The sequence below is a fragment of the Leucoraja erinacea genome, chromosome 20 (assembly GCF_028641065.1).
Source record: "Leucoraja erinacea ecotype New England chromosome 20, Leri_hhj_1, whole genome shotgun sequence".
NCBI lineage: Eukaryota > Metazoa > Chordata > Chondrichthyes > Rajiformes > Rajidae > Leucoraja > Leucoraja erinaceus.
Window position 1 is genome coordinate 29610691 of NC_073396.1, and position 121370 is coordinate 29732060.

The window sequence follows — 121370 nt, forward strand, 5'->3', positions numbered from 1 at the left end:
CACAAAACAGTACAGTGGAACCTAATTTTAGGTGCCAACTATGTAATACCGTAATCCATTCTATGTACAACCTCTAGTTTTATGTTATAAGAAGGAAGTAAGCAGGACAAGAAAAAGAAAGCAATAGAAAGAGGAAAAAGTGGAAAAATAGATGGTAGAGAGTAGAAAAACGTGAAGTGTGTATATAAAAAATAAAAAAGGAAGAGAGAAAGTGGAAAGTAGAAATAGAAGAGAAGGCCCCTTAATAGAGAATTTTCCAAATCTGTATTCGGAGATGTAGATCTATCCACGGCATGAACTGAAATCAGCAATCTTTACGGTACCGCTGCATCACATGATTCCAAAAAGTCAATGAAAGGAGACCAACTCCTTAAGAATTGATCATATTTATCTATTAGTCGGAGTCTCATTTCTTCAAGGCGTGCTATGTCCATCATATTCCTAATCCACATTTTAACAGTTGGTGTGGTTGTATTTTTCCAAAATTTAAGTATCAATTTCTTTCCAATTATTAACCCATAATTAAAAAAAACATTTTGATCTTTATTTAAATTGGTATCTTCTCCTATTATTCCAAATATAATCCATTCCGTTTTGGGTTCTATTCTTGACTTGAAAAGCTTTGTAAATATCTCAAATATATCACTCCAAAAATTATTCAACTTTGTACATCCTACAAATGAATTTGTTATATTAGCGTTTTGAAACAAACATTTATCGCATCTGGGAGAGACGTTTGGATAAAATTTATTCATTGTTATCTAAGCATATTTAACATCAGTTTTGTAGACAGGTTGATACCATAAACATTAATGAGATGTATGCTCAATTTATTTATTTTGATTATAGTTGAGAAAACATATTAAACTCGGGCACTGGGAGAAGTTCCTGGCCTTCTACAAACATTGATATTTTCACTTTTCAAGCTTTGCAGGATCCCAGGGTAAAGTGATTAAAATAAATTAATAAGGTGAGTGCATCTCAGTGGGATGGCCCTGTCTGCATTTGTGATTTCTGGGTTTTAGTTCAGTTTAGTTTAGAGATACAGAGCAGAAACAGGCTCTTCAGCCCACGTGGTCTGCACCGACCAGCGATTCCCGCACACTAACACTATCCGACACACACTCGGGACAATTTACATTTATACCAAACCAATTAACCTGTTCAAGAAGGAACTGCAGATGCTGGAAAATCGAAGGTACACAAAATTGCTGGAGAAACTCAGCGGGTGCAGCAGCATCTATGGAGCGAAGGAAATAGGCAACGTTTCGGGCCGAAACCCTTCTTCAGACTGATGGGGGGTGGGGGGGGGGGGGAGAAGGAAGGAAAAGGGGAGGAGGAGGAGCCCGAGGGCGGGCGGATAGGAGAGTGGGAGGAGACAGCTCAAGGGTTAAGGAAGGGGAGGAGACAGTAAGGGCTAGCAAAATTGGGAGAATTCAATGTTAATGCCAACCTACAAACCTGTACGTCATTGGAGTGTGGGAGGAAATTGAAGATCTCGGAGAAAGCACATGCGGTTACGGGGAGAATGTACAAACTCCGTACAAACAGCACCTGTAGTCGGGATCGAACCCGGGTCTCCGGCGCTGCAGGCGTTATAAGCCAGCAACTCTACCGCTGCTCCACCTTGCCGCAACCTGGTTGAAAGTACAATATGGATTTTTTTCAACTAAGTTCATCTGCAATAACTAATTAACCAATGAACTAATTTATATTTGAGTGGAGTTGCTATGAGAATATTTCAAAATATTCTGAGGTAGTGAGATTTAACGTCAAGAATGTTTTATTACTGACATTGATGCACAGTTGCTTCCTATGTTTATACAGCATTCTCCTACTGTTTTAGTGGTGAGTTTTATCCTGTTTATTTTCAAAAGACACATGTGCCTACAACAGAGGAATGCCATGCCCATATGTCAGACATTTGTCAACTAATGTTATCAATAGACTTTTCTAAGCTTATAGGTTTATTTGAATCCCACGCCACTCCACCGAACTCCACAAAACTGTAGATTCAAAACATTTTCGGAGTAAGGAAAATTTGCCGAACATCAATTTTGACAAAAAGTCGCTGCCTTCAAAAAGACTTGGTGGTTTCAACAGTAAATGAACCCTTTTAGCTTGTCTTTAATCTCTCTACATTCCTCGCATGGAGTGTGCAGTTACACACAGTACTTCAAAGTAAATTGATTTATTCAAAAACTCTTTTTGAATTCCTTCTCATCCTAAAATTCCAAACAGTTGAACTATTTTCTGAGACCAGCTGAAATGCAATCAAATGTCATTTAAGCTGGAAAGAGCTTCTGCTCTTCATTACATGACAAATCTGAAACATATTCTATGTAATGGCTTTTCTTTTTACTCTGCTTCTTAATGAAAATAAATACCTGTCCAGAGTTGTGTTTTCTGATTTCCAGTGCACTTGATTTACTATGAAACACTATGGGATGTCCATTAGTCAAAATGCACTATGTAAATCCAACTTTAAAGGAAAGTTTTAAGCATCTGACCATCTGTTGGTACACAAACTGTGCATTCAGCAGCCTGTGAAAAAGCTGAAAATATTGGCTTCAGGTGAGGCCTCTGATATGAGAAAAAACACAAAAGAATGCATTTAAGTTTTCTTTTTAAATTAGTTCAATAAGAATGCTAGAAACCTAAGCCGTTTCTGAATCCACGCCATTCTCGGCATTATGTGACTTGTGGATAAGGGAAAGAGAATATTTTCTCATGTACACAGGCCACAGTACAATCTCTCAAGCCAGATATGATTCTTATAAAGTTGTGAGAACACCAGCCAAATAGAACAAAAATGGTAACAGCAGCAGAAAGTAAAAGTCATTTTCTTTCTCACAGAAACCGAGATAAAAGCAGCAAAAAAAATTCAACAGATCAAAACACAGAGTGCTATTTTATTGTTTAACTCAGGGGAGTATCAACGTACAAAGACTGAAGATGACAAGAGAGATCTAGTGAAGAATGCAGAGAACAAATATACAGCTTGAGATATGCAAAAACCATTCAGTTCACATCAAATGTATTCAATCTGGACTGATGCCAACAGCTACATGGGAAGCTGTGAAACTTGGTTCTGAGATATTTGTATCTCTCTCCACCTCTCTCTCTCGTGTGTGTGTTTCTTTATGTGTGTGTGTGTGTGTTGTGTGTGTGTGTGTGTGTGTGTGTGTGTGTGTGTGTGTGTGTGTGTGTGTGTGTGTGTGTGTGTGTGTGTGTGTGTGTGTGTGTGTGTGTGTGTGTGTGTGTGTGTGTGTGTGTGTGTGTGCCTCTCTCTTTCTTTCCCTCCCTCTCTCAACTATCTTTTTTAGCTTAGTTTAGAGATACAGTGCGGAAACAGGCCCTTCAGCCCATTGAGTCTGTGCCGACCAGCGATCATCCCTGTACACTAGCACCATCCTACACACCAGGGAGAATTTACAATTTTACCAAAGCCAATTAACCTACAAACCTGCGCGTCTTTGGAGTGTGGGAGGAAACCGGAGCACCCGGAGAAAACCCACGCGGTCACGGGGAGAACATACAAACTCTGTCCAGACAGCACCCGTAGTCAGAATCGAACCTGGGTCTCTGACACTGTAAGGCAGCAACTCTACCGCTGCACCACCGTGCCATCGTGAATCTTTCTTCTCTCTCTCTCTCTCTCTCTCTCTCTCTCTCTCTCTCTCTCTCTCTCTCTCTCTCTCTCTCTCTCTCTCTCTCTCTCTCTCTCTCTCTCTCTCTCTCTCTCTCCCTCTCCCTCCCTCTCTCTCTCTCCCTCTCTCTCTCTCTCTCTCTCTCAATTCAATTCTCTCTCAAAACCCATTGGCATGATACTCTCTCGATTGCCAAAGTATAAAACATATCTTGCATCCTAAATACTCTGTCTCTCTCCCTCTCTCTTCCTCTCTCTCTCTACAAGAAAAAATATCTCCCCTAACAAGCTCTCTCTAAAAAGATTATTTTCTTCTGACATACCATAATCCACATTGAAAATTAAAATAACTCTTCTAAATGCCCTGTCTAGCATTGCACCACGTAATGATAATCATCTGGATGTTTCGAAGGTGCATTAAAAAACTTTTGTACTGTTTAGCTTTAATCATTAAACAAACCACCTGTTGATTTAACAGTGCAGGCTGGGAAACTAATGATCTTATAAACTTCAGTTGGTCAAAATTCATTTTTCTTAATTTAACACAGACATTACTAGTCCTGGCTTTTTTTCATGAATCTAATTTCCTCTCTTCATGCTTGTAATATGTTTGTACAAGTCCCTGTCTGCTTTATTTTAGTTTAGTGATTGACTATTCACTTTCTCCTGCAGATGACATGGGCATCAATGGAAAGACCATTTATTGCTCATCCTTGCCTGTTAGTGAGAATGTGGTGGGCACCCACTTGTGATTTCTTTGAATGTACAGATGCCGTGCAGACATCACTGGTGAAATCAAACCTCAGTCTCTGGAGTTGTGAAGCATCTTCCCTCAATGGCTCAATGATGCTTTTATTGTCACATGTGCAAAGTTCAAATGCACAGTGAAATTATTTTCTTACAAATGGTCCAGTATAGTATTGCCATGCCTAAGCACATCCCTGATCAGCAGATTGTACCAAAATAGGCTTTTTTTAATAAATATTTTTATTAGAAGGAAGTACATAATAAGAACATTTCATCTATATCAGTCATACATTACTAATATTATCAGTTATTTAATGACTCTGCTACTATTTTTTTTATAGATAGAAAATAATAAAGAGAGAGAGAGAAAAAAAAGCATGATAAAGAAGAATGGAATAATTTACTAATAATAAAACATTGGAGATAGGTTTGAAAATTATTAAGTATAACTTTTCATCTAATCCTGAGTTCGAGCTTCAGTCGGTTTTTCGTGCCGAACCATTCTAACCCTTCAAATAGTCAATAAATGGAGACCATATTCTGACAAAAAGTTCTTGTTTGTCCATTAAGACAAGTCTAGTTCTTTCCAAATGTAAGGTCTCCAACATTTCCATAATCCACATTTTAATTGTGGGAGTTATGTACCAAAATAGTCTAATGATCTTGCAAGCAATGGCGCCATGATTAGGCGCCATTTTCAAAGTCCAGTCCGCACTCTAGTTGTCGTGATCGGTGACGGTTCCAGGGGAGCCCCAGGCTGTTGCGGGCCTCCAGCCGTTGCCTTCCCTTAGATGTCTGGATTGACTGGCGAACCGACGTCCTCTCTTTACCAGTCCACCTTTGTACCCCACAGCCGACCTCGAGAGCACGTTAGGCCAAACCCCACTCCTTCTCCTACCGGCCCTGCTCCTCGTCCATCGCATCCATTGTCGTCAACGGCTCCATCCTCCTGGGCTCTGCCTCCGTTAGCAGTGCTGCAGGTTGTGAGGTGTTTACACCGTGAGATGTTAACTTAAATCTGTTTCTCCATTGATGCAGTCTGTGCCGCTGAATATGTCCACTTTTGCCAGCATGTCCTGCTTTTATTTTAGATGTTCAATATTCACAGTATTTTTCTTCATTGCATACAAGCGAGTTAATGGCTGCACCAAAATAGCAAATGCCATAGAGCTTTTGCCTCATTAAGCTCCAGGCTAAAAAAATAACATTCAGACATCAAGCAAGACTTTTAAGTTCCTTTATATTTTTTCCATTTAAATTCAGGCAGATAATTTATAATTTTTTCACAAATGTTAAGGGCACAGCATTTTTCAAAGTGCATTATCAACTTAAAAGTGATGCTGAGAGCTCTACATTAGTCAACACAACTCTGCAGTAATTGACTTTTTTATCCTCTCTGGTAATGTTACATCACACACACCTCCACTGTTAACATGGACATCTACCAAGCTAACTAAATGGATCAAAGCATGTGTCATGGCCAAGCATGGTCTTATTCCTAGTCATAGTCACAAAGTGTGAAAACAGGCCCTTCAGCCCAATTTGCCCACATCAACTAACATGTCCCATCTACGCTTGCCCCACTTGCCTGCATTTGGCCCATACCCCTCTAAAGCTGTCCTATCCATGTATCTCCAGATACCATCTATCTGTGACTGCTGGCAAGCAAAGATCACTGCAGACCTCAATTCTTGCGCATTCCTGGGTTTAATCACTCAACCATTTTAATCACCCGACCATTATTTGAATAAAGGTTCAACTGTTTGGACTCCGGGATTGGAATTGTCTCCCCAAATATCTCTGCCTCACTATTACTTTGTGATGCTCACGGCAATCCACGTCTTTGCTGGTCACATTTAGTCTACGGTGATCGCTGGTCGGCCCAGACTTGGTGGGCCAAAGGGCCTGTTGTATCTCCAAACTAAATTAAACTAAACGTGTCTGTGTGAGAAACTGACTTGATCATGAATCCACAAAACATCATAGAACATTTGCTGTTTTACAGTCATTATTGCTGTTAACATTCAAGTTGTAACTGGTGCCAAATGCAAGTTGTAGAAAAGTATTGTCACTAATTTGTGTAGTTTTTAAATGTACATATTTCAAGCAGAATTGGGTCTTATGCAGTTTTAATTACCTTTTCATTACACAAACCATAAGTTGCTTCATTTCTGCAATCCATGCTGGTTAGACACAAGGAACTGCAGATGCTGGAATCTTGAGTAGCACACTAAATGCTGGAACAACTGCGTTAGGCAACACCTCTGAAGGACATGGATAGGTGACATTTCTGGTCAGGACCCTTCTTCAGACCTGCATTGAGAAAGTACAGTGAGTGAATATAGCTGCTAAATGTAGTGGGAATTGACTCAATTTTGTAGAAATAGTTTTGAATAGTAGTTGGCTAAAAGCTTTTAGAATCAACCATATGCAAAGAGAATGGGTCTCATGTTGAGGTGAGTAAGTAGACTCTAACAAAACAAGTCTGGAAGTGCAATTGTTAAAAGTCATGGCAATCTCCCACAGATATTCAAAATTAATAAGGGCAACCCTCACTAAGATGCACATTGCATCTCTCCGAAACGTTTTGCACTATCTGATCAAATTTCCAGGTCAGGATATCTTTCTACTTCTGTGAAATGAATAAAAAGGACAAAGTAAGGCTTCAATAAAATATGTTCATTGTGGAACTACCACAAGGTAAAATACTGATGAAAGTAATGGCTTTGAAAATTGCTGAAAATGAAATTTGTTAGTGCCATTCAACACATAGGAACTAAAACTTGTTGCACCTTTTGCAAGAATTCCTCCACATTTCTCAAGTCACTCTTTTTCGAAAAATGCACAGAAATTCTGAAGCTCTCCATTGTGATTGCAAGTGGTAGAGTTGCAGCCTTACAGCACAAGAGACCCAGGTTCGATCCTGCCTATGGGTGCTGTCCGTACGGAGTTTGTACAGTGTGTTCTCCCTGTGACTGCATGGGTTCTCTGCGAGTGCTCTGGTTTCCTCCCACATCCCAAAGATGTGCAGGTTTGAAGGTTAATTGGCTTCTGTAAATTATAAATTGTCCTGACTGTGTAGAGTAGTGTTTGTGTACAGTGTGGTCGCTGGTGGGAGCGTTGGGCTGAAGGACCTGTTTCCGCGCTGTATCTCTGAAGTCTAAAGCCTATCGCACAGTAGAAGGGAGCCCAGTTAAATGGAATGTTTAACATATCCCAAGACATTTAACAAAGGACAACAAAAAGACACCAAGCCAAACAAAAATCTAGGGCAGATAACTACATATTTGTTCAAAGAGATACATTTTAAATATTATCTTCAAGGATGTGCGAAAAGAGGAATTCTTAATGCAGCAATTGTTCTCAAACACATCAGTCACCAATGAACACAATGTAACAAATTAATTAATTTTTAATACACCTAGCAATCTCTCATTAATTGTACTGTAAACACACCTTTAGTTATCCAAAAGCAAAGTTGGCTCCTGAGATATCAATGTATACTTTATGGAAAATGGTGATTTTTTTTTAGCTATACTTTTTGGAGATGGCTCAGACCTTTGGTGGTCTGGTCACTGCTTCATAGTGTCTCTTAACCTCCTCATCCACAAATCCTCGAATAAACACCGCCATTGTTTCAGTTAACCGGAGAGTCATTTAATGTAGTTCATTGCCTTCTCCACATTTATCCTATCACACTGTATAGGCTCATTTTTAAAAGCCTATCACTATTTACTTTTGAGTTGAGTGACTGGCAAGGATATTACAGAAGGCAATTTAGTTTCAAACACACTGTTGATGTCAGATAGTAGGATAATGGATAAGGGCAACAGAATTCCTTTCTTAAAGACCACGCTGACCAAGTTTTTGATTTTAAAAGGGCAATCCAATATTTCATGGTAAAGGTTGTGAACTTAAAAATTCTCCAAATGCTCGTGGGATTTGAACTCGTGTCTCTAAATAAGCCCAGATTTTGAAATAAGTAGACTGCAAATCTTGCTTTCCTAGCTCTTCAGTGCCTCTTGCTCCACTTATCCACTTGTAAGCAGTGCTTCTACATCCTGCTGTCAGATTAAAAATATCTCCCATTCCAATCACCACTGCAACTATGGGAGTGAAAATTCAGATTGTGTTCTTTGCTCATCTATTGCGAGATTAGAAATAAATTCCACACCTTTCAAGTTGCCCTACATTTGTTGCCACTAACAAAACCTTTAAAACACAAATGTTGCATATTTTAATATCTCATTTTAAAACAGCTTTTACCATTTCTTTGTTTAAGGTGTAACATGCCCAGAATAGCACCAAGCTTGGCAAATTATCAGTTGCTACTTTTTCCCAATGCATTCCACTAACATCAACCCTCTCGCTGATTCATGAGATGAGCAAAGCAAGGTTTTTCCTCATGTTTAGTATTTGTAAAGGGCCTGTTCCACTTTCCCGAGTTATTCACGAATTCTACTGCGTTATTCACAAATTCTCCCAAGTTTTCAAACTTGCAGAATGTCCGTAACAAATCCGTAGGGTGCCGTAGGATATATCGTAGCGGCATCAAGTTAGTCGGGACGTTTTTTCAGCATGATGAAAAATGTTAACGAATAAAAAATAGCCCCGAGTCCCTATGGCTGGCATAACGAGCCGCTACGATATATCCACGGACTCCTACGGTCTCCTACGGACTCTTTACGAACATTCTGCGAGCTTGAAAACTCGGGAGAATTTGTGAATAACTCGGGAAAGTGGGACAGGCCCTTTACTCTATTTTAGCATGGCTCTACCTCAATATCCACAGTCAAATAAGCAAAGGTGTGACGGGACGAGTAGTTTAATAACACATTAATTTGTTTAATGATTAGTTACATTATGTAGGGTTTCTTGGCAAATACACCAACAAAGTTGGCATAACCTCCTAAATTAGAAATGCCATTGATATATCTGTTACTTGTTAAAAATACACTATTGCTAGGTCTAACTGTGAAACAGGAAAGAAGAAATCCTCTGTTTATAAAATTCGTTCATACCAAATTAATTACGTTGTAATGAGTCCTGTTCACGTAAGTCAATTCACGAAAATGACAATGGGACTAATTCATTTATTTTGGACACCACTGAGTGTAAAATAGGAGCATGAATTGGCTGTTTAGTGCGTTGAACTTCGAACTCCATTTTACTCACTGTTAATCCTTGTATGATTACCTGGCTAAGATCTATTCCTTGCAGTGCAGGAGGATGAGCGGTGATCTTATAGAGATGTATAAAATCATGAGAGGAATAGATTGGGTAGATGCACAGAATCTCTTGCCCAGAGTTGGGGAATTGAGGACCAGAGGACATAGGTTCAAGGTGAAAGGGAAAAGATTTTATAGGAATCTGAGGGGTAACCTTTTCACACAAAGGGTGGTGGGTGTACAGAACAAGCTGCTGTAGGAGGTGGTTGAGGCTGGGACTATTCCAACGTTTAAGAAACAGTTAGACAGGTACATGGATAGGACAGGTTTGGAGGGATATGGACCAAGTGCAGGCAGGTGGGACATGTGTAGCTGGGACATGTTGGCTGGGGTGGACAAGTTGGGCCGAAGTGCCTGTTTCCACACTGTATCCACTATATTTATCACAGAGACACCGGGAACTACAGATGCTGGAATCTTGAGAAAAGCACAAAGTGCTGGATTAACTCAAGGGGTCAGGCAGCATCGCTTCAGGATATGGATAGATATTTCGGGTCTAGGTTCTCAATTTGTCCGAGCTTCAGCATCCCATTTAGCCGCTAGTCTGAGGGAATAAAATATTAGTCAGATCCCATGGAATCTTCCCACCCCTTGTTTTCCCAAGGAGTGCAGAACTCCTTTAACTTCGCTAGTCGTGGCAGTCCTGTCCAACTCCTGCTCTCCACACCTCGAACATTTGGCGAACATTCTACCTTCCGAGGGAATTCACCTCCATCATCCTGACTGCGGTCTACATCCCACCCCAGGCAGATGTCCGTCTGGCACTGGAGGAGCTGCATGCCGTGGTCAACAATGTCGTGGTCAACAGAAGAACAACTCCAGGACTGTTTGGAGTCTGTAGACTGGACTATGTTCAAGGACTCGGCAGTGGACTTGAACGAATACACCACAGTCGTTACAGACTTCGTAAACAAATGTGTGGAGGACTGCATCCCTACAAAAACCTTCCGAGTGTTTCCCAATCAGAAACCTTGGATGAACATTGAGATCCGCACTCTTCTGAAGTCCAGACACCGGGAATTCATGTCCGATGATACAGTGGCCTACAAAAAGTCCAGATAAGACCTTGGTAAGGCCATCAAAAAGGCCAAAAGGGACTTCTGCTCCAAGCTGGAGGATGAGACAGATGTTCGGCAGCTGTGGAGGGGCTTGAATGCAATCACCTCCTACAAGGCAAAACCTGGAGGCAGCTCGAATGTCGGCGAAACATCACTCCCTGACGTTTTACGCACGCTTTGACGGGGAGAATACTGATGTGCCTTCCCGAGCCCCCATTCGCTGTGATGGTATTTCAATCTCAGTCACAGAGGCCGACGTCAGGAAATCCTTCAGAGGGGTGAACCCTCGAAAAGCGCCTGGACCTGATGGTATACCCGGTCGTGTTCTAAAAACCTGTGCGGACCAACTGGCTGGAGGTTTTACGGACATTTTCAACTTCTCACTTCTGAGGTCTGAGGTCCCCACTTGCTTTAAAAGGGCATCAATTATACCAGTGCCCAAGAAGAGTAAGGTGATGTGCCTCAATGACTATCGACCAGTGGCACTAACATCGGTGATGATGAAGTGCTTTGAGAGGTTGATCATGGAGAAAATCATCTCCTACCTCGATAAAAACCTGGACCCACTGCAGTTCGCTTACCGCCAAAACAGATAAACGGTGGATGCGATCTCGTTGGCCCTCCACTCCGCTCTCCGCTCTGGACCACTTGGCCAACAAAAACTCATATGTCAGGCATCGATTACAGCTCGGCATTTAACACAATCATCCCCTCCAAGCTGGTTACCAAACTCGCAGAACTGGGTCTCTGCGCATCCCTCTGCAATTGGATCCTGGACTTCCTCATTCACAGATCAGTCTGTTCGTATTGGTGGAAATGTGTCAGCCTCGATAACAATCAGCACGGGAGCACCTCAAGGCTGCGTGCTCAGCCCCCTGCTGTAGTCACTCTATACTCATGACTGCATAGCTGGTCACAGTGCGAACTCCATCATCAAGTTCGCTGACGACACCACTGTTGTGGGACGACACCACTGTTGTGGGGATGAGTCAGAGTATAGAAGAGAGATTGAGCAACTGTCCATATGGTGCCAGCACAATAACCTGGCCATCAACACCAGCAAAACCAAGGAACTGATTGTGGACTTTGGAAGGAGTAGGATGGGGACCCACAGCCCCGTTTATATCAACGGGTCGATGGTTGAAAGGGTCAAGAGCTTTAAATTCCTGGGCGTGCACATCTCTGAAGATCTTTCCTGGTCCAAGAACACTAATGCAATTATCAAGAAAGCACATCAGCGCCTCTACTTCCTGAGAAGACTACAGAGAGTTGGTTTGTCAGGTGCACAGTAGAGAGCATGCTGACCGGTTGCATCGTGGCTTGGTTCGGCAACTTGAGCTCCCTGGAAAGGAAAAGACTACAAAAAGTTGTAAAGACTGCCCAGTCCATCATCGGCTCTGACCTTCCTTCCATCGAGGGGATTTATCGCAGTCGCAGCCTCAAAAAGGCTGGCCGTATCATCAAAGACCCACAACATCCTGGCCACACACTCATCTCCCTGCTACCTTCAGGTAGAAGGTACAAGAGCCTGAAGACTGCAACAACCAGGTTCAGGAATAGCTACTTCCCCACAGCCATCAGGCTATTAAACCTGGCTCGGATTATTAATAACCAGTTATCTGTTATTTGCACATTATCATTTTATTTATTCATGTGTGTATATATTTATACTATAGTATATGGACACATTGATCTGTTTTGTAGTAAATGCCTACTATGTTCTGTGTGCTGAAGCAAAGCAAGAATTTCATTGTCCTATCAGGGACACATGATAATAAACTCACTTGAACTTGAACTAGTCTACCAGCAGCATCTCACCCAAAGGATTATTTAGACAACATTGAAATATCAATATATATTCTATATTTAATTCCTAGTATAGAGATTCAGCCACAATCTTCTGATTGACTGCGTATCAAAAGAGTGGAGGGAATACTTAATGCATTTTCAACGACATTCTGTAATCCATCCTGAACCACAATCAGTGATTGTGTTCCAAGACTAATACAAAATCTTCCTGCATGGAACACCAAAATTCACAGTGTCATAAAAAGGAACTTCAGATACTGGTTCACACCATGGGCACTGGATCATTTTATATACTCATCCACTGTCTTCACTCACATTGATGGGCATTTTAACTGTGTGGGTAAGAACTGCAGATGCTGGTTTACAATGAAGACACAACATGTAGCACTCAGTGGGTCAGGAGGCATCTCTGGAGAGAAGGAATGAGTGACATTTCGGGTTGAGACCCTTCTTCAGACTGATTGGAGCTTGGAGGGTGGGGGGGAGCTGGAAGAGAGGAGAGGCAAGACAAAGCAAGTCAAATAATCCCGCTGTGTTACCCAAGGATTTTGTGTCTATCTTCGGACATTTTAACTGTTTGTTCTTATTGAATGAATGCTTCTGCTGCTCAGACTGAAGCACTCTGATGGCCCCAGGTGGCTACAAACTATGTTTTGTTTAACACTTTAGATGATTTTAATTGCTTTGATTACAGCAATCGAAAAGTAGCATTTACAATCATTTAATTTATCTGCTGTGACCGTCTGACACGCTTGGACTCATAACAGGTTCCAGTTTGAATGTTAGGGGAAAACATGATTTATACCAGGAATGGGTGGTGTTTTCATGCATTTTAACTTTCATATGATGCACAACATTATCAATCTTTCACCTTGTCTGCAAGTTTTCCCAGGCACTCGGGATCAGTTTGGGCTTGTCTGTTGCTGTTTCAAATTCCTCCACCCTTTTGCAGCACATTTACTTTGGCTGTGGACATGCTTGGAGCTGTTAGCTGCATGCAGAGCAATGCTGATGCCCGCCTGCTTACCTGAGAGAGAACTTCCCTAACTCTAAACTCTGGGGTGGGAGATTGCAACCTTCGCGTGGTCCACCCTGTTTCGACGAATGCAATCAACCTGGCGTGCACAAACAGAAGATCAAACAGTACAAGTTGTCTTACAACTTTAGCAAGAAGAAGAAGACTCTAAACTCTCATCTGGCCTAAAATCACAAACTCTTTTGTATAAATACTCCTGTGTTGCAGCCTTTTGAAAAAAAAACTTGGTTAAGAGGTCAACAGATAACATGTAATGATCAGACTGAATCATCAAAACACATTTATGAAGACGTCCGAAAAAGTGTCACGTAATGATTACATGTGGAGCCCTAAAAGACATAAATTTAGTTCAGGGATTTAGTAGGGAAACAGGCCGTTTGGCCCATCGACCATCTATCATATGCTCACACTTGTTCTATGTTTAGATGACATTTTACAGAGGCCAATTAGCCTACAACCCCACACTTCTTTGGGGGGTGGAAGGAAACCAGAGCACCCTGAGGAAACTCAAGCATTCACAGGCAAAATGTGCAAACTCCACACAGACAGCACCCGAGGTCAGGATCGAACCTGGGTCTCTGGTGCTATGGAGCAGCAGCTCTACCAGCTGCACCACTGTGCTGCCACAGTCAAATTATTTATTTTGTGTCTATATTGGACTAGTAAACTGGAGGCCCGGATGGACAATCCAGTATCCTGAGTTCAAATCCCACTGTAGCATGAGTGAAATTAAAATTCTAAAATTTAAAAAAAACCTTTCATTAGTAACAATGACTTACCAGGACTGAATAAGTCCAGAAACCTGTGTCCAAACCTGTGCACCATTTACGATGCTCCAGTCTGCAGATGATGGAGCACTCTCCACTTGCCTGGGTGAGTGCTGCTTCAACCACGCTCACGAAGATTGACAACATACAGAACAGAGCAGCCCACTTGATAGGCAACTCGTCCACAACTATTCATTCACTCCACCACCAACATTTGCAGAATAGACTGGAGTAACCCCTCGAAGACGCCTTAAACAGCACCTTCCAAAGCCACCACCTCTACCAGCTAGAAAGACAAGGGCAACAAAAGCATGGGGACATCACCACCTGGAAGACCAAGCCAGACACTATCCTCTCATAGTTCCATCGCCGTCAATGGGTGACAATCCTGGAACTCCCTCCCTACCCACACCTGAAGGACTGCAGCATTTCAAAAAGGCAGCTCACCACTACCTTTGCATGGCCATTTAGGGATAGGAAATCCACAAGCAAAACCCACATATCTTGAATGAACATATAAAATTAAGTCAAGATGGGAAGTGAATGCAGAAGAATGACACAAAATGCTGGAGTAATTCAGCGGGTCAGGGGTCAGGCAGCATCTCAGGAGGAAATGGAAAGATGATGTTTCGGGTCGGGACCCTTCTTCAGACCATGTTTGACTGTTAACCAAGTCTTGCTGCAAACTGGAAGATGTTACAGATCCAAGAATTGGTTTGTTTTCTCTGGAACATCGGAGATTGAGGGGAGACATGATAGAAGTACATTAAGCTATGAGGGGCATAGACAAGGCGGACAAACAAACTTTTTTCCCAGGATGGAAATGTCAAACTAGGGGACATAGTTTTAAGATGTAAGGGCCAAAGTTTAAAGGAGATGTGCCAGGCAGGTATTTTACACAGAGAGTGGTGAATGGCAGTAATGTGCTGCTGGGGTGATAGTGACAGCCGATACTATGGCGACATTTAGAGGCTTTTAAATAGGCACATGGGTATGCAGAGGATGGAGGATTATGGATCATTTGCAGGCAGAGGAGATTAGTTTAACTTGGCATCATGTTTGGCACAGACTTTGTGGGCTGACGAGTCTGTTTCTCTGCTGTACTTTTCTATGTTCTATGGTGTTACCTGCTGCAGCCTGAAAGAAATCAGTTGCGTTAAAGTTTATTTGTAATTAACTGCATGTAGATATTAATATTGACATAGTCAGCATTTATTGCTAATCATTAATCACTCAGGAGAAAGCGGCATTATGGTAGAGTTGCCGTCTTACAGCACTGGAGATCCAACTTCGCTCCTGACTACGGGTGCTGTCTGTACAGAGTTTGCACGCTCTCCCTGTGACCACATGGGTTTTCTCCAAAATAAACTAAAAGGGAGGGAGAACCATTCTTTTTCAGCCGCTGTCGTCCAGTTGGTGAATATGTTCCCACAACACTGTTGGGTAGGGAGTTACAACATTTGGATCCGGTGAAGGTGAAGGAAGAGTGATACATTTAACACTCAGTTAGAAGAAGTTGCAGGCAGTGGCAAACTAATGTGCTTGTTGCCTTTGTTCTTGCCTTTGTCTTGAGTTTCAAAACTGTAAACATGTTAAGGACATAGAAACATAGAAAATAGAACTGATTATCTTTGGAACAATGGAAGGCAGCCCTGAACTAACTGTGTTTCAAAAGAATCTATTTAATTAGGGGTTAATAACGGGAAAAAAGCTTATACTTAAATTCTGGAAAAACGACCCTATACCAACAATAAATATGTGGATTTCAAATATGTTTGAAACATTACACCTGGAAGTTAGGAGACTCCTTCTTGCAGGCAAATCAGACCACTTCCAAAAGACGTGGTCTGCATTTATCGACTTACTACAAGTATAAGGTGCAACAATACTTTAAAAAGAAATGGTTTCAGAATCTGGTAAGGGGGGATGAAAAATACGAAGTTGGTATATTCCTTTCTGCTCGGTCTTCATAAGAGAGCTTTTGTTTCTTTTTCTCTCTTTTCTTTTTTACGGCCTATTTCTTAACTTTTTTCCCTAATTCTTTGCTTAAAAGGTCTCTCTTTTTGATCACTATCACAATATCACGATTTTTTCTCACTTTCTTTACTTTCTTTACTATTCTCTCTTTTTAAAGCTTAAAAAATGAAGTGGTACAATAAATGTAATAACTTATACTTGGCTTGTATTAATGTAATGTACTGTACTTCTAATAAATAAAATTATTTAAAAATTATTTTTTTAAAGAAAATAGGTGCAGGAGACCAATTGGCCCTTCAAGCCAGCACCGCTATTCATTGTGATCATGGCTGATCGTCCCCTATCAATAACCCGTGCCTGCCTTCTCCCCATATCCCTTGACTCCACTAGCCCCTAGAGCTCTATCTAACTCTCTGATAAATCCATCCAGTGAGTTGGCCTCCACTGCCCTCTGTGGCAGGGAATTCCATAAATTCACAACTCTCTGGGTGAAAAAGTTTTGTCTCACCTCAGTCTTAAATGACCTTCCCTTTATTCTACGACTGTCGCCCCTGGTTCTGGACTCGCCCAACATTGGGAACATTTTTCCTGCATCTAGCTTGTCCCGTCCTTTTATAATTTTATATGTTTCTATAAGATCCCCCCTCATCCTTCTAAACTTCAATGAATACAGTGAATACATGTAAACATATAAAGAACTGTACAGACACCGTCTAGTGTTCAAAGTCATCTTTAATCATCAATCATGGTGGTGCAGTACAATACGTTGTTATTTCATCACTACCACAACTACGTAATATGAGAAGTGAGTGTTAATATAAAGTGTACAGTAAGGTGGAGTTAATGTTAATGCATTACTCTGATTGGTTCACATGCAATAATCAATCTACAAAAACTATTAGGGAGTTGTCCCAGTGAATCTTGTAAATGGAATAGACATCATCCTAGTTCCGGGATACAAGAGCCTTTGCAGGTGTAGCCTTGGCAATCCATGTCCCAGTGCTAAATCTTCACTAGGCTAAAAACTTAACTCAGAACAATTGAAAAGTAATTGATTTGAAAAATTACATTTGGTTCACTCACCAAGGTCACTGAATATTCCCAGCATTTTTTTTTTTAATTTCAGATTTGCAGCATCTGCATTTGTTTTCTTTTCAACACCTTAAGATATTGTCCTTCATGCTTCATGTTCCTTGAACACCTGCCGTGGGTATGGCCACTTTCTTGCTCAATTCTCCTCCTGCTTTGCATTGACGTTGTGCGCTTGGCTTTGAAATTTCCCAAAGTACCTGAGTGAAGTGTCAAAAATTGGCACATGTCCAAAGAAGGGTGTGTGATCAACAGCTCAGCCAAAGAGAGAAGTTTTAAAGAGCATTTTAAGTGAGCGAGAGAGTTGGAAATGTGGAGGATGGGAATTTCGGAGCTTAAATACTGGGTGTCAGAGGCAAGGGAAACCGTGCATGGCTTTGAGGCCTAATCGGACAATACAACTCAACCATTTAAGCAACAACCCAAAACAGTTGTAAGACCAACAAATCTTTCTCAGATGCCAGAATTAGATTTCTGCCAAAGGACACAAAGACCTAGCATTACTCAGCGGGTCAGGTGACATCTCACGAGAATATGGATAGGTGACGTTTCGGGCAGGAGCCTTCTTTAGACTGATTGGGTTGGAGGGGGGGGGGAGGCAGGACAAAGCGTGTCAAGTAATTAATTGGACACAGGCGAGGGGGGTGGTTGATAGACAGAAAGCTGGAACAATGGGCAGATAGTAAAACAGGTGTGAGACTGTAGGGTTGAAAAGTTGCAAATTGTAACACCAGGGGAAGGAATGCAGGAGAAGGGGAGAAATAGGTGCAAGTCCAGATGGGGCACAGGGGAGTGGGTGGGGGAGAAAGGGGAAGGGACGGAGCATTTTTTAAAAGTTACCTAAAATTGGAGAATTGATTGTTCACACCGTTGGGTTGTAAGCTGCCCAGTGGAATATGAGGTGCTGTTCCAGATCTTTGCAGTCAGAGAATCAGCCAAAAATTCATCAAAATTGTCCAGTAACCCCAATAGGATAGACACAAAATGCTGGAGTAACTCAGCAGGTCAGGCAGCATCTCTGGAGAGAAGGAATGGGTGACGTTTTGTGACTTCAGACTTCAGTCTCAGTCTGAAGAAGGGTCTCGACCCGAAACGTCACCCATTCCGTCTCTCCATAAATGCTGCCTGTCCCGCTGAGTTACTCCAGCATTTTGTGGCCATCTTCGGTGTAAACCGGCATCTGCAGTTCCTGCCTACACAACCCCGACAGGGTAGGTTGCTGGATTAATCGTTGGACTAATAATGCTGAGACTCAAGTTTGATCCCCATCACCGCAGCCGCAGAATTTAAATTCAGGAAGTTAAATAAATCTGAAATAAAAATCAGTAATGGTGAATGGTTTAAAAGCAAAACATGTGGTTCTTCAGTGTGCTTCAGGGTAGGAAATCTGCAGCCCACAGCTGGCCTGCTCCACATAGAAATGCAATGTGTTTGACATCATCCAGCAAGCCACTATTCATGCAACTTTGGGAATGGGATACAAAATGCAAGTCCAGCTGGTGACACACATGTAATAATTATATAAAAACATTTAAAATCAGCAACAAATCTCCAAGCAGGGGAGAAACCTGTCAATAGCTGTAGTGAAGGCTCCTTTGGTTAATTACAAATCTAATTACATCTTCAACTCCTGATAACAGCTGAAATATGAATCTGCAGAACGATGTTCAGGAGACAGTGCGACGTGAAATAGTTTCACTGTCATTTCCTGTGAGCCAGATGATACCAGACTCGGATAAGGAAACACATTTCATAAAAAGCAAAACACAGCGAATGCCGGAAATCTGAAACAAAAGCAGTAAAAGCTCAGCAGGCCAGCCAGCATCTACGGAGAAAGAGAGGCAGAGGTCATGGTCCAGAGTATGCTTGACCCAGTCCTCATCGACAGACTTTAAAGAGACAGGAAATAGGCCCCGTGGCGCACCGAGTCCGCGCCGACCAGCGATTGTCCCGTACACTGGCACCTTGCTACACATCAGGGACAAGTTACAATTTACAGAAGCCATTTAACCTACGATCCTGTACATCTTTGGAGTGTGGGGGGAAACCGGAGCACCCAGAGTAAACCCACGTGGGCCACAGGGAGAACGTACAAACTCCATACAGGCAGCACCCGCAGTCAGGATCGAACCCGGGTTTCTGGCGCCGTAAGGCAGCAACTCTACTGCTGTGCCGCCCTTGCATCACCCCTATGACTGCACTGACTTTTTGTCGGCCCATAGGTTGAACTGAACTCCAGGCCTATCTCCTGTAGTTGCCTCATGATCCCAAGTGGTCTAGAAGTGGTAAGCAGGCCACATATGGTGCAGTCGAAAGGCATTGCTACTGTAATCCTTGCTGGGCTGGTCTTTTGTCAGCTTGTATCGTCAAAGGCCTTCACAACTGTTTCTAAATGTCATTGATAATCATAAATTATATAACATCTGGAATAGATATACAGTAAATAATTCTTTAAAAATAAAAGGTCACATATCTGTTCTGGAACAGTTTCAGTATTAAATGCAGAGACGATGTAGTGCCTCCTAGGGGCCATGTTGGGTAATACACCTCATTTGTAAGTGGTTGCTCGCGTAACCTTGTCATGTGACCTTTGGCGGGATTGGAGTGCAGAACAGCACATTTTTTGGTGCTGATATATTTTGTGAACATCTGCAATCATCTTATGCCTTTTGAAAGCATGTGTTGCAATTTTCTTGTGTTTGGGATTCGTTATTTTACGTAGAATGTTTATTTACAGTGTTTGTTTGCAACAAGCGTATTCCTTATTTCTACGCCTTTTTGTACTTTCCCGATTCAATAAACCCGTGCACAAAAGAGTTTGCGTCTTTAGAGTCTTGATAAAGGAAGGTGTTTAAGCTGACTGTCAAGATATACACATTGTTTAAGAAGTTCTTAAGGGGTTGGTCAGGCTAGATTGGCAGGAAGATCGTTCCCGATGTTGGGGAAGTCCAGATAAGGGGGAAATCTTTTAGGACCGAGATGAGAAAAACATTTTTCACACAGAGAGTGGTGAATCTCTGAAATTATCTGCCACAGAATGTAGTTGAGGCCAGTTCATTGGCTATATTTAAGAAGGAGTTAGATGTGGCCCTTGTGGCTAAAGGGATCAGGGGGTATGGAGAGAAGGCAGGTACAGGATACTGAGTTGGATGATCAGCCATGATCATATTGAATGGCGGTGCAGGCTCGAAGGGCCGAATGGCCTACTCCTGCACCTAATTTCTATGTTTCTAGGTTTCTAAGGAACTGCAGATGCTGGAAAATTGAAGGTTGACAAAAATGCTGGAGAAACTCAATGGGTGAGGAGCGAAGGAAACAGGCAACGTTTCGGATCAAGACCCTTCTTTTGGTCTACCGTCAAGATATACATGGTCGTATTTTGAGGACAGCACAGTGAAACGATGGCCCTCTACCACATAGGATAACGCAGTCATAGCCTACAGTGGACACTACTACAATGTCCTGACACTCAACCAGTGCACGACCACCACAGTAGTGTCTAACCAGGCATTCCTCACCTAACTAAACCATGGCTGAGGGAGCGCCTTAGTTTACAACCAGGTCCAAGGCTTCAAGTTTGACATTTGGAATTGCTTCATCAACTGGCTCTGCCACAGCTAAGGCGATGGAAAAAGCAGAAGCAGAAGGTCTGCCTCTCCTTTGCCGAAAAATAAATACAAATGAAACTCTCCTTGGCCGAAAAAGGAAAGCAAATGAAGTCAGAGAAGACTAAACTAGAAGCATCTTTGGAATTATTGAGTTGTGAAAAAGAGACGGCCGCAGCCATTGCTGAAGCAGAGGCCTTGGAGAGCAGAGGCCTTGGAAGCTGCTGTAGAAGCACAAAGTGAGAAACACAACAGTGAGCACAATTGGGATCCCATTCCTTCAGAAAGGACATAACGCACTAAGCAGTATGTCATCGACCAGACCAAGTCTGGAGTGGAGGACGACAAACCCACACTGTACATAGAGCCAGCGATTCGCAGTGACACTCCAGCTACACGACTTAATCCAGAAAGCAACCTTTTTCACCCAGACTCAACCCTTTCAGCTAACCACCCCGTCATGTCTCAAATACAACACCCATTGATTCTTCTCGCGTGACTCCACAGCGACTTCATTTCTCTGACTGCGGACTGGATGCTTATTGGCCACGCAAAGTAAGTTTTGATGTCAATGCCGTGCCTTTCGGGAAAGGCTCACTAACGAAGGTAAAGCAATCTTAAAAGAGAACCGCTTCTGCTTTAAATGCTGTGCTTCTTCGTCGCTTATGGCAAAGAACTGCACATTGAAGGCACAGTGCTCTGAATGTGGCAGTGAAAAGCATCACACAGCTCTCCACCCCGGACCAGCTCCGTGGAACAAAGGGACCGACACTGCTCCAGCGCACGGCGGGGTGGAAGACGTCTCATCTCCATCACATGTCACCACAAAATGTACACGTCTGTGGCGGAAATCTATCAGAACTTGTGATAGTGTCAGATCTTGTGAAACTGTATCCGGCAGGCCATTGAGGCAAGGCAAGGAGGCTTTATGCAATTCTAGATGAGCAGAGCAACAGATCTCTCATCCGCTCAGAGATCTTTGAATTATACAATGACCAAGGCCCAAGCTCTCCTTCCTTCTGAAAAATGAGCGCCGGAGTAAAGGAGACAACGGGAAGAAGAGCCAGTGGATACAAAGTGGAATCCCGGCATGGAATGGTCAGCCTCGCATTGCCCAGCCTCATTGAATGCAACGAGATACCAGATAACAGATCTGAGATTCCAACTCCCAAGGTTGCTCTTCACCACGCTCATTTGAAGTCAATAGCGCACCTCATCCCAGATCATGACCCAGAGGCTCCCATCATACTCCTGCTTGGGCGGTTCATCCTCAGAGTTCACAAAGCACGCAAGCAGGTCAACGGCCCCAACTATGCACCTTACGCGCAGAACCTGGACCTGGGATGGGTTGTGGTAGGCAATGTGGGTCTAGGCAATGTCCACAAACCACTAACAGTAAAGACCTTCTACACTAACACCAGAGAGGAAGAGCTTCCAACCCTTTTTGAACCATGCCCTCATGTGTTTCATGTCAAGGAGAAATGGGATGGAACTCAGATCCCTCAATATTCCACAATACAATTCAGGAATAACCTTGCCAGTGAGGCTGATGATGTAAGGTGCAACGTGTTCAGGCAAACCAAAGAAGACAACCAGATTGCTCCTTCTATCCAAGATGTCTCTTTCATGAAAATAATAAAAGAAGGTCTAAAGAAAGACCCAAACAACAGGTGGGGACCATTTAAACATCCACACCGAAGGTTCCCCAACAACAGGCCTCAGGCACTGAATCGTCTTAAGTCTCTTCTACACAACTTTGAGAGAAAACCGGAAAGTAGAGACCACCTTCTCATCTTCATAGAGAAGATATGTTGGAATGGACATGCAGAGTTAGCGTTAGTATACGGGGATCGCTGGTCGGCGCGGACTCGGCTGAAGGGCCTGTTTTCGTGCTCTATCTCTAAACTAAACTAATTGAAATAAAGATAAATAACCTCAATTGTGTTTGCCATTCAGATTGGCAGCCCCATTCAAATGAATGGAGTTGCATTACTACATCAGGCATGGCGCATGTGAATCTGAGGGGCCAGATATGAATCTCTACTGATCTCACGGGTTGAGTGCTGGAGAAGGAAATGTGATCCACTGGGACATCTGACCTTCTGCCGTGCCCTGATTTCCACCTTGCAACGCAGAGGTGGAGGGGCAGGGACTCGCTGACCTGCAAAAACCACCTCAGCTCCATTTCTTTTCCAAACCACCAGCAAAATGTAGGTTTGGCTCAGTTCAAATTTATGGGTCAATGTCACTGATGAAAGGTTATAAAACTGACGCAATGAAAATACATTAAATCACATTCTCTTGTTGAAGATGATATGTGCACTGCGGTCTGCCACAAAAGGAAATTTACTTTCATGAAGGCATCCAAAGGATAGAACCTTGAGCCAATTTCATTGTGAATTTATCCTGGATGAAACTCACATCAAACCAAAAGTATCTTGTAAATTCTGTTTTTGTTACAGGGACAACAGTTTTTAGCCTGATGAACCAAACACTGTCAAAATACAAATGCCACAATTATGCTGCCATTTCTTGATCACTTTTGGATTACATGCCTAATTTTTCAAAGTAATATTGTCTCCTGCAAATGAGGACTGGACACAAAAACTGGAATTAAGACAGAAAATCAGAGAACAATGGAACGATCATATGGTCTACACTGACTTCTGTTTCTTATTTCCTGAAGTTCTCACTGGCTTGTTATTCCCTTCATTTGGATTCAACTATTCTTGTTCAAAATAGTTTATGGTTAATATCCAAAAAAAAGTTCTCGATTGTACTTTGCTTTATTTCCTGTTAGTGAGCAGTCGGCATTGGAATTTTTTAATATCTCTATGCTGGAATGAGAATGCTGACTACATAGAATGTAGAACAGTACAGCACAGGAACAGCCCTTCCAGTCCACCATGTCTCTGTCAACCATGACACCAATCTAAACTAATCCACTCTACCTGCAAATGGTCGTATCTCTCTATTCTTGGCCCATTCATGTGCTTGCCTAAACACCTCTTGTTTTCCTATTCTATCTGCTTCAGGTTCGATCCCGACTATGGGTGCTTGTCTGTACGGAGTTTATACGTTCTCCCCGTGAACTGCGTGGGTTTTTCTCTGGCATCTTCGGTTTCCTCCCACACTCCAAAGACGTACAGGTTTGTATTTCAATTGGCTTTGTGTAATTGTAAATTGTCCCAAATGTGTGGCGGAGAGTGTTAGTGTGCGGGGATCGCTGGTTGGTGCGGACTCGATGGGCCAATGACTTAGTTTCCGCACTGTATCTCTAAATTAAACCAAACTAAAATAATATGTCCTCTTATATTTGACATTTCTACCCTCAGAAAAATATCCTGTCTACATATCCTGCGTCGCATAATTTCATCTAACGGTACTTCTATCATTTTGCCCTCAGCCTTAATGCTCCAGTGAAAACAAATGTTTCCAACCTGTCCTTATATTCAATGTAGACACAAAATGCTGGAGTAACTCAGCGGCTCAGACAGCATCTCTGGAGAGAAGGAATGGGTGATGTTTCGGGTCGAGACCCTTCCTCAGATGTATTCTTCAGATTATTCAATGTAATTGCGGCACCACCACAGTGGCTGCCTCGCCAACCATCTGTCTGTCCCCTCTCTGTTTTTATTATTTTAAGTGTGTTTTAAAAGTATGTTTAGTGTTTCTTGGGCTGTTTTATGTGGGGGGTGGGAAATTGGTGGAAACTTTTTTCAATCACTTACCTCAACGGAGATGCGATTTCTCTCCATATCGTATCTCCGTTTCCCCCTGCGGCCTACGACGTGGAGTGGTGCGGCCTTTCCTGAAGACCGGCCCAGCGCTTTGAGCAGTGGGCGCGCTAACTTTCACATCAAAGGAGCCTGCGAACCTTTGCTAAGAATCGCCTGTGAAAGAACTCCAACGGCGGGGACTGTGGACTTTAACGCCGTGAAGCCCTCGGTCTCCGGTAAGAAGAGGCTGACACGGGAGCTCCATGCCGCAGAGTGTTCCAATCCGTCCCGATGCCGGAGTTTTGATCATCCCGATGCCAGGGCTTCTGACATCAGACCGTCGGCAGCGGCGACTGCGGAGGGTTCAACAGCCCCGACCACGGGTGAACAAAGGAGGAAGATGATTGAACTTTATTACCTACCATCAGCGAGGAATGTGGATTCCACTGTGGTGGATGTTTATGTTAAATTTTATTTTATGTGGCTGTGTATTGTTGCTTTTCACTTAGTATGGCTATATGGTAACTCAAATTTCACTGCACCTTAATTGTGACAATAAGTTCGAACTTGAACTTGAACTTGTAATCCAATCCAGGCAACAACTTGGTGAACACCTTCTCGATCCTCTCATCCTTCCTCTGATGTGGTGATCAGAACTGCACACAATTCTCCAAATGAGGCCTAATTAGAGTTTTATACAACGGCACCATGACTTATTTACTTTTATATTGAATATCCCAATCAATGAAGGAAAGCATGGCATATGCCTTCTTTACTACCCTATCCATCGATGTTGCTGCCTTCAGGGAGCTATGGACTTGCAGCCTAAGATCCCTCTGAAGGTCAATGCTCCGAAGGATCTGCCATGTATTGTACACTTTTCTCTTGCACTTGTCCAGATTCAACTCCATCTGCCATTCTCCACCCAAATTTCCAACTGCTCTATAACATGCTGTATCATTTGACTACCTTCCTCATTATCCACAACTACTCCATTTTCTGTATTGTCTGCACTTACTAATTAGAGAACTTCATTTTAGCCAAATCATTTATACCTTGCTATCCTTACCTTACCTTCATGGTAACATACAGTGTTGGTCCTGATCTCTAACCAGTTACTCTTTGTGGATTAGCCCTCAAACTGCCTTTCACAATCTATTTTACCCAGTTTCTGCCTAATGCAGTTCTAATCAGCCTTCCCCCAATATAGCGCTTTCATCCATAGACCAGTTTTATCCTTATCCATAACTATTTTAAAACTCATAAAATTATGACCACTGTTCCCAAAATGGACACTCATTGAAATTTCGATCATCTGGGCAAGCTCATTCCTCAATACACTGTCTAATGGGGCACCATTCTGAATTGGATAGCTACATGTTGTTAAAAAAACTCCATCTAAACAATTAAGATCCATCTTAATCCTTTGTCTGTAGGGGAGTCCCAGTCAATGCTGAGGAAGTTGTAATCACCCACTACAACAATCCTGTTTTTTTGTATCGTTCCTTTGGCTTTCTGCATATCTATTCCATTATTTATTGCTGTCTATTTGGAGGCCATTTGTATAATCCCATCAAAATGATTTTATCTTTCTTATTCCTTACTTCTACCCATATTGCCTCAGTGGATGAGCCCTCCACAATGTATTTCCTAAATGCAGCTACGACATTCTTCCTAATCAGTAATGCAACTCCAACATATCTTTTACTTCCCTTTCTATCACATCTGAAACATCTGGTTGTTAGAACATTGAAACATAGAAACATAGAAAATAGGTGCAGGAGTAGGCCATTCAGCCCTTCAAGCCTGCACCGCCATTCAATATGATCATGGCTGATCATCCAACTCAGTATCCTATACCTGCCTTCTCTCCATACCCCCTGATCCCTTTAGCCACAAGGACCACATCTAACTCCCTCTTAAATATAGCCAATGAACTGGCCTCAACTACATTCTGTGGCAGAGAATTCCAGAGATTCACCACTTTCTGTGTGAAAAATGTTTTTCTCATCTCGGTCCTAAAAGATTTTCCCCTTGTCCTTGAGTTGTTAGGATTTCTACCATTGTGTTATACTCCTTGCCTTAAAATAAATACACCTCAGACCGTCTGACCCACCTGTTTATTAACTGCTTGTTACTGTTCTTAGACCTATTTGAGTGAACTACTTTCTCCTCATTCATTCCACACTCTGCTATACACACCTAAACTAAGAAACCTTCCTGCAAGGATATTTGTAGCCCACCAGTTTAGGTGCAACCAGTCTTTCTTGTATACGTCCCATCTGCATTGAAAAGACCTCAACAATCCAAGTATCTGAAGTCTTCGCTCCTACTCCAGCTGTTTAGGAGTGTTGTATCATTTCTGGCCACCCTAGCACGTGGCACAGGGAGTAACCATGAGATTATAATCCAAGGGGTTTTGCTTTTTACCTTTCTATCAAACTTCCTAAATTCCCTTTGAAGGACCTCATGTCTCTTTTTTCAATTCAATTCAACTTCAATTCCACTTTAATGTCATCGCATAAATACAAGTACGAGTACAACGAAATGCAGTTTTGCGTCAGTCCGTAGTAGTTGTGCATAAAGAAATTTAAAAAAAATAGAAAGAGAGAAGATACAGAATAATCAAAAAATACAGAATAATTAAACAATGGGGACGTAGGGACCGGAGAAATCTATCGGCGGGACTCCGAGTTCAGCAGTGTAATTGTATTATTGTAGAAGCTGTTCCTCTCTTGTAGAAGCTGATCTCTAGAGGGTCACCTTCTCCATTCAGAATGTCTTATGTCTGCTCTGAGACATGGATGACCCTGGCACCAGAAAGACACGCTCTCTCCTGGAGACTCTCTCATGGCTACAGAACTGCCCATCTGTGCCCCACACTATGGAGTCCCCCATCACTACTGCACGTACACACTACTGCACGTACACACTGCTGTAACGGAGACATTCAAGTTGTCACTAATCTGCCCACCGGAGTTATTTTCCCTATGAAAGGCCATTGCCCTGAAAAGTATCCAAAACAGTATATACTTGTTAAAGGGAGGAATAACCACAGAGCTTTCCTGTACAGTTTGCCTTCCTCTTCTGGTGGCCACGCATCTATCTGACCAGTTCTGCGGTGCGACCACCTTCCTGAAACTCCTATCTATAACTCTGCCTCCTGTTTGCTCTTCAGTATGTCCATCAGCTGCTCTAACATATCCATGCGTAACCAGGTGAGTTGCAGGTGGATGCACTTAGTCATTGGGGACACTTGACATCTCCCTGGTCTCCCACATCTAACAGGGTTATTTTCCCTGTGACTATCAAACTGTATAATGCCGCCCACTTCTGTTGTGGGATAGACTGACTCCCACTCCCCCCCCCCCCCCCCCCTCCCCCCAATCTTTGCATATCTTTCAATCCTTCATGTTAATTTAATTCCATGTTTGTGCAATATTACATATGTGCCGTGCAATTACTGGTCACTTAAATTTCACTGTAATTATAAGGCACACGGCACTTGCAATGCCTTGTAACTGTATCTTTTGCCTGGTGGCAGATCAATTTCCCTCTGGGATAAATAAAGTTGTATCATACCGTAGGATTCATTTCCTCTCGTTCTACATTCATTAATATTCTACATTCAAGCTCAAACTCCTTTCGCATATAATTTGTGTGTAATTTGTGGTGCTGTTGGTGACATTGAGTATTTCCTGGGAGCAAAGCAAACTACTCACTGGGAGCTGCAATTAAACTGAAACACAGTTAGTTGCATTGCAACCATAAATAACAAGATGAGCACATTGTTGAAAACTGCACTGGTCAAGAGTTCCATCAAAAAATAACATCAAATAAAGCATTGATTTGAGATGGCAATGTGGTGAGTTGGCGTAAATCACACTTGTGCCATTAAGTCTAAACACAAAATGTTAGAACTACTGCGAACAGCAAGAGAAACAAGATGAATGCTTTTTCATCGGAACTAGAAAAAAATAAAGTTTTCGGTTGCAGAAATGGGAAGGGCAGAGAGAATAGAAGGAATGTTTGAGGTTAGGTGGGAACCACGAGGGACTGAATGACTCAAGTGGTGGTGATGAAAAGAGGGTGTGTGAGGGGTTATGTCATCAAGAGCGAGGCCATGGATTTACTCCCCTCTACACACTGGACCTACGTTCCCTTTTTCCATTAATTTTAACATTTTAGATACATTTTTTAAAATACTATAATAACATAAGCCAGTAAGCCTCTTTCCACTGAATTCAGATCTGATTTTAGTACTCATCTTCCTTCTCCTGCTCGTTCCCCATAATCATTGACTTCCCACAGTACAAACTTCAATCTCAGCCTTCAATATATCCAATGACTCAGTCTCCATAGTTCTTTGGGGGCGAAAATTCCAAATGTTTGTATCAATCTAAAAGAGGAAATTCCTTCCCATCTCCATCTTCAGTGAGTGGCCCTTTGTTCTAGATTTCTCCACAAACGGAAACATCCTCTCAGATTGTACTCTGTCGGACCCGCTCAACGTTTAGACCAAAGATAGACACAAAATGCTGGAGTAACTCCGCGGGACAGGCAGCATCTCTGGAGAAAAGGAATGGATAGCGCATGGGGTCGAGACCTTTCTTCCTGAAGAAGGGCCTCGACCCAAAACATCACCCATTCCTTCTCTCCAGAGTGGCTGCCTGGCCCGCTGAGTTACCCCGGCATTTTGTCTCTATCTTCTGTATAAACCAGCACCTGCTGTTCATCCTTATAGAACATTTAGACCTTTCCGTAAGGTCACCTCACCCTTCTGGACTGCGATGAGTATAGATCTAACCATCTCAACCTTTCCGCAAAACAGCCCCTACTTCCCAGAAGTGAACCGTCTCTAGATTGCCTCTTTCTTACATAAGTGATAGAAAATAGAATTGTTAGATTGGTACTTTAAGGTGCAACATAAGTTGGTGGAAAACACCAGACGTCTGGTCTATGTTTAATGCCTTTGCTTAGTTTGGAGATACAGCGTGGAAATAGGCCTTTCAGCCCACCGAGTCTATACTGCCCAGCGATCACCCACAGACTAGTTCTATCCTGTACACTAGGAACAATTTACAAAAGCCTATTACCCTATAAGCCTGCACATCTTTGGAGTGTGGCAGAAATCTGGAGCACCCAGAGGTAACACATGGGGGTCACAGGGAGAATGTACAAACTCTGTAAAGCACCCGCAGTCAGGATCGAACCCGGGTCTCCAATGATGTAAGGCAACAGCTCTATGGCTGCACCAGTGTGCTACCTGAAGGAGATGATTGATACCCTTCAATAATCCTTACATGGGCACAATGGACTATATGGGCCATTCCTTCTTGTACAATTTGCCACTCGAGAGCACAGTGTGCACTTTGTAGTTAGAGACATAGAGCCTGCAATGTGGTGGAGGTTTGTACAACCTGGATGTTTTGCAAGGAAGCGGTTACTGTGAGTTACCTTGCCAGTTTAACATGGATAAGATGGATGGACAGGTATGTCCCTACCTACTCCGCTGAAACAACTGTGCTAAATCCTATGATCATTCACTGGCTAGTTGAGAAATACTACCCTTCTTAGGCAAATTGTAAAACACTCCAGTGGAACATAGTTTCTGCACTGAACCTCGAGGATTCCTAGCAACAGAAGCACTAAAGCTAAGCAATACCTCAGCCTAGGATGGGTGACTAGGCTGAAAATGTTTATTATATCTTGTGTTTTTTACACATTCTCTAAATTCTATCAAATTCTATCAAATAGGTGTGTTAGCTTCCAGTTTAAGGCTCTAATAGCAGGGTGGCATCATTCACTATAAAGTTCACCAGTTCATGCTTCTGTCAAACAGGCACCCAGGGTTATTAGTGACAGAAGGATTCTGAAGCAAGGGTGTGTAGTTTATTTGTGAGGTTCTGCCGTCTTTCATCGAGTGCGCAAAGATCAATGCAATATCGTAATTTGTCCAATTTCATGTCATTAGCAGAGGCAGAAGGTTAATTGCTGAGCTGACCATTTCTTTAAACTGCCTACGTCATTGAAACCAAAATGGGCCATGACCTCTGTCTCCTCACCTTCCTCTTTGGGAATGTCCTATGCCCGCTCAGAGGCATCCTTGACCATGGCACCAGGGATCTCACTCGTGGCGTTGGAATGTCGGATCGACCGACTCGTTATCCTAACCCAGGGGGAATGTTGTAAGTCCTGGTTGAAATAGCAAGGGCCAAGATGCTGGCAAGTGTAATGGTGAGACCTAGTCCCACCCAGCTCAGAGCAGAACACCACACATTGGACAACGGGTGAATATCTGGAGAAATTAATCATCCCATGCCCCGGATGAATGGATAAGAATAGCAGGTGCTACGTCAAGTCCAGCATGATCTGGTTCATTGTATTCAAGCGTCAGAGTTGACGTTGCATATCATAAGGGATGTGGCAACATTGGCAGAAAATACCACAAAACTGAGTCCATCTATTCCGCCTGGGCAGCTTGCAACCGGATGGTATGAACATTGAATTCTTTAATTTTAGGTAACTAACCCATAAACAGCCACCTCCCACCTCCCCCCTCCCCCTCCCCACCCTTGCTCTCTCCTCCACTTCCCTCCCCTGAACCCTTGCTGACTCACACCAGTTTCTCCCCTCCCTTTTCCCATCAATTTCACCTTCACCCTCACCCTCATCCCTTCCACTGGTGACACAATTCACAACATTTCTATCCCCAGAGCTTCACAATTCACACAACTCATTATCCTTTTGGGCTCACACCTGTCTTTTCATGTCCAACCATCTGCCTATCAGCCCCCCCCCCCCCCCCCCCCCCTCCTCCTCCTTACCTGTGTTCACCTATACCAGTCATGCACTGTCATGCCCCTACTCTCTTCCATTTTCTTCCCCCCCCCCCCCCCCCCCTTCATCAATCGGACTGAAGAAGGGTCCCAACCCCAAACATCACCTATCCATGTTCTCTAGAGATGCAACCTAACTCTTTGATTTACTCCTGCGTTTTAGAAACATAGAAACATAGAAATTAGGTGCAGGAGTAGGCCATTCGGCCCTTCGAGCCTGCACCGCCATTCAATATGATCATGGCTGATCATCCAAATCAGTATCCTGTACCTGCCTTCTCTCCATACCCTCTGATCTCCTTAGCCACAAGGGCCACATCTAACTCCCTCTTAAATATAGCCAATGAACTGGCCTCGACTACCCTCTGCGGCAGAGAGTTCCAGAGATTCACCGCTCTCTGTGTGAAAAAAGTTCTTCTCATCTCGGTTTTAAAGGATTTCCCCCTTATCCTCAAGCTGTGACCCCTTGTCCTGGACTTCGCCAACATCGGGAGCAATCTTCCTGCATCTAGCCTGTCCAACCCCTTAAGAATTTTGTAAGTTTCTATAAGATCCCCCCTCAATCTCCTAAATTCTAGAGAGTATAAACCAAGTCTATCCAATCTTTCTTCATAAGACAGTCCTGACATCCCAGGAATCAGTCTGGTGAATCTCTATGGCACTCCCTTTGTAGCAAGAATGTCTTTCCTCAGATTAGGAAAACCAAACTGTACGCAATACTCCAGGTGTGGTCTCACCAAGACCCCGTACAACTGCAGTAGAACCTCCCTGCTCCTATACTCAAATCCTTTTGCTATGAAAGCCAACATGCCATTCGCTTTCTTCACTGCGTGTCTTTCTTTAGTATAGGTTGAACAATTTCCAAACTTTGACAACCCTAGACATACGGCAACAGGCAAAACAGTCTCTTTCCAAAACATGTATCTCCATGTTTACATACATTTCTGGTAATTGTCAGATTAACAATAATGATTCATTCTCAGTAGCAAACCTTCTGTTGGGAAAGTGTGTCTAACTGCATATTGAAACTGCCTCCCAAGCAGCACAGCTGGCATGGACGGTGTAGTGTGGAGCTCTACAAATCGGGAAGTGTTGTGTTCAGTGGCTGGTTTCTGCTGGTTTAGCTGTCACGCTTTCAACTCAGTTGGGCTGTGTGTCATCACGGAGCTCTGGAGGGAATCACTTGCTATTACTCAACGGGTCTTTACTGAAATACTGCCGTGTGATTTTGACCAAGCCCTTGGTTCAGTTGCAGTCAGATGCAAATTGAGGAAAAACTACAGGGGTGTGTTTTTTTTTAAACCATGGAGATGAGTTCTTTTTGAATCAGCTTTGGCAGACAGTATAAGAATAGTTTTTTTATATCTCCAGTTAACCACATTGCTGTTGCTGGGCGTATAAGGTATTTCCACAGATTTTGACAGCACTGCCTGGAGCATTTTCAGGTGTGGTGTGTCTGTGGCAATATGTTAAGACAACAATAACTTGGTGGTGAGATATCTTGGTGATCTTGTTCAGTAGTGGACAGGAGATGTACATCTACTCAAACTAGGTGTCAACCAACACCATCTGCTAAATGTGACAATGTGTTTTCTTTAAGCAAGGAATCTTGAGAATAGATAGGACTGTTTATAAACTTACACATAACTTCAGAGCACCCTCCTTCATTGCAACACAGAGGAAATTTCTTCAGAAGATAGACACATAATGCTACAGTAACTCAGCAGGTCAAGCAGCATCTCTGGAGAAAAGGAATATGTGATATTTCGGGTCAAGGCCCTTATTCAGACTGAGAGTCAGGGGAGAGGGAAACTAGAGGTATGAAAAGGTACAGAACAAACAGCCGGCACCAATGACTCTAGAAAGGTGGAGCCCACAATGGTCCATTGTTGGATGTGGAAGAGGTGATAATGAACGGATATAAACAATGAAACTAGCAAGATGACTAGGGTGGGGGAAGGAATACAAAGGTTAATTGAGATTAGAGAAAGCAATATTTATACCACTGAGTAGGTATGTTACAAAACCTACCTGAATCGTCATTGGGAATCTGCCCTCAGCCATGTCGGCGATTTTGGCGCTGTTTGGAGGGGGCGGGTTTTAAACGCGATTTTTACTAGGCTGTACTAATCGCACATGTTCAGCCTAGTAAATCATTAACGAAAAATCGCTGCAAGACCCGGTCGCAAAAGGTATTATTAGTTTTATAGGCCTCGATAATATAGTTCTAATAGTTTTTAAATTAGTCTCTGATTCCGCAACATCTCGCAGCCCCAGGGTTTTATAGAGCAAACAATTAAAGGTATGTACCTTATTTTTACATTAAATGGGGCATATATATAACCCTATATATCAAGTTATCTATAACGAATGGTTCATTTTGGGCTTTTTATATCCCGCAGTATTTTTCTCGGCATTTGAGGCACTAATCCAGCGCTATGTCAACATTCTAAACCAGCGCGTTCCACATGAACCCACTAGAAAGCTGATTTAAATGGGCATTTATTTACAGCAATTGAACACTAAATTCCTTCCATTTGGCCTATAAATTAATGTAAATTAGATATAAAAATCATGTTATATTGTGAATTATTTGTGAATAATCTTTGGACACTTAGACTATTTAAAAATGTTAATCTTTCCTTAAGAAATGGGCGTTTGATTATCCAAGATCACAGCTTTTTTGTAATGTCCATTGAAAATCAATAGGGAACAAGATGCTAATTTCCGAGTATGAAAATGGTCATAACTTTTTTAATACTTGAGATATGAAAGTGAATTTGGTGTCAAATTAAACTTATTGTTATGCTTTATCTGATGGGATAAATTGCAGACTTGATTTTTTAAATCTCAAAATTTTGTAACATTGCTACACTGAGTTATAAACTATCCAGAGCAAGCTTAGGCCATGGTGCTCACTGAATCAATGGGAGTTGCCTGGCTGGCAAGATCCTATCACTGATAGTAGGGTACAACATTCCATCAAACGATGTGGGTTGAAGTAGTTCCACAGAATGAGCAACTGAGGTTTGGCCTGTGACTCACTGGTGAGTCAAAACGGCAAACATCATTCAGTAAAAATAACATTAAAAAAAAAACATAATTTTGCATAGATTACTCACAATTGCTTAACAGGATTAACTGCAGCTTTTAAAGTTTTTTTTGGAAAAATAAGTGCAGAAATTCTGTGTTTTAGTTGGCCGTCAGCAACCACAAGTTGGTCACATGAAACCTGACTATTCAGACGTCAAGTTTCCCATTTTCTCTTTGTTCGTCACCATTCATTTACCGAGAGTTTTTCGATCTTTTTATGAGCAACACATCGATGCACTTTAACTTACAGGAGGACTTCCCTGTCGATCGCCCCCTTTCTCCCGGTTGAAAGTAGCGACCCATACTGTCCCCTTCCTAAGATAGACACAAAAAGCTGTAGTAACTCAACCGGTCAGGCAGCATCTCTGGAGAAAAGGAATAGGTGACGTTTCGGGTTGTTGAGGCCCTTCTTCACTCCTGTCCGCTTCCTACCTGTGTAGAATATGATATATTATGTTGATTGGTTGAAAGATACAGCATGGAAACAGGCCCTTCGGCCAGCCGAATCCATGCTGACCATCGATCACCCGTTGACACTTATTCTACAGAACATTATCCCACTTTCGCATTCACTCCCTACACGCAAGGAGCAATTTACAGAGGCCAATTATCCCACAGACCTGGGTATATTTGGGATGTGGGAGGAATCTGGAGCACCTGGATGAAACCCACACAGTCACAGGGAGAACATGCAAACTCCACACAGACAGCAACCAAGGTCAGGATTGATCCCAGGTCTCAGGCGCTGTGAGGCAGCAGCTCTACCAGCTGTGCTATGGTTCCACCTCAAGGGGTTTGGCTTTCCTGATGTATTTCTAGGTCCTAATGCTAAACAGGTGCCAACTGTGAAACCTGGGGCAGTATCCAGCATGAAAACGTTGGGGGGAGGGGGGGATTGTGGCCAGTGTGGGCAAGTTGGGCCGAAGGGCCTGTTTCCACGCTGTATCACTCTGTGACTCTATTAGGGGAGTGGGAATAACCTGATATTCATGAATGGTTTCCCCGTGTGATTCCTGGAGCCCACCAGGGAAGCCAGGCGGAAATCCGGAGCAGGTCCAATAAGTCTGAAACCGCTTAACAGGATGTTCTCTATCTATCTTCTGCATTTATAACCTCCATTTATATTCCTAACTCTGCCCAAGGCCTATTACCATATTTTATCTATGGTCCTGGGGGAGGAGGGAGTAACAGAGGTACAAGAGGGTCACATTTGGGCCACTGGGTCTCATAACAATTGCATCAGAGTGCTCCATGCAGCTCCAACCCTTTAATGGGGTGGAGTAGACTAAACATTCATCGTGTGAAACATTTTGAGATGTTTGGACAATGGAAGATTGACGCAAGTGTAATACTTTAAAGAACATTGTGGTTCTCATCCACACAAATGCCCTCAGGCTTAACTGTTTCTCTTTAGAAATCAGACACTATTGCCAACGATTCTGCAGCCAAAGTACACCTTACAAAACTTGTTTTCTGTATCGAAATGGGAAGGAGTTATCCTTCATATGAAGAAAGACTGGATGGACTCGGCTTGTACTCGCTAGAATTTAGAAGATTGAGGGGGGAGCTTATAGAAACTTACAAAATTCTTAAGGGGTTGGACAGGCTAGCTGCAGGAAGATTGTTCCCGATGTTGGGGAAGTCCAGAACAAGGGGTCACAGTTTAAGGATAAGGAGGAAATCTTTTAGGACTGAGATGAGAAAAACATTTTTCACACAGAGAGTGGTGAATCTCTGGAATTCTCTGCCACAGAAAGTAGTTGAGGCCAGTTCATTGGCTATATTTAAGAGGGAGTTAGATGTGGCCCTTGTGGCTAAAGGGATCAGGGGGTATGGAGAGAAGGCAGGTACAGGATACTGAGTTGGATGATCAGCCATGATCATATTGAATGGCGGCGCAGGCCCGAAGGGCCGAATGACCAACTCCTGCACCTATTTTCTATGTTTCTATGAATGATCAGGTACGCAAGGAAGCATAATATTCAACACAGCTAAAGTGGAATGGCAAATCACCTTTGCATCTTGGATTTAGACCCATCGGAGTCACTGACTCTGTTCTCTGGAGCAGTTTCGGCTTTTCAGATGAGTCAAAGATCTGCAATTAAAATGGAAAACTCTGGAAAAGCTCAGCAGGTAGGTGGCATCTGCATGCCCTGCTGATTTTTTCCAGCGTTTTATTTTTCAGATTTTCAGCAACGGCAGTGTTTATACGATTTTCAAAGTTCTGAATTTGTCACCATTTCAACCTTTGGGATCATTCAGGGCTGACAACATTAGGGCAGCAGGTGGCACAGCTGGTAGAGCTGCTGCCTCACAGCACCAGAGATCCATGGTCCATCCTGACCTCGGGTGCTGTGCGTGTGGTTTGTACGTTCTCCCAGTGGCTGCGTGGGTTTCTTCTGGGTGCTCTGGTTTCCTCCCACATCCTAAAGACATGTGGGTTTATAGGTTATTTAGCCTCTGCAAACCACCGCTAGTACGTGGGGAGTGGATGCAAAGGTGGGATAACATGGAGCTAGTGTAAACAGTCAATGTGGTTGTAATTGTAAAATAATTATTTCCTTAATCAACAAGGTGGCCTTAAATGTGGTTTAAAGTCACTATCGAATGTAGCCACAAATAATCTGATCCAAGGAGAGATAGCTGAATGGATAGAAAATTGACTTCATGGTGGAAGGTTGCTTGTCGGACTGGAGGCCTGTGACTAGTGGTGTGCATCAGGGTTCAGTGCTGGGCCTGTTACTGTTTATCATCTATATCAATGATTTGGATGAGAACATACATAGCAAGATTTGCAAGTTTGCAGATGACACAAAAGTGGGTAGCATTGCAGATAGTGAAAATGATTGTGAAAAATTGCAGCAGGATCTTGATTGATTGGCCAGGTGGGATGAGGAATGGTTGAGAAATGCGAGGTGTTGCATTTTGGGAAGTCTAATTTGGGCAGGACCTACACAGTGAATGGACCTACACAGGGGTCTAGGAGTGGAGGTGCATGGTCCCTTTAAGGTCGAGTCACAGGTAGATACGGTGGTCAAATAGGCTTTTGGCACATTGACCTTCATCAGTCGAAGTATTGAATATAGAAGTTGTGAGGTCATGTTGCAGTTATATAAGACGTTGGTAAGGCCACATATAAAATATTGTGTTCAATTCTGGGCACAATGTTATAGGGACGATGTTGTCAAGCTGGAAAGGGTACAGAGAAGATTCACAATGATGGTGCCAGGACTCAAGGGTCTGTGCTACAGGGAGAGGTTGAATAAGTTGGGACTCTTCCTTCGAGTGCAAGTGAATGAGAAGTGATCTTTTAGAGGTTTTAGATCTTTTAAAATAATGAGAGGAATAGGTCTGATAGAGGCTCTTGCCCAGAGTAAGGGAATCGAGGACCAGAGCACATAGGTTTAAGGTGAAGGGGGAAAGATTTAATAGGAATCTGAGCAGGGTAACTGTAGTGTGCGTATGTGCGGGGCTTTTCCAGAGTGTGCGCATGTGCGGGGTCTCGGGCCGGCGAGGCCTGCGGAATCAGTGATATTTTCCAGACGCTTTGAAGCTACGTACTACAGAAATGAGTTGCTGAAAGCTTAAATAAAGTTTAAGTAAATTACGAGTAGCGTAAAAGTTTCATTTGCCTCACAACAATTTAAGCAACTCAATCTCAGAAGTTAAGCAGTGTGACGTCAAGGTGGAGAAATGATTGAAACCACAATGCTTGGATCTGGATCCCAACTCACCTACTGCTGCAAAGGAATGGAAGCACGTGCTTCGTACACTAAATAACTTATGTGATGAGTGTGGCGACAATGCACCAGACATATTCAGGACATGAATAAGCTTTGTCTCTTATGATGTATGTAATTACACAGAGGAATGTACAACTTATGATTCTGCTATTGATGTACTAAGCAGACTCTTCGTTAAGACACCCAACATAATATTTGCTCGACACCTCCTTGCCACTCGTAAACAAAAACCCGGTGAGTCACTTGATGAATTTTTACAAGAACTTTAAAGACTTAGCAAAGACTGTGCCCTCAAAGCAGTTACGGCTGATCAATATCGACAGGAAGTTATTCAAGACTCTTTTATCAATGGTTTGGCATTGTCTTTAATACGACAGAGACTATTAGAAAAGAAAATCTTGGATTTACAGTCAGCCTACTCTTTAGACTTGGCTCGGAAAAATTCTGATGCTTATGGCTCATCTAATGTGTATTCTGCTGCAACTACTACAAAAGAATCTCACCCAAGTACTAATATGGAGCAAGTTGAAACAATTTCTACTGATAAATGTGCCCTTGCTGCAGCATATACTTATTCAAAAATTAAATGTTACTTTTGCGGGGGTAATATTCATAATAGAGACATGTCCTGCTCGAGAAGCAACTTATAATAGTTGTGGCTAGAAGGGACACTATTCTAGAGTATGCAAGTCCAAAGCAACTACTAAAAGTGTGACTGCTGCCATGTATATGCCTTATGTGCAATTACAGCTGCATTTCCTCAGAGCTCGCTTCATGCAGCTACAAGGGTATCCATCAATGGCCATACACTTAATGTACTACTTGATTCTGGCAGTTCAGAAAGTTTTATGTGAACAAGTTGTGTCTCGACTAAATCTAACTATAATTCCTTCAAATAGAGAAATCTCGATGGCTCTGACAACTATCAATACTCAAATTATTGGATCTTGTATTGTGGGCTTTATTCTGAACAAAACTTGTTATAAATCTGTATTTAAGAAGGAACTGCAGATGCTGGAAAATCGAAGGTACACAAAAAAGCTGGAGAAACTCAGCGGGTCATCTATGGAAGGGTTTCGGCCTGAAACGTTGCCTATTTCCTTCGCTCCATAGATGCTGCTGCACCCGCTGTGTTTCTCCAGCTTTTTTGTGTACCTTAGTTATAAATCTGTATGTCTTGGTTTTTTGAAAAATATGTGTAGCGATATAATTCTAGGTCAAGATTTTCAGAAACAGCACAGATCACTTCAAATAATGTATGAAGGAACTATGCCTGATCTTATATTGTCAAAGCCACCAGTATTGTGTGTTTTTCTGCTGCATTTGTTGAATGTCCTTCATTATTCACTAATTTATCCTCTAGGTGCAAACCAATTGCTACAAAATCAAGACATTTTAGTAAAGGTGACAGGAACTTTATCAACACAAAAGTAACTCATCTTTTACAAGAAGGCATCATAGAACCCAGCTCTTCCCCTTGGAGGGCACAAGTTCTCGTGGCAAAGGACCCCTTGGAGAGACATAGAAAGAGACTCTGCATTGATTACTCTCAAACTATAAACCAGTTCACGGAGCTTGATGCATATCCATTACCTCGTACAGAAGAGATTATCAATACATTATCTAAGTTTCAGATATTCTCTACTTTTGACCTAAAAAGTGCTTACCAACAAATTCCTTTGAAAGAATCAGAGAAGAAATACACTGCGTTTGAAGCAAATGGGAAATTATATCACTACTACAGAATTCCTTTTGGGGTAACTAATGGCGTGGCTGTTTTACAGAGAGAGATGGACAAACTTGTTGAACAGGAAAACCTTAAAGATACTTTCCCTTATCTTGATAATATAACTATTGCAGGAAAAGACCAAGCTGAACATGATGAAAATGTACAACGGTTTTTAGAAGTTGTTCATTCTAAAAAACTAACATTAAATGAGGCTAAGTCAATAACATTAGTGTCATCAATTAATATTCTTGGTTATTGGGTTGAAATTAATATAATCAAGCCTGATCCAGGAAGACTCCGCCCACTCCAAGAGTTGCCTGTTCCAGCTGCATTAAACTCTCTACGAAGGGTTCTTGGGATGTTTGCATATTATGCTAAATGGATACCAAATTTTTCTGACAAAATTCAACCTTTGATTGGAGCAAAATCTTTCCCCCTTGACTCTACAGCAATTGGTGCCTTTACTTCTTTGATGAAACAATTAGAATCTGCGACATTGCACGCCATCGATGAGGATTTCCCCTTTGTTGTTGAATGTGATGCCTCTGATATAGCAGCATCAGCAACATTAAATCAAGGAGGATGACCAGTGGCTTTCATGTCTCGTACTCTCTAAGGTAGTGAATTGCACTACCCACCCGTTGAAAAGGAAGCTACAGCAATTATTGAAGCTGTGAGGAAAATGGAGTCATTTCCTTGCTCGCCAGCACTTCACTTTGATAATAGATCAGCGTTCAGTAGCTTTTATGTTGCATAATCGGAAACAAACAAAGATTAAAAACAGTAAAATTTATGAATGGAGGATAGTTATTCAATTGAGTACCGCGCTGGTAAGGATAATGTTGCTCCGGATACATTAACTCGAGCATTTTGTGCCTCTGTTCATTCTTCTGTACTCACTGATCTTCACAATGGGCTGTGTCATCCTGGAGTCACTCGTATGTTACACTATTTTCGTTCCAAAAACTTATCTTTCTCTACAGAAGATGTGAAGATGACGTGTGCTTCATGTAGAATCTGTGCTGAATTAAAACCAAGGTTCTTCCGTCCTGAAGAAGGAAGATTGATCAAAGCTACTCAACCTATGGAACGTTTGAGTATTGACTTCAAAGGGCCTTTACCATCCTCCTCTCGAAATGTTTATATACTTACCATAGTTGATGAATATTCGAGGTTTCCATTTGCCTTTCCTTGTCCAAATATGTCAGCTGCTACAGTTATCAAACTGTTTTCATTCTGTGGATTTCCAAGTTACATACATTCTGATAGGGGAACCTCATTCATGTCAAAAGATTTAAAGGACTTTCTAATAGAGGAGTTGCAACAAAAACAACACCATATCATCCTATTGGAAATGGTCAGGTTGAGAGGTATAACGGAATCATTTGGAAAGCAGTGAAACTGGCTTTAAAGTCGAATGACATGCCAGATCAGCAGTGGGAATGTGTTCTACCAGATGCATTACACTCCATCAGATCCCTACTGTCAACTGCTACCAATACTACTCCACATGAGCAGTTCTTTAACTTCAAACGGCGTTCTTCTAGTGGTACTTCTCTGCCATCATGGTTGACGAGCCCTGGGCCTGTGTTGCTTTGTCGTTATGTCCGATCATATAAGAATGAACCTTTTGTTGATGAAGTTGAACTGACTGATGTCAACCCTTCTTATGCAACTATCAAGTATCAGGCTGGACGTCAGTCAACTGTCTCACTTCGTGACCTTGCACCATGTCCGTCTTCTTCATCAGCTCCATCACTCCTTGATAATATTAATTGAGATTCTATAAGTAATTCTAAAATTGAAAATGTAAATAACAATATGAGTGAAGTTGATGACCAAGCAATATACCTGCATGTACCACCAGCTATTGAAACACCATAATCTCCTGATGCTCCAGTGCTGCGACGGTCATCAAGACGTACTAAACCTCCTGACCGCCTCAACTTATAAATACGAGGGGAGTATGAAGTGGGCACATGTGCGGGGCTTTTCCAGAGTGTGCGTGCGGGGTCTCGGGCCTCAAGGCCTGCGGAATCAACGATATTTTCCAGACGCTTTGAAGTTATGTACTACAGAAATGAGTTGCTTAAAGCTTAAATAAAGTTTAAATAAATTACAAGTAGCGTAAAAGTTTCATTTGCCTCACAACAGTAACGTTTTCACACGAAGGGTGATGAATGTATGGAACGAGCTGCCGGATGAGGTAGTTGAGGCAGGGACTATCGCAACTTTTAAAAAATAGTTAGACAGGTACATGGATAGGACAGGTTTGGAGGGATACGGGCCAAATGCAGGCAGGAAAGACTAGTGTAGCTGGGACATGTAGGAGGATGTGGGCAAGTTGGACCAAAGGGGCTGTTTCCACAAGACCCTGTGACTCTAATCTCTGAGAAAGCACATCAATGGTATTACAAACAAATTCTGAAAGTTGAATGTCCACAGTCTGTGCACAGGGTGCTTTCTCTCTACTCTCCCCTTCTCTGTCTCCGTCTGCGCTGAGGCCTAATGGCAGAGCTGGCGGCCTCCAACCTGCGACCGACCTCGAGGCTCTGGAGGCAGAGCCAGCCAGGACTCACCAACGCGAGGCTGGCCGTCTTCGGGCTGTGGCGGCGTTCGGGCAGCGGCACGACTCGGCACGGGGGGGGGGGGGGGGTCGGCGGGGCTCCGGGGGGCGGGGGGGGGGTGAGGGCGGCCCGGCTCGGGGCTGGTACAGCGCTCCCGTGAGGGCGGCCCGGCTCGGGGCTGAGACGCTCCGGTGGCAGCGGCCCAGCTCGGGGCTGGTACGGCGCTCCCATGAGGGCGGCCCGGCTCGGGGTTGGAACGGCGCTCCCGTGAGGGCGGCCCGGCGCGGGGTGGAGATGGTGCTCAGGTGGCTGAGGCGGCGTTCTGGCAGCGGCGACCTGAATCCGGGGCTCAGCCACGGGCCAGTGGACGACATCGTCGGGAGTTCGCAGGTCACAGGCTGGTGCCTGTTTTCCGGAGTTCCCGCGGCAACAGCGGCGTCCGCTGGACTGGAGGGCGGCAGCTTCGACCACCCCGGGCCACGGAGCTTGAACCGGCCCGTTCGCGGAGCTCGGTGAGCCGTGCGACTGACTTACCATCTACCGGTGGGGTATCGCCTCAGCGCAGAGGGAGAAGAGGAGGGAAGAGACAGTAACCCTAAGATTTTTGCCTCCATCACAGTGAGGAGGTGCCTGGTGAACTCACTGTGGTGGATGTTAATTTGTGTTTATTGTGTGTTTTGTTGTTTATTATTACATGTATGGCTGCAGGCAACAACATTTCGTTCAGACCGTAAGGTCTGAATGACAAATAAAGGATCTAATCTAATCTAATCTAATGTGCTCCAGCTGTGACTCCTTCTACCTCAAGGTTTTGCCTAAATTGTAACAGTTTGTGATTTAGCAGTGCTTATGTTACACTGTTTGCTTCTACACGTTCTACAGCGATTATAACATTTTTCAAATGATTCTGATAAATATGCTCAGCATCAATCTATTTTCTGTTGATATGGGATTTGGGACAAAGATTCAGGCTGAAGCTATTTGACAATTTGACCCCTCTGTGACGTTCGTTATTATGCTCTACATTCATTCACAAATTAGCCTAGAGCGAGAAACCGTGGCTGGAGTGAGCTACTCATACTTTATAATTGTTCATCCGTAAATCCTCAAATGCTGAAATTACCTTGTTTAACTCTGAAAGGAGAATGGTTCATAAGTTTTTAAGAAGGAACTGTAGATGCTGCAAAATCGAAGGTCGACAAAAGTGCTGGAGAAACTCAGCGGGTGCAGCAGCATCTTTGGAGCGAAGGAAATAGGCAACGTTTCGGGTCCGAAGAAGCGTTTTAGCCCGAAACGTTGCCTATTTCCTTCGCTCCATAGATGCTGCTGCACCCGCTGAGTTTCTCCAGCACTTTTGTCTACCTTATGGTTCATGGGTTCATGTTCATTAGTGATAGGAGCAAAATTAGGCCATTCGGCCCATCAAGTCTACTGTGCCATTCAATCATGGCTGATCTCTCTTTCCCTCAACCCCATTCCCCTGCCTTCTCCCCATAACCCCTGACAACCGTACTAATCAATGGAAACATTGGGGGATTAATTAAAAGTGGGTAATGAAGAGATTGATTGTTCAGGCCTCGTACTAAGTGCAATCGGATCCATGATGATTTCTTGAGGACTTCTTCTGAAAAAGAAAAAATCACTTTCCTGAGGTGGACGACTCGCCTACTTGGATTGAGATTGGGAGGGCGAAAGAAGGCAGTGAGATCAGTGTGGGTGTGGCCCTCATTCTATGCCACGCCACCCTCCTCCTCCACCTCCAGGCTTCTGAAAGTTTAAAATAGAAAATCCCAGTTGGCCTTTAAGTTTGGAACAAAAATAAATTGCATATTTCAGATGTCGGTTAAGGAACCACAAGAGAATATTATGAAACTGCAGTGTAATGTCAAATCAATGAAAGATATAAGGCAACGAAAGAAATGTTGTAAAACTTGTAAGACCATAAAAGATGCTGTATAAATGATTTTTTTTCCTTTTACTTCAGAGCAAAGTGCCTACAGTTTGCTCCATAGAGTGATGGCTGTCTTTGAAGTTAGCAAGCAGTATTACAATCTGCCTTGGGGGGAAAAAGGCAGTGGAAATTTATTTGCATAACCCCATAAGGAATAGTGTAATGCTGATGAAAATGACCATTACCCAAATACATTTCTTTATACGTTTCAAGGATTCTTCATGCCTGTAGGAAAACACACCTCAGTTTTGCTGTTATTATTGTTTCTTTTAGCACTTTTATTCCCACCCCTGCCCTGTCAATGATAGCACAGCAGCGAAAATGCACCAGTTACAATCTTTTCAGTTAACTACTTTAAAAAGTATCAGTTTTATTTACTCACAGAATAACCACATTTTATTATCCCCTTCTCAGTGGAACTGTGTTATTTAAAGGGCCAATACAAACATTATTCTCTGTCTGCGTTAAGGTCTGTGACTTCCTGAAATCTCAAATGCAACCTTGTGTGTAGACTTTGATTGTTTTACCCATGGAGGTAAGAAACGCAGTTATTATCAGCTTTCTAAATGACCTATTCACTTCCATCTGAGACTTTGACGACACTCTCCCGCTTTCTGCCCTGCCCTTTCTTTTTTTTTAAATAATTTTATTTATTAGAAGTACAGTACATTACAAAAGTACAAGCCAAATATATCTTATTACATTTATTGTACCACTTCATTTTTTAAGCTTTAAAAAGAGAGAAATAAAGAAAGTGAGAGAGAGTCGTGATAATGTGAAAGGGTGATCAAAAAGAAAGACCCATTGAGCAAGGAGTTAGGGAAAAAAGTTAAGAAATAGGCCATAGAAAAGAAGAATGAGAAAAAGAAACAAAAGCTCTCTTATGAAGACCGTGCAAAAAGGGATATACCAACCGTATTTTTCGTCCCACCTTACCAGATCCTGACATAATTTCTTTTTAAAGTACAGTTGCACCTTATACTTGTAGTAAGTCGATAAATGCAGACCATGTCTTTTGGAAGTGGTCTGATTTGCCTGCAAGAAGGAGTCACATATCTTCCAGGTGTAGTGTTTCAAACATATTTGAAATCCACATATTTATTGTTGGTATGGGGGCGTTTTTCCAGAATTTAAGTATAAGTTTTTTCCCGTTATTAACCCGTAATTAAATAGATTATTTTGAAACACATTTAGTTCAGGGCTGCCTTCCATTGTTCCAAAGATAATCCATTCTGCTTTTGGTATCAGTTTTATTTTAAGTAATTTTGTAAAGATTTCAAAAATTTCAGTCCAAAAATTTTGAATATTTATACAAAAGACAAATGAATGAGCTATAGTAGCTTCTTGAGATAGGCATTTATCACACATAGGTGAGACATTAGGAAAACGTTTGCTTATTTTGGTTTTTGAGTAGTATTATCTATGTAAGATTTTAAATTGAATTAAAGTGTGTCTTACGTTAATCGATCATTTATACACATATAGTAAGTGTTCATCCCACCTCTCTTTTGAAAATTTTATAGCTAATTCTTGTTCCCAGTCTCTTCTAATACCGTCGGTTGATGGTATTTCTATATTTAGAATAATGTTATACAATTATGATATTAAATTTGCTGATTCGGCCTTTGTCTTCATTGCTTCATCCAAAAAATCAGGTGGCATATTATAATAATCTTGTGTATATTTTTTCAGATAGTCACATATTTGAAAATATTTAAAATAATGATTATTTCTCAAATTGTATTTTAATTGTAATTGTTGGAATGATAATAATTTTCCCGTTTGATACATGTCTCCGAGCGTTTTAATTTCTATTCTTTCCCATTGTGTAAATGATTTATCTATAATAGAAGGTTTAAACGACGCGTTATTAACTATTGGAGATAAAAGAGAAGGATACCTTAATTTTAGGGTATGTTTTATTTGTTTCCAAGTTCTAATTGTACTATGTATAGTTGGATTTTGATTGTATTTTGTACTGTTCAGGTTCATTGGTGAGAGGAGGATCGCTCCAATATTACAAGGGGAGCAGTCTTCTCTCTCCATTACAATCCAATCCACTTGCTGGGCAGAATTGTCCAGCAGGTGAATCATGTTTTTGATGTTTACTGCCCAATAATAGTACATAAAGTTAGGAAGTGCTAAACCTACTAGTTTTTTAGGTTTGCACAAGTGTGTTCTTTGTATTCTGTAGGATTTATAGTCCCATATAAAATTTGTAATGTCTGAGTCCAGTTTAAAAAAAAACTTTTTTGGTAGGTATATTGGAATTGACTGGAATAGGTATAGAATTTGTGGTAGAGAAATCATTTTTATGGCATTTATTCGCCCTATGAAAGAGATCGGAAGCGTTTTCCAGAATTTGATTAAGGCATTTAATTTCTTAAGTAGGGGACTATAATTTGCATTAAACATAGCTTGATATTTTCTAGTGATTTCAATTCCCAAATATTTAAATTTTTCTGTAGCTATTTTAAAAGGGAATTTTAAGAGATGTGTTTAGTCTTTAGGTTTTATCGACATAATTTCACTTTTATTCCAATTTATTCTGTATCCTGAGCAAGATCCAAAATCCTCAATTAGGTTTAATCTGTTTGGTATAGTAATTTGGGGTTTTGTGATGTACAATACTACATCGTCTGTGTATAAGGATATTTTATTATTCGAATATTTTGTGTTATAACCATGAATGTTCAGATGTATTCTGATTCTTTCGGCTAAAGGTTCAATTACAAGAGCAAATAACAGCGGTGATAGCGAGCATCCTTGTCTATTGCCCCTTGATAATTGGAATTTCGTAGATAATATATTATTAGTTAATATTCTTGCCGTAGGCTTATTATATAATAATTTTATCCATAAGATGAAATTCTCTCCCATTTGAAATGTTTGCAATACTTTAACCAGGTAGTCCCATTCCACTTGGTCGAATGCTTTTTCTGCGTCCAATGAAATAATTGATGTCTTGTTCTTCAGTTTTATGTGAGTGCATTATATTGAGCAAACGTCTCAGATTATTAGATGATTGTCTTTTGGGTATGAACCCCGTTTGATCCGCATTTATTAATTTACTAACGTATTTACTTAGTCTTCTAGCTAGTGTTTTCGCTAGTATTTTTTGATCTGTATTTAACAGTGCAATAGCTCTGTATGTTCCGGGTTCTTTATCTTTTTAAGGTATTAATGTAATCGTTGATTCTGCTAGTGTTTCAGGTAAGGTTTGTTCTTTAAAAGCATATGTATACATTTTCTGTAAACATGGTGTAATTATGGCGTAAATACTTTTATAAAATTCATTACTAAATCCGCCTGGTCCTGGAGTTTTTCCATTCTATAATGAGTTTATTGTGTCTTCTATTTCCTTAATTGAAATTTGTGCTCCCAATTCCTCTTGTTCCTTCAACTCTAGTTTTGGAAGATTACATTTATCCAAGAACTCTGTAACTTTATTAGTGTCTGTTACTGTTTTAGATGCATACAAATTCTGATAAAATTGAGCGAATCTTTTATTGATATCATTAGGTAATGTTAATAATTCCTTGCTATCTGATTTAATCTTTAGAATCGTGTATTCTTTTTCCCGTTTTTTCAGTTGGCGTGCCAAAAGTTTGTGTGGTTTGTCCCCAAATTCAAAATGTCCCTGTTTTTGTAATTTGGAATAGTCTAATAACTTTTGCTGATAGTAATTTATTTAACTTAAATTTCAATATTTGCCCTGCCCTTTCTGCCCTGCCACAATCTCCAACCCTACCCTTCCACCAATTTGAGTATCCAATTATTCATTAGTCAAATTTAACTGGAAGAATGGTACATTTCGTTCACAGGTTCTTGAGTAGATCAATAATGTTGGTCTACTTGCTGATAACTATAAGAATGTGCCAATAGGAAACACTATGCACATGCCACTGTGTGTTGTCGTGCAGCTTCGCATAGGGGTACATTGAACTGATGGGTTCAAGCCATGATCCATTTCAAGCCATGTTCACACGGGAGGGCTGGTCCCCCAATGCAATATTCCACCTCTCCACCAATTCCAATATTGGTGGCCAGTGGGAGGGGGAGGGGGCTTTCTGGAGTGCTAGTATGGGTGTTGTGGGCTGAAGGGACTGGTTTCCAGAAGGCTAGTATGGACATTGTGGGCCAAATGGATTCTTGGGGTGGCAGCTCACTCTGGTGGACTGGTAATTGACTCATGGCTATTCCTTGAAATTCCATTTCAAGCAGGGTGCAAGGCCACCAAATTCAGGTGCAGTTTCCTACCACTTCAAGCAGGGTGCAAGGCCACCGAATTCAAGTGCAGTTTCCGACCATTTCAAGCAGGGTGCAAGGCCACCAAATTCAAGTGCACTTTTATGCCATTTCAAGCAGGGTGCAAGACCACCAAATTCAAGTGCAGTTTCTTAACACTTCAAGCAGTTTGCAAGGCCACCAAATTCAAATACAGTTTCATACCATTTCAAGCAGGGTGAAACCACCATAAAACCACACAAAACACCAAACAAAACACTACATAAACACCACACACACAGTTCAGTAGACATTCAGTGTGTTCAGTTGATTCACAGCTCAGACAGAGTCGTGACCTCTCCCTCCCCCATCTTGCAGAAACTGAGCCACACCCACACTTCCGGGTTTTATGATCCTGCCCCCTCCCACCGGACGGGGCGTGGCCTTCATGGCGTGATTGACAGGAGAGAGATTGTCAACATTTTTTAAACACTAATAACACTTTTGTTTTTTATTGATGGGAAGAATCCTCTGCACCTGATGAGCGGAGGGGGACTGAGTAAGATGTCCAAAAATCACAGCCGTAATTGGTAGCATTTTATCTAAAATCAATATGCAGTGCAAACAGGAAATTGTCAAGTTTCCAGCACCAACAGCCATTTGCAGTGCTTCACTTCAAGCCTACCACCACCAACCACCAATAGCCATTTGATGTGCTTCACTTCAAGCCAACCACATTTTTATTTTCAAACCCCATTAAGGGCACTCAAGGTCAGTAAAACCACACTCACAGTGCAGTAGACATGTGTTCAGTGTTATTCACAGCTCAGACTGAGAGACGTGACCCTCTCGCTCCCCCATCTTGCAGAGACTGACTGAGGCAAACATGAAGCATGGTTAGACATTGAAAACATTGCTAACCTATTGTGGCTTTACACCTCAGTCAAATTATCAGCTCTCAAAGCAATGTAATAGATTAATCTCACCAATTTATTTGCCTCAGGCACTGATCTTCTGTATAACTTAATAACCAGATATCCAGCAAATGAGAGAAAGAGAGAGAGAGAGAGAAGCAGAGCACAGAAACAAGCTCTTTGGCCCACTGAGCCATCTAGTTCTTGTTGTACTCATCCCATTTTATTCTCCCCACATTCATATCAACTCGCACCCAGGTTTTACCAATCACTTACACAGTGCGAGCAATTAACCAAAGCATATGTCTTTGGGATTTGGGAGTAAGCCGAGCATGGATAAAACATCTGTGGTCCCAGAGAGGACATGCAAACATGTCACAGAAGGCAACAGTGAGGAGGACTGAACCCAGTTCACTGGAGCTGTGAAGTAGTAACTCTAGCAGCTGCTCCACTGCATTATCATGGCGAATACTGAATTATGACAGATGGTAAATGACTATGGTGTGACTCAAAGGGCAGCATTCTCATTCCAAGTCAGAAGGCCCACTGGTGTGCAGTTTACAGTGACACGTCTTATTCGCATCTATTGGGAGAAGCCATTACATAAGATATTGATGGGATCAGCTCACCTGCAATGATGGATCAGAAATCTGGTCATTGTTCAGGTGAATGCTCTTATATATTTAGTGCAGGGAGCCGATGAAGTTCAGCGTGGTGGGTGGGGGGGAAATCGCTGGCCTATTGCAAATTTCCCTTCAGTTGTTTATCATTGTCACCATTGTCTGCTGGCTATTGATGGAGAATCAGGGTGCTTGTTCCCACAGCTCATCTCAACCCAGACTGCATGGTGGAGTACTATCACTTCATATGTTACTGCTACGATGGCACATGTTTGTATATTGCTTGATAATCTGTGCAAAATAGCACAAACCAGCCATTTACATACATAATGCTTTTCAAGAGATGTAGCTACAAAAGTCATTCCATCGGCCTACTGGAGAAAACCACCATAGGTCCCATATGCAATGCTGTTTTTAAATTCATTTTCACGTGCATGCAATTTATTATTTATTATTTAAATTGCCACAAACAATTATCACTACAAATTATTTGCATTAACCATTTAATAAAGAAGAGTGATAGTTATGGTATTGAACAATTGTAAATGTGTGGTGAAGTAGGCATATGGCATACTTGCTTTCATTGGATGGGGCATTGAGCATAAGAGTCGCAGATCATCTTATAGCTGTAGAAGGCGCAGGTGAGATTGCAACTGCAATATTGTGTGTAGTTCTGGTTTCATACTATAGAAATGATATGATTACGCTGGAAAGGGTGCAAGGATGCAGAAATACCTGATAAGGATGTTGTTGAGACTGAGTTAAAAGGAGCAAATGGACAGACTGGGACATTTTTCCCTGGAGACTGGAAGGCTAAAGGATGACCTTACAGAGGTATACAAAATAATGATGGGCACAGGTGAGTGCCTAGTCACGGTCTTTTTCCCCACGGTGGGGGAGTCTAAAACTAGAAGGCACAGTTTTAAGGTAAGAAGATAAAGATTTAAAAGGTTCCTGAAGGGGCACGTTTTTCACACAGAGCGTGGAATGTACGTGGAGCTAACTACTTGAGGAACTTGGGAACATTTACAAAATTTTGGACAGGTACATGGATGGATAGAAAAGGCTTAGTAGGATATGGACCAAATCTGAGGAAAGACATTCTTGCCATAGAGGGAGTACAGAGAAGGTTCACCAGACTGATTACTGGGATGTCAGGACTTTCATATGAAGAAAGACTGGATAGACTCGGCTTGTACTCGCTAGAATTTAGAAGATTGAGGGGGGATCTTATAGAAGAAACTTACAAAATTCTTAAGGGGTTGGACAGGCTAGATGCAGGAAGATTGTTCCCGATGTTGGGGAAGTCCAGAACAAGGGGTCACAGTTTAAGGATAAGGGGGAAATCTTTTAGGACCGAGATGAGAAAAACATTTTTCACACAGAGAGTGGTGAATCTCTGGAATTCTCTGCCACAGAAGGTAGTTGAGGCCAGTTCATTGGCTATATTTAAGAGGGAGTTAGATGTGGCCCTTGTGGCTAAAGGGATCAGGGGGTATGGAAAGAAGGCAGGTACAGGATACTGAGTTGGATGATCAGCCATGATCATATTGAATGGCGGTGCAGGCTCGAAGGTCCGAATGGCCTACTCCTGCACCTATTTTCTATGTTTCTATGTTTCTAAATGCAAGAAAATGGGACTAGCTCAGACAGACACCACAATCAGCTGGATAAGTTGGGTGTAAGGCATATTTCCATGCTAAATAACTCTATAGTTTGTTAACCAGCTTCGACTTGGCAGAGAGGGCTAATCATTCACTTCATAGCCTGTGGAAATTCTTTATATTTAATTTATTTTTTATTGGAGGGGAAAAAAATACAGTACATCTGACGTATTGCATTACAATTCCCTCCATTTTATTTTTTATATATAATAACAAAATAACCCTTAACCACCCTCCCTAAACACCCCTTGGCAGCTAATGTTTTCACAATACAAATATATCACAAATACAAATGCACATTTTAACAATAATAAAGTAACAAAACAGAACCCACTTACTGTCAAGTGCCCTCAGTAAATAGGTGGTTCCTTTAGACCCTCAAAGTATGATAAAAAGGGTTCCCATTTCAAATAAAACTTTTTCACAGACCCCCTCAATGTGAATTTAATCTTTTCTAGCCTTAAAAAAACATCACGTTTTCCAGCCAAGCAGCAGATGGAGGAGTGGTAGATTTCCAGACCAGCAAGATTCTAATTAGACCAGAAATTCTAATTAAGGGTAGTAAAGCAAACTCCCATTTACTCAGAAATGGATGGCATGAAACAATTTGGCAAGACAACTATTAGCATCAATTGCCCTTGGAATACGCTGAGTAATAAATTGAGAATTTTATTAATGAGGGATTTGAGACAATTCTGGATTATCCGATTACTAAATATATGTTGGTCTGTTTAATTAAGCCCTGTAGACTCATATCTTCTTGTATTTTTCCCATTATCTTTCTGCTTAGGTACTATTTCTTATCCTTTCCATTTCTCTCAGATCTCTTCCCCTCTATTCTCCTACCCCATCACTTAGCAGTTTATATATCTCAGACAATTGGTTGCTAAAGTGTTCTCATCATCTGCGCAGATGTGCTTTTGCTGTGGTGAAGTGATTTTTTTTTTTTGAGTTAAGCTTCAATGAACCTTCTTCCTGTTTGAAATTAATGGTCCAAACCTCCAGTGAAGAAGTTTGCCAGACAGAATTACATTTGAGTCTCAGTTTCTGACACATTGCCAGCTCATTCTGCACTCATTCATTCTTAATCACTGGAACTGAACAACAAGCTGGAACCTCAGATCTGATCGTATCTGGGTGGTACATAGCACATGCCACGCTCATTCCATTTTTCAAACCTTTATTTTTTGTAAGGGCATTATTCTGGAACTGATTAGGCTTCCACTCCCTATTGTTAATCCCTGAAGGAATTGGGAAAGTGTGTGCTTGGCTTGTGCTTAGTTTATTCATAGGAAGTGTGGTCACATGTGGTAATGGTGTGCATTTATTCATTTACATTGCTGTGTGGGGGGAAAGAGCCAGAATATGAAAAAGCAAAGAAATATTTGCAATTATATCGGGCTTCAGTAGTTAAAAGATTCCTACATGGCTCGACAGTGTAGGCAAAAGTACACAAAGAAATTGTAGTGGTGTTCACACTCACACACATGGGCAGTGTGGTGATGCTCACTCTCACTCTCTCTCTCTCTCTCCCTCTCTCTCTCTCTCGCTCTCACACACACACTCACAAGGGCAACGTGATAATCCTCACACTCACACACACACGAAGGGCAGCACGATGCTGCTCTCACACACACGCATTCACAAAGGGCAGTATGATGATGCTCACTCACACATTCACGAGCGCAGTGTAATGATCCTCATACTTACACACACGCATGCACGCATACAGATGGTGTGACGATTCCCACACCCACACACACGGGCAGTATCACACACGTGTGTGCCCCAGACAATGAACAGTTTTCAGCCAACGTTTTCTGAGGCTCCAACCCCTCTCACCTTTGCCACATCCCTCAGCCCCCTCTCCCTGTCCCACCACACTCACCCCCCAGAAACCCTGAGTCTCAGAGACATTTAAAGGCATTTAACAATTCAACAATTCATAGCAAAAGGATTTGAGTATAGGAGCAGGGAGGTTCTACTGCAGTTGTACAGGGTCTTGGTGAGACCACACCTGCGTATTGCGTACAGTTTTGGTCTCCAAATCTGAGGAAGGGCATTCTTGCCATAGAGGGAGTGCAGAGAAGGTTCACCAGACTGATTCCTGGGATGTCAGGACTGTCTTATGAAGAAAGACTGGATAGACTTGGTTTATACTCTCTAGAATTTAGAAGACTGAGAGGGGATCTTATAGAAACTTACAAAATTCTGAAAGGGTTGGACACGCTAGATGCAGGAAGATTGCTCCCGATGTTGGGGAAGTCCAGGACAAGGGGTCACAGCTTAAGGATAAGGGGGAAATCCTTTAAAACCGAGATGAGAAGAACTTTTTTCACACAGAGAGTGGTGAATCTCTGGAACTCTCTGCCACAGAGGGTAGTCGAGGCCAGTTCATTGGCTATATTTAAGAGGGAGTTAGTTGTGGCCCCTATGGCTAAGGGGATCAGAGGGTATGGAGAGAAGGCAGGTACGGGATACTGAGTTGGATGATCAGCCATGATCATATTGAATGGCGGTGCAGGCTCGAAGGGCCGAATGGCCTACTCCTGCACCTAATTTCTATGTTTCTATGTTTCTAATGTCTTTAACAATTTAAAATGTAACAATATAGACTTAAACAATGAAGGTGAAAAAAAACTAAAATAGATTTAATTAGAAAGACTAATAAGTAAATCTGATAAATACTGATAAATAAAGCTTCCAGATGCATGCTGTATCAGGACGTTCTCTCCGGCAGATAGTTGTTCCTTTGCTGAACTCAGTGGTGAATCGAGTTGCGGAGAGCGGATGGCATAACTGAGATGAGTCTGATTTTCAGCTTGTCTCCACCTTCTGCTGAGTGGTGCGGATTCATGAATGAAACTTGGCAATAAGTGGTGTTCATCAGTTTAATTTGGTCCCAAGGGTAACATGCTGGATGGCTGCCAGTACAACCCATTGTACTTTAGTTGGATTCTGCCCAGAGGTCACACATTTATATCTCTCTCCTGACAAGAATGAAATATTTAGGGGTTAAAATGCTCGCAGTGATCTCGTCACACGGGTGGGTCTTTTGCAAGATAAACCATTTTAACAAACCATTTAATTTCTCAACCAGGAGAATGAGGACCTAATTGAAATGAGGCTATGTTCTGACACAGTCATTTATTCACTGACTATTTGTTTTGAACCTTGACATTGATAGGAATATCAGGTGTGAAGTAGAGTTAGATCCTGAGAAGAGAATTTCAAAGTAAGTAAATCTTAATAAATATTTATTTTGTAAGTGAGGTATTTTCTTTGTGCATAACTGTACTTTCCCCTACACTGTCGAGCCATTTAGGAATCTTTTAACTCCTGAAGCCCAATATAATTGCAAATATTTTTATGCATTTTCATATTCTGGCTCTTTTCCCCCACATGGCAATGTAAATAAGCGATTGGAGTAGAATTAAGCCATTCGGCCCATCAAGTCTACTCTGCTGTGTTTAAGAAAGAACTGCAGATGCTGGAAAAATCGAAGGTAGACAAAAATGCTGGAGAAACTCAGCAGGTGAGGCAGCATCTATGAAACCTGCAACATCGCCTATTCCTTCGCTCCACAGATGCTGTCTCACCCACTGAGTTTCTCCAGCATTTTTGTCTACCTTCGATTTTTCCAGCATCTGCAGTTCTTTCTTAAACATTTCTTAATCCAACATTTAAGTCTACTCCGTTATTCATTAATGACTGATCTATCTCTCCCTCCTAACCCCATTCTCCTGCCTTCTCTCCTGACACCATAACTGTCCTAGTTTCTTAAACTCGATCAGTGGCAAATTTAGCTCAATAGTCCTCTTGCTATTTCAATGCAGGCTGATCATTCTATGGAGTGTGATTGAGATGGGAAAAAGGCACGTTGATCAAGAATACAAAAGCTTGGGACTTTTTCCGTGTTGTGTGCGCGCGCCCTTCATTATGTGTGTGTTTGTGCGCGCGTGCACGCGCGTGTGCGAGCTGCTGCTCTTCCTTTGTGTGCGCGGGCACGAGCACCCCTGCATTGTCTTTGTGTGTGTGTGTGCGCGGGCACGAGCACAACTGCATTGTCTTTGTGTGTGTGCGCGGGCACGAGCATAACAGCACTGTCTTTGTGTGTGTGTGCGCGGGCACGAGCATAACTGCACTGTCTTTGTGTGTGTGTGCGCGGGCACGAGCATAACTGCACTGTCTTTGTGTGTGTGTGCGCGGGCACGAGCACAACTGCATTGTCTGTGCCACTGTGTGTGTGCGCGGGCACGAGCACCCCTGCACTGTCTTTGTGTGTGAGAGCGGGCACGAGCATAACTGCACTGTCTTTGTGTGTGTGCTTGCGCGGGCACGAGCACCCTATGTGTGTGCTGTGCGCGGGCACGCGAGCCAATGCATTGCCAGGGTGCTGTCCATTGCTCTGTCCACTGTGCTGTCCTCGTGAGCGCGCGCGCGCGACCTCGCTGCTCTGCCCTTTGTGTCGCCTCCACTTGAAAGGAATTTTAATTTGAATCTCCTGGAGGTGTCTGGCATCGAACTGGCGCGTTGCCTTTGTTGCAAGAGGCCAGTAACAAAGTGTGTGTCGTCTCCCTACAGCAGCGCATCAGGGCAAACCCATCTTTCTATCATTTGCGGTAAATCAACACCTTCCACAAAGGTAATTGCGCAAATTAACCAAACACAGATGCTCCATAGTTTGCGTTCTTCAGGGCTTTGTAACAACAGCTGGACTGAGGCCCCACAGGTACAGGCACTGCCAAGTCTGGGGGGGGGGGGGGGGGTCACACTGCCAGGAAATGAGTCATATTTTCCAAATACTGGAAGGCATTTTGTATTTAGTGTAAGGAATTCATACCACCTCTCTGCAGGCGTGCAAACACACAGGCCCTTTCATAGCATTTTCATTTTCTGTAGCCACAGAGTTGCTGCACTTGATTTTGCCCTTCGTAGTTTATGCTGTTTATATTGAGAGACGGTGTTTAAGGTGACAATGTATTATAGGTGGGAGCAGCTCTCTGTGAAGAGATGTTCATGTTGATTCAATTCAATGATACTTTATTGACACGTGCCTAGGTACAGTGAAATATAGATTCAATGGGCTGTTCTGTCCATTCTGTACTAACCAGAGGATTGTGCTTAATGTCCAGTGATCGTCTTGCTAAGCTGTATGCAAAAAAAAAAATGAAGGTTGATATTCATGGTGAGGTGCATTGTTTATAGAGAGAGGTTTGTTTATGTTTTTTGGAAGTTATTGTGGTTATAGAAATAGACAAAAATGCTGGAGAAACTCAGGGGATGAGGTAGCATCTATGGAGCGAAGGAAATAGGCGATGCTTCGAGTCGAGACCTTTCTTCAGAAATTATTATAGAAATGAAATGATTATAGAAATGATTTCTTTATCACGGGCACCAAGGTACAGTGAAATAGTTTTGCATACAAAATGTGTAAGAAGGATATTACACATATGCTGTGCTGGTTTAAACCACTGTGGTGGATGTTTATGTTAACTTTTATGTAGTTGTGTGCTTTGTTGGCTTTTTTAGTATGGCTGTATGGTAATTCGCAGACCACTGTACCTTAATTGGTACACGTGACAATAAAAGACCTTTGAAACCGAAGATAGACACAAAATGCTGGAGTAACTCAGCGGGACAGGCAGCATCCCTGGAGAGAAGGAATGGGTGACGTTTCGGGTCGAATCTGAAGAAGGGTCTCAACCCGAAATGTCACCCATTCCTTCTCTTTAGAGATGCTGCCTGTCCTGCTGAGTTACTCCAGCTTATTGTGTCTATCTTAGTTATGCATACAGCTCAGCAAGACTATCACTGTGTATAAGCACAATCCCCCGGTTAGTACAGAAGATACAGAACAGCTCACTGAGCCAAATGCAAGAGGTGCATTTTTTGATGCCACATTTTACAGTCCCAGCTACATCTGGCCACAAAGGATCATTGTAGCCATCGCCTCCATTCCGGTCGCCCCGTGAACAGTCGTCCCTCTCCTTGCATAGCCCTCTTCAGCCTTTATTCCCCGGGGGACACCTCCCCCCGCTGACCTTGAGGGTGCAGAAGGTACCCTCCAAGTTCCTACTGGGCCTTCTGTCCAGCATCCACCACTGTCTCCCTCCATCCTCCTCCCTGCAGCTTCGCTCTACAGGTGGATTCCCAGTTGCACAGCGGGCGAGGCCGGCCTGCCATTGGGATATGGAGTAACTCGCAGCTCGGTGGGAGTCCTTCTAGCCACATACGACTCGCTGGAGAATGTAGACATGAAGAACTGCAGATGCTGGTTAATACACAAAAGGACACACAGTGCTGGAGTAACTCAGCAGGTCAAGCAGCATCTCTGGAGAAAATGGATAGGTGACGTTTTGGGTCGAGATCCTTCTTAAGACTGACAAACCAAGACGTTTCAGTATCTGCTTCTTGCGTATGGAGTGCACAGCCTAAAGTTGAAGAACAACTTGTTCTATTTTATCTTATTTGATTGCATTCGCCGAAACAGGGGGACCACGTGATAGTTGCAATCTCCCACCCAGTTTCAGAATGAAGAAGGGTCTCAACCAGAAACGTCACCCAGCCATGTTCTTCAGAGCTGCTGCCTGACCTGCTGGCTTACTCCAGCACTTTATGACCTTATGTGGTATGTTTATATTGAGGTGTAATGTTTATGGTTTAGGGCAATGTTTATGTTAATAGTGCACGATGACAGGTGATCATGAGGTTTCACATGTTGGCAGCGACTGACGTGTTTATGAGGAAAAGTGTTCATTATTTGGAAGTGTATATTATGAGATGCAGTACCAAGGGGTCTGCACTCCGACCAAACACACTGACAATCATCTCCACATCATGTTACATTATGCAATTATGAACAGTCTCATATTGCGCAGGAGATCCCACATATAAATGGTAAATGGACTACCCTGAATAATATCAGGACATCTTGTGACTGATATATAAACAAATGAACTGACTCAAAAGTATAACAGCCACAGTCACCTTACCAATGAAATCCAATTAACTTAATCTTACCATGGAGTGATTTTCTTGGCAAGAACTTCTGGGAGGTGCAGAATTTCATAATATGACAGCTGATTCTATAACACAGTGGAAGAACCAAGAGGTCTTACAGTATTATAAACTGAAAGCACTATTAATTAAACATTGCTGTAGCAGAAAGTTCATATTTCCAATATATCAGTTAGTATACATCAGTTATTTTAATAAGCTGCCTTCAGAATCCATTGTATAAACACAGAGGAAATAGCCAAGGATCTCTAAGAGTGCATAAAACAAGACTTAATGCTTTACAAGCAGGGCTCAGATTATGGCTGGAATTAATTAATGAGAACTGTTCATAAGCCAAACTGTTCGTAAGTCAGAATTGATCAAAACACTGTCGGGGAGAGGATCACAGACACAGCTGTGACAGGAGAGCGAGCAGGCATGAGGAGAGCAGCCTGCAGTGGCCTCACTGACTCACTGATTAGGACTGCTCAGTGCTCCCAAATTTGGTCAGGTCAATCAAGGCCCTGGCTATTAAGACTTAGGGTGGAGGTGGTGGGTAGAAAGAGAAGGCATGAAGAAGTTCCCTGTTTCCACCTGGCAGAAACATTCCATGCCTGCATCCCCGAAACAGACAATATATGCATCTCCATCCACCCTGCCAGCCCCCCAAATGCTGGGTATTCTGTAGCTTGGCTTGTTTCCTGGCCATCCACAAGGCACAACATGGCAGTGTAAGGAAATACTCACCACCACCCTTAATGAACCCAGCTCCAACACCACCTAGGAACTTAGTGGATGGTGTCCATGAATTGTGTATTGGTAACCCTGGGGAGGACCTGCATCTATTTATTTGTTCTGAGTAATATGTTCTGTTGCATTAGCATTGCTCCTAGGTAGCCTTTGATCGTTCACCATTGAAGGGATCTACAGAAGGCCCTGCCTCAAAAGGCAGCCTATAACATGCTCACATTTCATTCCTACCATCAAAATGAAGATACAGGAGTCTGAAAACCATGACCACCAGGTTCAAGAATAGCTTCTTCCCCAACAACCATCAGACTCTTGAGCACTACACATCACTGACCTAGACTATTAACTTCTATGGACTTCAATCTTTGGTTGCACTAAGGATGTTTTTTTTTTTTTTTTGCACCAGTATTGTAGTTATCAATTTATTGAATTTGTTTATTATATATTATCTAGGTATATTGCGTTCACAGGCCTGTTATACTGTTACAAGTACTGTTTCATTGTTCTTTGGTCGGTACATATAACAATGAAACTCCTTTGATTATGCACAACTGCTAGCATTGAGAAATAACACACAGATCTTGGATTTAATTTCCTTCGGGCCACAGTTGAGATGAGAGCAATGTAGTGAGAGAGGTGGGTCCCAAAGTAACTAATGATTTTTCACTGGGACTAACACCTTCAGTTGCCCTTTCTTTCATTTCAATTAAGAGGCCAATGCTTCAGCATATATTTAGAAAAACCCTACAAAGGTATCATGAGATTGGTGGGAAAAGAACATTAAATCTGCAAGAAGGGAGCCTTCCCACTTCTTGTAACCTATCCCAGATAGATGGATTAGCTTTATTCTCTGGCAGAAACACTCCATGAACTAAGTTACTTTGATTTACCGCTACCCCATTAAGGACATTGGACTTAGTGATGTGCTACAATGCTGAGAAGTATATTCTGTACTCTGTATCTTCCCCTATTGTAATTGCGTTTGAACTGATTGTATCCATATATGTCTAAACTGTTTGAATAGCTTGCAAACCCCTTACTTAGTACATGTGACAAACCTACATACATTTAAATAATTCCCACAAATAGTCATTTGTTGGCACAGAACACATTGAGTAGAAAATTGGTTTTACTAGAATCATACAGCTATACAGAATGGAAACAGGCCCTTTGGCCCAACCTATCCATACTGACCAAGTTGGCATTCTGGGCTAGTCCATTTGCCTGCATTTGCCCATATCACTTCTACCCCTTCCTATAAATTTTATGTCCAATGTCTTTTGAATGAAGGAATGTTTACTTTAGCTGCCTCTCGTGACAGTAAATGAAGCTTTGCCAATGTTATTACGGACGACTCCATTAGGAGAGGCAGTACATGATGCAACAGAGATAGAATGTGTGTACATGGAGATTGTGTTCTGGTGTGTTTCTCGATGGTATTGGAACTGTTTAGTTTACTGTCACGTGTACCGAGCTACAGTGGAAAGTTTTTGTTGTGTGCGAACCAGTCAGTGGAAAGACAACACATGATTACAATTGAGTCATTCACAGTGTACAGATACACATACTTATTGAGGCGTGAAAAGGGGCCCCCCTCACGCTCCGTCAAAAGTCAAGTCAAGAGAGTTTATTGTCATGTGTCCCAGATAGGACAATGAAATTCTTTCTTGCTGCAGCACAACAGAATATAGTAAGCATAAATACAGAACAGTTCAGTGTGTCTCTATAGCATAGACCATATATGTACACATAAATAAACAGATAAAGTAATAACAGCAATAGGCAGTTATAGTTCAGAGTTTGTTTGATGGCGTGTTTAATAGCTGTGGCTGTGGGGAAGAGCTATTCCTGAACCTGGATATACCAGATTTCAGGCTCCTGTACCTTCTACCTGATGGCAGCAGAGAGATGAGTGTGTGGCCAGGTTGGTGTGGGTCCTTGATGATGCTGGCAGCAACTGCGATAGATCCCTTCGATGGTCAGGAGGTCTGAGCCGATGATGGACTGGGCAGTGGTCACAACTTTCTGCATTCTTTCCCGCTGCTGGACGCTCAAGTTGCTGAACCAAGCCACGATGCAACCAGTCAGCATGCTCTCTACTGTGCACCTGTGGAAGTTCGAGAGAGATCTCTTTGACATACCGACTCTCCGTAATCATCTCAGGAAGTAGAGGCGCTGATGTGCTTTCTTTATAATTGCATCAGTGTGCTGGAACCAGGAAAGATCTTCGGAATTTGAAGTTCTTTTCCCTTTCCACCATCGTCCCGTTGATATAAACGGGATTGTGGGTCCCAATCCTACCCCTTCCAAAATCCACAATCAGTTCCTTGGTTTTGCTGGTGTTGAGAGCCTGGTTATTGTGCTGGCACCATTTGGTCAATCGGTCGATCTCACTTCTATACTCTGACTCGTCCCCATCAGTGATACGTCCCACAACAGTTGTGTCGTCGGCGAACTTGATGATGGAGTTCGCACTATGTCCGGCTACGCAGTCATGAGTATAGAGTGAGTACAGCAGGGGGCTGAGCATGCAGCCTTGAGGTGCTCTCGTGCTGATTGTTATTGAGGATGACACATTTCCACCAATACAGATAGACTGTGGTCTGTGGATGAGGAAGTCGAGGATCCAATTGCAGAGGGATGCGCAGAGACCCAATTCTGCGAGTTTGGTAACCAGCTTGGAGGGGATGATTGTATTAAATGCCGAGCTGTAATCAATGAATAACAGCCTGACATATGAGTTTTGTTGCCAAGTGGTCCAGAGCGGAGTGGAGAGCCAGTGAGATCGCATCCACTGTGGCGATAAGCGAACTGCAGTGGGTCCAGGTTTTTGTCGAGGTATGAGTTGATATGCGCCATAATCAACCTCTCAACGCACTTCATCACCACAGACGTTAGTGCCACTGGTCGATAGTCATTGAGGCACGTCACCTTGCTCTTCTTGGGCGCCGGTATAATTGATGCCCTTTTAAAGAAGGTGGGAATCTCAGACCTCAGAAGTGAGAGGTTGAAAATGTCCGTAAAAACTCCAGCCAGTTAGTCTGCACAGGTTTTTAGAACACAACCGGGTATACCATCAGATCCAGGCGCTTTCCGAGGGTTCAGAGTTGTGTTGTGTGGATGGGGAGACGTTTTGGAGGACCAGGATGCAAGCTATCTGCCACAGAACCCCTAGCGTCTGACGTACTCCAATAGGTACAATGTTTATATGGCTGGTATGCATAAATATGTAAATCCACTTATGTGAATTTTCACTCTGCCAAGAAAAGTAGCACATGTGTGAATTTACATCCTCTCAAACCAAAGTAGAATGAATTAGTATTCAAAGACAAGCAACTTGATGACCATTAGGTTCTGACACAACAATCGGAAGGAAATTGCAGGGAGATTCAAATTCTAAAGCTGTAGCACAATGGAGTCATTCTAAACCCAGAGATTTAGTTTCAGCAAGACATTCTCTTCAGATTTTCTTTGCTAAAATGTATGGTCTTTTTTTGTTAAGAATAAATTCATTATTCAGGTCCAGTTCACACTACCCATAACTTGATAGGAAGCCAGTTTGGTTATAATACACATCCTTTCACGCAAGTGGGGGAAAACAAGATGTGCTGGCCTTGATTTCCAGAGTATCTCTGCCCCCCAATAATCATTAAGCCTTGATTGAAACTGATCAAATAGGGTAGAAAACAATAGCATCAGTTCTCCACCTATGCGCAGTTGCCTTAAGGTGGGGTTTTCCTGAATGTTCTAAGTCTGTGTACCAAAGGCTTTCCCACCATAGTGTTACCATGACGTTGACACAGCGACAATGAACTCTTTGGGTCCATACGTGTTTTGAAATTGGCAAAGACATGGGTTTATAGATATTGTAGACAGCAGACACTGGAGTCCTAGGCAAAACACAAAGTGCTGGAGTAGCTCAGCGGCTCAGACAGCAATAAGTTAATAAAATGCCAATGCTGACTCTAAATTGAAGGAAACACTCTAAATGCGAACATGTTTGTTAAACCACCAATTCTCTTTATTTTATTTTGCCACAATAGTTAGGCCTTGTTTTCTGAAACAGACGAAAGCATGCACTTATCTGAAGCCCTTAGGCTTCATTGTTTTAATTAATTTAAGTAACTTTCTTTTTACCTTTGCAACCGCAGTTGCAAGGTTTCTTTTCGGGGGGTGGACGGGCGCAATAGTGGCCTGCATTCAGTTGAGTGCAGCCAATTAGGCGCGGTGTGTTGGGAAGGGTTCTGCGCATCCCCATGCATTTCTCCTGGTCAATGAAGAGCGAGTTGGCCTTCACCGCGATGTCATACTCCAGGACGGACTTGGTTTGGACCAGAAGTTGCAGAGCATTTTGAGACTCCTGTAGACGTTGCTTCAGTGTTTGTATAGTTGCATCTATGGTGTACACTTCACAAACCAACCTAGACAGGAAAAGAAATAATGTTATAAACTGTGGGTAATGCAATGAGTGAGTTTCACCATTTTGTTTCGTGGGGAGGTTGAAAGGTGTGGCCTTTTCTCTGGATAAATTCACTGTTTGTGCCCCTCAGCAAGGGAACTACACCAAGGACAAAATCACGTGTTTAAATCGTGCCTCTTGCGACCTCAGGCTATCTCAAAGGACTTTATGACCAATAAAGTCCTTGTTATATAGGAACTTTAGCAACCGAACATCACGCAATCAGCAATAAGTTAATGAACAGGCAATTAGTTCCAACAATGACGTGTGACAAAATGACCAAGGCACTGGGGAGAACAACTGTGCTTGAAATTAATTTCTGGGAACCTTTACATCAGTTTGAGAAAGCAGGTGTGACCCCAGTTTATTATATTATAGAAATGTATGAAAGAGGAATTCATCCTCATGAGCCTGTTCTGCCATTTATTAGGACTACGATTGGTCTGAATGTAATTTTAATTTCCGCACTCTCATCTATCTGTGGGAAAGTTTCACCCCTTTGTTCACCTGAAAAGTGATGCTGCCAGCTATGTACCACTCCCTCAACATTGCTCTGGCGTGGTCATTGGTCTATTTTTTAAATTTCTGTAGCTTGAACCTATAAATCTGGTGTGAGTGTCATCACTGAAAAGCAGTAGTATGCAAAGGCAGCATTGCTCCATAATAGGACCTTAACAAGATGGTCTTGATTTGCCAACCCATGTACCTCAAATGCAATTCCAATCCATTAGAACTGGATTTTTCCAAAGTCCAGATTCATTTAGTTTATTAATGTCACATGTACCAACTGCTGAACAATGAAAAGGTTTTTGTTGCACGTTCTCCAGTCAGCGAAAAGACTATGCATGATTACAATCAAGCAGTCTGCAGTGTACAGATACAGTATAAAGGGTAGACAAAAATGCTGGAGAAACCCAGCGGGTGAGACAGCATCTATGGAGCGAAGGAAATAGGCAACGTTTCGGGTCGAGACCCTTCTTCAGACCCTTCTCAACCCGAAACGTTGCCTATTTCCTTCGCTCCATAGATGCTGCCTATCCCACTGAGGTTCTCCAGCATTTTTGTCTACCTTCGATTTTCCAGCATCTGCAGTTCCTTCTCAAACAGTATAAAGGGTATAATGTTTAGTGCAAGGTAAAGTCCATTGAAGATATGATTAAAGGTATACAATGAGGTAGATGGGAGTTCTGGACCGCTCTCTAGTTGGTGTGTGCAGAAGCCCACTAATATACAGTAGGTGTGGACGTCTTTGTAAGTGCACTCTTCTCTGCACATTGAAGGGCCACATTATTAGTGGTTAAAACATCCTTGACTGTTGCATACATTTTGTTGTTTACATTCTGCAGTTTGTATGTTTCCAACACTGAATACTACAGGTCCAAATTTGAAACTGGGCCTGTTCTTACTTGTCTATGTTCTGAATTTATTGAAATACAAGAAGATGGGATTTAAAATTTTGACAAGGGCGTATTAATTGCTTTTGAGTTAATTAATGAGGCAAGTGTGCAGACTTTCCTCTAAGCTTCTGCAAAACTATATATATATTTTAAACTACCCGCTTTGGGGGGAAAAAAAATGAAATGTGCCTTTGGAAAACTGAAATAATGTGTTATTGATGATTAGTCACAAACCCTGAAATTTAACAGATAGCCCTCAATCTCCAGGAAACTGCTGGAAAAAATGTAAAAAGTGAATTGGTTTGCTAGAGATATCTGTTCATCACCTGCTGGGTTTGCAAGGTGCAGTGGGTAACTTTGTGGTGTAAATTTACTAGATATCACTATAGTCACTCTTGTATGGAAGACATTTTGTTGGGGATATTTACCCATGGTAGTATTTTATCATTTCAGCCAAATTGCCCCTTTTGTTGGGATTTTCATTTCTTAAAAGCAGCAATATTCACTTTGCTTTCCATTTTGGTACAAGGTTAAGGGCTACCATTAATATTTGTACATAAGGCGTGAGATAGAGGTGCAGCACAGATGCAGTACACAGCAATTAAGATATAATGAGACCTGCAACCTTTTTTTGTTTTAATTGATATAAAATGGAAAGTAACCCTCCAGAGATCTGCATGAAAAATATATTATTTAAACTGATTAATCTGTGCTGGCAATTTAGATTAACTAGGCAGAAATTACATTTTCATTGTCTTTGATTTACGAATGCCTTGCAAGGCTTTCAAAATCTTCACATAGATTACAGACAATTTATTTGAGGGATGTGTTAGTCAGTGGTGTAACAATGATAACACAGTAGACATTGGTAAGTTTTAATGCCTTGAGATATTAATAACAATATCTACTTAATTGCACTTTATAATAATTTTTTTAATTACCAGAAATTTGTTTTTTTAAACACACTTATAAAATTACAAAAAAAAAATGATCTGAGCGAAACTATTAAACTCTAGTACTAAAAGGGCAATATTTACAACCGAGTGTCCACTCGCTTCTCTATGGTATTTTGAGTGTGTGTTCGAACCATTTTTAAAGCGCTTTTCTCCCTTGTTGCCAGGTTTCAGCAAGCCTGAGCAGTCAATTGCAATTCCTTTGTTTATCGCCAGTTCTGGTCTAGCCTATATTTGTCATTGCAAAATTTGATATCACAGTACGATCTGTAGTCAACTCTAGTTAAGACCACTGACAATAGCCCATCGGTTAAATTCTACATTCGTGTGTTTCACGGTTGATTCGAGTGTAGCTGTTTGCCATCTTCCTCCAGACAGCTGTAACAATATTAATAAGGAGTTCAAACTCAATACGCCACTGTCTAGCCTTTCCCGAGGAGGGTATAATCTTGCAGATATTATCTCACATCTGAAGGGAGGATATGATGTTGTGGTCCAAGGAAATAGTGGTGTGCATCATTTCAGCCAAACTGGAGTCTAGACTAGGAGGCTCTCCACAAGGTGTGAGGTCACCCTTATGTTGCAATCCACAGAACACTGAGTTCCATTGGTACATATCTACAATTCACACTTGCATCAAAACACTTGGCTAGAAAGAATGGCCAATAGTTTCCATATTCACTTGTTCTTCATAGCCTACAAAGCTGTGCTACTCTGATGTATACGTTGCACCAGAGGAAAGGAAGAACTGATTCTCAACCTGTTGCTCCTCTGGTCTGGATGACGGGGTGGGAGAGACACTGCAGTTAGAGCCGCTACAACTGCCCCATGAAGGAGGGGCTGTATAGCAATGAGAATGAATGGCATCTCTCCTGGTGCAAGTTGAGGCCATCAGTCCTCTTCCACTATGACCCTCTGTTGCTCTGAATCTGTATGTGGTGGTGTTCCCATGTGTTTATATTCATTGCTCTCGATGGAGGAGAGTGTGTGTGTTTGAGAGATGCTGTCAGAGTGGCCTAGTAGAATAACTGCAAATATTCCTGGAACGAAAGTTTTAGGGTGGTATATGTTCGGCACAAAAACATTGTGGGCCGAAGGGCCCGTTCCTGCACTGTACTGTTCTATGTTCTAATTAAATCCTGGATGAATCAACTGGGGTGGCTGATCTACTTTTCCAGACAAGGTAAAAGTATTCCTTCACATACAGTAGACAAAAATGCTGGTGAGGCAGCATCTATGGAGCGAATGAAATAAGCAACATGGCTATCTGGACAACCCAAAACGTTGCCTTTGTACTTTATAGCTGTACTACGTTTTTGGGGCATCAGGACATGAATCACCTAGCACAGGATACTCTGCCAGATCTATTCTGATAGCCACAGTATGTATGTGGCTGCTCCAGTTGTGTTTCTGGTCAATAGCAAACTCTAGGATGTTGATAAGGCGAGATTCACCAATAGAGCAATAACTTAAATGCATTTATAAAGTATAGAATGTGTATTATTTAAGCTCTTCGTCTTGTTTTTCCCTGAGCCTGAGCTTGAATTTCGGAGTGGAGAGGACAAAATGTTTTCTTGAGCGAATGATCCCCAATAGCTTCCTGAAGGCTGCAGGTCCACCACCGATTGTGTAGCAACTGGTGGTCTGGAACCTCCTTTAATATGGAAAAAATTACAAAAGTGCACTTTAAATACCCTCTGGAAGCCTCCCCCCCCCCTCAAAAAAAATGTGGCGCATTGACCAGGTGAGGTGGCTCATCATGACCTCCTCCAGTTCTCCGCGGCTGATTGTGAGGCCAAATTTGTCCCCTGCGGCCAGGCCTCTGAAGCTCCAGCTTGGCCGGAGCCAGCAGATTTGTTCCTATGGCCGACTTCCAAGACCAACTTTGGGGGTCACTATCTCAGCCTCTGAGGCCCTGACCTCTGCTCTGGCAAAACGGATAATCCAGAAAGGCTCTGGAACGAAGGGTGCTTGAAAATCGGTGATGGACCTGTAATAACTTGGTGGAGCCACACTCAGAATATTCAGTTTCATAAAAAATGTTGCATTCAGAAGCTCCTCCAAGTGAATAGTTCAAATGGAGATCAACGAGCTGAGAATTTTAATTTAATTGCAACAACAAGATAAGAAAGTTCTATAATCTAATTAAATCTGTCAGGCAAACTCTTGATTACTTATTTCTAGTGAGAATAAAACAAGGATCAGCTAAACTCAGCCAAGGGAGGCTACTGGTTAAAAGGAGGGAAATGGATTGCTGCAAGTAACTAACTGGCTGCCTCTTTCCTATATAAGGAACAAAAATGGAAGAATACTAATGTTAAATAACACGAAACAGCAATATAAAAACGATAGAAATTGTTCCCAAGTTCCCATGTAATGTTGACCTACATAAAATATTTACCTACTCATTACTTGTCCTTATGTATCATAAAACAAAGTATCATGGCAGCTCGTGTTTCCCTTTCCCAGTATCTCCTCCGAGTCGATGGATCTATTTTCTAGAGTTTAGGGTATAATGTAGGAGGTTCATGTTCCACTCCAGAACAGTTGAAAGGGACTTCAGCCTGAAACATTTAAGAAGCAACTGCAGATGCTAGAAAATCGAAGGTAGACAAAACTGCTGGAGAAACTCAGCAGGTGAGGCAGCATCTATGGATCTCAGCAGGTGAGGCAGCATCTATGGATCGCTCCTTCGCTCCATAGATGCTGCCACACCCGCTGAGTTTCTCCAGCATTTTTGTCTACCTTCAGCCTGAAACAGTAATCCGTTTCTTGTCCCACATTTGCAGCCTAACCAGTTGCGATTTTCGGGCATTTTCAACTTTTATTTTTCGATTCCCAGCCTGTGCAGTTTTAGACACTAGATAATAGGTGCAGGAGTAGGCCATTCGGCCCTTCGAGCCAGCACCGCCCGCCATTCAATGTGATCATGGCTGATCATCCACAATCAGTACCCCGTTCCTGCCTTCTCCCCATATCCCCTGACTCCGCTATCTTTAAGTGCCCTATCTAGCTCTCTCTTGAAAGTATCCAGAGAACCAGCCTCCACCGCCCCCTGAATTCCACAATTCTCACAGCTCTGTGTGAAAAAGTGTTTTCTGTTTTGATTGTCACTATCTTTGATTTCTTAGCCTCTGTTAAGCTGGTTGTGATGGGTTCTGGAATCACTTTTTGTACATTCTTACGGAGAAGGGTAAAAAAGATAAACGTGCATGCTAGCTGTCGTTTACTAATTATTATTTTATTAGTGATAGGAGCACAATTAGGCCATTCAGCCCATCAAGTCTACTCCACCATTCAATCATAGCTGATCTACCTTTCCCTCTTAACCCTATTCTCCTGCCTTCTCCCCATAACCCCTTGACACCCGTACTAATCGAGAATCAATCTATCTCAGTCTTAAAAATATCCATTGACTTGGCCTCCACAGCCTTCTGTGGTATTTATGGGAGCATGCATGCATATATTTCAAGGCAGGACTAGAATCAGCATATTATTGTGAAAGGCATTTAGGTATTCCCAAAGCAGCCTGAAAACAATAGACTCACAATGCATGTGGAAACTTGTCACGACCTTTTGTACCAGGCAGAAAGGAGAATTGGACGAGGGGGGAAATAAAAGTTACAATTCCAAAACTAAGTCACGAGAACTATGCTGCTCCTTGTCTTCCCTCTAGCATTTTCACTGTTGACATTTTGATTCTATCCCAGGGTCAAAGGAAAGTTAGACATCTTATTTGCAGTGTCAAACAGGCTGAAAGACTCTTCTTTATCCAAATCCGTCTTGTGATTTATTTACTGGCAGAAGTTGAAAGAATATCCATTAAGTCTTAATTTCTGAAAAATCCCAGCATCACATGGATGCGTTTTCATTCCATTCACTGGCTATCATATGCCCTACCATTTCAAATTTACAGCTAATGACAGAAAAGATCTTACTAAACACTAGACTGCGGCAGGCCAATAATCAAGCTTTTCATAAAATATCTGACTTTCCCCTCTTTCCTTGGGGCCACTATGTATTCCTCTGCCAAGTTGTGCAAGATTTGCACCAGCAATAAGCCAACAGGAAATGCTTCAGATTTCTTTCAGGATAATAGTCTTTCTCAGAAGGAAAAAAATATCCAACCTATTAAAATTGGATACTGAGTGCTGATTGTCCCTGCCTATTATTTGAGGGATATACCAATTGATCTATTTAATTTGGGCTGTGCGCGCATGTTATTTTACATAACAAATCTTCATTGACAAGTATTCTAATCGAGGTATACAAGGTATTTTAGAATAACCTTTCTGATATAACTCCAGTAAATTTTGTCCTTTATTATCAGGCAATGGAAGATAGGTTTCATTTATCGGATAAATAGCCCACTCACTATCAAACATAAACCAGCTGTGAAAGAAACTTCCTAAGAGTTAAGCATTATGAGGAGATGTAGAGAATAATATGCAGATGTTTCCCCACCTCCGCTGGGGAGATGTGCAAGAAATCAGTTTGCTGTGAGATAGGGTGGTGATGAAGGCATAAGGCATGCTCGCCTTCACAAATTGAGGCATACAAAGTTGGGATGTTATGCTGCAAATTTACAAGACACTGTTTGGATCTCACTTTGAGAACCGTTCATAAGTTCTAGGAGCAGAATTAGGCAATTCAGCCCTTCAAGTCTACATTCAACCATGGCAGATCTAACTTTCCCTCTCAACCTCATTCTCCTGGCTTCTCCCCTAACCCTGAATCTGTGCTGTTCAGGTAGCCACACTATAGGTGAGAGTTTAGAGGAGATTCTGCAAGATGTTGCTTGGATTGGAGGACTTTATTTGTGGGGAGAGATTGTAAAAGGGTGAGTTTGTTTATCCCTGAGCAAAAGAAACAGGTTTGTCTGAAATTGACGGAGTATAAACTTAAATAGGCACGGCATGAAAGGATACAGTCCTAATGTGGGCAAATGGGATCTGTGTAAATGGACAACTAGGCCAGCATGCATGTAGTGGCTGAAGGGCCTGTTTCTGTGTTGTCCAAATGAGTAACTCAGTGGGACAGTCTAAAGAAGGGTCTCGACCCGAAACGTCACCCATTCCGTCTCTCCAGAGATGCTGCCTGTCCCGCTGAGTTACTCCAGCATTTTGTGTCTATCTTCCATTTAAACCAGCACCTGCAATTCTTTCCTACACATTCTTAAAACCATTGCTGCTCACTATTTGGTAAACAGCACTGTTAGGTGGAAGCAAATCATACGTTTATATTGAACGCAGCAAAGAGTCTGGAACATTTGGACGGCTGAATTATGCAAAAGTTCACTGAAATCCGAAGCGAATGGAAGATAAGTTCTATCCAAATAAATAGGTCAAATTTTATCTTGACATCTCTCGAGCCCCAGGGAGATTAATCTCTCCCCCCTCCCCTCCCCCATGAGCACAACAACTACACTCAAATGTGCTTCATTTGCTTTACATTGTGTGTTGGGAAGTCCAAGGGATATGAGAGGCAATGTAGAAACGCTAGTCTATTTTCATTCTCATTTGGATTTCATTTTCATTTCATTCTCCTTGCTTCTTCCAAATATCAGTATGCACCAGGGATTGCAGTGTAGAAAGTGAATTAACAGGCATGTGTGAAATATTAATTTTCATGTCGGTTATTATCTGTCTTGTTTTTCAACTACATACGTAGATTGGAGCTGCCTCGGGGTGTACAACTGCTGCTCAAAACCTGCTGTCAATAATCTAGAGGCAGGCAGAACCATCCCTGTAGTCCTACCACTGACTTGTGTCGGAAGGAACTGCAGATGCTGGTTGACACTGAAGATAGACACAAAATTCTGGAGTAACTCAGAGGGTCAGGCAGCATCACTGGAGAAAAGGAATAGGTGACGTTTCGGGTCGAGACCCTTCTTCAGACTGGCCATTGACTTCACTGGGCAATTTTGGTCTTCATTGCTCTGGTATGCAGTGCATGATAAGACCCAGTCCAAATTCTAGTCCCATGGTTCCTTAAGAGTACCTTAGTGAATTGCTACACACAGCGATAACACGATGGTACAGCTCCCACAGCTGTTGCCGCACAGCACCAGTCCCAAGTTCAATCCCAACCTTGGGTGCTACCAGTGTGGAATTAGCACATTCTCCTTCTTTCCCTTGGATGGTCCAGTTTCCATCCACTTCATAAAGACCAGTCGGTTCCGATGTTAACTGTAAGTTCCCCCCAGTGTGTAGATGAGTGGTAGAATCAGGGGGAGTTGTTGAAAATGTTGGGCTTAATTTCGAATGTACGATGGAACTGCAGATGCTGGTTTAAACCGAAGACAGACACAAAATGCTGGAGTAACTCGTCTGAAGAAGAGTCTCGACCCAAAATGTCACCCATTCCTTCTCCCAAGAGATGCTGCCTCTCCCGCCGAGTTACTCCAGCATTTTGTGTCTATTTTGGGTTTAATTCAGATGTGCCTCCGTAATCTAGTCATGGAATGGAAAAGGCAGAAGAAAAAAAACATGTTGGTAATTTTGTCTTGTCTTTCTTTCTTGACGGCTGCAATTCACACAACACTTTCAATGCCATCTACTATGGAACAAGGAATGTTCCGATCTGAATCAAAATGGAGTGAGCTGCAAGTGAGGTCAGTATTTGTCAGGGATCCCTGCTGCCTGATAGACCGACTTTTCTGCCAATTCTGAAGTCTTGATCTTCAAATACCCATTTTCACAAATCAATCAAATTATATTTTGGCACATTGAAGGCCGTGATAAGTTTCATCATCGATGCCTGGCTCAATGGACAAGCAATGTCTGAGATAAGGAAAGTGGGCCACATTTTTTTTTAAAGAATCTCACAGTGAATATTTATTGTCAAAAAGCGGTGTAGTGAGGCAGAGGGAAGGTTGATAGAGGACCTTGACCATGGACTGACAGAACCGTATAGGATGGGAACGGGCCCTTCAGCCCACCTTTACCATGCTGACCAAATTAACATTCAGATCCACCGTCAATTTTCCAGCAACTGATGGTCCAGCACCTCCTTTAAACCGGACAAACTTACAAGAGCGCACTTGAAATACCCGCCGGAAGACCCCTGAAAATGTGGCAGCTAGGCTGGGTGAGATGGCCGGTCTCAACCTCACCGGAACCTCTGCGGCCAATTGGCGGGTTGAATTTGCCCCCTTGCCCCCTGCTGCCAGGGCTCTGAAACTCCAGCCTAGCCAGAGCCAGCGGATCCATTCCCATAGCCAACTTCCAAGGCTGACTTTGCGGGTCGGTATCTTGGCCCTCCGGCGTCTTAGGCGGAATGTTGTGCCATATATACGGCTGATTTTGTATCTCTCGGGTTGGCGGAGTTCAGCTTGGTAACCATGCAAGAAAAGCGGTGTCTCACCCCCACTGGCGGCTTCCCTCATCCATTTGGCTCACTAACCCTTATATATAGATATCGGGTATGGGGGATTTGATTCCAGGTCTCATCCCTTTGTATGCTTTAATGATTGCATATATTTGCAATTAGTTCTCTGGAGTAGAAGAATGGTACAGCCAGGAAGAGGTGTGCATTCAGCAAGGAGCTCGCCACACTGACACTTATTATTGGAGGTTACTAAGTCCTAATTGAGAAGACATTATAGTCATTAAGAGGTAATGAGCAGACGTAGTAACTAACCTTGCTGACAATGTGTACAACATTACACATGAAGATTGGTGCTTTCAAAGACTCCAGCCAGAAAATTAGCTTGTAGAATTCAAATGTGAATTGACTGGACAAGGGAAGATGAGATTGGACACGTTCTCTGGAAAGATTTTCAATTGAGGCCAGAGGGTGGCCAGTCACACGGGGTTATGGTCTTGATTATTGAGAGTCTTCATCATTGATTGGCTAATGACAGGGTTTGAATGGAATAAACCTTTAATAAATGGGAAAATGTATATTGTTGGATAAAACAATTAAAGTGACTCACCTATGCTGAGGCTGATCGCAACACAGTTCCATGTTGGGCCTCTTGATTCTCTCCTCTAAGCGGGTCTGTGCCACCTTCATTGGAGCTTCCTTTTGCCTAATGGCCATCTTCAACTCCTCAATGGTGCATTCCATTTGGAATATCTCTTGCAGAACCTGGGGAATAAAGCAGAGATCATGCACTATCCCATCTGGCTGCTTACCAAAACTCTTCAGTCAAAAGCAAATATTGGCTTATCCATGGTCCAAGATTATTCATTACGGCAGAGAATTAATCAAGCAGCCTCTAACTCCATTCTAACATAGGCTTTCTTTACCTCTACACACCAGCATCTGTTAACAATAGGCATCAGTCTCATAGCTGAGTCACAAGTCTTCAAGACCCCACTCCAAGTACTTGAACACAAAACTGGGTACATTCCAGTGCAGTAGGGAGGGAAGGTTAATTCTGTTTATTCTCTCATTTGAACACGGCACCAGTTCACTGGGTTTGTTCTTGGATCATATTCATCCTTAATCCAACATTACAAACATTTAAAGACGAGGCAATTCATAATTTTCATAAGTGCGACAGTTCGTGGGAATGTAATTAATTGTACAGCCCTTGGGATATTCGGACTAGCCATGAATACGCTTGCAAAGTAGTATATTTCAGTTCATGATGTTTTGCACAGAGCTATGGCAAAATGTCAGTGGTATCGCAAAAGTGCTAGCACTTTTCTGAATTAAGTATAAAGAAACAATCGTTATCAAAGTACTCCGATATAAAGCTGCTGCTTGATGAGAACAAAATGATGCCAATTTTCTTCCACATTTCTCCCGAGACAAATTTAATTCTGGTGTGTAATGCAGATAAAGAATGGATGAAAACCTGTCAGGCCAGCTTGCAACCCTGCATGTATTTCACACACATTTACAGTGACAGGTCAGGTGGTAATAGCCACTCCATTGTGCCAGCAGCAAGTATTTCATTTAAATTTGATTTAAGTTTGTTGAATTGACATCATTTTGGATTACAACAAGGTTGGTTTCACTACTGTTGGCTGCTCGCCAATACAGGCTGTTACTCTATTAATAAGTCAAGACGATTTTGTTGTCACATGCACAGTTATGGTGTGATCCAGGCATGAAGAAAATCATGCTTGCAGCAGTATCACAGACACATGGATTCGAACAACACACACAAAAAACATTAGGTACAGTTCTCTCCATAATGTTTGGGACAAACACCCATCATTGATTTATTTGCCTCTGTACTCCAGTTTGAGATTTGTAATAGAAAAAAATCACATGCGGTTAAAGTGCACGTTGTCAGATTTTATTAAAGGCCATTTTTATACATTTTGGTTTCACCATGCAGAAATTACAGCTGTTTTTGCTGCGCTCTGGGTGAACAATTTCTAATCTTGTGATGTGAACTCAATAAGAAGAACTTAATGTTATCCTTCCTATCTGAAGGACCAGAATTCTACACAGTACTCAAAGTGGGGTCTCACCAATGATTTGTACAGCTGCATCATGGTGTCCCAATGGTTGTACTCAATATCCTTCCGATGAAGGCATGCGTGCCAAACCCCTTCTTTATCACGCTATCCACTTGATTCATCACTTTTAGGCAACCATGTATCTGTAAACCCAAATCCCTCTGTTCTGTAACACTTTCCAGGCTATATTTACTGTGCAAGTCCCACCCTGGTTTGACAATCCAAAGTGTAACATATCAAACTTAAATGTCAGAGGTAAGTGGCATTGGCCATTCCCAGGCCAAACCTTGCCAACTGATCTAGATCTTGTTGTAAACTTAGATATCCTTCCTCACTGGTATACAAAAAAGCTGGAGAAACTCAGCGGGTGCAGCATCTATGGAGCGAAAGAAATAGGCAACGTTTCAGGCCGAAACCCTTCTTCAGACTGATGTGGGGTGGGGAGAAGAAAGGAAAAAGGAGAAGGAGGAGCCCGAGGGCTGAGCAGTTAGAGAGGAGGTTGTGAATCTGTCTCCAGAAGTTGGAGAAGAACTTCTTCAAAATAGGCATACCTTGAGGTGATTTCGCAGTGGAGTAGACAAAGTGTTTAAGAAGGAACTGGGCAGTGGAGCACTCACTGTCTACGATACCACCAATTTTGGTGTCAGCTGCAAATTTACTTCCAATTTTAATCGCATTGTCATCCAAATCATTCATGTACATAACAAAAAGCAGTGTACCTAGCATCGCCCCCTGTGGGCACACCACTGATCATTGAACCAGAAACATATCCTCCACGACTACCCTTTGAACTCCTTACCATAGGCCAATGTTAAAGGTGCTAACTCACCTTGGAAGCCATACAATCTCACCTTCTAGATCAACATATCTACCCTACCATGTGGGCTCTTGCTAAAGCTTTGCTAAAGTCCAAAAAGACAATGTCCACTGCCCTACCCTCATTAATCCATTAGTGATACAGCACGGACATAGGCCCTTCGACCCACTGAGTCCATGCTGACCAGTGACCACCCCGCTCACTACACTATCCTACACACTAGGAACAATTTACAATTTCCAAAAGCCATTAACCTACAGTCTGAAGGAGGGTCTTGACCCGACAAATCACCCGTTCCTTTTCTCCAGAGATGCTGCCTGACCCGCAGAGTCACTCCAGCATTTTGTGTCTATCCTCAGTGTAAAATAGCATCTGCAGTTCCTTCCTACACAATCTACAAACCTGTTATGCTGTGGAGTGTGGGAGGAAACCAGAGCACCTGGAGAAAACTCATGGTCACAGGGAGAATGTGCAAGCTACGTATAGACAGCGCCTATAGTCGGGTCTCTGGTGCAGTAAGGCAGCAACTCTACCAATGCTCCACTGTGCTGCCCTGATCCTCTTGGTGATCTCCTCAAAATATGTTTTAAGAGTTTGTGAAAGTGATTTCCCATGGACAAAACCATGCTGACTATCCTTATTCAGTCTGTGCTTATCCAAACACTGGTGGACCTTGTCCCTAAGACACCCCTCCACCAAACTGATCCACCACTGACATCAGGCTCACCGGCCTATAGTTCCCCGGTTTGTCCTTGCTGCACCTCTTAAATAATGATGCAACATTAGTCACCCTCCAGTCTTCCGGTACTTCACCTGCAGCTAAAAATTATGCAAATATCCTGATATGGCCTCCGCAATTTCCTCCTGAGATTCCCACATGGTATGAAGATATACGTGGTCAGGCCCTGAGGATCTATCCACTTTAATGCACTGCTAATACCTCCTATTTAGTAAATCATATAGATCTCAGACATCACAACTGGTATATCTCAATTCCTTTGTTACCATGATCTGAGCAAAAGCAGAATTGAACCCTATACTCTGCTGGAATAAATTTGTACAGATCCAGAAAGTTGCTAGTCGGGTTTCTCAATACCTGAAGGATCAAGTGTTTCATCAAACTCTGCCACACCCCTTGAAACTCTGAAAATTACGTTGGTCACAGCTTTCCTCATGTGCACTGCAATGATAACAAACATTAGGTTTTGTTCTACAGTGTATGCTCTCAATAGCCAACTTTACTGGGCCTCAGAACAACTTCATATTGTCGGTCACAGTGGAATCTTAAGGGATGATCATCCTGACATGGTGCTTTTCTTTTTGCTGGATGGATATTTGGCCAGGCAGCCCATGTTTCTCCCTCACTCAGCCCACACAGAACGAACAAGAGTACAGAGTGAGTTCATTCCTGTAACTCCCTGTGGCCAATTACAGTGTGAAACCGTTGAAAGCCTCACAGCCAATCCGCTGGCTTTCTCACATTCGCTGAATTATATATATAGTCATGAGAGGCAAAAAGAAAAAAAACAAAACATATGGCCCAATCAGTTATGAAGGTGATCAGGCGAAAATCCTATAAAATACAAGGATTAAGTATGGTTTCTTTCGTATCCAGTACTCACTCAGACAATGCATGGAGAAAAGTAGGCGCAGTGGTAGTGTTACAGCAAATGCAGTGCCGGAGACCCGGGTTCGATCCCAACTACGGGTGCTGTCTGTATGGAGTTTTTGTACGTTCGCCCCGTGACCTGCTTGGGTTTTATCCGAGATCTTCGGTTTCCTCCCACACTCCAAAGACATACAGGTTAGTAGGTTAATTGGCTTGGTAAATGTAAAAATTGTCCCTAGTGGGTGTAGGATAGTGTTAATGTACAGGGATCGCTGGTCGGCGCGGACCCGGTGGACCGAAGAGCCTGTTCCCACGCTGTATCTCGATGCTGGACTAACTCAGCAACACGGGCAACATCTCTGGAGCGAAGGAATGGTGACGTTTCAGGTTGAGCTACTCCATTATTTTGTGTCTATCTTGGGAGTAAACCAGCACCTGCAGTTCCTTCGTACACATAATATTAGTTGGATTGGTCAGTCTGAAAATTCAGTCTCACAACAATTGTGCAGTTGAAAACAGACATCTCAGAATATAGCAATACTGTGGAGATTTCAGCTGCCAAAGAGCCCATTTGGAAATCCAACTCCTAGAACAGTACAGCACAGGAACAGGCCATTCAGCCCACAATGTCCATGCCGAATATCATGCCAAGTTAATCTCATCTACCAGCACGTGATATATATCTCTCCATACCCTGCATATCCATCTGCCTATCTTAAATGCTACTATCATACCACCATTCCTGGCAGCATGTTCCAGGCACCCAGAATTCTATATAGAAAGAATGTGTGTCCCCCACCACTCCTTTAAATTTCCCCCCTCTGACCTGAAATTTCCCCCCTCAAGTCTTTGACATTTCCGCCAGGGGAAAAAGATTCTGTGTCTATCCTATCTCTCATATTGTTATATACTTCTATCAGGTTCCTTCCCAACCTCCAGTGCCCCTGCATAAACAATCCAAAAAACCTAATCCAGGAAGCATTCAGGAAATGTCTTCTGCACCCTCTCCAAAGCCTCCGCATTACCCTTCATGTAATGGGGCGATCTCAATTGCAACCTAACCAAAGATTTATAAAACTGCAACATGACCTCCTGACTATTATACTCAATGGGCTGACTAATGAAGGCAACAATAAGTCTTCCATACCACTCTATTTAAGGGCCTGTCCCACTTGGCTCGCAAATTACGCAACCTCGTGGTTGCTTGAGGCGTACGGGCACCGTATGGCCGCGCAGGGCCGGTCCCAATTAGAAGCGCGGAGGGGTATGGAGTTGTGCGGGGCTGGGCCCGACATCACGCGGGACTCCGAAATTCTTGCAGTGAACGAAATCTTTGCATGCCAACGGCCTGTTGCAGAACTGACGGCCAAAGTGGAACAGGCCCAAGACCCTGGCGCGACGCAATGTCTCACCTTCAACAGCAGCAGAAGCAGGCAAACGATCGCCGAACTCGGCCTGGGGCTCACGGCCGTTGCGGTCCGGATCCGCCCCCACTTCTACTCCCAGAAGCGAGGCCAAGAAAATTGAAGATAGACACAAAATGCAGGAGTAACTCAGCGGGACTGGCAGCATCTCTGGAGAGAAGCAATGGGTGATATTTTGGGTCAAGACCCTTCTTTCAGATTGAAGAAGTCTCGACACGAAACACCACCCATCGCTTCTCTCCAGAGATGCTGCCGGTCCCGCTGAGTTACTCCAGCTTTGTGTCCATCTTCAAATGATGTCACGAGCTCCAGACGGCTGTGCGTATGCATGTAATCGCGCCCAACCTTCGCTCGACCGTCTCGGCTCAACGCGACCACGAGGTCGCGTAATTTGCGTGCCAAGGACACGTAAGTGGGACAGGCCCTTTACTTGTGTTGCCACTTTCATGCATTTGAACACCAAGAAATCTCTGTACATGAATGCTGTTAAGGGTCTTGCTAATGATCTGCATACTTTTCCCTTATATTCAAACTCCAAATTGCTACACCTCACGTGCTTGGATTAGACTGCATCTGCCATTTTGCCACCTATTTGGTTTGACAACATTCCCTAGTGTCGCAAATCCAGCAATTTTGGAGTTGTCTGCAAACCTATTAATTAACCCATCTACATTTACGTCCAGGTCAATTATACCATAGACAACTCCTGACATTTTATTCAGACTTTAGTTTCTCCAAAAACTGTATGTCCAGTACTAGGCAGCCGACATGACAGCGGCAGCATTGCAACATACCAAATTTACCTGCAGTGATACTTCCCATTCCCACTGGTTTGAAAAAGTACTGACACTACTTTAGAGTCATAGCCGTTCAGCCCCAAAATAGGCATTTTTTCCCACACCACATCCGGATTATCAGAAATAAACCTGCCAATTTATTTTCCATTCCTTTAAGTGGAATGAAAGTTAGATCGATTCCGTAGAGTACATGCAATCTCCTCAGACAGAATTTTATCCTATCAACGGTGATTGGAATTTTCCGTGTTGTCAATCTTGCTTTGAGCACTAGGAAATAAGGAACCTGTCTGGCTGCAACAATAATCCTAGTTCTCAAATCTCCAGCAGCTTTCTGCACATCTGCTGTCTTCTGTGAAATATATCACCACTTATTCTGCTAAGCTTCACAGAGTAAAAGGAATTAACCTGCTGAACTGTTATTGCACCCACACTAAAGCAAGAATAGCATACTTAGGACAGCAAATAGAGCTGCTGCCTCACAGTGCCAGAGACTTGGGTTCGCTCCTGACCTCGGGTGCTGTCTGTGTAGAGTTTGCAAGTTCTCATTATGACCAGGTGGGTCTTCCTCCGATGATCCGGTTTCCTACCACATCCCAAAGCAAGCAGTTTTGTCGGTTAATTGGCCTTTAAATTATCTCTAGCGTGTAGGGAAAGTGGGATAACATAGAATCACAGTGAACCAGTGATCAATACTCGGTGGGCCGAAGGGCCTGTTTCCATGCTGTATCTCTAAACTACATTAAATCTCCTTTCAGCTTTCATCTATTCACATTAAATATTATATTTCCTTACTATACAAGAGGCCATTTGGCCCATCAGATCCATGCTAGAATTCGGAGAAATCACATCACTTCCATTCCCATAATTTATTTAACTGCAACATAATCCCTCTCACATGCTTCATTCCACAACTCCACCATGTTTCTCTTGCTGCACATTTACACTAAAGGTAATTGACAGTGACCAATTAACCTGCCTTTGGTAAGTGGGGGGAACTGGAACGTGAGTGGGGAAACCAACTTGGTCACAGGGAGAACATGCAAATTCCACACAGAGACAGGATTGAACTCCAATGTCTAGGTATGTTACAAAACCTACCTGAATCGTGGCTGAGCATCTGCCCTATCCCGTGTGCGCGATTTTGGCGCTGTTTAGAGGGGGCGGGTTTAAAACGCGATTTTTACTAGGCTGTTCCAATCGAAAATGTTCAGCCTAGTAAATCATTAACGGAAAATCGCTGAAAGACCCCGTCGCAAAAGGTATTATTAGTTTTTATGGCCTTGTATAATAGTTATAGTAGGTTAAAAATCACTCTCTCAATCCGCAACCTCTCGCAGCCCCAGGGTTTTATAAAGCAAACAATTAAAGGTATGTACCTTATTTTTACATTAAATGGGGCTTCTTAAGAACCCTGTATATAAAGTTTTCTATAGCGAGTAGTTCATTTTGGGCTCTTTATATCCCGCAGTATTTTTCTGGGCACTTGAGGGCACAAATCCAGCGCAATGTGAACGTTCTAAACCAGCGCGTTCACAGGAACCCACTAGAAAGCCGATTTAAATTGACTTTAATTTACAGCAATTGAACACTAAATTCCTTCCATTTGGCCTATAAATTGATGTAAATGAGATTTAAAAATCATGTTTTATTGTGAATTATTTGTGAATATTATTTGGACACTTGGGCTATTTAAAAATGTTAAACATTTATTAAGAAATGGATAGATGTTTAGATCTAGTAATTGAAGTTTGAAATTAGCAACAATTGGGTAACTAACTAATTATATGCTTTAATTTCAGATCATCCAAGTAAGATTATTTAATATTTGTTTCAGAATGCTTCAATCTATGATAACTGAAAATTTCATTCAGTTCTCTTAATTTTTAAGAAGGTTATGGGCTTTTGACTGTCCACGATCACAGCTTTTTTGTTATGTCCATAGAAAATCAATAGGGAACAAGATGCTAATTTCCGAGTATGAAAATGGCCATAACTTTTTTATTACTTGAGATATGAAAGTGAATTAGGTGTCAAATTAAACTTATTGTTATGCTTTATCTGATGGGATAAATTGCAGACTTGATTTTTTAAATCTCAAAATTTTGTAACATTGCTACAATGTCTGGAGTTGTGAACCAGCAGACCTACCCACTTGCACCATCACAAATGCAGTATAACAAAAGACAACTTTTTCCACTGGTTTTGAGATTTTGTACAATTGGCAGCCCTTTAGTTTTGCACAGATGGGCAGACCTGTCTGGCTTCAGGATAGCTGAAGGGTGCATTATCTAAATTGAAGGGAAATATGCACGGTTTAAGAACAGGATCAGCAGACATTTCTCAGACACTTGCTGTTCAACTCGGTGAAAATAGTACGTAATAATAATATATTTTATTGTCATTGCACATAAACGCAACGAGATTTGGTATGCAGCTTCCAGCCGATGTCATAACATAAATAACTAATAAAATTTGGATTTAGATATTGATATCCCGAGAACACGGATCGTGTTTATCGTTTTGAACTTTATTAGAGAATCCACTTTAAATAAATGTTTATTTTCTTTGCTAGATGTATTATTTACCCATAAGCAAAGATCAAAAACCTGATTGTGGATACACACGTTCCATTGATCACATTGCCAGAATTAGTATATGAATGGGAGTGAATAATGACACATCAAGTAAGTTTAGTGTCATATGCACAAGTACAGTGAGGTACAAAGAAGACCATTCTTGCAGCCATTGTTCCCAATATCATTATTAGGGAGGCACAGTGATGCAGTGGTAGAGATGCTACCTTACAGCGCCAGAGACCCAGGTTCAATCCTGACTATGGGTGCTGTCTGTACGGAATGTGTACGTTCTCCCTGTGACCGCGTGGGTTTTCTCCGAGTGCTTCAGTTTCCTCCCATGCTCCAAAGACCTAAAAGGTTTGTAGGTTAATTGGCTTTTGTAAATTATAAATTGTCCTTAGAGTGTAGGATAGTGTCAGTGTACAGGTTGATCGCTGGTCAGCATGGACTCGGTGGGCCGAAGGGCCTGGCTCCGGGTTGTATCTTGAAAGTCTAAAGTTTAAAACGTAAAATGTTTGCTATAGAATGATGTAGGATCAAATAGTTGTCGGTGACCTATGTGAAGTGGAACATAATTTAAAAAGCCTGATTGTCTTCATTTTAACATTAATTTGTCATGCATAATGATTACAGTAAATTGCTTTGGATGCAAAGCTTGTTACACTTCAAAGTCCAATATAAATTAACCAGCCAATTCTCATAAAACAAAGATGTTTCTGAGAATTAAGTCATGAACAGGACACTGTATAAAATGGTAGTAATTTTTTCGATCAAAATTACTTATAAATTAAGCATTAATTCCAAAGGAGATACAAAGATGTACAGGTTCAGACAAAGAAACACAAAGAAAGTCCTTCGCTAATACCTGACCACTTCCTTAAATTTAGCAGCATGGTTAAACCAGTCCCAAGAAACATCCAGATTTGTCCATAAATAAATGTTGTGAACAGAAATGCCAGAGGTGATAAAATGTCATGACCAAGAGCTGGGTGTACTGACGTAACTTAATACAAAATTGAAAACATGTTTTGATACAAGGCATTTTCGACACACAGAAGTGTGAAATTTGACCACCAGTCAGTCACACCATCTGAGCTTATCAGTAGTCCATTTCCATTTCTGTTTCTAAAGTTAAATCTCGCAAGAGGGAGGAAGGGTTGGGAACTGGGCTGTGTTGAGACTGATAGAATGGTCAAGGCATTCAAGAGAGCGATTAGGAGAGAAAGAGGCTGAAATAACAAACAAGAGAAGACCATCAGCCCCCTAATGGTTGCAATGTAGAGTCACGAGAAGTATTCATCCACATGGAAGTTCCACATTCAGGTTATTTCTAATGTGCACCTTGTTTGGTGGTGGCTTGTAGCAATTCCTTTTAAGGACCACCTGTTAGTCCAAAGGCAGACTTGGATGACCTGATTGCAGCCATCTCAATAAAAGCCAAACCACTTTAATAACAGGACCACCAAACAGGCAGTATTGTAAATTAACTAAAACATCTTTCAAGGGCAGACATCAGATACTCCTTTTGAGGTCTATACCAACATGGCAGGAATACCAAACTCTAGCTCAGTATTTGTACTAGCACTGTACACGTCATAGTTCTGCAGTGAACCATTTGGTTCCCATTTTACACCTGTAAATCAAACACAGCATCAGCAAGCATCTAGTTAGAAATTACCTGTCTAATCCCAGGAGCAAAAGGTGAAAATGCCATGAGCAACCTGCGATCACCATTTTGAAGTTTCTGATCATGTCAGGAGAGCATAAGATATGCATCACCTACTCAATTGTCCTAAATTTAGGAAATAATATCTCAATTCAGGGATGTAGTGGGATGTGATTCACTTGTTGGGTAAGCAAAGCCCCAACAACTCTTAAGCAGTTCAATACGACACAGGATTAAGGATATTGGTTGAATGATGTATTGCTATGAAACACAATATATCAGTTTCTCCCTCCTTCCTATGACAGGAATTTTTCATCTCTCTGGATACACAACAACAAGGCTGGAACTACCATGACAATCATGATCTCAAACACTGAGGACATGAGTGCTACTGTAGAGGAAACTAGTATAACTTCCACCCAAGATATCTCTGGTATTGGCACACAGTATGATTTCTTCATTAACATTCCGAGAAATACCTTAAAATTCTCTGATCCATCAGCCCTGGGTAGGTTCAAAGTGGCTCGACATTACCATCTCCTCGAGTAACTACATTTGGGCAAAACTGCATCCTCCAATACATCCCACTTTTTTTCAGATACAAATATATTTTCAGATACAAATACATTTTCAGTTTTCATCCCTTACCTTTGCCAGGTGCATCTGTAGCTTTTTCTTGGCGTCGCCAATTTCAAAGATGCGGTGCGTAAAAGCAAGATTGACATTGTTGAACTGCTTCCACAACTCCTCCGAAGTAGCAGCCAGAAGCTTTTCAAGCTCGTCCCGCAGTCTCGACGAGGCTGCCCGCTCACACTGTGAACGCAGAATGTTTTCTTCGGTATACTTCAACCAGGAACCCGGGTTTGAGATCCTAATTAAATAATTATAACAGATGATGGTTTAAAAGTAAAAATTGCAATTTTCATCAGTTTGAATTTAAAGCATTAATAAAAAATGGTTTTATTAAATAAATACTATCGTCTTATTGTAATAAAATCTGTAGCCTATTTTTGTTCTGGTATTTTATTTGATTCACATGTTTAAACTATAATGTTTTATTCTTAATGTTTTGTGTTTTATTCTTAATTGTTTACTGTATGTTTACATGTTGTTACTTGTGAGCCGGTGCACCAAAGCCAATTCCTTGTATGTGTACATTCTTGGCCAATAAACGTATTCATTCATTCTTTCAAACGAAAAGTTCTACTCTGTATCAGGTGTTTGATCAGCCATGATCACATTGAATGGCGGTGCAGACTCGAAGGGCTGAATGGCCTACTCTTGCACCTATTGTCTATTGTCTATTGATGTTTTTATTCATAAAGTTCAAGTCATCTGCAGATGGAAGCTCCGCCATACATTTCCTTGTACCTGACTGAAACCAGTTAAATAAAGTGTCCCACTTACACAAAGTGAGACAAAGGGATCTTTGAGTCAGCAGTGTTGCGTAACAGATGTGTTGTTTATCTTTGTGGTTAGGGAATACAAGTTTACAAACTCTATTCCTCCATAACCAGAGTTAATGATTCAGAATGCTTAAATGGTGACAGGCATGTTTATCCAGATGATCTCTTTTACTCTCCCAGTGTGCTGTATGACAGCCAATGTGCTGGTGCACTCATTCTGCTTGGCATTTGCACCATGCCAAACGATTTAAACTGGAGGTGGAACACGCTCAAGATGATTTCCCATTGAATTTGTAGATCAAAGATATGGATGGCATAACTTCTTTGGTATCACCACTTTGAGAGCTGCGGAGTGTAATCCACCACTCTACAAGCAGAGAGAAGGAATGGCAATCAAGTATACCAATATGTTCCTGCTGGATTGCTCTGCCAAATATTTAAGGCGGCCAGATGCTCTTGATTGGAAAATGATGTTTCGGACAGGAAATATATTTTTTAATGTATTGCATTCCCTCTGTGGTTTTCTCCTTTAAAAAACACGACACCACAAGCTTGTTGTTCCTTTCATGTTGGAAATTGAGGCCACTGGCTCTGCTGTGGTCAGTACAAATGGTGAGGTCATTCAACAAGACGTAAACATGCAACACTACAGGACGGTAATATTTGTTTAGAGTTCTGCCTGATGAAAATCACTGCTAACAAAAGCCTTCCAACTAAAAAAAAAAAAATCACACTGCATAGCTAATCAGATCCATGCTTAAACCGTAAACACGCTTAAACTTTAGGGATGGCACGTGTGGCGCAGTGGTAGAGCTGACGCCAGAGACCCAGGTTCGATCCTGACTATGGGTGCTGTCTGCATGGAGTTTGTACGTTCTTCCGGTGACTGCGTGGGTTTTCTCCAGGTGCTCCGGTTTTCTCCCACACTCCAAGCACATACATGTTTGTAGGTTAATTGGCTTTGGTAAATATTGTAATTGTTCCTAGTGTGTAGGATAGTGCTAGTGTGCAGGAATCACTAGTCAGCGTGGACTCGGTGGACTGAAGAGCCCATTTCTGCACTCTATCTGTAATCTAAACTAACGTAGACACCCTGCACCATCAAAACCGTAATGAACTGGAGGTGATCAAGAGGTGAAACTACTCTTCTGCCCATTTTGTAGACCTTCCACAATTGGTTTTTATTAAAAACATGCATGTTTGCTCACAGCTTTTTCCAGCACTGAATGTTCCAATGTTTTTATTGGAGGCGAGATGGCAATGCTGATGGAAAGATTTATCTGTTGGTGGTGTCGGAGCCAAACACACAGCTCGGCTCAATTTACTACAATTCCTCTTTCACAGTTTCAGGGCAAATTCCTGAGAAAAGTGTAAGAGCAGGTCCGTACTTATTTTGGAAACTCTCTCCTGTCTCCATTCTAACAGGAATCAGAAGATTATTACCACAGCTGTGGACAAACAATAACCCAGTCATCAACAGATAAACTGTCTCTGGTTTTAGACTGTTACAGCGCTACCACATTGCAGGGAAAGATAAATCAACTTAATTTATTAAATATCTTTAAGTCCTAATGTGCTCTGAAGTTTTAGACCTCCCCTCAACACAACCCCCAGAGTCACTCGGCTCCTCGATAATTCCAAGTGTCTGTTTTCATGCAAGGTCCTTGGCAGGAAGTGGTTGCAGGCTTTCAGTGGAGAGGTTGGAAAGACATCTTCAGTCCACAGTCCGAGCCAACATTCACAATGAGCAGTCCAAGCAATTATCAATGGCCCATCCAGCCGAGGAATTCTCAGGACACAGTCGGTGAGTCACATAATTGGATTTTATGAAGTTGCATGCTTTACAGTCGAGAGTTGTTTGGTGACAGATATGACTCAGTGGGTGGCACTTTTACTTCTGAGTCAGAAGATTGTGGCCTCAAATTCCACTCCAGAGATTAGAGTTTAAACATCTGGGCTGAGTCTCCAGTTTAGCAGGAAGGGAGGGTTACGTTAAGTACAAGGGATGCTGTCTTTGGAGATAGTAAACCAAGGTCTTTTCTGCTCTGTTGGACGAACATAAAAGAATCTATGGCTCCATTTCAAGGAACAAGGAATTATTCCTGATGGCCAAGCTGATATTTACCCCTCCTTCAACATAAATAAAGCTTTTTCTTGTCACATTTCTTCGTGGAACTTTGCTCCAGGCACCTTGTCTGCTGTGTTTCCTGCATCAAAACTGTACTACAATTGAGAAGTATTCCATTGGCTTTAATGCATTATACTCCAGTATATTTTGACATGCAAGTTCAATTCTGACTAGTTCAACAACTTCTGACCAGTGATCAATGGCCTGTCCAAAGATCAGAAAAAAAACAGGCATTCTTCTGCAATTTTATCTTTAAACATTTTCACTTTAAGTAGATGGACATCAGACCTGCCACAAGTCTGACTTCTTCCGTGTACAGATTCAAGGATTACAAAGTGGGCAGCATGGTGGTACAGCGGTAGAGTTGCTGCCTCACAACGCAGAGACCTTAGTTCAATTCTGACCTTGGGTGTTGTCTGTACGGAGTTTGTACGTTTTCCCTGTGACCGTGTGTTTTTTTTCTGCAGGATCTGGTATCCACCTACATCCCAAAGACGTGCAGGTTTATAGGTTAATTGGCTTCTGTAAATTGTCCCTGGTGTGTAGAATAGAACTAGTGTGTGTGTTGGTGGGCATGGACTCTGTGGGCCAAAGAGGCTGTTTCTATGCTGTATTTCTAAACTAAACTAAACTAAAAAGTGGCTTTTAGATGGATTGTGAATTCTTTACTATTTTGATACTGCAGGTTTTTGGAATCTCCTCATGTTGGACAGGGGGTCACAAGCATGGGAAAGGAATTTCTACAGCAGAAAGCACTCCTTTGGAAAGGGTAAAAACTGGTTGACATTCCCAACACAGAAAACTTGTATAATATGCCCCAATCCCAGGTGAATGATCGCTATGTAAATATATATTTTTAAGTGGTCATTAACTATTCAAAGACATAACATGTATTGTATATTTTTTCTAAACTGTGTTAGCCAGAATAGTCATTTTATTGGAATTGTTTAATCTTTAAATATAATTTGTCCTTGAAGACAAAATGATTTATCAGTTTTGAAGCCTAAACGTGGGATGATTTTGGGGACAGATAACACTGGAAGTGCAAAAGGATCATTGGATTTGTTTAATTTCATTAAATGTTCATGAGACCAGATCTTCTGAGGGAGTATGTTGACAACTGATACACAGATTACTTATGTATGGTTTGTGTATGCAGATGTCTTGTGTCATACCGGTTTTCTTAAAGTGTAACTCAGCTTTGCTTTGTCGATGATATGTCTATTCTCAATTAAAGCAGCTTTATTTTTCTCTTTTTCCTGGATAGTCTGCCAACTTTGCATTGTTCTCATTCCTTGCATATAAATTGTTTTACAGTTCCTTTTCCCCTGCCATCATCGATTAACCTTAAGGCTTTGCACATCCCGCCAGACACTCTTGTCTCTTGGCTGTAAAGTCATTGGAACTGAAGTACTTGGTGAAATCAGTAAAGTTCAGAGCCAGCAAAAGAGACTGTTGAGTTCTGGTGTAGAGTTGAACATTTCCATTTTTTCAGAATTTCTGAACGGGTTGTGCAGAGATAAATGCCAACAAATGCAGGTGATAAAGCACTCAAGATGGCTTGTTGGCACTTGTCACTACTTGAAACCGTGCATTTGCAGGTGCTCATACAGGAACCTGAACAGCTGATTCTATTGCCTCTGCTTTTCAAGATATTTTAGCTCAGAGTTCTTCCATCTGCCAGCAGATAGCATCTGAAACAAGATAGCTCTTTGCAAAGTGGGTGGCTGCACACATGAAGCTTTCACAATTGACATTTTCCCAAGTCATCAGGGAGACACATCAGACAATTTGTACTGCACTCATCAGAACACCAAGGATCTGACACAGCTTTTACAAAAAGGCAACTGCATTTTAAAAGGAGCCAGTAAATGGATAGAATATAGCTGGGAGTGGAAGAGCAAAGGGGTGAGTGGATAGAAACCGGACATCGTCTGGTTTGGGCACAAAAATATCACTGTGGCACTAAGGACAGGCCTCAAATTCAGTCTCAGAATTCAAATAAATTATCTGGTCAATCTTTGTTGCATTTTCACCTCAGTAAATCTCACCAGCCGAGTCCATAAATTAGATTTGTGCTGTTGTGTCCTTGATACTTCTGTAAAATGGGTGAAACCCAGTTCAATCTATATGCAAATAACTGATGGACATAAGTAGAAATTAACAGTTCCAGTGCCTCATTGTGTAGAAATCAAGTGCTTGAACATCTCCACCAGTGAAGAAACACAGACCAGGGGTTAATGGCTGCATTCATCATTGACGGTTCTACCAAAAAATCCAAGATGTCAGTGGAGGACAGCAGACACACCTTTGTTTATGACAGCAGGTATGCTATCTTCAGCTGCAGTAGGAGTGCCAGCCAACTTTTACTCAATAGGAAAATGTGAAAAATACCAATGCCAATTTAAGTTTTGATCATTGTTGGCATGTGATGTGAGGGATATGTGCAACACAGACACATTTCCCTTGGGTTTCATGCTGAAACTGGGAAGATTTGATCTCAGATGCAGTCAGGTTCGAGCAGCCTGGGAGTGGATGCATTGGCCTTTTGAGTGAATACTCTCCATGCAGGTCTCCACTGAGGCTTTGCTCTAAAGGAAAACCTTCTCTGCCACAGAGGGTAGTTGAGGCCAGTTCATTGGCTATATTTAAGAGGGAGTTAGATGTGGCCCTTGTGGCTCAAGGGATCAGGGGGGTATGGAGGGAAGGCAGGTACAGGATACTGAGTTGGATGATCAGCCATGATCATATTGAATGGCGGTGCAGGCTCGAAGGGCCAAATGGCCTACTCCTGCACCTATTTTCTATGTTTCTATTAGAAGATGTGGTGCAAATCACTCTATGTGGGAAGGAACTACAGATGCTGGTTTAAACTGAACATAGACACAAAAAGCAGGAGTTACATCACAACCGGGACAGGTAGTATCGCTGGAGAGAAGGAATGGGTGACGTTTTGTGTTGAGACCCTTCTTCTGAAACGTCACCCATTCCTTCTCTCCAGAGATGCTGCCTGTCCCGCTGAGTTACTCCAACTTTTTGTGAGATCTCTATGTTTTACTGCTTTTAGAAAAAGAGGATACACATCGGCATCAAGTATTCCCTCATCATGTATCTGTACACTGTGAATGGCTCGATAGTAATCAAGCATTGTCTTTCTGCTGACTGGTTAGCACGCAACAACGCCTTTCACTGTACCTCGATACATGTGACAATAAACTAAATAAACATGACACAGTTCAGGTGTGGTGAAATGCTCTCCCAACTACCATGCTTCAAACTAAAATCGTCAGCTGCAGCAAAAAAGAGCATGGATAGAGGATTTTTGCAGGATCACGGTACTATTAGACATTGCACACTGCTAACAATAAATTTTCAGCCCATCTCTCTAATGGAACCATCAGGCCAATGTCAGTGTAAATAGAAAGGAGAGTTGCAACGAAAATTTGACAATTTGCTGTCACCTGGTTTACATTCCCACGAAAAGTCAAAATCATCCCCACAAGACCATATCATAAAAATAATTTCTAGACATTGCTGTTCGATTTTTACCATGGACTCAGTTTTTGCACTTTTCCCACCAACCTTCTTGCAACAATCCATGTGAAACAGTGAGTTTAATGGCGTTTCACTGTTAATCCTGTACTTTTTTTATGCCCTTGGGTTAACATTGAATATATTAAACTGAGGCATACACTCTCCAAAACAAAGAATCACACACTGGGTTGTTACACTTACGTAGCGTTCACTTGTTCAATTCCACAGTAATAGTTGATACCATCGGAGGTGTTCTTCATCTGATGCGCTTTATCATCAATCCAGTATGCTGAACATTTATCACACAGATCTCGTTCCAATTCATGCTGAGCTGCCCTGTTATTTCTGTATTAATAAGAAGAGAACGTTCATATTTGCAAGGTTACTTCACTGAAAGAAATAGTAAAGATTCACCCTGCCTGCTGCTGTTTAAAAGTGGTGGAAAGGTTAGATATTTCAGTTTGGTTTTTGAATGCCACTATTGTTCTGCTGATTAATGATCAGAATCCCATTCGGCAGAAAAGCTGGCAAAATAACAGGCAGCTCCAATATTTTTTTGCGTGATGTCAGCAATTCATTGATACTCTATCTTCATAGAATCATAGAAGCGTACAGCACAGAAAGTGGTCTTCGTGGCGGACTAATCATAATGCCGACACAATAATCCCATTTGCCCTTTATCCCTTTACTGCTTGCTGATCCAAGTACCTGCCCAACGGCCTTTTAAATGTTTCATTGTATCTGCCTCCACTAGCAACATAGTCCAAATATTTACCCCGTATTAATTTATCCCTTTCTCACCTGAAACCTGTGCATTCCAATTCTAGATTCCTCTGCCCTGGGAAAAATATTTTGCCCATCTATTCTTTCTATGTCTTTCAATTTTATAAACCCCTACAAGGTTAAGGAATAGGAAGTCGCTTGCAGTTGTATAAAACTTTGGTATGGCTGCTTTCAGGGCATTGTGTGCAGTTCTAGTTACCCCTACACTGAGGATGTGGAGGCTCAGGAGAGGTTTCCCAGAACACTGTCGGATTTAAAGGGTATTAGGCATAAGGAGACAATTTTGCACAAATTTAGATTGTTTTCTTTGGAGTACCTGAGGTTGAGGGGAGAAAATTATGAGGCATATATAAGGTAGACAGTCAGAACCTTTTTCCCAGGGTGGCAATGTGAAAGTCAAGAAGGCATAGCTTTAAGGTTAGAGGGAGAACGTTTAAAGAATATGAGTGGGCAAGGTTTTTTGTCCCCACAGAGAGTAGTGGGGGTTTGGTACACACACTGCTGGGGGTGGTGGTGGAAGCAGATATGATAGCAGTGTGGAAGTCTTTGCACATGGATATGCAGAGAATGGAGGGATATGGATCACGACAGGTAGAGGAGATTAACTTTGCATCATGTTCGGCATAAGTATTGTGGGCCGAAGGGCCTGTTCCCCTGCTGTATTGTTCTATGTTCAAAGCTCACCCCTCAGCTTATTATGTTCATGTGAGAATAAATCCAGCCTGTACAATCTCCCCTTACAACTACTATCCTCCAACCCAGGCTACATCCTGGTTAATCTACAGTCTCTCTGTTGCTATCTTCTTGAACTGCTGCAGTAATATGACTGCATGGATTGGATCGCTTTACTGGAAAGGAGTTTTAGAGGGATAGGGGACAAGCACAGGTAGGTGGGACTAGTGTAAATGGGGCGTACTAGTCGGCGTGGGCAAGTTGGGCAGAGGGCCAGTTTCCATGCTGCATACAACAGTGGCTTGCTGGCACATGTCCGATGGCACTCGCATGTCATTCCTGTGCAGTGGCGGACTGGGTCTAAAAATATTGGTTGCCAGGAGATAAAGGGGGCCCACTTCATCAGGGGCCCACTTGATATAGGGCAAACTGACACCCTGGCCAGTCCGACACTGTTCCTGTGGGTCTAGATTATATATCGGCCAGATGAGCAAGGATGATTGGTTTCCTTCTCCAAAGGTTACCTGTCAATACAATTTTTTTTAAACACGATTTACATCATAATTAATACTAATTCCAGGTCATTTGATCAACGGAATTTAAATTCCTCACAGTGGAATATGAACTCAACTTCCCAAGTGTTTAGTGTAGGAAGGAACTGCAGATGCTGGTTTACACTGAAGATAGACACAAAATGCTGGAGTAACTCAGTGGGTCAAGCAACATTGCTGGAGAAAAGAAATAGGTGACGTTTCGGGTCAAGATCCTTCTTCAGACTGAAGAAAGGTATCGACCTGAAACGTCACCTACCCCATTTCTCCAGAGATGCTACCAGACTGCGCCAGCATTTTGTGTCTACTCCCAGGTCTTTAGTTCAGTAATGTAATTGCTTTATTACTGTTTCTGACAGTTAAATGGTTCCTTTTCATGTTCCCTTAAGGACAGATAGCACAATAAAGGGCATATTTAGCAGGAAAAGTAGCAGCACTGGCAATTCTGAAACTTTTGCAAAATATGGCCAAAAAAAAACATGCAAAGAAAAGGAAATACTGAGTGTGCGGGACTATTTTGGATATGATTAATGCTTGGTATTTTGGATATGATTAATGCTTGGTATTTTTCATGTTCCCAGCCAAAATTTGCAAAAACCACATGTTTTACTATCATAAAACTCTTCTCATTCACAATGCACTGTGTTAGACAAGAAGATTTATAGAGGTCTGAGAAGACTTATTAAGTTTGCCAGCCGGTAATGAACAATGTATCAAAGGGATTTTATTAGTCACATTCACATACACCAAGGTGTAGTGAAGTGAAATGCTTTTTGCCATTTTGCAGCACACAAAAAAAAATACAGACATAACACCAATGAAAGTCTTAAACACAAAGAACATCCCCCCACAGTGGCTCTCACCATGAGGGAAGGCACAAAGTCCAGTCCCCAACCCCAGTTCACCCATAGTCGGGCCCATTGAGGCCTCCACAGTTGCCTCTATGGAGGCCCGATGTTCCAGGCCGTTCTCGTCGGGTGATGTTGCTCCGGCGTCGGGAGAGCCCTCCCCGCGGCCTGGGAACCCTGGAACGGCCGCTTCCGCACTGGAGGCCGCGGCTTCCGAAGCCAACAAGGCCGCGCCGGTTGGAGCTTCACAACTGGCGATCTCATCGAGAGATCCCAGGCTCCCGATGTTAAGTTCAGCGCCGCCGCCCGCAGCTGGTCGCTCCTCAGACCCGCAGCTCCGCGATGTTTTACCCGGCGGTCTCAGCTCACCGGAGCTTCAGCGCGGCGACCCGGGCAAGGCATCGCCCGCTCCGCGATAGCGCTCCAGTGCTGTGCCGCCGCCGAAGCCGAGGTTCTGGGCGGTCCCCGACAGGAAACGCCACTCCAGGCCCGCTGGTAGGCCGCGAGGACGGGTCGAAGCTGCAGCCCGGAGAAAAGCTGCCTCTCCGACCAGGTAGGGACCCTGAAAGGTAGTTTCCCCCTTCCCCCCTCCCCACCCCCCACATAAAAAAAGTCTAGACCTCCAAACAAAACACTTAACTAACTAAAATAAAAAATAAAAAGATGAAGAGACAGACAGCTGCTGGCTGGGCAGCCGTGCACAGGACAGCCCTCCCTACTATGTTCATCTGACTACAGGTATTTGTTTTTAATTTACCAGTGATTACATTGGCCCAAAGCATAAGGAAAGGGTGAAATGAATAACTTGTTCTGCGCACACCTACAAAAATCCCATACTTGCATTTAAGGTTCAGTTAGACTGAAACTGAACCAGCAAGATGTTTACAGAGATTCTAAGTGCGAACGTTTGCTGGCTTGGGTGTAGGGACCTTCAAGTACTAATGCAGCACGTCATGCCAACGTTGACTGTCTGGCCCTGCCTTATACCGCTTGTAGCCCAAGGCCTGAAATGTAGTAGCTGTAGAATCCAAGTGTATGGAAACACATTTTCATTGCTTGGTGCCAAATGTTTACTGATCAAACGTGTTGCCATTTGACAGAAATCATGTCATGAAAGCAGCCAACTAAAATGATTGGAGAAGCTGCACTGGTTGCACCCACAATTGTAATGCAACATATCAAGTAATTAATCCGCCCAAATTCATTACGGCTATTAAAAAAACTTGTTAAACGCACCCTTTTTGTGGTTGCTTAAATTGATTCGTGTCCACCTTCACTAATTCCATTGGAATATAGAGAATCAGTGGATGAGTGGATCACCAATTGTGACTGCTATCAGTTATTCACTAGCCTCCAGAGATGGAAGCTAACCAAAGATAACTGGAAGCGTGTGAACAGAAATGGCAGATGCTGGTTTATACTGAAGAATGACACAAAGTGCTGGAGTAATTTAGCGGGTCGGGCAGCATCTCTGGAGAAAAAGGATGGGTGACGGAAGATGGCAGACTGAAGAAGGGTCCCGACCCAAAACGTTACTCATCCGTTTTCTCCAGAGATGCTGCCTGACCCGCTAAATTACTCCAGCACTTTGTGCCTATCAAAGATAACAAGCCTTGCTTTCCTAAACATTTTAAAACCATCTACTAAGGTCTCAAACCTCTCCATTTAATGGTACTTTGAATAACCTCCAGAATATTTATAGAGATGACTTGCTACATATTTTTCACCCTTAGCCAGATGCCTTCACTGATATATCCCTTCAATAGTTCCCAACTGTGGATTACTTCTACTCCAAATAGCACTTAATCATCATCAGGTCCTTAAATTCCTCAATTCTGCTCCTGAACAGATAAACATCTGAGTATGGCATTCATTATGCAACAGCAGCTTTGTACGTGGCAGGTTGTGTCTCACTAGCTTGATTGAGTTTATTGAGATGACAAAGGAGCCTGATGAAGGTAGGGCGATGGATGGTGTATACATGGAATTTAGTATGGCTTTTCATAAGGTCCCTCGTGGTAGGCTGATCTAGAAGATTCAGAAGTATGGGATTCATGAGGACTTGGTCACATGCATTTTGGGAGGTTGAATGCATGAAGAGAGTATACAATTAATGGCAAAACCTTTATCAGCATTGATGTGCAGAGGGATCTTGGAGGCCAAGTTCTTCGTTCACAAAAGGTGGCAGCACAAGTAGATAGTTTGGTAAATCAGGCATATGGTATGTTTGCCTTCATTACTAAGGGCATGAAATATAAGAGTCAGGAAGTCATGATGCAGCTCTATCAGACTTTGTTGAGGTTGCATTTGGAGTATTGTGCGCAGTTCTGGTCGCCCCTTACAGGAAAGACGTGGAAGCTTCGGAGAGGGTGCAGAGGTGATTTACCAGAATGCTGCCTGGATTATAGGGTTTCAGCTATAGGGTCCTAGTAGGGGATTTTAATTTTCCCAATATTGACTGGCACTGTCATAGTGCAAAATGTTTATGTGGCGCAGAATTTGTCAGGAAAGTATCCTCAGGCAATATGTAGAGGGCCCTACACAGGAGAGGGCAACACTTGGTCCAACTTTAGGAAATTGGGAGGGGCAAGTGGACGATGTCACAGACGACTGTGGAGGCCACATCTTTGGGGTTTTTTTTATAACGCGTTGACTGGTATTTGATTAGTAACAGTATCAAAGGTTACGGGAAGAAGGCAGGTTAGAGGGAAAAACAGATGAAACATAATTGAATGGTGGAGTAGACTCGATGGGCCTAAAGGCCTTATTGTGCTCCAATGACATGAAATGTTCGTGGATGAGCCTGATGGGACCAGCGACCATTGTTCTATTCATTTTAAGATCGTTATGGATAAAGACAGGGCGGGTCCACCAGTTGAAATTCTAAATTGGGGCATAGCCAACTTTGAAGGTATTAGACAGGAACTCGCTCAAGTGGATTGGAGCAGGTTGTTTGAAGGAAAAGGAATGTCTGGATGTTTATAAAAGTGCGCTGACAATAGTTCAGGGCAAGGCGGGAGCATGGGACAGGTATAGGCAGGTAGGATCAAGTGTATCCCTGGAGGAGTTTCGGGAACTTAAGAAACTCTGAAAAAGGAAATCAGGAGGGCATAAACGGGACAGGAGATAGCTCGGGCAGATAAAATTAAGGATAATCCCAAAATAATTTATTAGTACATTATGGGAGAAAGGGTTTTGGTTGCTGTGGTTTCTTCCCACAACCAAAAATTGTCGGTGAATTGGCAACTATAAATTTCCCCTAGTGTATGTGGCTGGTGGGAAAACCAAGGGAAGGAACTGACGGTTTGCATCGTCTAAATGATCATGCTGGTTGTATCTTTTACATCTACATTTAGAAGATAGATTCAGAAATTTCCGATGCAGAATTCATTCAGTCATCATGTTCAAGAAGACAGAATATAAAGCTAAACATATTTTTTGTTTTTAAATAGAAGAACTTCTTCCAACACAGATATAGTGTATGGCATAAACATATACTCTCAAAATTGATTACGTTGTGAATATCCATTCAAATTTGTAACAAATTAAAAAATGACTTACGCTAGTTGTTCAGCAGCTCTCTCTATGCCTCTTTTCAATCTTTCTTGAATACACTTGATTATTCTCATTTCCTATAAACAGATAGAAACAAAACACTAGAAGTATTTTCTGACGTTGGTGAGTATGACGTGGTACATCTCAGCAAGAGAGGGATATGCAAAGGCGACGAGCCTTGGACACACCAAACTCTGGCCTCCTTCAGAACTCACGATTCATTTGATTAGGAAGCTCTTCATAAGTGAGTGTAGCAGAATTATGCCATTCAGCCCATCAAGTCTATTCCACCATTCAATCATGTCTGATCTATCTTTCCCTCTCAACCCATTCTCCTGCCTTCTACCCATAACCCCTGACACCCATACTAATCAACAATCTATCTATCTCTGCCTTAAAAATATCCATTGACTTGGCCTCCACAGCCTTCTGTGGCAATGAATTCCACAGATTCACAATTCAGTTTCTCTCTCCACAGATGCTGTCTAACCCACAGAGAATTTCCACCCGTCTCATTTTATTTCACATTTCCAGCTTCTGCAATACTGCTATTATAATAAAGACCCTAGGTTAAGGATAGAGTCACTGGAATTTGGAAAGGTGAGAGGGGATCTTATGGAAACATATAACATTCTTAAGGGATTGGACAGGCTAGATGCAGGAAAAAGTTCCCCATGTTGGGGGGAGTCTAGAACCAGGGGGTCACAGTTTAAGAATAAGGGGTAGGCCATTTAGGACTGAGATGAAGAAAACATGTTTTAACCCAGAGAGTTGGGAATCTGTGGAATTCTCTGCCACAGAAGGCAGTGGAGGCAAATTCACTGGATGTTTTCAAGAGAGAGTTAGATTTAGCTCCTAGGGCTAACAGAATCAAGGGATATGGGGAAAAAGCAGGAATGGGGTACTGATTTTGGATGATCAGCCATGATAATATTGAATGGCGACGCCGGCTTGAAGGGCCGAATGGCCTACTCCTGCACCTATTTTCTATGTCTTATAGCAACTCCTTTTCGCCACATTGGGCTCAGAACCACTCCACTCAGGCATCTGTGTTACCACTCAAGACGTGGGCCCACTGGTTATTCCTTTGGCATTGAACTCAAATATGACTAATTTTAGCTACTCATGTAGAACACCATCTTGCATTCAATGCTTGTGATGCACAATCCACATTTTTAAGGTCCACATCCCTGGCATTGCCCTGGTTTTACAATCAGAAGACTAAGTTATTTATGGATCACCTCATTCAGAATGAGTTGCTCGAGAGTCAGCATTCAGAATTGGTTAAAAAAAAATCAAAGCCAAAATTGAGAATAGAATGTGGAGGGTATAAACAGCGAGATCACAGCAGGGCAACACAACGTTAAAAGCTACAATGCTTCAGCTGAGCAGCTTTTGATTTCAGGGGACACAAGAAAGTGCTGGAATCTTGATCAAAACATAAAGTACCAGAGGAACTCAGTGGGTCAGGCACCATCTGTAGAGAGAATGGACAGATGGACAAGATTGTTAAGGGCTTGGACACACTAGAGGCAGGAAACATGTTCCCGATGTTGGGGGAGTCCAGAACCAGGGGCCATAGTTTAAGAATAAGGAGTAAGCCATTTAGAACGGAGACGAGGAAACACTTTTTTTCACAGAGAGTGGTGAGTCTGTGGAATCCTCTGCCTCGGAGGGCGGTGGAGGCAGTTTCTCTGGATGCTTTCAAGAGAGAGCTAGATAGGGCTCTTAAAAATAGTGGAGTCAGGGGATATGGGGAGAAGGCAGGAACGGGGTACTGATTGGGGATGATCAGCCATGATCACATAGAATGGCGGTGCTGGATCGAAGGGCCAAATGGCCTACTCCTGCACCTATTGTCTATTGTCTATGACATTTCGGGTCAAGACCCTTCTTCAGACTGATCAAATACGAGCTTTTAATTTCTTATGCGAGAGGGATTCAGTCTCAGTTTTACAAACACCCTGCTGATAGCAATAAACAGAACAAGCTACATCTGCTGATTAATCCACACTGATCAATGAATTCCACTGGGATACTACATCCTAACATTAGCAAGTGGATTCTGATGTTTCTTAAAACAGTTCAAACACCGACCATCATTGAAAAGCAATCTTCTGTGTTCATTAACGAGGAGCTAGAGGCATTGATCTTCATGTTTCTGAGATCTACGAGTCATTTCACTTACATCTCGCTACAGTGGCATGGCACCAACCACTCATTATCACCCCTGCAATATAGTATTCTGACACACACACTTTTGGCAAGACCTTTGTGCACAAAGTCAGACATTTACTTTCAAAATTTCCAGTTCATCAACCATCAGGCATACATTCTGAGGCAGATTATAACAGTTCCAAAATCAGGATTGATGCACAAAGGTTATGTATTGAGGTGATGTTGCACAGTGGCATCATGAGGACAATGCTTCTGGCTTTCAGATAGACACAAAATGCTGGAGTAACTCAGCGGGATAGGCAGCATCTCTGGAAAGAAGGAATGAGTGACTTTTCGGGTCGAGACCCTTCTTCAGACTGCCCAGGTGAAATGTAGGTACTGCTGATGCTGTCAATAGACTCTCCATCCCAACCTGATTTTGCTTTCATGCCCAGTGGCACTCACCTCAAGTAGCTGCGTCTCCACTTCATCATGAACCAGATCAATGCCCATCCGCTTTTCACGGTGGTACAAACACTCTTGAACCATCTGAAACAAGTCACAAAGAAGACGCTTGTGTTATTCATATTAAACACCTGGAATATTTTATAGATTTATTTTACGCTCATTTAAATTATAGGTTTGGAGAGAAGAGGTTAAAAATCAGGTGGAATGGGTAAGCACACAGTAAGCATATCATTAGTTTCAGCCCTTTTCATTTTAGGTGCCCTTTTGTCTAGTTTAATGAGGAACAAGTAGGGTGAACAGCACACAGACCTAAATAGAAGTAGAAACAAGGAACTTCAGATGTTGGCTTACCAAGGAAAGACACAAAATGCTGGAGTAACTCAGCGGGTCAGGCAGCATCCCTGGAGAACATGGATAAGTGATGTTTTGGGTCAGGATCCTTCTTCAAACTGATCACGGGGATGCAACTTCTTTTTTCCTGCCCTACCCAAACACCAGCCCCAGCCCCCACCGACCCCCCCCCTCCCCCACCCACAAGCAAGCAGAGGAAATTAACTTGGCATCATGTTCGGCATAGACATTGTGGACCAAAGGTCTGTTCCCGTGCTGTACTGTTCCATATTTTATGTTTACCCGAGATTTGAACATGAAACCTAATGGCATTTCAGTGCCAAAGGAAGGGAGAGTTACATTGTCAGCTTTCAGAGGAGAAATTAAACAAGGCCCCCAATGCAAACTGTTCAAAGTAGTAAACAGTGTTGGTAGAACAACAGAAAATTTAAGTGATGTTCCAGGGAAACTAAAGAATTGAACCTTGAACTGTGATGTTGAGTCTCAGGCAAGTAAGTTACAGTTCTAGAATTATCAGCATTTTCAAGGAATACCCATGCCAGATAAAATTAAAACGTCAGATATAGGTAACTTTATTGCTAACATAATTTAGAAAAAAAACATGAGTGATGAGCATTGGGGGGAGGTGGGGGGGCTAAAGTAGAGTCATTATGAGGATTAAGAAATCCACCCAAGTTGATTCCCAGCAGGTCTTCACAGCTGGTCTGGCATGGATTATGAAAATGCTGCCCAAGCATACATGATGAACACTCGGATGCCTCAGCACACAAGCACATTTGATCCAAACAATCAAAATTGGTAACTCTGTAGAGAATTACCGAAATTGGATTGCACAGCCCACTAAAGCATCGCATGGTTAGAGGATTGTAGATCACTTATCTCTCAACACAACTCCCCACCTTTTCGGCAAATGTTTTACCAATTGAATTTCACTTTGGATGAAAGCCAATTAACCAAATCTGTTTCCTTACATTGTTTAATTATAAGTCCTCCCTCAAGTGGAATTTACTTGGTTAAAACAAAACGTTGAATCTTCTCTTGAGGAAATCAAAATACAAAGAATAGCTGTTGAAAAAATGAAAAACATGTATAGTTTTATAAACCACGTCTTCACCAACATGGGCAAAATACATTACCCCTTCAAAATAAAATCACGTCTGCCTCACTAAGATTAATGCATCTGTAGTTTTCTTATAAATGATCCCCGACCTTAAGAAATTCCTATGAACTTACATCCAATATCTCTAATTGCATAGTGTATTCATTGTACAAGAAGATAGCTCCTAGGAACTTGCATTACAAAGAGAAGGATACATCTGCAGCAGAGATAGGATACTCCAACATTTGTCTGTCATTATTGATATTTCTGTGAAACTCCCCACTTGTGGCTTTAGTTAATTCTGATGATAAACAGTTCTTAACTATCTGATGCAAGATCAATGCAATGTCAACTTCATTTAGTAGTATTCATCTTCTGAGTATTATTCACTAACTTGGGACTTGCTCATATAAAATTGGACTGATACTTTAGGAAAGCACTGAGGGAGTGTTACTCTAAAGCAGGTGATGTTTCGCAAATGAGATGCCAAATCAAATCTGCCCACTCGGATAAATTGGAAAGACACTGAAAAATAACCAATGCATTCCTAATATTGGATTTCAATGATACTTTATTGTCACTTGTACTTAGGTACAGTGAAATTCATTGATATTGCATACAGTACACAAAGTACGCAAAGAGTGGCCACTTATCTGGCGCCATCAAAGTTACAAAAGTACTAATGAGAGTACAGATGGTCCTTCTTTGTTCTTGCCACCCCGCCCCCCCCCCCCCCCCCCCCCCCCCCCCCCACTCTATTTTACATTGTGAATGATGCACTTTGACCAACGCTCCCATTTTCTCCCAGACAGTCTGTGCTGGTTAATACAGGGTAGGATGCACCATCCGCACCAGGCATGAAGAGAGAACCTTTCATTCAAAGCAGCAATCACTGACATAACCCATAGGGGTGTCTCACATTCTTTTTTAATCTACTTTCTACCAAACTCACAGGCATGGGTCCCCTTTTAGAAGGAAAAAACATTAAAACAGGTTACAAGATTAAATATTAGGAAACAAATTAAAAAAGAGAGAATTTAGATATTGAAGTCAAAGAGTACAGATAAATGTTTTGCTTCATTTGTCTACATCAGAAATAAAAGCGCTCTTAGCAATAAAACGTTTGTTACTGTTCATTTGATGCATTTCAGAAACTGAGAGCCAATTTTTTTTTTTAATGAAATTAGCGTAGGCAAACTCATTACCCTGGAACACCATTCTTTGGCTTAATTAGTATGTTAATAATTAGTACCAATACTTGGCCCAGCTCAGCAGCTATTTACCTCCCTTGCAAATTGTTGGGAGTAAAATTATTTTTTTTCTCACTTCATTTATTTGCTATTTATTTTTCTTGGAGCCATACATCTTTTCTGTGAATACTTACCAATTATTTTCTTTATATGAACTGAATGTGCAGCTATATTATCCTCACATCTCCATTATTCAAACCTAATCCACTACTTTTCTTTGGCCCAGCATCAAAAGAACTAATTTTCCCTGATGAAGTTTGAATCATGTCAGTCATTAGCCTTGCACCATCGAGCCTTTATCAATGATTCTTTCCCCCCCTTCACCCCACCACAGAGCTTCACTTACTGGCGTAGAGGGACTACATTCGATGAGGCTCCTTGGCAGACATGGACAAGTTGGGCCAGTTTTCCATGTTGTATGACTCTACTTAAAATCCATTTTCTCCACCCCACATGATAATTGTTGATGCACCTTGAGATGGCTGGGCCTTGCACAATGACCTGAGGAACACCTATAATTATGCCCTGTGGCTAAGATTATTAAAAAATATATTTTTGTTTTGGAAACCAGGGGGCATTGGCAAGGCCTGCATTTATTGACCATCATCTATCGCCACTCAAGGTGGTAATGGTGACAATGGAGTGGTTTCCTCGGCCATTTTGAAGAGCTTTTGGGATTCCAACATGGGGGGGTTAGAGTGACGCTGGCCAGAGCAGGAAGGAAGGGCAGAAAACCAGATGGTTTCTTTTAAAATAAAAATCTGTTAGTTATTGTAATCAACTGTAAAAACGGTTGTTGCTGTTTATCCAAATTCCAAGATTACTAATTGAATTTGTATTCCACAGCTGTAATGGAGTGATTTGAATTTCGGTCTTTGAAATGTTTGTTTAGGCCCCTGGTTTACTAATCTGCAAACATATGTCGTGCTTACCACAACTCTGTGATGGGATGACTCCAACTCCCTTTCGAGGTAAAATAAAAACACAATGTCCATATAGGCAATGTTAATTCATAGTCTTCATCCATTTTCTCTCCCTCTCCCTCTCCCTTCATTGAAGAATTCAGACACTTTCTCCATTTTGGCTGTAATTTCTTAGACGTTCAGATTGAGTTTAGTATATTGTCAGAAACACCAGGGTGCAATGAAATTCATTGCTCGCATAAAGTTCAGAGTACACAATATACATGATAATGATAGACACAACAATAAATACAACGACAAAACAGCAGAATGGTGTAAAGATTGAAATGCAATCTGATGCAGTAAAAAAACATCACTAAAGTGCAATACTGGAATAACTGAATGAGGGAGAGTTAAGAGTAAATGTGTGGCAGCACCTCTATGAATGGGATGAGAAAGGAGCGATTGATTCAAGAGTCTAATAGCAGTGGGGAAGAGGCTGTTCTTAAGTCTCAATGTCCAGCATTTTTAAGCTCCTTACCTCCTTCCAGAAGCTAGAAGAGAGAAAAGGGTGGCAACTAAAACTTCCTGCCTTCCAACTCATCATGAAGATGGACTGGGTGGGAGGAAGCGATAAGCCTGTGATAAACTGGACTCTGCGTTCACCACTCAAGCAGTTAAGAGCAGAGCAGTTGCCATGGCAGGCTGAGATGCAACCCTGTCGGAATATTTTCCATAGAGCATCTATAGAAGTCGGAGAAAGTCCTCCTGGACATGTTGAAACTCCTTAAACACCTTAGAGAACAAATGCAACGGTGCACCTTTTTTGATCACTACATCAAGGGAAGGAACTTGAACTTGAAGCTGTCTCTACATTAGCATCATTGATTAGAACAAGGTTTTGTTCACCAGCACCTTCTCCCACCTCCCTGCTTCCTTTGGTCGACAGCCATCTCGTTCCTCTTGCTGACCTACAGACAGCATGACACAAGGTCCCCAATCTCTTTCATGTGGCTCCAATGCCTTATTGTTGTAGATCCTGCTGACAGCAGTGGTATCATCGGCTCACTAGAAGATCAAGCTGGTCGAGTAAACAATCATGGGATACAGGGAGTAGAAAAAGGGACAGAGCACACAACCTTCAGGAGCACCTGTTGAGGATCAGGATGGAGGGAATCTTTTAACCAATTCTATCCGACATAGATCTGGCAGCCAGGAAGTCCAGAAGCCAGTTACCAATGGAGGTGCCAGGGCTAGGGTCCAGGAGTTTAGAGTTAAGCTTATTTGGTATTATAATGTTGAAGGCTAAGCTGTAATCAATGAATGAACCTGACATAGGTGTTCTTATTGTCCAAGTGATTTAGAGCTAAATATATTGCAAGGGAGATGGCATCCCCTTGCGACCAAATGTTCCTTTACACACATTGCAGGGGGTCTAAATTGTCTGGAAGTCTGGTACAGAGGTGAGCCATTGCCAATCTTGCAAAGATCTTCATTAGAGTTAATGTTTCACCTATAGGCAGCTATCATTGAGATGGGTCACCTTATTTTTCTTGGGGACTGGGAAGATGGAGATCTTCCCTTAAGATGGAGATACCCCTTTAAGACAAATGGGGCAGTAGACTGCTGATGTGAGAGGTTGGTGAAGACTGTGGCCAATTGATTGGCGCACCATTTCAGAACCCAATCAGGAACTCCATCCAGTCTGACTGCTTTTTGTGACTGTACCCTCATGAAAGCAGATCTGACCTGCCAGCGAGGTGTATGGGACTGAACCAGCAGAGGAAGGGGTGACATGCCTTGGTGGAACTTTGTTTGCCTATTCAAAATGAACGTAAAAGGTATTGCGTTTCTCCATTAGAGATCCATCATTGCCAGTGGTCGCCCCCAATTTTGGTTTGTAGACCAGGATGACATTCAGGCCCTACAATAGTCACCTGACATATGTTTGATTGAATTGAGCCCCTAGCTAGTTCTGGACTTTTCTCGGCTTTCCTGATAGCCTTTACGGAGATTATATTGATCTTCTTGAACAGTACCGGGTCGTCCTCTAAAGACGCAGATCTGGACTTTAGCAGAGAAGGATCCAAGATTCCTGGTGCTCGCATTGTTTTACCAGTGCAATCTACTTTCACCCCAGATTAGGATCACCAGATATTTTTCCTTCAATTATATTCCCCAACCAGCTTGTACCAACAGGAATAATCTCTCTGAACACATGTGGAACCCTCAAATTCTCTGGTTTGATTTCTTTATCTAAATAAATTTGAAACCTCAGTTGCCACCTTTCATCAGCAGTCTAGATGTATCCCACTCAGACTTGGACACTTTCCTAGAGTACTGCCAAGCATTCAAGGACCCCTTCTTTTTCCTGTCCAATTATACCAGCATCTCTACTACAATATTGGAACTATGTGCACTATCTTTGCAAAGATAGATTTAGTATCAAGTATTCATTTAATCTCAGCTATCCAACGGCCACCAAAATACATTTTTTCTTCTTTTGTTCCAGATCAGCCTCTTCTTTCTTTTGGCAATCTGTTATGTTTATAAAGAAATTTGACAATCTCTTGGCTTACAAGTTCTTATAGCTGCCCAAAGCGTATGCGAGAGAAGCCCTTGCATCCCCCTGGAACAGCCAGCACCTTACTGTAGTGTGGAACATCAGGACTCCCACCTAGGCATTACTTGGAATCCATCATTCACAAACCTCCACACAGCTGCTTGCCAGTAGAGACCAGTGCTGTCTGATGCAGCATTACAATCACCACATTTACACAGGGGAATCTGCTAATTGAACACACGGCAGGCTAACCACGCGTAGGTTCAGCGATTCCAATCATTTCAACGGAGAAGAATAGGGGAGGTACAATTTTTTTAGATAATTACATTCTTTTGTTAATAATTAATGGTATTTTTAATTTTGAATAGTTTTCTTGTGGTTATGTGGCTGTCAGAGACGTTGCCACTCACAACCCTTCACCGCCAGCAATTTAATCGGTTGTCAAAGCATTTTGGTGGGACTGGCGAAAGGAACACTTGGTACTGTGCATGATCGTGCCAATTGGGCCAAACCAGAGTCCTTGGAGAAAATTAGTGTCAGTGGACCCCTCTGAGAGTGAGAATGGGTTTAGTAGGAATGTAACCAGCGGCTTTACGCAGTGAACAACTTAGGTTTCACGCTATGTTTTGCTTTTCTCAGTGTTCTGTTCTCTTATCTCACTTCTCAGTTCTTCTGTACACTTTCTGAATTCTGCTTAATCTTCTATCATGTTATGGAACTGACTAATAACATTAGCCGACTAGTGATTTGATCATTGGCTCCATTTCTTGGTAAGCTCCACTTCTGGTTGCCCCCCCCTCTCCCTCCCCGAATCCCCCATTCTTATAAGAACAAGCTTAGTCTGCACCTAAAGTATGGTCTCTTTGAAGCTTTCTGATTGCTCAGTTATTATGTTATGAAGGTCCGGGGCAACCCACTTGACTGGCATACTGTTCATCACCTTAAATATTCACTCCTTTCACCACCAGTGTTCCCTGGCTGTATTATGCAGTGAAGATAAGACACAAAATGCTGGAGTAACTCAGCGGGACAGGCAGCATGTCTGGATAGAAGGAATGGGTGACGTTTCGGGTCTGAAGACGGTCTTGACTCGAAACATCACCAATTCACACATTTTTCTAAAATTCTGATGGGTTCAGATCCTTCCATCAGACAATAATAAATACTGATTAAAGTCTGTAAGTAATATGCATAGACATACATAACTTAAAAAAGTGAACGTGAAAAAAGTTCACATATTTTTCTTTTACAACAGAAATATTCCCGCTGAGAGAATCAAATTAATTAGAACAGTCAAAACAAAAATCAAAGATAGATATAAAATGCTGGAGTAACGCAGTAGGCTCGGCAGCATCTGTGGAGAAAATGGATAGGTGGCATATCTTGGGTTGGGGCCCTTATTCAGACTGGTTGCAAAAATCAAGTTAGCCAAAGAGTAATGACCAGCTTAGTAACCAAGAGAAGGTGATAATGTGACCATTCAAACTGCATCAAAACAAAATCCAAGCATTTTAAATCAATATCTGAAAGCTGTAAATTTACCAAAGCAGCCCTTTTAAGATTTGATACGTGGTTTCAGAAAACTAGTCTTATAGCTATCCTACACAATCTATATTAATAGTTAATAATTTCAGATTTTAAACTGCCAATAATAAGCATGTGCTGATTGAAATTAGTATTAAATAATATTGATACTGAGGAATTAATAATTATGATGTTATTTTGTCCATGTTTCTCTACCGTAAGTATAGCCATTTCACTGACCTGGAGATGTGCATCTGTCTCTTCCAGTGCTTTCTCCACTCTTCTCTTCACTTGACCCAGAGCATGGATCTCCATGATCATTTGGTCAAGCTCATGATCCAGCTCCGATTTCCAGAAGCTGATGTCCTCTACCCTCTGCCCAATGTTGGCACTGGTGTCATTCTGTATCTTCCTGGTCAGCTGAGCTTTATCCTGGATGAGCCTCGAGGTGTCCTCCCTGAGCTTCTCGGCATTGTGCCTGGAACAGTCGGATTGCTTGTAGTTGTTGTGGTTGGACTCCACCCATTCGCCTGGAGTGTATCTGCTGAAGAGGGCGATGCGATTAGACGTTCCTGGGGCGCATGGATCCATGGTAGGGCACGGGTCCATCACAGAGCAAGGATTCACTACTGGGCAGTTTATTGGTGGTCTTGGAGTGATTGCCGGGCAAGAATGCATCACGGGGTACGAAGGCACAGGACAGTTGATTATGGGACCCCCGCTCACCGCTGTGCAAGAGGTCATTGGCGGATACGAGGTCATCACTGGATACTGCCTCCCACACAAGTTCTTAGTATAAGGTCCAAGAGTGGTGTTGACACCTGCAACCTTGTAATAGGTACTTGGTCTCCATGGCAAGTTAACACTACTGCACCTGGTTTCCAAATCTGTGGTACAACATCTTCCATACATGGTGGCTACAATGCCTACAAAATAAACGGAATTATTTTAGCTTGCAGCTTTTGATCTCAGTATCAAAATAAGGCCATTAGTAGGCCTTTGTCATTTTAACAAAAAAGCAAAATCAAAACTATTCACGTCAAACTACAAAACGCTCTGCAATATCTATCCAACCCAACTAAAAGGTCAGTGTATCAGATCTTGAGCACATATAATTACAGTAATGACATAATATGGCTATCATAAAACTTTCTTACGACGCATTATGACATACACGACATCATAAAGCTAGTTATTATAAAGTGGTCCATCATGAAGCTCTCGAAATAAGCAAGACATACATTACTGGCATCATCCTTGCAATCAAAACGGTGCCGGTTCTGGTCTAAGGGGCGCCTGGGAGGAATTGCACCCATCGCTGATAGCAGGGTGGGGCGTGTGTTATTTAGGTTAACTAACGAAAATATTGCATGAAAGCATGAGAGGGGTGGGGGTGGGGGCAGGGGGGCATGCATCACGGAGAAACACTTCCGAGTTAGCGGCTGCTTGTAACCCCTGAGCTCACGGGCGTTTTGCTGCATCTTAGTTTAATGCCAGTGCCGTGTGTGAGGGGGGGAGCAGCGCTGGCGCCTGTACTTGTTCTCCGCAGCGTGCATCTCTCTGCTGCTGCTGTGCACTGGATCAGGGCACCAGGCGGTTGCCAGGGACGCCGCAACATCCCGGACCCTTAGCAACGGAGTCAGCTGCCGGTGCAGAGGTTGTGTGCCGGGGAGGAGCAGGGGTGGAGAGAATTCTCCAGCAATCCAAACCAGCCTAAAAACATCGCCTACTCGAGTCAGGGGTCCATCTTGCTCCTCCATGTTGACGCCTGCTGTGGTGGTTTGCAGCCTATGAGAGATGACTTGATTCCAATCGGATGATTGATGCAAAGGGGTAAATGCGCGTCATCTATCCTACTTGCAATCAAATATTAAACCTCCCCCTCGCTCCATCCCCTCTCTAATCCCGAGCAGTTTGCAACGGTACATTACAACTGCTGGACACAACATTGCTAAGTATTCACACTGCACAGCAAGGTTCTTGTATTTAATGGGATTTCTGTCCGCTTGATGTGCATAGGAAATAAAACACAAAAATCACTGCATTTTCTGCCTGATGCGTTTCTCTGCTGATCTCCTGTTCCCGTTTCCAGTTTAGTCTTAACTGTCAAAACAAGGAACTACAGATGCTGGTATACATTTAAAAAATACACAATGTGCTGGAGTAAGCCAGCGGATCAGGCAGCATCCCCGGAGAACATAAATAGGTGGGGTTTTGTGTCCGGCCCCTACTTCTAAACGGCCCCGCCTTCTCCCACCCCTCTCAAAGTACAATTCAGAGTTCAATTAAGAGCCGACCCTATCCCAGACACCTTTGTGTCGTGCAAGTGCTCTATTCACTAAAAAGGAAAGAAGCTACAATCTATTTAGCCGCCTCTATTTACCCGGGCCGGAGGGGAGGGGAAGGGAAGGGGGCTGAAGGCTATATAAGAAAGGTTGCGGATCAATTCATATTCCATTTGAACAAGAATCATCAAAAAGAAACCTGCGCTAAAATACCAATCCGATGGTACAGCTGAAATAATAAGAGAGTAGTGGTCAGTATATTTCTTGATACAGCTGTCTAGTTACAATTTGGAAATAAATTGAACAGTCAATCTGCGAATTGACTGGATATGAGCGTGGCCAGTTCTCAACAATCTCACCAAATATCTTGCGGTAATCAAACACCCCACCTCCACGCACAATAATCTTATCGCAGTACATGGTCTTTCTCACACTAAAATAACGACTGTGACAACTTTTACTCCTAAAGGGGTAAAACACAATCTATAGTGTGTGGCTGACCTTAGCCATTCCCACTCTGTTGCCTTTTCCCTGATACCTTTCTAATATTCAACTAATAGAGTCAGCACACAGCAGTTAACATTTCTTAAGCACATTAATCACAACAGTGCATATTTTAGAGACAAAGGTTAATTGAGTTAGCATCAAAGAAAGCTTGTGGAGGATGGATTCGTTTGACCAACAAGGGTGTCATTTAAACTCTTAGATTATGGCAGAATGTTTTCATGGATTGATCCTGATCAAAGCCTTGTAAGTGGCATGTTGGGTTATTACCAAAAATGTATTTCGCAAAGTGTGTCCAATTTGGTTACACACTTTATCTTCAAAGATTTGACAGAATCATCGTCTGTGAGGAGGTCACATGCTGCACATTCACTCTGCAGCCAAAACTGAATTAACTCCTTCCACCGTCTGTAGGATATTATTGCATACAGATATTATTGCATACAAAACAATGAAGTACAAATGCCTAAACCAAGTTTTTTGAGATATAGCATAACTTGTGTTGGTTAATGGTATATGGAACAAGCTGCCAGCGGAGATAGTTGAGGCAGGTACTCAAACCGCATTTAAAAGACACTTGGACAGGTACCTAGATAGGATAGGTTTAGAAGGATATGGGGCAAATGTCGTAAAATATCACTATCTTAGATGGACATTATGGTCAATTTGGACTAGTTGGGCCGAAGGGCCTGTTACAGTGCTGAATGCTATGACTATGAATCCAGGTGAACGGCTGGCCTTGTTTGAGGTACATACCATTCTGGACATAACTTTGTTTGGTGTAACTGCAGGGTTTATTTGATGTCCGAACATAGTTAAGTCCGATATATGATAAAATGTCCTTGATGTGAATAGGTGTTAATCGAGTTCACTTTCTAAAACTTAAGGTAGAAATTGCCTTTGCACAAGAAAGGGAAAATAACTTTCATGTTGCTTTCTATATGTGCTAGACTTTTCGTTTTCCAAACCATCAGAAGCTTCTTAGCTTATTTAATGATTAAGTTGTTCATTTTGTTTCCATGAAAGGATTTGGCGGATTGCAGGTACTTATTTGGAGACAGGTTTTCGTGTTTCAATGGCATCCTCAGAATAATCAATATCCAGCTTCTCCAGTCATTGATCTTACAAATAAAACTCTATTTTAAGTTTAATGACGTTCAAATATGCCAACAGACTGCGACTCTTATGCTTATTGGCAACATTGCGGAGATGTTGACCTGCACTCAATACTGAAGAAGATCTAATAGTTCATCATAACTGCCAACTGTCTCATCAATACATAGCCATGATTAGAATAACATATCAATATCGTTCTTTCTTCTATTTGTTTTCAAAGCTGGTTTAATACAGAAAAGGATAAAGTCTGCATTCCTGTTTGGCTTCACTACTATAATGTGGCTTCATTATATCTAGCTCTTACAGTTCCTGTGAAGGCTTTAATAATAATAATAATACATTTTATTTTTCGGCGCCTTTCAGAAATCTCAAGGACACCTTACAGAGATTAACAAGAATAATAAAACATATAATCAGAATAAAATAAATAATAAAGACATCACAGAAACACAAATTAACAACAGAATTCAATCCAAAAACAACAAAAATCAAAAACACAATGTGAAGAGAGAGCAGCGGCAGCTAAAGCGCGCCAGCGTCCACTCTCCCTTCCGACAGCCATCTTGGACACAGACTAACATGTTTACTTACAGACAAAAAAATCATCCCCCCACAATGGATACCACTGTGGGGGAAGGAACAATGTCCAGTCCCCATCCCCAGTTCACCCAACGTCAGGCCTATTGAGGCCACTGCAATTGCTTTGTACTCACTTGGGGGAAAAAAGATAATAACATATTTGCAATGTATTTGCAAACACTATTAGTGGAAATGTAGTAATTAGTCCTTCATAATCATCAAGTGGTGTACTATTGGTTGGAGTATACTGTGTGTCACCAAATTGCAAAGATAACCATGGCAATTCATGTAATGAGCAAGTACTGTCAATCTAAAATATTGCAACTAACATGTGAGGGATGTCAGCTGTGAATGAAGCTTCACATTGATGCTGTGTATCCTCTCTAGTTAATACAATGGTGTAGTGATCTACTGCATTTCTCTGGTTCCCAGATACTGCAAACTGCTGCGTTCAGAAGATATGATATGTAGCTGTTTAGCCTCCATGGTTGACCAGCTTCAGGTGCAAGAGCCACTGAGTGATCTTACATTCCTGGCTCCAAATCCGGTCTTTTTATCCTTTCAAGGGTTTTATTTTATTCATGGTCCCCAGGTCAACTGTCCTTCTGAAAGGATCTTTGACCCTATGATCCTGCTTTGGATCTCTAAGAGCAAGTTCCATTGATAATGGGAACTGCAGAATGGGCGGCAAGATTGGTTCCATCATATATTTCCTACACTAAGAGCAGAGTCGGTAGATATTTGTGAAAGAGATGATGCAGGAGTAATATAATATAGAGATTTTCTGAGTGGAAGAACTCAAAAGTAGATAAAATCTTGCAGAGCTGGGTGAACAATGAACAAAGAGAAACAAATGGTCATTCGAAACAAATGGAATTCTCTTAAAGATTAATGCCACAGGGGGTGGAAAGTGTAGGGAAAATAGAGCATTGGAAATAAAGGTGAGAAAAAGAGCCACAGAGGCCAACACTGGAAACAGCGAAAATAAATAAAGAACAGAATAGAATTCATTTAAAAAAAATCAAAGTATAAAGAAAGAAAATCAGAATATATGGCAAGCACTGGGAAGAGGAAGCACGTAGTAAGCAGTAGTTATTTTTTAGAATATAACTTTGAATGAAAAATTATTTCTGCAAGCAGAACAATGAAAGAACATATACTAAAATAAATAAATAGTTTAATATTTCTACATTTCTTGTTGAACTACTTTTACTTTTACAAGTGTCTATTTGAAACCTAAATCAAAAAAATAAATTCATTAAATATGAAACAAGGAAATCTGGAGAAAAAACTGCTTAAGCACAAGAAAATATACTGACCGGACAAATAATTTAGTGATATTAGTAGTCACTTATCAATGATGGCAGTCTCAGAAGTGGAGATACTTCTTGTTTGCCATTGCTGACTTTGACACTCTATAGTTGCAACATGCTAAGTGCTATGTTACCTAAACACCTGAAGCCGCTCTATGATGTTACTTTGTCATTATGATGTCATACTCAATGGACATATTGTTATTTTGTCTTCACATCCATGGGTTTCTCACTTCTGATATTGTCAGATCAGCTACAAATGATTTGAACAGGTCTGAGAGAGGACATGGTCTACTTTTATTTATTTCTTTCCTCCACAGGATAAACAGAAACACTAAAATAGGAGATAAAAATACTCTGAATATTAGTGTATGTAGATTACATGGTATGGTTATTTTATACTTGAACCAATTTTGTCTGTACTCACATAATTATCAAAAATGATATATTATCAATATCACTATTGATAATTGCTCTTGAGTGTATGATAGAGAAAAACATGACAAGCCACTAGCTCAAAGCATTAATTTATGGATTTAGCAAAAGTGACATTTTTACTCCAAACAGATAAACTAAAAATGGCTCCATCTTATAGAAACATAGAAAATAGGTGCAGGAGTAGGCCATTCGGCCCTTCGAGCCTGCACCGCCATTCAATATGATCATGGCTGATCATCCGACTCAGTATCCCGTACCTGCCTTCCCTCCATACCCTCTGATCCCCTTAGCCACAAGGGCCACATCTAACTCCCTCTTAAATATAGCCAACAAACTGGCCTCAACTACCTTCTGTGGCAGAGAATTCCAGAGATTCACCACGCTCTGTGTGTAAAAATGTTTTTCACATCTCGGTCCTAAACGACTTCCCCCTTATCCTTAAACTGTGACCCCTTGTTCTAGACTTCCCCAACATCAGGAACAATCTTCCTGCATCTAGCCTGTCAAACACCTTAAGAATTTTGTAAGTTTCTATAAGATCCCTCCTCAATCTTCTAAATTCTAGTGAGTACAAGCCGAGTATATTCAGTCTTTCTTCATATGAAAGTCCTGACATCCCAGGAATCAGTCTGGTGAACCTTCCCTGTACTCCCTCTATGGCAAGAATGTCTTTCCTCAGATTAGGAGACCAAAACTGTACGCAATACTCCAGGTGTGGTCTCACCCAAGACCCAGTACAACTGCAGTAGAACCTCCCTGCTCCTATGCTCAAATCCTTTTGTTATGAATGCTAACATACCATTCGCTTTCTTCACTGCCTGCTGCACCTGCATGCCTACTTTCAATGACTGGTGTACCATGACACCCAGGTCTCGTTGCATCTCCCCTTTCCCTAATCGGCCACCGATTATGAGCTGACATTTTAACCATGGAGGCAGTGGAGATGTGACCTCAAGCAAAATGGAACTGATCGGTTGGTTGGTGGATCATGGACATAAATGGCAAGGAAAAATAGAAAGGACAAATGTGCTTTCATCGTGTTCTTCATTGGAAAACATTTTGTTACCAACTAAATATATTTTTTTAATACTGCTATACCAAAATAAAGCAGCTAATTTATACACAAGATTGCACTAAATATTGATAAATGATCAATTACTTTGTTTTTGACGGGATGTTGGTTGAGGGATAAATGTTGTTCAGAAGAACTCCCCTACTATCGAACAAATAATAGTGTGGAATTCTGTGCCCATTTTAATAATAGACTTGATTTAATACATTGTGCCAAAGACCATGATCCGATTCTGCAATGAAAGCTGTAAACTCTCCACTCTCCGCCAGATAATTGACATGAAATATTAACTGGCTTCATTTGCCATAGATGCTGCTGGGCAGACTGAGTTCTTCTAGCAATTGCTTTATTGTTTTCCGTCAGGTTCCACTGTCTGCCAAAATTGCCAGTGACTGTCTCAAAATAGATTGCATTGATAACTCTCTGTTTGATATCTTTATTCTACTACCACTCACTTCCAGTTGTTTGCCTTCAGGCTCACATCCAGTAATAAGTGCAAAGAAACTTGCCAACCATTTGCTGCAAAGAATCAGACCTTCTATTTAACTGTGAGTGCCACATCACCATCTCTGCCACCTCCCCTGTTAAAACAAGCCAAGCCTTTTCCTGTGCCTTCTCTTCGTGGCCCTAAACCCAAACCTTTCTATGCTTTCTTTCCCATCTCTCTTCATGTCATTTCGAAGTTCATCTTATCTGACCACTTATTCTCTAGACTTGCTGGCCTCAGTGTTAGCTGATGAGGTAAATGGATCCTCATCCTCAAGTATTGTTCCCTATTTTTATATCATCTTTAACCAACTTTTTCCCCAGCTGTCGGTGGTGCACTGTGATTGTTGTCCTTTCTTGTTCTCCTGACAGCCTTGGAGATGGTTGTACCACAGCATCCTCCTTCAAACCCTCTACCAAACCACCCCATCCTCTTACGAAGCTTCTCCTCCACAGAGAGATGAAGTAGGGTGCCATTTCTTTGTTCCACTCAGCTATCCAATTAAAGTCAGACAATGGTTTCTATTTTATCCCACAGATCAATAGTTCTGGAAATGTCCAAAGATCAAATCCTGGTCCCTCCATTTTCTAGTTGTCCACTGCTTCTTGCTGACATCATCCACAGACATGTCACCAGGTTCCAATTGCCAGACATCTAGTTGTACCCGAACACCAACTTTGCCCACTTCTCCATGGCCTCTGTGTGGCTAGTCTGCTTGTTTGACAATTGGCTCTGTTTGAGTCATAATTTCCACCAAAATTGAAGTGATCACCCCCATAAATTTCAGGCCCTGCCACAAACCCATTATACTTCCAGCCCCTTTTCCACTCTGTTGGCTGAACAAGGCTGTTCTCAGCCCCAGCATCCTGTTAGACCCTGAACTAAATTTTCAACCTCATTCCCACAGTCCATATACTTCCATTCCCGTTATATCTCTTCCCAATGTTTTCCCGACATGGTCCTTGCTGTTGAACCTTTCCTCCATGTTTTTCTTTCATTTATGCGCGGCACGGTGGTGCAGAGGTAGACTTGCTGCCTTACAGCGCTTGCAGCGCCTGGTCTAATCCTGACCACTGGTGCTGTCTGTACAAGTTTGTACGTTCTACCCGTGACCGCGTGGGCTTTCTTCGAGATCGTTCCTCCCACATTTCAAAGACGTACAGGTTTGTAAATTAATTGGCTTAGTATAAGTGTAAATTGTCCCTATTGTGTTAATGTGCGGGGATCTCTGGTCATTCTGGACTCAGTGGGCTGAAGGGCCGGTTTCCGTGGTGCATCTCTAAATAAAAATCAACTATTCGACGGATCTCTTTCCAGCCTGCCTCTGCTGCACTATTTATAACTGTGCAGCTTACACCCTAAATTAGCAAAACCCTTCCATCCTGCACATTAGCTCAAGATCCACAAATACTACAAATTTAAAATGCTTTAACTCACCTTCCTAAACTGAACCCCTCACCATCCTGTAATGCTTTAGTAATTGCCGAGGGAGATGGAAAATAATCTTGCAGAATTGAGAATTTTGATGTAACCATTTGAAAAAGGCATTAGTGGGCGGGTTACAGCATTGAAAATGAAGATGTTGAAAATGTTAAGGTATTTTGGTGCTGTTCTACAGCATGTGGGTGGACTATATGTCAGCACACTACTCTAAACAGTGATTGATTTGATTTACAAGGTTATGTTAACTATTCTCTATCAGTAGGTACATAGAATCATAGAACATTATTGACAAATAATGGGATGTATAGGAAGGAACTGCAGATGCTGGTTTAAACTGAAGATAGACACAAAAACCTGGAGTAACTCAGCGGGTCAGACAGTATCTTTGGAGAAAAGGAATATGTGACATTTTGGGACACTCTGAGGAAGGGTCTCGACCTGAAACATCACCTATTCCTTTTCTCCAGAGATGTTGTCTGACCCACTGAGTTACTCCAGCTTTTTGTGTCTATCTCCGACAAATGACACCTACCCAGCCCATCATGTCTTGGCTATTTGAAAAACATCTAGCCAACCAAGCCTATGCTTGATCCATAGCTTGTGAATTTCAATTCTTCAAGCATGTGTGTGGGCAAGGGGGGTGTGTGGGGGGGGGGAGGGGTGTGTGGGCGGGGTGTGTGGCATTGTGGGGGGGGGGGGGGGGGCACTATGGGGGTGGGGGGGTGGGGTGGGGGGGGAGGTGGGTGTGTGGGGGTGTGGGTAGGGGGGTGTGGGGAGACGTGTGTGGGAGGGGGGTATGTGTGGGCAGAGGTGTTGTGTCGGGGTATGTGTGGGCAGGGGGGGTTTGGGGGAGAGGGGTGTGTGGGCAGTGTGACGGTGTGAGGGTTGTGTGGGAGGGAGGGATGTGTGTGTGGGGGGGTTGTTTGGGGTGTGGGAGGGGGGTTGGGGTGTGGGAGGGGAGGGATGTGGGAGCCGGTGGGAGGGGAAGGGGTGTGGGGACTCACAGCGGGCGCTGGTCACTGGTCGCTTCGTTGGTCGTTCTCCTCTGCCCGGAATCTCCGGTTTCCGTTTGCAGCGGCATCTCCGACTCCACGCTGGTTGGGCTGGGTGAGCCTCCCGCAGCTGCAAAAAGACGCGGGGGGGGAGAGAGCTCGGGGTGTGTGTGGGGCAGGGGGAGGGTTGTGAGGGGTGTCCGGAAGGGAGGGGTGTGTGGGAGGGAGGGGGTGTGCGTGGGGGTTGGGGTGTGGCGGGGGGGGTGTGTGTGGGCAGGGGGGAGAGAGCTCGGAGAGAAAAGACGGGGGAAGAGCCATGGGGGAGTGTGCTGTATTACGGGGGAGGGGGGCAGGAGCCAGCGAGGGGGACCAGAGAGGAAGGGGTTGGGGGTGCGCTGGTCGCTTCGCTTGTTGCTTCGCTAGTTGCTTCGCTGGTCATTCTCCTCCACACGGCTCATGGACTCATTCAGCACGGCTTGTGGACTCAGCCCCGCCTCCGGGTCTTTATTCTCCTCGCCCGCCCGGTGATTAACAGTAAAGATTAACAGACGGTGCCGGAAGGGGCATAACCTTCATGATGACTGACAGGCGAGAAGACCAATCTGCTGATCTCACAATTTTTTAAACCTTCATAACTTTTGTAATCTTCCTCCGATCGGAACAAAACTTGGTGCGCTTGGAGCAGAGGAGAACGGTGAGTAAGGTGCCGAGTAATTCTAGCGATATAGGGTAGCATTTTTACGCAAATTTTAAAACAATGCAAACCGGAAGAGGACAAGATGAGAGTTTTAGTAATACAAGATATAAGATACAAGATACATTTAATTGTCATTTGGACCCCTTGAGGTCCAAACGAAATGCCGTTTCTGCAGCCATACATTACAGACACATAGACCCAAGACACAACATAATTTACATAAACATCCATCACATTGCTGTGATGGAAGGCCAAATAAACTTATCTCTCCACTGCACTCTCCCCCCCCCCCCGATGTCAGAGTCAAAGTCAAAGCCCCCGGCTGGCGATGGCGATTGTCCCGCGGCCATTAAAGCCACGCCGGGTGGTGCGAAGTCGCACACCGGGTACTTGATGTTAGAGCCCCCGGCATGCGCTCGCAGAGTCCCGCAGCCATTCCAAGCCGCGCGGGGCGGTGATGTAGGCCCCGCTCCAGGAGCTCTTCAACCCCGCAACTCGGGCGGGGGAAGTCGCCGTTGCGAGAGCCCTGAAAAGCGGTCTCCCTCCAGGGACCCGTGGGCTCCCGATGCCGCCGTCCACAGACCTGCCGTTGAAGCCTCCGACTCTCCGGTCGGGCCGCAGCAGCAGCAGCAGCAGCAGCAGCGCTCCTCCACCGCTCCACCCGCTCTGGACTCGGCCAGCCCCGCGACGGCGACGGTGAGTCGTCGGCACCAGAGTCCCCGGTCTCTTCCTGTTGGAGGCCGCTCCTCGTTGCAGCCCCAACGATAACGGAAACCCGACGAGAAAAGGTCGGGTCTCCCGTGCAGGGAGAGATTTAAAAAGTTTCCCCCCCCCCCCCCCCCCCCCCCCCACCCCCCCACACACACCCCACCAAAAATAACAAAAACTACATAAAAACATAGACAGAAAATAATAAAACGCGGACAGACTGCAGAGGCCGCTGCTAACCAGAGTCGCGCTGCCCACCGGATCCATAATAGTATAGATGGATTCAAGTCTTTTTCGAGTCTCCAAATCTTTATGACATCCAATAACATTTTCATTCTCACGAGCAGTATGATGTTTGTAACTGTCCTAAGATCATAAATGATAGGGGCAGAATTAGGCCATTCAGCCCATCAAGTCCATCCTACATCAGTAGTGGATAAATTGTAGATAATTATTTTGAGTGACATCTACCCAATATGTTCTTTGGGAAAATTGAGGACAGTAGTGATGATATTTAATGATATTTAATGATTTTTAATGATTTAAACTTACTTTGTAGGGCACACTGAAATTGTATTAATGAAAATTGAAGCAAGTCCCGACACTTGTAGGGTAAAGAGAAATGGAATAAGGATGGCTTGTTATTCTTAATTTGTTTATATATATATATAACTCACACGTGTGTGTATATTATATATTGTGGTGTGTGGCGGTGCCAAACGGCAGCGGCACGACTGCAGTCCGTCTGTCTTTTTATTATTTTATTTTTGTCCCGTTAGATGTATGTTTTTGGTTCTGATTTTTATATTTATTTAGCTGTGTATATGTGGGGTGGGGGGCAACCGTTTAATCTCTTCCCTGTATGGGGACCCGACTTTTTCCCTGTCGGGTCTCCGGTGTCGTTGGGCCTAACATCGTGGAGCCGGCAGCAGCCTCCAACCGGAACCAACCTGAGGGCTCTAGTCGCGGAGCCTGCGGACTCGCCATTGCGGAGCTGGCCGACTTCGGAACGGGGAGAGCTGTGGTGGCGCGCGGCTGCAACCCGACT

The 121370-nt window shown here is 42.5% G+C and overlaps 1 protein-coding gene, 1 long non-coding RNA gene and 1 pseudogene across 4 annotated transcripts; 2 read left to right on the top strand and 1 right to left on the bottom strand.

Annotated features, from left to right (window-relative positions):
• The first annotated feature begins 21991 nt into the window (after window positions 1–21991).
• LOC129707125 (uncharacterized) lies at window positions 21992–42080 on the top strand (annotated as a pseudogene).
• Window positions 42081–56431: 14351 nt separating this feature from the next.
• Window positions 56432–89686, top strand: LOC129707023 (uncharacterized). The gene is made up of 3 exons (XR_008725131.1): window positions 56432–56676; window positions 87964–88107; window positions 89117–89686. It is a non-coding gene; the product is annotated as an uncharacterized LOC129707023 (long non-coding RNA).
• LOC129707022 (tektin-3-like) lies at window positions 63780–114794 on the bottom strand. 3 transcript variants are annotated; one of them, XM_055651753.1, is made up of 8 exons: window positions 114492–114794; window positions 108929–109614; window positions 100997–101080; window positions 98381–98451; window positions 92167–92310; window positions 85546–85768; window positions 74526–74680; window positions 63780–64201 (listed from the first exon to the last, which is right to left on the bottom strand). In XM_055651753.1, exons 2-8 carry the CDS (start codon window positions 109598–109600, stop codon window positions 63898–63900), a joined length of 1653 nt encoding a protein of 550 aa, XP_055507728.1. In that variant the 5' UTR covers window positions 109601–109614; window positions 114492–114794; the 3' UTR covers window positions 63780–63897. The 3 variants fall into 3 exon arrangements, with proteins under 3 accessions (XP_055507728.1, XP_055507725.1, XP_055507726.1); XM_055651750.1 differs by lacking the exon at window positions 114492–114794 and adding an exon at window positions 110419–110529; XM_055651751.1 differs by lacking the exon at window positions 114492–114794 and adding an exon at window positions 109930–110359.
• Window positions 114795–121370: the final 6576 nt, after the last annotated feature.

Coding starts and splice junctions, on each gene's coding strand:
- LOC129707022 (XM_055651753.1), bottom strand. CDS start 109,600: ATGTATGGAAGATGTTGTACCACAGATTTGGAAACCAGGTGCAGTAGT. Junction 98,452..100,996: donor TGGAGACGCAGCTACTTGAG/GTGAGTGCCACT, acceptor ATCTGTTTATAG/GAAATGAGAATAATCAAGTG. Junction 64,202..74,525: donor TGCGATCAGCCTCAGCATAG/GTGAGTCACTTT, acceptor TTTCCTGTCTAG/GTTGGTTTGTGAAGTGTACA.